The 121,896-nt window shown below is 41.7% G+C and overlaps 1 protein-coding gene across 3 annotated transcripts; it reads left to right on the top strand.

The window, feature by feature from the left end:
• The first annotated feature begins 3,016 nt into the window (after positions 1-3,016).
• FAM53A (family with sequence similarity 53 member A) lies at positions 3,017-75,582 on the top strand. 3 transcript variants are annotated; one of them, XM_080631203.1, is made up of 5 exons: positions 3,017-3,046; positions 24,751-24,997; positions 31,919-31,973; positions 35,470-36,272; positions 74,462-75,582. In XM_080631203.1, the coding sequence occupies exons 2-5, from the start codon at positions 24,920-24,922 to the stop codon at positions 74,783-74,785; spliced, it is 1,260 nt and encodes a 419-aa protein (XP_080487329.1). In that variant the 5' UTR covers positions 3,017-3,046; positions 24,751-24,919; the 3' UTR covers positions 74,786-75,582. The 3 variants fall into 3 exon arrangements, with proteins under 3 accessions (XP_080487329.1, XP_080487330.1, XP_080487331.1); XM_080631204.1 differs by lacking the exon at positions 3,017-3,046 and adding an exon at positions 3,270-3,392; XM_080631205.1 differs by lacking the exon at positions 3,017-3,046 and adding an exon at positions 11,006-11,125.
• The last annotated feature ends 46,314 nt before the right edge of the window (positions 75,583-121,896 follow it).

The following is a 121,896-nucleotide window of genomic DNA, read 5'->3' as shown; positions in this document are numbered from 1 at the left end:
CTGATATGATCACTCACTCCTGTCTCCCACCCCAGTCCCCTAGTTTTTATTGACTGTTGTATGGGATTTGCCTATGTGATAAGTTTTGGGATGCAACCAGCTGATCATAGGAGGTACCACCTCTGGAACCATCACTAGTTTAGGGAGCAGTTTCCCACCCAGTTTTGGACTACAGACTGGTAAAAGTATCTCCATGCCAGAAGAAGACAGTATCAGCCATTGTCACAATCGGAAAAGAGCTAATAAATCATAGAATTATAGAATGGTTTGGGTTGGAAAAGACCTTAAGATCATCCAGTTCCAACCCCGCTACGATGGGCAAGGATGCCTCACTGTAGACCACGCTGCCCAGGACTCTGTCCAACCTGGCCTTTAACACTGCCAGGGATGGAGCATTTACCACTTCTTTGGGCAACCACTTAAAGTAAGTTGGAGAAAAGAATGGAAAGCAATAAAAGAAATCAGGGCAGAAATCACAGGTGAACATTTAGAAAAGAAAGAAGATTTAAGAGTTATCTAATTGATAAGGCCATTTAATAACTGCATGGTTTTTGCCCTGGTTGGAAATATCCAGCTTGTGGAAGTTGAGAGCAGAGCACTAACTGCTCCTTCCACATGCCTCCCTCATCGCTGCAGCCACAGCAGTGAGTAAACACTTGCAATCACAGAGTGCAGTTTCAGAAACACAAAGTTCCCTCTGGTTTTACCTTTACTTGCGGCAGAAATAGTGCAGGAGGCTGGGGGAAGTACTGTGGCTTAACTGAGAGAAACATTAATGTTTCAAAACTATGAAAATGGTTGAGCTTGTAGGTGAGGGAAAACCTTTACATCAAAACTCCCATGCCTGAGCTGCTAAACTCCAGAGGAATACTTACATATAATGGTTGTGAAAGATGAAATTATATCATGACTTAATTTTTTTAAAAAAATAAATTGTTAGCTCTAAGTTTGGAGAGGGATTTAGCAACGAAATGCTTCAGGGATAACTTGTTTTCAGTGGGGAATTCTGTGTACAAAACTGATTAAAGAATGGGGCCAAATCCCTGCCAAAGATATGGGCAGGATCATGAAAGCAGATGAACTACAATTTCCCATGCACTAGAATTCGCAGTAAAGGCCAGGAGCAAAATGAGCACAACCAGAAAGTATTTCAAGAGTCAGGGCTCAGCTATGGGAGAAAGCTGTGTACGTTCCTCCGCGTACCTATAATCGCTTGCAACATCTTTCTAAAGAGAAGTAGGTGTTGATCTCACAGAGAACTAGCACACTAATTTCAATATTCATTATATAATTTGGGAAAGGTATCTTGGAAAGCGATTTGAAAAAGATTTCAGACAAGGTTTATCAAAATATAATAAACAGCCAAACCTTTCAAGAAGCTGGGTACTGTAGGGATGAACAGAGTGTAGAAGATGGGAGAAGTGATGAAAAGCACGCAGTAAAACCTTGTAATGCCATTTGAAGTATTGGGTTTAACTTACAGTTAAAATTCAATAGCTCAGAAAGTAAGCAAGCCCAAGTAAAGATTTCCTAGGAACACAGTTTTGGATTGGGCTCTACATCACGACGATAACTGAGGTATCTGTTGCAGCATCAACTTGTAGTTCAGTAAAATCTTACAAGATAATAAGTTAAATTCAGCTGAAAAACGTCTGGGTCAAAGGAAAGGTGAGGGAGTGAAATACAACTCCATTTGCAAACACTGAGGAACAGGTTGCAGAAAGCTGAAATAACAGATGCTTGCTGAAGAGATGAGAAGAGCTCTCTAATAGTTGCCATTAATAAAAAATACCTGTACCTCAGTAATGTTAGGCCCGTAGGCAACAGTAAATCAGGGTTTGGTTTCTCATGATGTTAAGGATTATGCACCCGCATAAAGCAGCCTCTGCCCTGACAAGTGTACAATGTAATTGCTGTCCAAACACATCCCACTTCCTCACTACGGCTGACTCATAACTGCTTCTGAAAAACTCCCATAGGAACATTTCTTGCACAGAAAGAAGCAGATGTCGGGTTTTCTTTGTTGCTTCCATTTTAACAGGCAAGAGAAACCGCACCAGCCCTCTTCCATGTGGGACCCCTGGAGGAAGAGAAAACTGAGGTATTTGCAGCAAGTCGCTCTGGAAGCTGCCAGCTGAGGGAAGCACGGAGCAGGCAAGCAGAGGGCAGTGTAACCACACCGTCAGACAGAGCCGCGTATCAGCGGAGGAACCTGGGAAGAACCAGCGATGGAGAAAGCAACATGAGTTGGCTAGGACGAGCCTTGGCCAGGGGTTCAGGGGGAAGCCCAAGGTGCCATTCCTGCTCCTTCTGAGACTATCACAACCCCATACCTCAGCCTCTATAGAGGCTCTGCCAGTGTTGCCAAGCTGGGTGCAACCTACAGCGCCAAGCCAGAACCTGATGGAGGTCTCCTACAGCCTGACAAAGCTCAAATCAACATGCTCAGGGTCTCTCCAGCCTAGGGTCACCCCCAAGGCCCGAGCCCCACCACTCTCAAGTGAACGAAGAGAGGACGACGACGCTAACCATCTTCACCCCCTCCTGAGGGTTCATAGCCCCCAGTGCCCATGCGCAGATGGTGAGAGAGGAGTTGTGCGAACACGCATGCGTAGTGTACCCAACCGGACCCCTCTCGCTGCACCACCAGCACACCCGCATCCCTCTTGCGGCTCCATCCGGGGACGCGATGACGTAATCGCCCCCTGGGCGAGAAGCGCATTGGCTCTGGCTGGCCAATGTGAGCAGGCCTGTCCCTCTGCCGCAATGCCTCCTGGGAGCTGTAGTCCCGCCCGCCCTCCGTCTGCTCCACCCGGCATCACAGCTGTGCGTTCCTACCGGCAACGGACACGCCCCCCGCCCCTTGTGGGTGGGGCCGATTTGCACCACCGCCCTATGGTAGAGCGGGTCAAAGTTCGGCGACCGGGCTGCCCAGCCAATGAGAGCAGGCAGGACGGGAGAGGGGGCGGAGCCGGCTGTGTTTTGTTCAATTGCCGTGGAGCACCGCAGTCCATACGCGCAGGGGAGGCGGCCCGGGCGGGTGCAGGTACCGGTGGCCGGCGCTGCGGGAGGGATAGGGGAGGCCGCGGGGGCAGCGCCCGCCGGTTGCAGGGCGAGCGCAGCCGGCAGGTAACCGCCGTTGATGTACCCGGCGGCCCCGAGGCAGTGCCGGGCGGAGCGCGGCCGGCCAGGCCCGGACCCCTTCCCCGGAGCCCGTGCGGCTGCGGGAGCCGGACAGCTCTCGGCGGATGGCGGAATGACCGCTACTGGGGCGCCGCTGATCCGGGAGGGTCCCTGCGGGGTGGGGGTGAGACGCCGGTGGAGCCCTTCCCCGCGGCGGCAGCCTGGTGCTGCCGCAGAGCTGTAGGCTGCTCATCTCCCTAATTGCATAGGTAGATAGATAGGCATCGGCGTTGTATTTGTAATGGCTGTGGTTGGTGCTGAGGCCGGGGGCCGCGTTCCTCCGTCGCAGCAGGAGGTAAAGGCTGGCTGCCTTTCGCCCTGCCATTAGCTGAACGCTTCGTGTGGAAGCGAAGCGGCGGCTGCCTGCAGCCCTGGCAGGAGAAAGAAACATCCAAGCCCTCCAAAAACCAACTTATTAGTATTAATTACTGCTCTCCGGGTATGAATGAGGGTAGCGGGGAGGCCGTGTCTCCATCCCAACGGGCGGCGAGGCTGCTCTGCGTGAGGGCCCCGGCCTGCCTCAGCGGGAGGGAAGGAGAAGGGAAGGAGCCCGGGCCCGGCCGGGCTCGGGCATTCCTTTGTGCCGCTGCCTTGCGAGACACATGCCTGCAGGCACGTACCCCGGGGGTTTTGAGGCGATTCTCCCCTCGCTGTTGCTCAAGGATAGAGTTACCTCAGAGTAGGTGCATGTTTCTCCACAATAGCTGCCTTCCAAAATGATTCCTGCGTGAAAACGGCGATTATTCTCTTCATTCCCCTCCCTCGGCAATAGGAAAGTTGATTTCTAATTTATGGCTTGTAAGTGTAACGACCGGTTGGACATAAAAGTCCGAGATCGGCGAGTGAATAGGCTCTTTGTGTTATTCTGGCTTTTCTAAGGGCAGTAACATGGCTTTGTTCTGATTATTTGGCTTATTAAATGTTTCCTTGTCTGTGTGAAGGCTGAAGAGAAACGTGTACTTGAAATTCGGATGCTATTTAAGGAGGTTGCTTTAGGTCTTGTGAGACAGGGGCCGCCGGCCGCAGATGATCCTCTGCTTTAGCATTGCATCCGTTATCTGAACTCTCCTGGCGGGCATCTGAAAGTTGAGGCGTTTTCTCGTTAGGTAAATGATCTATCGAGTCAGAAGCCTTCAGAAAGCAGCAGTTACAGAAACAGCGCTTTGTAACTTTCAGGTTGAGGGTGGCTCGGTGATTAAGACCAGATGAGACACTGGCTTTTAATGTGCATGCCGAGTTCCAGGCCTCGGGATGAGTTGAGCCAGCTGGTCAAATCTATTTTCTGGTTCACTGTGCTTACATTAAAATTAGCTCCCGAGAACAGTTATTGCAGCCTTTACGGTTACATTGCCTCCCATTCATATGCCTGGCTGCTAGGAAATATTTTTGTCAAAGCCGTTTTTGGCGAGAACGAGTAAGTTTGTGTGTTCTTGTGCAAGCTGAAATGTTTCTGGATGTGTTTTAATTGTGAATAGTCTGTTTGCTTCAAGTTGGGCTTATGAAATCTGGAGTACAATGTTTGCTGAACTGCAGGAACTTTCCTAACAAAGTGTGTGACTTGATCTGGCTTTATTGGAGATGCAGGGTACATGATAAAGCCCAAAGAGCTTGTATCTTTACAATTATCATGCTTCTGAAAAATGCCTGGAAGAATTATACTTAGAGGCAAGTGATTACTGTGTGTAGGGAGCTAAAACATACATTTGAAGTAGTTCTGCATAAGCTCCTACCTAGAAAATGGGCTTACTATTTGTTCACTTTGAATTTCTGGAAAATACTATTCATATTAATCTATCCGTTATTTTTAATCATCCCGAGGTGTTTTTTTGGCAGTAATAAGATGCTGCTCTTTATCATATGGAAGTACATGCTGCCTATTCCACACAGACTTAAAATTCTTATCTGCAGGATCATCCCACTAATGATATCCTTTCAGGATGTTCCATGCTGTGGAAATCTAGCTGTCCTCTAGTGGCCTTTACCTGCCAGTGTGTAACCCACAGTTATTCTCCTTAACTAGAGAATTAAAGTTAATTAAGTAATTGTAAAGGTGTATATTTTGAGCTTGATGTAGTTAAACTGCCTGACTTCCTTTTGAGAAGCTGTTTTTTTTCCTGCAGGGTACTATGATATGGAAGAGTGAGGAGGCTGAAAGGAGAAATATTACTTGTATTTGCAACCATCATGTTAAGCTTTGGAAGTTTAGTATAGGCATAAAGCTATATATATGAGAATACGGTGTGCAGATAAACGGTAAGCTTAACCTCACAAAGATGACTGCAACTTATTGCAGGGATTGCTTTACTTAAAACAAGCATGAAGGATTTATTCTTTCCTATAGGAATTCCTTAAGGGCCTGGTAGCCATTACTGTAGCTCCCTTTTTCAGTTACTTTTCCTTTTCCCTTCTCAGTTCTTTCTCCCCCTTCCCCTGTTGCCTCCCCCAATCTACATTCCTTTGTGTTAGCAGTGATGATGGCAGTTCTAGTCACCTCCTGTGGTTTGATAGATTATTCCTTTTAGAAACATGGTGTACTTAAAACTTTCCAAACACAATTCTTTCGTTCCTTGCTCCTACACTTTTTTTGCTGCTGGTTTTGAGTTTTCTTCTAAGAATTTATCCTTTCTGGTTCTGCTTTGAGTTTTCTTAAATGCTAGTGAAAAATCTTGTTAAACCTTTAGTGGAGAATTTCAGTGTTTATATTATACTTTACATTTCTTTTTTGTGTATTTTGATGGTCATAATATAAACAGAAATGTTGCCTTTTGGCAACGGTGAATTTCCCTTTCCCCTGCAAGCCCATGAGTATTTTTCTTTCTTTTAATTAAAAGTTTGCTTGCTTTAAACCTGAATTTTTACTTTCATAAAATAAATTTCTTGGGCTATCTTTAGATGACTACATTCTTGGTATCTGATATTCATGCAAGAATGATCTTGCAGATGAATGTTCATAGTACCTTGTCTTTAGTCTTAATTTACATATAAACTTACATTTTGAAACATATAATGGTAGAACATGTAAGAGGTTCTTGCCTGTTGCAGAAGTAGTTGTAACTTTTATTCTAGATAAGCTAAGTAACATAAGCTTCCAGGGGGTGGTGGTGGTGGTTGTGAAAATAAACACATCAACCTGTGAAGGGCTTTATGAGTGCTCCTAAGGAAGGGTTAATGAGCAGAAGGTAGCCCTGTTCATTAATTCTAGGGAAGAAATTAATGGCTAGAAAAATAGCTACTTAAACTTGGTGTAGTGGCTCATACTTTCTTGGTAGGCAGGTTTTAATCTGTCGACTTTGTATACCTGAGAGGTAGCCATTTATGTTGACAGCCTGTTTTTTTGTCATAAAGGTTGTGTGGTTAACAAGATCTTAACAGTGCAGTATTGCAATCCAGTGATGAGAGTCTCTATAAAAAAAAAAACAAAACACAACTGTGCATTGTTGGTTTCTCTTAACCATAAACTTGGTTTGAAGATAGTTATTTTCAGAACATGGGTTTCTTTAAGGATTTTCTTTCCCTAACAAAAGGAGGCCTAAAAAAAAAGAGGGGGGGGGGGAGGGAGGAAGGATATATTTAACTTCTTTCTAAGCTGTTATACAAATTTTCCTGTGATGAACCAGCTGGATATTGCAGTACTGTTAAGTATATAAAAACCTATGTCAAGTCTTTCATATCACTGTTTCTACATTTTGTGCTGTTTTGGCTTTTCTGTTTGGGAAGTAACGACATCACCAAGCTGGCAAGAAACTCTTCAGCTAGCTTCTGATGCTTTGTAGTGGGCACAAATAACTTCTGAAGGCCATGTTTCTGCTGATTTTCAGGTTGCAGGGAGGAAGTAGGCAGAGTTGTTACTAAACACATTATCTGGGTTATGGCTCTCGGTTTACTGGCAGGACTATTTTTTTAAGCAGGTAGTTGAATATCATGCTTTAGAAAACAGGAAATGTTTAAATTAGGAAAACTTAGTAATAAAAAGCAAAATTAATATAATTGGCTTTCCCCTGTTTAAACTTGATTATATTTTAGTGAAATGCAGGCCATGACTTATGTTTTGCTGTTAACAGCAAGATCAAGGATTCTAATTGCCTAATGTTAGCAGCATTGCTCAGAATTTGGTATGGCAACATTGGTTTAAGTTCCTGGGAAAATTAAACTAGTGACAGTATTCTTCCCTGTACTTCAATGATACATCAAATTGCAGGCCTAGAGCTTTGGACATACGGTTCCAGTGATGGTAGTTCTTCAGTGTGTGTAAGTCTGTACAGATAGAGCTAAGAGTGTGAAATCAAACAATATTTTGCCTGGAGCTGTCATGAGAAGTGTCATTTACAAAACTGACTCAGTATACTGAGACTTAAATGTCATTGTGGGAAAGGTATTTGAGATGGAAGGAAGCCATTTCTGCACTTGCTGAGCTTTAAAATTTGAACCCAGCTGATAAAAGAGGTAGCCAAAGAAATAACTGCTGCACCTCTGTTCCTTTACTTTTGTGCTTTACACTGACATCTGTGATGCTGAAAGACGGGATCTGAATTCCTTTATTCTGAAGAATACTTTAATCCTTAACACCCCCCTCATCCAAGCAGCTTTGGCCACTGGCTTGTTGTTTATTTGTTAATGCACTTAAGTCTTTCTGAGTTTATGAAAGATCATGTCCACACTGAAGTTAAGGTGGGTTAACTTTAAAAATGAAGGAAAAAGCCTTTGCTGTCTTAATAAGACCTCGTACAACAAGGCTAAGGTTTCATTTCTACTGTTGCCTTCCCTTGAGCTATGAATGGAAATAATAGGAACTTCTGTTGGTGTTATATTAACTTTAGGTCTCCAATTTGCATCTCAAATAACATTGTGAACAGCATTAATGCCTTTGAGGGGTTTGGGAGGCTTTTTAATTTGTAGGGTAAATGTGTTTTTTAACCTCATTGAGCACTTCAAATTATTATTGCAGCATGTTCAGCTTTTGCTTTGTGCAGTTAGTGTTGATGTCAGTGGCACTAAATCATTCCTTCAGTGCTGCACATATGCATTATGTTTCACCTTCTTAATTGCAGCTTTAGGTTTTGTCCTAGTAAAGTATTCCTCCATTTCATGCAGTTAGTACTGGATAGGGTGTAATGTGCCCTTTATCCTACCCTTCCAAGTTTAAAGTGAAAATGTTGTTTTAAAGGTACTGCTTCCTTTAAATCCCCCTGCTTTCACAATGAAAAATGCATTTTTCTGTCGTTCTCCAAGGTTTCTGGTGATTTGACCTCTTTTGGCTTTAGATGGATGGAAATTCAGATTTAAGGAAGGATGCAAGTGACAAAAGTTGTGTGTCACTTGGATCTGTCAAGCCCTGTTGCCTTATCAACTTCCACAGTCCAAAAGTAGCATGTGGAATATGGAAGGTTGAAGTTTGGAGCTTCAGGTGTGATGTGGATTATGAATCAACAGAGTTGTGGAAACATGCTTGAGGCTGGGTGAGTCTGGATCTGCTGGGTTCTGTCTCTTGCAGAACGGCATTTCTTAGTTGACATGTAGATGGCCACTGAGGTTGTGGGTGGTTTTTGTGTTGTCATATGAACTGACTTTGTTTTCATAACATAAGATACTTCTGTTCCATGGACCATGATTTATTTTATAAGTGATGGTCTCTATTTAGGTACCTAGGATCTATTTGTATGGCTGTATGGTTTTTTGATGAAGTGACAATTACAGGCCTAGTTTTAAAAAAGGAACCTTTTTGCTCAATTATCCCATACTGATAGTAGTGGCAAATAATTTAGTCATTATGTCTCATTTGTAATGGAGTGTAGGTGGTGTGTAAGCACGCCTCAAGACTACTGCTGTGCTCCTGATGCAATATTTAGTAAGTGAGGAGGAGTAATGAAAACAGCATTCAATAGCTGCTTACTTGAATAAAATACGGTGTATCTCTGTATTCTAGTGGGTAAAGGGAAAGGAGTAGGTACCTAGTATGTTGTCTTTTCACGTTTTACAAGTGATGAAATGGATCAACAAAGTTGAAATGAAGAATTGAGAAGCATGAGTAACTTGGAGGCTACACTGAAGTGCTGTTGCCTGCTGTAAGGGGCTGCGTGAAGTTAAGACAGGGTAACAGAAGTGCTGGTTAAGAAGATACTGCTGGCACTGAAACACATGTGGAGCTTGGCCTATTCACTTCTCAGCATGTATGGCAGTCTACTTAAGCTTGGCTATGTGTGTGCTTGCTCACCTCATCATCTCCTTCCACTGTAGCACTCCATTCTGACCAGACCTGTCCAGTTCAGTATTTGGCTAAGGAATTGCTGAGCTCCTGGAGGGTAAGATGGACTGTTGCTGCTCTCATTTTCATGTTTCACAAATTGGAAGGACGGCATTTAAACAAAGCAGACAAATATTTGTAGTACCAAAACTATTACAGAGGATGAAAAAGGACAGTATTTTGTCTTTGGTTTATGCCTCTTAAATGTCCTGTCTGTGCTTGAGTTCTCATGAGTTAATTCTGTCTCGTTAGTGACTTTAGATCTTGAAGTTTACGTTTAAATGTGTAGCTTATCTTGGGCACAGGCATCCTCTGACTGTCTGTAACTAGCACTGTCTGCTTCAACTCTCTGTCTGTAAAATCCTGCATATCTTAGTTTTTAGATTATTTGGTTTGCTGCAGCATTTTCCATCCTCAAGAAGCCTTAAACAAGCCTAAGGCTACAGTTGTAAAAGGTGAGGTGCAAATGTTTGTGTGATGGTGCTTAGTGACACCACATCAATGAAAGCTATTTCATCATTGTTCTGGGTTGATAGAAGGCCAAGCTTGCATGTCCTTCTGAAATAATTGGCTTCTGGTTTCTGTTGGTCAGGAAAAAGATACAACAGGCTACTGCAATACTGCTGAGATTTGCATGCTGCCATGGGAGATGGTTGGAGTTGGTTTATTTCTGTGTGAAGAAAGCATGAGGCAGGTGCAAGTTGCCTTTTGGTGTATAGTCAAATAACCTGACTGTGCAAATCCTGAAGTTGTAATTTGAAAAATCAGAACAGTAACTTCTAGCTCATTGAAACTAAAAATACACCATAGGAGGGTAAGCAAAGACATTACAGTGGCTTGAAATTGAGAGAGTTCTTAAAAAAAGAGTCTGGAAAAGGTGTAGGCTGGTTGTGAGAGTCCTCTGCCCTGTACCAGTATGGCACATCTAATGTGATTCATAAAAGGAGCTTGAGTAGCTCTACTTCATCCTCAGTGCAGTGCTTTGTTGTCCTCAGCATTAAAACTTGTTCTGAATATGGAACTAGGCATCTTCCTTACTGCAGGCCAAGTTTATTGCCTAATTCTCTGCACATGATGTGTAGCTGTTCTTTCCCCTGTAGTAATCTCTTACAAATGCTTGAACTGGTCTTTGTTATGTTCCTATTTCCTTGTGTCTTACCCTCTACCTTGCAGCCTTCTAATACTTCTGGCCTAAATAAAACTAGTGTATTCAGTTCTTCCCGAGAGGTCATGTTTTTTCAGCTCTAATCATTCTTCTCAAGTTAGTTCACATTGGTCTTTGAGTGTGGTGCTTAAAGCCCAACTTTGTCCTACAGCTGATGTTTTCCTGTGCTGAGTAGAGTGAAAAAGACTGTTTTGTGTGCTCTGGAGCTGCTATTCATGTTTATGCATCCCCATACATTTGACTTTCTTACAACAGCTTAACACTTGTTTCAAGGTCAGCTGCTTGATCCAGCCTAGCCCACAGCTTTCTTGTAAAGAACTCACCTTCCTGTTTCCTTGGTAAATCCTGCTGGAGTGAATTCAGAACTGAATTGTATCTTATTTCTTGCAGTACAGCTCTTGAATTTGTCAGAGTTATGCGGAGTTTTAATGCTGTCCTGCAGTTCTTCCTGCCTTTCTCCTACTTGTAGCCAGCCTGCTCTGCCAAGCAACAGATGATGGGAAACACATTGGTGAACTGAGCTGGGTTCCTGTTTGGTATGTTCTTCTATGCACCACTGTTACATGCTCTCTGGGTATGGTTATCCACCAAGCACTGCATTCACTATAAAGCCTTTGCTTACCTTCCCACAGCAGAAGTCTTTAAATCAAGGTGTACGACCTCAGTAGATTCTCTCCGAAACCCTCTTACACTGATGTAAAGCTGATGCTGGTGGGTGATGCGCACCTGCATGTCTCTTAGTGCTCTGACAAAAGGTCCCCATTCTTCCCCTGGGATTCTGCTGGAATGTGAAGAGTTAGAGACCAGTCATACGAATTTCGCCCTTTTTCTGAAGACAGACATGGAATGAAGGCAGGTCTAGGTTCAGGAACTGATGTCCAAAACCTTTTTACGAAAATGTGGCCTGTTCATCTCGTAACAGCCTAACTCTGGTACCTTGCAAATAACTGTAGGTGTTAGAGTGATTCTGAACTCACCAGTATTTGGAGTTGTTTTAAGTTCTCCATTCTTGAGATGAAACTTCTCTTAATGTGGCAAGCATTGAATAAGCCCTGCTGTTTGGACCTAACTTTTCTTTAGGGGTATTTCTCTTGGATTTGTGTTTGAAGTATTGACATCTCTATGGGTGCAACTTTCTGCCTTTGGAATGTTAGTTCTCATGGTATCTCCCCTGCTGAACTCGATTCACATGATGAATCTTGCACTTAACGGAAATGGGTTACTCTGAGCCCTGTCTCTGGTGGTGGTTGCAGTTCTGTAAATACTCTTCATTATTGCTTCTCCAGCATCTCTCCCTGTAAACTTCCAAACCACTTTGCAACTTCCCCTGCCAATAATTTCCTTACTCTTGCTCCAATCATTGCCCTGTTTGTAGTTCCTGCATATGTAGCAGCTTATTCTCATCACACAGATATATATGAGTGTAATTTTGATGCAGTTGGCCATGATCTGGAATAATTTATCTTCTAAGCATTATTTCCACTGTGTGCTCTAAGGAGACAGACATCTGTCCTTTAAAATAATACTGCTGTCTTTTGAGCAGAGGTTTAGAAAGTCCAGTAATCCTTCTCCAAAGATGTTGAATGTTTGTTAGCTGAGGTTACTTCAGTAATCATATTTTTGGCATCATATGGTGGGTTAAAAGTAAGGCAGCATCTCCTTGTGCTGAGAAGGTAAAGGCAATGTGGATGGTGAAATGTGTATTGAGTGCTCTTTAGAATGTTAATACTTGTTTGTTTTTTGATACACAAGATAAAGCATGACTGCTTATTTTTAATGTTATAAAGAAGTAAAAGGGCTTTTAAAGTTATATTTGCATAAGATATAGGTAGCTTCATAATGCTACCCAAACCCTTTGATTTTTGCTGTGGAATAGTATGACTAGAAGTAACCCTTATAATAACCTTGAAGAGGTGGTGGCTGGCATGGATTGAGGGTGTGGGTAAAGTGGGGATTAATGCCATACTTGTTGTGTGCAGTGTTTGAATACTCACTTTTACAGCAAGGCATATCCCCGTCCCTGCCCTGAGGTTAGATATTTGGGCTGTTCCAAGCTCATAATAATTAACAGAAACGGGGATTTTATTGGTAGGATGCTTTTTCCAGGCTTGTTTAGTTGGATACATCCTGCTGTCAGTGGTGCTGCTAGGCAAGCTTGGCTGTGGAAACTGCAATGGGGCAAGTGTGTTCAGAAGGGCTCTTTGAAGGTGGGTTAATACTTGATTGTGGGAGGCTTGTCTGTATTAAGTGTGCTTAAATTTTAGTCATTGATTCCAAAATACCATGTATTTTTAGACTGAACTTTATAGTCCTGTTAAATGTATAGTCTTGAACTTTGTAACTGGTGTGGGAGGACCTTCCTTTCCCTTAACCCTTCTTTAGCTGAGCACAAGATCTCAGAGGATCAAATAAAACCAAACCTATTTCTAAATTCTGAACCAGTTATTGAACTAATTGCAGAAACTGAGCCAAACTGTAGCCTCTTGCACCTGCAGAAAAGGCTGCAGCTATCAAAAGCTTGTTTATAACTTCAGAACTACTTGGGTCCAGGTGCTCAGCCAGAGACTTCCCCCAGTGCAGTGGTTTGATGTTCCAAATATTCAGCAGAAAAGGTGTTGCTGCTTTATGCAGACTGTAGTATGCTTAACCTTTGCATGAGTGAAGATGCCAGAAACCCAGATGTAATTTCAGAGGCTTATTTTCAAGTATGTTAGATTAAAGCACACTTTTAAACAGTATCAGAAGATCATTTGAAAGATTAAGAGTTTTCAGGTGAAGATCTGAAAGGACACGATTGCCTCTTTTATTGTTGACTTTATCAGGTAAATCTTTACTGTTTTGTCCTTCAGCTTGGTTACCAGAAGCTGATCTTGTCAGAATGCAGTCATCTGTAAAGGTAACTGCTCAAGTGGGAGGAAACATTTCCTTTCCTGGTCCTTATGGTCCTGTCATCTTGCACTGTTGTCTGCAGATGTTATGTGCTTGACTTGCTAATCAAGTGACTTACCCGCCACTATTTAAAGCTGCTAAATTTCTGACCCAGTCAATGAAGATCAAAGCCAGGAGCTCTTCTTCCTCCTCAGCTTTGATTTTTCTCCTGGCATTTTTGTGCTTAAATAAAAGTGAGTTGTTCTATGCTATACTGACTGAAGTGTGGTCTGTAATACTTGTGTACTGATAGGCACCTTGTGCCTATTTCCATCCCATACAGAAGCATGGTTTTGCTTTAAGGCTTCTGCGTAGACCTCACAATTTGGACTCCTAGTGACTTCTATGAATCCTTCTGTAGAACTTGCTTGCAGAATTAATGACTTATTCATTAAATATCTGATAGTGTTGAGGTAGTACACGGTGAAAATACTGAGCTTTTCCATCAGGCAGAGGATGGTCTTTCAGTATTCAAAGAAAACCAATCACACTGACATAGTTAAGTTCACTGCTGGGTTTTTTTTTTTCCTGCTTTATGTAGTCAGCTCTTACATAGTGTAACTTTGTCTCCTGAGATTTCTTTTAGTACATGTAGTTATAAATGCTTTTACTAAATACCTGCTGCAGTTGTACCCCTTGATTTGTCTTGACCTCTAGTGCAGTGTTTCCTGAATCCAGCTGTTCAGTGTGCTGTGGAAGGCTGAATGCACAGACAAAGTCATTGTCTTGCTTTTGGAATGGTCTAGTGAACTAGTATGAGCTGCATGGCTCAACTGAAGTAATTTTTATTGAAGTACCTTAATCAGTCTGGCAAGAGGGATGTCCCTGGTGACACTTGAAGTAATCTGAATCGAATGCTGAAAGCACACAATATTGACACATACTGCTTTTGTCTTTGTGTTTCATTCCATTATTTTAATGGACTTTAATTTGTGGTCTGCTCATACGTGGAGTGCTTGCGGGCTGTACTGAGGGTTCATGTGTAGTAGAGCAGTATATACATAGTGCAGATCTTTAGAGACTTCAAAAACTCATGGGATGTGCAAAACAGAAGCTGGAAAACAACAAATAAAGTTGATATGAACCGTAGTTTAGCGCAGAACAAGGAGCAGCAACAAATTCTTCAAGCTAGCACTCAGTTTTGGTTTTTACAGTGTTATCTGAGACCTCAGAGTTAAAGAACATTCTTGCTACTTGAAAGCTGTGTGATATTTAGGCTCTTCCCCCTGCTTTATTCTAATGGGTCGTGTAACTAGATGGGTGTTGTAAAACTTGGTCTTTCAGTCTGCTTGAGGTGGTGTCTCTGCTGGATGAATTTGAGCTTCTTGAGTAACAAATTACAGATGGTCAGCCATGACTGGGAGCAAATTTGGGCTGTGAGAGGGAACTTGGTTGTCTGTTATGCACCATACCTCATATCTGTTTAATGCATTTCCATGTTCTTTCAAGATAGATAACATAGCAGACAGCTTGAACTACTGGATGCAAGCCTGCATGAAACTTTTTTCTTGTGTTGCTCTTCCTGTAATTTGCTTTCTTAGACTTTTGGGGTTTACATGAAAATGTGTAAAGAGTTTATTTGTCATAAACTGATAAAATAAGGATGTGCACATACATGTGTTCATTCAGTACAGTTGCACAATGATTTTTGGGAGAGTTCAGTTTTCAGAGACAAACTTCTCTTGTACTGCTAAATTGGGCATAGAACTTTGTCATGAGGGGGAAATACTACTTGTAGTATGAATTAGGACAGCAAGGCTCAGGGAGAAGTGCATTTCATGTTACTGTAAGCATTAGCTGTATAGATATTTACAGAATACTGCTAAGCACTTGAGTTCTAAATTTAGCAGGCTCTGCAGTTCACCAGCTGTACTATTTACTGAGAAATATTTGGACTACTATAGGTTTCTTGTTTTTAATTTCCGTAGCTGTATGCAAGCTAATGTGAGGGAGACTTCCCTGTGTGCAGATTATATAGCTCATTAGATCCCTGAAATGCCATGAAGTAGCATCTTAACACAAGTGTTTTTCACCCAGCCCGAGGCCTCCAGCAAGACCATTTCACACTTGGGATCATAAAAACAAACCTACTACTTGGGCTTTCTATTTTAAACAAGCCAACCAGATGTCTGAAACCCTTCAGAATGAACCTGAAGGCAAATAGGAGGAGGTTTATTAGCTGTGTGTGTTTTGGGAGCAGGATGTATGGAAGAGATTTGTGTAATAATACCTCAGCTCCAAGCACGTAGGGTTTGGTAATAGAACAGTACATTAGTACTGATGTTATTTCAGTCTGTCATGGGGGGGGGAGAGCAGGATGTGTGTGGAGTAATCATTGACACTGCCACACAAGTTAAGGGCAGTGCTACATGTTTGTTCAGGCCTGAGTACTTCTAAAGCACATATGTGCTTGTTTGACTGCTCATTTTTAAAGGCAAACACTTGAGAAAGTAGGTGATACTGCTTTTTTCCATTGGCTTTTCTTCTATGATGGAGTGAAGCAAATATCTTTTTTTGTAGGACCTGTTAATCTTCATCTGTATCTTTTCTTCACAAGCCTTAGAGTAAAATAAGATCTTGTGGGTCTTGTATAATCTGTATCACTTGCTTTAGTGGGAGTGTGGTAGGCTTAAGTTGGTGGTATGTATATTTCTTCAAACACTGATATTCTCTGTATAAATTACTATTTATAATGAGTCTAAGTTTTGTATGTTACTGGAGGCTTTTTTATACTAAATAAGTACTTCCATTGATTTTTTAAATAGAATATTTATAAAAACAGTATGTGGAGGTGGAAATAATTCATGTAGGACCTGAGCTGTGAGCTTTTGGTAATACCACAGGCTGAATGTTACGGTAATACTCTTAACTGGTGATTGCCCACTAGGTTTTGTTCTGAGCTACTCAAACAGGCAGTAATTCTTAGTTTCAGCTACCATGTTCTTGAAGTAATGCTTGTTAGCACATCTAGTTCATAATTACGCAGAGTAAGGTGTTTGGAGTTCATATATAAAAGCCTCAGTAGATCAGACTTCTTGTTCCTCAGCACTATGTTACAGTCTTGCGCTTTCTGCAGGATTGCTGAGAAAGGGGAAAAAGAGTCCAAATGGCACATTGCAGGGAGGTGACTGGTCACAGGCCAATGCTGATGGCTAACTCAGATGGAACTCCAAGCATAGATGTGAATATCCTTCAGCAGAACGAATTAAGTCCTTGCCTGTTGTTTAAGTAGTGATAGATTATTTTAGGAAAGAGAACTTAAGTAACAAAAGCATCTTGGAAAAGCATCTTTGTACAGGATAACCCACAAGGCACAGCTCATCTATTGTCCTGTCTGACAAAAGGACCTTTCAAAACATGCAGGATGATTTATCTGCCATGTGAATGTTAGGTCTTTCTCAAGTTTGAAAGACAGGTTTAAACCTGAGAGAGTGGTGAAACTTCTTACTGATACGAGCTAGCAGTAGTAGATGCTTTAATCTCTGGCTGGGTTGAGTTGCTAGCCCTAGTTTTCTGTGGTGATACATTCCCTGCTTTAATTAGGTATGGCCTGAAAAAAGTCTCTCAAGCTTATATCTTCAGCACTTCTGTTGCTTTGAGAAATATGCTTTATAAAATGTGACAAAGGCTTAACATCCTCTGTCTCAACCCTTCCTTCACCTTTCTGCAAGGTGACTTTCCACCAAACAAACTCAAATCACCTGATAAATAACTTCAAGAAATAAAGCATAGTATATTTATTACAGATAACAGTTCAGCATGTAATGGAGTAAAACTTCCGTTTTCTAATTAAAATTTTATTAAACAATATTAGCTCTTTATTGTGTCTATGTTTTTCAGCCAAGCTGGATGAGTTCTGCATCTGAGGAATGAGAAATCTGTACACCAGAGTACTACCTTTAGTCTCTTCCAGAACATCATCTGGCTGTTTTGCAAACTGGAAACCACCATCTTAAGCCAGGAAAGTCTCTTTAGTTGACTTCCGGTGCTTCTGCTTGCAGGTTTTTGTCCATCTCACAAGGTCTGTTTCTTCAATCAGAAAAAATCAGAGTACTGTTTGTTCCCTTTTTGTTCAAGGAATTTGCCAAAATTGTTGAATCTTAAGTAAAACGGAGTCTAAAGGCTGTATGTGATGGTTGATGCTTTGCTTCCTTCTCACAGGAGCTCTTTCATCTAAAGTGTGGGGAGATGGAGGAGAAACAAGAGTGTAGGATGCAGCCTTGTTTTAGTAGTGATTTGTACTTTGTCACAGATGTCTCAGTGACCAGTTGGTGTTACAGTGATGATGCTTTAGGTTCAAAACAGCGTAATTCTGGGCTCCATAATTTCCAGCATTTGAGGCAAGTGGACCTAATATTTATTCTTGTCTATCTCTGGAGGCAATAGCAACCTTAACTGTAATTTTTCAGCCTTAGAATGATGAAATATAGTCCTGCGTTGCATGGTGAGGTATGTTCTTCAGAAGAGTTTTGAGCTCTTGATATTGCTTGGAGCCTGTGGAGTATCTGAAGAAACTTGACTACAGTGGCTGTCAGTTAATGTAAAGGATGCCTTCTAGTGTATTCTTGTCCTTTTCAGCGGTTTTGTGCTGGAGCTTTGGCAACCTTAATCCAGGCCTGAAGGCCTCATAATATTGAGGCTTCTTCTAATAAAAACTGGCTTATGAAAGCATTGCATGGAGAAAGTGAAGAGATTCTGTAGCTCACAAAGTCTCTCTTTACTCTTTGAAAGAAACTCTGAATTGCAAATGTTGGAACTAACTTTGGCTTCATTTTGAGTTCTAGCATGTTGAATTACCTTATTTTGTCACATCTGAACTCTTCAGGGAGAGGAGCTATTATTTAAATAGGATTTGCTAAATGATTTTGAAACAATTTCAGCAGAATACAAATGAGAGTTAGAAACTCTTTGTCCCTTTTGGTTAGAAACTGTTGTTCTAATACACTGGTTTTAAACTTCTTGTAGAGAACCTCAGAAAATAAAGGGGTTAATGGTGCATTAAGAGGAGATCCCTAAAGTATAACATGCTGGAAACACAGCTGTCCCGTTCTTGTACCTGTACCCCAAAACATTGATGGATAATTCTTTAGCTGCAGGAAACTTTCTAATTAAATCTCTTATTTTTAAGACTTGATGTGGAATTTTGGAAGGCTGCAGTATAACCAGTCTGCAGATTAGTGCTGAAAAGGATAGAGTCCAAATAATTCTCTCTAAATGCCAGCTATCGAAAACCCTTCTGGGCTAGAAGTTATTAATAATAGCCTTATGTTACAAGGAATGCTTAGCCTCCCTGTGAACTTCTTAGCACTGTGGTAAATAATGTGTATTTCTAGGAGTAGAATGTTCTCTTTCCACTTGGAAACTGGAATTTTGCATTGCAAGAAACTAGATGTTATGTAGCTTTTTTCAGATGGCACAAAGTATTAGTTTAGCAGTTTCGAAAAAGCTGATCTTCCAACTTAGTCTTGCTTCAAGCATAACTAGAACAGGACAGACAATGCTCTGTTAAAACTTGATCAGTTTGTGATGTTTCAATTCTGAAATGCTGTTGAAAGTGCCAGGAGGGAAAAAAAATCACAACATCTTTCATCTAGAGTCTAGTAGCAAAATCATCTAGATGTGGAGTTAGTACTGCTGGGGGTATTAGCTGCTCTGGCTTGCTGAAGCAGGGATAATATTTTAAAGGACCTACTTATCCAAGTTGGAATTTTGACTCCAGCTAATCCTTTTCTTCTGCTAGGAGCTGACTAAGTACATCATTATGGGATCGTTGGTAATAAGGGTTCCATGTTACTCTCTAAGCAAAGACTAGGAAATTATGTGAAAGAACAGGTAAGAGGGAACAACCTTCTGTGTTCTGCCTGGGTCATTTTAGTCCCATATGTAGAATAAACGGAATTCTGATTGTTAAGAAACACCTCCATTTGTGTTATGGGGATATAATCTAAAGTCTTGTGATCTTGTCTTTATCCAAGATGGAACTTCCAGAGACAGAGGAGAAATTGTTAGCAGTGATTCAAACAAATGTAAATTTTCCCAGTGAGATGAGCTGCTGCTGGAACATTTTGTCCTGCAGCATGCAGAGGAGGAGGAGTGGGTTGGAAATGAGTCTGGCTGCCTTTCTTTCTTAGAGCCAAGAAGAGATTTTTGAATTGGTTTTATGTTCTTCATCAGGACTCTTCAGCTCTTTGAAAGTAGGTTGTCAAATTGGATGAGCCTCTGACATGCTTTAATTGACTGGGAGGTTGGGTAATCCGTATTTTTAGTAGTTTTCCCAAAAAAGACCCCAGTGGCGTCACTGGGAAGATACAGAATTTGTGACACAAGCACTTCTTTTCTTCTATCTCCACCCTTAAATTTGGCACAGATTTTACAAGCCATTACTACTTGTGGCTTAACTTTTAAAGAAGTGAAACCTCTCTTTAATAGAACTGTAGAGATAGAATAATAGATCTTTGCTTTTCCCAGGCTTCAGGATGTGTCATAGAACAGAACTTTAAATCAGGGATAATGGTGATACTGATTCCATCACAGCTCATTCTCCAGCTGTGAGGAATGTTAGTTTTGGCTTGGGTTTGGAGTTTGACTTTTTTTATAGTCCATTTATTTTGTTCCTTTTCATTAGTCTACCTTTGAGCAATAAAATAGCTTCTCTTCCTCTCACCTCTACAACCCCCAGCTTAAGGAGATCCTAGTAAGATTAAGTCTCTCCCAGGACAGGGACTGACTAAAGTCTTTTGTTAGGTGTGTTTCTCTTGGATGGCTCAGCTTTCTCACTCCTCTCCCTAATCAGGCTCTGTAAAGGATGGTGTGCTAAGAGAAAGATGGCCATAATCTTGTAAGACTTCATCCAACTTGGAGCTCCAAGGACTGTTATTATTACCTTAAGGCTTTGGAGTATATTGGTGTTTGAACTTGCATGCCTTGTTTAGCTGCTACCTGTAGAGACTTGGTGACAGCAGAGGTGTGTATCTTTGGGGTATACTTACAGGTTGTATAGAAGGCAGGGCATGTACTTGCAATGGTAGGCAGAACTTGATTGCACTAAGATCTGTGCTGTGAGGCAGCTGAAGAAATGCAAATTCGGTGGAATCCATGTTGCTGTAACAAGGATGGTCAAATGGTTTCTATTACTGAAAACCTGATTTGTTTGAAGTGCTGAGCAGTTTCAGAGGGTTTCAGCCTGTTAAGCATAAAGGGCATGATAAGGAGAGCCTGAAAAAAAGGTGGGTGCCTTTATTCATCTCTGGAAAGAGAGTGTGGTGGAAAAAGTACATAAAATAAGCAGCTTACAATCTCTGGGTACATTACATGCCACAACAGAGGATCTTGAAAGATGGAAATCCCCCAAAATGTGAAAATACCATGAGGAGCTTTCTATAGTGTAAGGAACTTCCTCCTAAGAGGTATTGAGGGCCAAAAGCTTGTAAGGCTTGCAGATATATATTAATGAAGCTTTAAAATGACAACAATATAGTGAAACTAGAGTGGCTCTTAAAAATATCTTGTCTCCTAACAGCCAATATTAATTAGCAAAGGTGAGGGAAGGAATTCCTGATAGAATATAAAAGCTCAACGGGAGTGAACCAGGACTTTGAGTTAAGGTGCTGAGGCTGTAGGGATGATTTTTTGGATCACTTTGAGCTGGTAACTTTGACTAGTCAAAGGAGCATGAATTGGGGAAATGGGCAAAACATCTTCAAACCATGTTTTGGAAGAGGACATCTAATTCCCAATTACAGGAGAATTTCCTGCTCAGTGTGGGAAATGCTAATGTCAGAGGGCTTTCTTGTGTGGCTTTTTCATTTTCCCTTGACTCTGTGGTTGAACAGGTACCTTGACAAGCAGCAGCAACATCCCACAGTGTGCCCACACAAGCATTTGTGTCCAGTTCATGGCAAACCAGACTGGGGAAGTGATCCAGCTGGAAAATGACCCTTCCCAGAAACAAAAAGAAATGTTTTACTTGTATCTAGCTACAAGAATTTCCTGAGCTGGCTCTCTGTGTAGTAGCAAAAGGCACTTGTGCTGGCACACTGCTGTGGGCAACAAATAGCCAGAGAAAAACCATGTTGGTAGTTGTGATGGCAGCTGTGGTATATCAAACTGTAACCTGGAATGGTTTTCACTGGTAGGAATGTGATGATGGTAACGTTTTGTTCCCTTAAAACATTCATTATGTTATCATTAGCAAATAGGACTGCCTAGTGGGAACAAATTTGTAGCATAAACCGGTAGTACTGATGGCTATAGCATGTGCCTAGCCTGATGTCTTGCCTTGGACCAGCATTAGTCTAGTGCAGCATGCTGAACACCTAAAGGTGGCTGTCGCGCATCTTTCTGGCTTTGTTGGAGTGGATTACTCCTGGATGAGAGTGGTCCATAATGTGAGGTAAAGCACATGAAAGGAGGATGAAGAGCATGCTTCTGATCTGAACTAAAACTCCTATGTTTAGGGTTTGTGCTTGGTATTGAGAAGAGGAATTTGCTGATGGGGGAGCAGTAGAAACTGGGAGCTCATATGTGAAGGCTTGTCTGGGTAACACCACTTTTTCACCACTGTTCCATAGAGCCCTTAAATACATACTAATAAATAAATAAAAATACTTTGCTCAAAAGAGCGTATCTCACTTAAACTGTTTTTGGTAAATGTGAGTTGCTAAAATGAGAAACTGTTTTTGGGGTTTCCACTGTTCTTGTTTCAGAGCTAACTGAGTTGCACACTGTCAGGAAGGGCCTGAATGGTTGCAGCTCGAGTCTTACTTTCAGTAGTGGGTAGGATATAAGAATGTGGATAACTGTACTATTCACTACTGTACTATAACTGTACTATTCAGCTTGATTCTGAAAGTGCCATGCCTCTGTGATTTCATTTGCCTCCCCTTTATCCTTTCGTGCAACTGAATTTATTGATTCATTAACTAAAGAGTGATGTCGTTCTGTCTGTTCTCTCCTTATTCTAGCTTGTGTCATGCTGACTTAAAATTTCAGTTAAACATTGAAAATAAGAGCTAAGCGAAACATAACTGCATTATAGTTAACTGATTAGAGATCAAACCCTTTCTCCTTCCTTGGTTTTGGTAGCTTTATTGGATTTGCTTTTTTTCCATAAGGAACAAATTCATCCGTGGCTCTTCCAAACAGAAAAATAATTAAACACCTGCTGAACTTCTCAGCTGGTTCTTAGTAGTAGCCTCTTAGTTGTGGAAATGCTAATCCTTAGAATGAATCTGGAAGTCTTTGTGCCTGTTACTAAGCTCTTCAGCTTCAGTATGTTTTCAGTCTACATATGGACAATTTCTGACACAGCCTTTCTTTTGACTTCTGTTCTGGATTTCTGGGTCTAGCTTAAATTTCACCAAGTTTCAAATGGACATTACAACATTTGATTTTGCTAAATACTGCTCCATTCACACACTTGCCCTTAACTTGATGGTATTCCATGACCCCCACTATTCTTTGGCAGATGCTTACGTTGAAAAGGGTATATGCAGCCAGAAGGTGATTGAATTTCAGTGCTTTTGATACTTGACTTGAGATAATTTCAGAACAAGATGTGGTAGATATTTCAAGTTGTTGGGTGCTTTCCTGAAAGATAGGACATGTTGCGTAAAAACAGACCAGTGAAATCTCCAGGCATCTGGGTAGTATTATTTGTGGTTGAAGAACACTTTTAAGCATCCTATTTAGCACATAAAAGAAGGTATAAGAATGAGGCTGAAAGATGGGAGAGTCTATGGCTGTGGAACAGCTCTCAGGCTAAGGGGGAGGCTTTATGTATCAGACACCTGTGAAGGTGAAATAGTGCATGGTTAGCATATGAAAATCATATTTGAGGATGTTCTCAAAGGCAACAGGTTTAAAAGATAATCTAATGTTACCATTAATACTATTAATATCTTAGTTTTAAATGGGTTTAACTTGGGTCATGGACTCGTGGCTTTTTTTCTTGCTACTACTGGTTATTTAAACAGCTGATAAGTAGCAGTGTAGAAGAGACAATATTCTATGGAAACATTAATTTAGAATTATTATCTGCTATTCTTTATTGTAGACTTTAAAACCTAGCAAACAGAAGTAAACTTCTGGGCCTAGTAGCATCAGTGTTCCATCCTTAAGGCTTATGTTGCTTTGTTTAAATTTGGAAGTACCTGTGTGTGCAGTCATGGGAATAGGAGTTCGCTGAAGGTATTGTGAAGAAATTACGAATAATACTAATGTAGACTTGCTTTTGGAAACTGAAAGTGAATTTGAGAACTGTGTGAGCCTGAAAGGCGCTATGATAGAAGAAGGAAAATGAAGAAGCTGAAGTGCTGTGGTTTTGTTCTGGGGATTCTTGAGAGTTGGAAGAATGAGGTAGAGTTGAGGAGAGTACAGAGGCCCACTTGCTGTGGTAAAACCACCAGCTAATAAAGACTTCTAGAAGACAGTGAGGAATGATATTGCAGCAGTTAAGGGTTACTGATATTGAGGGAAGAGAAGGGAGGAGAAATTGTGTAGAGGATGTTTGGGATAGAAAGAGGCAGCCAGTGAACCCAGTGCTTTTGATTTAGCTGACTGCTCTCAGAATAAAGATATCTAAGCTTTTGTCAGTGATGCTTTTATGTGTATGGTAATCTGTCCTGCTTACAAGTTTAAGATCTTGTGTTTGATGACAGGTAGCAATTACATAACCTTTAAAAAAGAGAAAACACAGGGAATATATTGAAAGTAGCTGAGGGTTTGGAAAGTGCATGTAGCATTTGAGCTACCCGCTGTTCCAGCCTTCTTTTTAAGAAAGGTTTAGTGATGAAATAGGGTAGAATGTCTTGAAATAGCATATAGTGTTAAACATGCAGAACAGTATGGTAGGTATCTGCATCTTTCACACACTGTTCTCGTATACCTGGCTAAGACTTCAGCAGTAGTTTAAATGAGGAAAAGCTTAAGTCTTCTGCCTTGGATAAAAATCCTAGGTAGAATCAGTTTAATATAGGAAACTGCCAAATAATATCCTGATCTTTACTATGTATGATTCTTATCTCCCTTCTGAAGTTGTCATCAGTGGAATCTCAGTAGGCATATTCCTTCATGAATAGACATATAATGTGAAATGCCAGGCAATAGTGTTGGTCACAGAGTGCTGTACTTGTATGAACAAATGATCCAAACATGAGTCCTGTAATTACAACACTAATTATGATGTACACAAGAATTGTTCTGACTTTTTCCTTTTTCTGCCTCAATTTTATAGAAAATCAGACATGATACACTGACAGCATCTGGAAATAAACTTTGGCAATAAAATGGAAGCATAAATCTCAAGACTTAAAACCAAACCAGAAATGGCTCATGAGTATTGAAAGAAGAGACCGAAAAGCCTCCAACACTTCTGTGAGAACAGTGGAAAAGGAACAACTACCATGGTAACACTAATAACAGAAAAGCTGCAGAACCAGAGCTTGGATGATCTGACGTGTAAAACGTACAATATTAATCTGGTAAGGATCTACCAAAATAACATGTAATAAATGTGAAATGCAAAGTAGGTTAAAAATAACTCAAAACTACATAACAAATTCAAGAATGTAGATGAGCCAGAATTCAGTTATTTAAGCTAGCACTGATTTGCAAGGTGGATGAGAGTTATAAGGAGCGGGGTGGGGGGAAGTGAAACTTCAGGGTATGGTCCTTCTTGAAGTAATGCTTCTTTATTTTAGTGATCTTTTTAACCTTTCAGCTTCATTTTAAATAGTGAGTAAAAAGCCTGTTTTCGTAATAAAATGATGTTCTAATGACTTGAGAGGTATCAGAACTTCTCAGGATTCCTTTTACTCTAACAGAAACACAAATACTGGCATGTGGTGAAGTTTTTTTCACTTCCTATAGCCTGATGATTGATATCTGACAATAGTATTTACTTACAAAGATCAGTGGCCAGTACATAGGTAACTGTAATCACTGGACAGAAGGAGAACAGGTCATCCAGTAAATACAGCTGAATGAAAATCGAGTTGCTAACTACCAGGCTGTTGTTGGTGCTAGTAGATCCTTGCTTTACCAGAGTGTCAGATGCCTGGTGCTCTGAAAAGTTCTGTAATATTTATTGGGTTATTTTCTGCTTGTTTAATCTGTGGGTCCATGGTGTGGTTCAAGCTTGCTATTTAGACACTAGGAAGTTTATTCTCTTCCTGTCTCACTTGTGAAATGGGATATTACCTACTCCAGAGTAAGTCATGCAGAATAGTCTTCATTTTGGGTGCCCACCTGAGAACACTAAGATGATATTTTTCATGTGATGCACCAGCCTTGTTTCCCTGACTTTAATTGTAATGGCACCTTTCTGTAGGTCAAACTTGCCAATGAAAAACAACAACAGAACAGTTTGACTAAATGATGAAGTATTGTTCAACTTCAGTTATCTTTTCAAATAGTAAATAATTCAAGCACTGAATGTGAAGTGCATTCAATTACTTTAACAGTAAGATTTTTGCCTGGGTTGTAACTTGTACTTAAGTAGCTGGGCTGTATCCATATTTATTTTACAAGCCCAAACCAGGTGAAGCAAATCCTGAATGTTGTGCAAAAGCACCTGCAATTTTCATGTGTGAAGTGCCTGACCCTTGGTCCAATACTTTGTTCAATAGTCTAATAGTAGGCATTAATCAAATGGCTTTATTTCTACAACTATAACAGGTCTGTTCAGAATTCTTCTAATAATTTAATGGATTTTACTGTCTTCACCTTAAATACATGCTATTCTTGAAAGGCAGGTATAAAAGCATTGGAATGATATTAACTCTCTTAGACATGCTTAATCAGTTTGCATTTATTTTGGCTACCTTGATGAAGTGCTTGAGATACACAGTTTGTAGGAGAATCTGTATTTTTGAACTGGCAAACTCATTGCGTGTAACTAAATTCTGGGCCTAGGTGTAAGCCAGTGATATAACCAAATATAACCAACAGCAGTGCTTCTAACTAAACTTGTAGTGGGATCTTGTAATTCCTACCTTTTGAGGCACTGAAGTTTGCATAGATTTGGAAACTGAGCTATCCTACTTACAGTTACTGTAGGTTTTGGATCAGAGACTTGGAAGAACAGTGAATGATGTACTTTTACACTTTATGGAGTCTATACAGGATTGTATTGGCATGCTGTAATGTGGTGTTGGTTGGTTTTTATTCTTGTCTTTATCTGTACTTACAATAAAGGATAAAGGAGGAGTGGAAAATGGCAGATTGTCTCATCAGTGGCTTTGTCCTCATCCTTCTCTTGCTCCTCTTCTCCTTCATTAAGTAACTGGTTTTGGAAACACTTTAGTTCTTGCAGAAAATGAGTTCTGAGGCCAGGAAAATGTTCTGTTTGTACACAATGGAAGCTTGGAAAAGTCTGGAAATCACAAAGGAAGGTGTATAAGTGGAGAAGCAAGTGTGAATAAAAGTGCGCAACTAGGATGCTCCCTATGAGAAAGGTTTAATGGGAGCGAATGATGGCTTCTTGACTTAAAATATGAATGTAAGATAAAGCACCTTTTTTCCACTAGTAAAAAGACAACTGCTAAATTTTAATAAGGGGGAAAGAGAATGCTAGTGGGTGTCTTCAATCTGCTTTAGCACACTTAGGCTTCTTGGCAAGAAGTTCAGGTTAATGCTGTAGTTTCTTCTAATAGCAATAGCAATTTAGAGCCATTCTGAAATGGTTGTGCGTGCACCTTTCATTACTTGTGCTGGCACAAAGTTCTTTGGGACCATGTGGTGTATTGTATTGTGAGCTGATCAAGGCTTAAGTCTAACCTTTCTTGCTAAGCTTAATGTTAACTCTTATCAGTTTCATGATTCTTTTAATAGAGCATCTGCACAAGTGTTTGTCTTGGCACAAATAGGTAAAATAGCTGGGGAAAAGCTATTCTGTAATGCAGCTTGTAAATGAGGGTTATAAAAGAAAGAATAGCTCTTTCAAAACTATTTACCTTCCAGCCAGCCAAGCTGGGCATAAAGACAACATATATAGGACATAATACACTTTGTGTAAGCTGTGTGATGACCATGTACTTTTACCTGCTGCCTGAGTATGTTGTAAAATACTGGGTGCAGCTTTTTATTTGTCTGTTAAATGAATTACACCAGCTTGGAAAATTAGCATGTCATTTGGCCATGCATGCTTAGTGATATCCACTGTTGTGCTGCACCTGCCCTCATGAAAAATACCCCAAATGATTGTGTTCCCTGCTGTAGAAGCAGGAAGGTTGTCCCAAGTTCTTAACTGAGTGGGTAGAACAGTATCCCTAGTTGGTTGACTCTACTACTCAACAGTGAGGTCTTGTGCAAGCATATTATGACTTTCATGAGTTGATGGCATCATTCAAGGAAATAGTGACCAACTATTTCATTTAACATAGATCTCTTGAGAGCCTTAAGAGTCTTGAGGGCTTTTCTGTATGGTCTATCTAAGCCTGCGTGTAGAAGTTAGTATTGTTTTCTGGCATAAGAGTGTGTGAGGTGCAAGACTTCAAGGTGTGGTATTAGGAGGGAAATGTGAGCATCTCCAGAAAACTATTTGTGGAAGGAAGAAGCTTTACTATAAATCCTTTCTGTGCATTTGGGTTTTCATTGTTTTTAATTTTCATGAAGCTGACTTGCGTTGAAAGACTTAAAATGGGGCTGACTTCCTTGGATGGAAAGCCACTAGCTGAAAGACTCGAGGGCTGAGTCTGAAATGTGACTTGACTTAATTAGTACTTTATATTCTGAGAAGAGGTCAGATGCTTCTCCCTACTTCCTCTCTAGTCATATTTGGAGGCTATTTGGTAGAGAGATGGAAGTCTAGCATGGCCTATTCAAACAATGAAGGTCCCATCTGCATGGTGGTGGTTAAATTAGTACTTGAATAATAAATGCTGGCTTTTCTGTGGTTTGGGAAGAATGCTGATAAATTGGAGGAACTCAAAAATTCTTGGAAACAGGAGAAAATGCTTTGAAATAAAAAAACTAATTTTAACATTATGAAGATCAAGAAGTCATTCTGAGAGTAATGAGCAGGGTAGTGCAGGCTGTGGAGCTCTTCATGTAGTACATTGGAGTGTATATAAAAGAACAGCCAGATTTATTTTTTACATCTGGGTTTTCACTGGCAAAGAGCACTTTTTAAATTAAGTGATGTAAATTATAATTAATTGTCAGTCTCACTTGTGTGCCTCTTCCGTTTACTGGGTTCAAGACTAGGTGTTTTCAACATGAGTATTTTGACTCAAGAACATCTGCTAAGACTCAGTAAACCAATTGAAATTTGCAGTGCTGTCTTAAATGCCATACCATGCAATTCCTTTCCTTTTGAGAATAGGCTTTCCAAATGCCTGGAAGAGGTTCAGATCCACTTTCTTGCATGAAGCTAACAATTCAAACCTTAGAAACTTGTTTCATGGGTTTTGTGTGTCTATCTTAAAATGTCCTTTTCCCCAGAAAGTTCTCAAGCAGCATCAGATCTTGGTGGAGTTTTAACATGAAAAGCAGTAGTTGGAAGATGGGTAGATGTGACCTCTTGGGTTTTTCTGTTAAGGAAGATGACCTTGTTGAATAATTTGGCGATATTCTGAGGAAGATTTCCTTCACACAGAGGGTAGCAGACTTCCCTGTCAGGATTCTTTTAGCAATTGCAACTTCTTCTCAAGCATAATCATAAAAGAGCTCTTCATTCAGGAAGCTTCAGGTAGATCATAGCACAAAGGGAATGAATGGGGGAGGGTAGAGCATGGCCAACCCAGGAGAGCTGATAAACTGGTTCAGTGCCCTGTTTCAGTAATATCTAGTGGGACTCCTGCTATGTGCTGTATAGATAAAAACGATCCTCCCTCCTATAAACAATTTACAACCTGATAGTCTACTCAAATTTGCACTTTGAGACATCATTAAAATACACTAGGAGATAGTGTTTCCAAGTATCTTTAATGTCAGTTATGTAACTTGGCTTTCTAGACCGTAAATGAGATTCTCTTACTTGTTTCCTTTGTCACCCTGAAGTACCTTGAGCACTTAAGTTCAGCTTAATGTCCCTTTCCTGCATATGATGTCACATATGACATTTAGTGAGGGCTTTTGGTCTGAATCTCCAGAGAGTTAGCACCTTTTGTAACTTAATAAGGTTCTGTATAAATGATGACTGAAGAAAGAGAACAAGTTGTAGTGGTATTGTCTGCTTTGTCATAGAACTGGGTTCTGACTTTACTAGGAGCTGATCAGAAATAGCTCAGAGGATGGGGTTGTTGTCTGGGTTTGAGAACATTGTGATTCTCTGTAGTATGGATAGTCTGTGTGTATGTGATCCCACTTTTTCCATGCCCTCCTTGAAAAATGCTATTAGTGCTTTGCAGCTGTCGGACACAATAGTTTAGTCTCTATTTGATGGAGAAGGCTTTTTAAGGTGGTTAAAGTGCAGGTAATCAAATAACTCGGGCATTCATGACAAGAACCTTGTTAAAGATGGATTTGGCTAAAAACTACTTGTGAAAACTAAATATTGATCTAATTGCCACATGGGATTGTCCTTGAGGTTCTGTTCCTTCTAAGCATTGAAGACTTTAGGCTGGGTGAATGTCTTTTAAGCATCCCTTGTTATTATGTTATGATTAAGTCATTCTTACTGCCATTTTCCATGTAGGTCAAAATACATTAGCTAAGACATTTTGACACAATTCTGTTACAAAAAAGTGTTTTCCTTAGCTACTATCTGATAGTTGGAATAGGTTGGTATCACCTTTCATTTGGGAAAGACTAGAGAGGCAGGAATTTGCTGAAAAAACTTATCTTTAAGTCTCCAATTTGCTTGCTTCCCCTTCAGGGACAGCTGAAATGTAACTACCACTGTTATCTTAATGTGCTCTTGTGTTCTATATGATACCTTATTAGCTGTTTAGGGTAAGCAATTGATATTGACTTCTTAAATGTGTGTATATATGTAACTGCAACTGCAGTTATGAAAAGCAAGCTAGTAAAAGTGACTACTGCTCCTGCTGTCAAATTGCAGACTTCAGATGGTTTGATTGGGGCTGATTGGTTCTCCATCAAATTTGCAGTTAAACTTGAGGCTCTGCTCTTTAAAGTAGCCTTCTTTAAAAGTAAGTTAAGAATGCATCTGCAGATGCAAACATAGAGTAAAAATCAAATGGCTTGTCTCATGCAGACGTAACTAAAAATAAGATTAAATATCTGATTGTCTTATCCTTTCATCTGTTCCATTATTTCCTACCTCTAAAACAATAATGCCAAGAGAATATCACCGTAGCTTAGTGTTTGTCTTGTGTGTGGGGCTCAAGGATATAAAGTTGTCACTAGCACTCCATGTGCTGCTGTACAGCAAGAAAGAAAAGCTTTGTAGCCCAAGGATGTTTGTTTTAAAATTGACTTTGTATCTGGAAAGGAAGTGTATGTACAATGCTATCTTCTTTGGCTATACACAAAAAACAATGCTCACATAAAATGTGTTGCTCTCGTAAAGCAGTCTTCATCCTGAGATGGTGATGGGGGGAGTAAATAATGATCCTTGGACTCTGGAGCCTTGAGCTTATTTATAACTCCTTTATAGGAGGCTGGATAGCAAGCTCTATTCTCTGAGATCTAGACCCTCAAAGAATGCCTTTGTAGTAATATTTTCTAGGTAAAATTAGTTAAGAAAATGGAAAACCTGTGTACAAATTTGTCCTACTGTGCAGATGCTCCTGATGAGGCTTCATCATAAATTCTGAAGCCTTTTACACACCAACCTGGTTTTAAGCATGGCTTTATATTGTTTCCAAGTAGTGAGCTATTGCCAATAAACCATGATTTCAAAGACTGTCAGTCTGCAAAAGACAATTTTTGGATAGTAAATATTTTTTGATGACTTTTTTACTCTTAAGGAATAGGCAAACATTTAGCTACATAGGTTTCAAGGAAACATAAAATACTAGTAAAGCCTGATTGAGATAATGTTCATGGTGGTGACCCTAAAGAGCTTGTATATTGAATTTAGATAAAGCTATTCCTGTCTTGTAGTTGAAGATTAAGTGTTTTGCTTTTTAGCCTTAAGATTGAAAATGGAAACCCAATTGTTAGACTGTAATTTCCTCTCCACTGAAATGAGAATTGGATCAAAGCTTTTTCATTAAGGATGAATTATTGCTCTTAATTCTGCAGTTTATTCACGTGGGCCAATGTTGCAACTCCTGAAGCAGTTTGATATTTCACAGTATATCAGAAAACATTACAAATATCTAGCTGCCAGAGGTTTTATTTATAAAGATCAGCTGTTGAGGAATTTCTTCAAGATACCCAGTCGTTTTTAAAGATGTTGTTAAATGCACATATAGGGGAACTGAAAACTGCATGCAGTATCCTATGCTGACTGCTTCACACAGTTAAAACTTTTTTCTTCTGATTGATTTCAGTACTCATCTGAGAAGCTGAACAAAAGTGGCAGCTTGTTCCCTTTCGAAATCAATGGTAAGTTCTTCAGAAACCTTAGCTGTGTTTTACTGAGGTAATTGGTATAGCAAGCAGCCTTTCTTTTGTAAATAAGATGAGGGGGATGGAGCATGCTGTTGTAGAGCCTGCTGGTTTAAGCTGGTCTTGGAACAATACTGGGAATAGCTGGTTGTTAGTTTTGTACTTGTGATCTGCTTTGCATAGTAAAAGCCCTTGTAACACGTTTTTTGGTTCAATATCTGCTATGCTGTACAGAAGCACAGCAGTGCTGTTTTTCATGCTAAACATCCCTTCAGGTTCCTCAACTAGCAGAAATCTTGACACACCTTCTTACCACATAGAATATCCAGCATGATGCAAACCATAAGTTGAAGTCCAGTGCCTTCATACAAGTGTTATCTGCATTTCCCACTTTGGTCCTATTAGAATAAGAGGAAGCTGTATCTAGGAAAAATAAAAATGCCACTTATTGAAATGTAAACTTTGTACTGCTTTTTTAAGGGATGGACTTGGAATTTTGTATCTTCTGTTGTATCTTTGAAGATGGAGGGGTTTTATTTGCTCAGTGGAATTCCCTGTAAAATGCACATCTTGGCTTGTGTAAGTTTTCAAAGGGAAGTGGTATTTTTATCTTAAATACCATTATCAACAAGGCAGATAATCATGGTGGGAGTTTATAATAGACCACCAAGACAGGACAAAGAGGTAGACCATAGTCTATAGTCTGTAAGCATCTGAGAGAAATCTCACAATCGCTAGCCCTTGTTCTTGTGGAAGACTTCAGATCACCAGATGTCTGTTGGAAATACACTACAACAGAGAGGAAGCAGTCTATGAGGTTCCTGGAGTGTGTGGCAGAGAACTTCCTGACATAGCTGGTGAGTGAGCTAAATAGGGAAGGTGCCCACTGGATCTGTCACTTGTGAACAGAAGGACTTGTGGGTGATGTTGATGGTTGGAGGCTGTCTTGGTCATAGCAATCTTGAAATGACAGCAAGGAGAGGGGGTCAGCAAAACTGCTGCTTTGGGCTTCCAGGGGGAGCACTTTGGCATGTTTAGGAGCCTGGTTGACAAGAGTCCCTTGAGAGGCAATCCTGAAGGGCAGAGGAGTCCAGGAAGTCTGGAGATATCCTTAAAGAAGGAAACCTTAAAGGTGTAGGATCAGGCCTTCCCCAGGCACTGAAGGATGAGCCAGTGGGAAAGATGACTGGCTGGCTGAACAGAGATTTGCCTGGAACTTAGGTAATAGAAGAGAGTTAATGAACTTTGGAAGAAGAGAGGGGCAGCTCAGGAAGGGACTGCAAGGATGTTGTGATGTTATGCAGGGAGAAAATTAAAAGTGCTAAAGCACAGCTATAACTTAATCTGGTGACTGCCATAAAAGACAATTAAAATTGTTTCTATAAATACATTAGCAGAAGAAGGAAGGCTAAGGAGAATCTGTCCTTTATTGGACAGAGGAGGAATCTTAGTAACAAAGGCTGAGGTACTCAATGCCACCTTTCCTCAGTCGTTAATAGTAAGACCAGTTGTCCTCTGGGTACCCAGCCACCTGCACTGAAAGATGAGGACAAGGAGCAGGATAAAGCCCTTATAATCTAAGGGGAAATGGTCAGTGACCTGCTATACCACATAGACACACCCAAATCTATGGGTCTGGATGGGTTTCACCCGAGGGTACTGAGGGAACTGGCAGAAGGGCTCACCAAGCTGCTTTCAGTTATTTATTGACAGTCTGGCTAACCAGGATGGTCCCAGTTGAATGGAAGTTAGCAAATACGGTGTAGACACCATCCCTGGGGGTATTTAGAAGATGTGTAGATGTGGCAGTTGAAGGATATGGTTTAGTGGTGGGCACAGCAGTGTTAGGTTGGAATTAGTGTTCTTAGAATCATTGAGGTTGGAAAAGACCTTTATGATTCTGCCATGTAAAGAATTAAAACACACGTGCAACTTGTGACTTTATTTCACAGTATTCTTTAAACCCACTCCCCAGTCTGGGAGAAAGCTTCCTAAGGCTTTCTAAAAATCAGGGCAGTCCAAGCTAGCAAATTGTCCTACAGTACATGCAAGGAGTTTCAAGCATTATCTGGATCCCATTGTGTTGGGTATTTTACTTGCATTGAATTATGGATGGTCCCTGCCTTGAAGAGCTTACATGCTTAAGGCAAAGCACAGTATGTGGTTGTACCCATCTGAAAGAATGGAGGAGGAAGGACAGAGGAATTCTAATAAAACATGTTGTTTGAATAGGCCAGCTGTCTGCACAGTTAAATGATTTTGAGACAATAGGCTGTTCTTTAAATAAGATTGAAATAAACAGGATAATCCATGACATACTTTGTGAACACAAATAGCTGTACATATTGCATGCCCAGTTTTTGAAGCTACTCAGCAAATCTTTTATCTGTTGATTACTCTAAAACTTAGACAACTGTAAGAATATACCAGTATTTAAAGTTATATCTAGGTTCTTAAAATAGGTGTTGGGGAAAAAAATCTGGTATTTTAAATACTCTTTCTTTAAAGCTGGGATAAGTGAAACTTACTCGGCTAATTGGTTTAAATTAGCAAATTTTCTAACCAAGCATGAAGTGCTGTTAACTGGCCAACAGTTTTCAATTTGCAAATCCAAAGTCTGCTGTAGTTCTTCTTACACTTCATTGTATAATGTGGAGGAACAGCTGTAAAATGTGCAGAATGTTCTCAAAGAAACGCTTTACAAAAGAGTGAGAGGCTTCGCTGGCAGACCGCTTTTAACCCAGCGTTGCCACTTCAGATGAGAAGTTGTGCGCTGTGGGTTATGCCGGTATTCACAGTGAAACTTGCAGGAGGTTCTTAAGGGATACTTGCTTTATTTTATGCATTGAATTAAGATTTTTATTCCCTACACTTTGAGTTTGAGCAAGAAAAGGAAAGGATCTGCAGTCTGCTTTTAACTTTATACTGTTTCTAATTTAAAGTAAAGCTTTTCACACCACAGAATGTGAACGCCCATCTCTTTCAAACTTTTTCTTTATTAAGGTATTCTTAATAGAAAAGCATAACAGCCAAATGAAGGACAGCAGTCTGAGAGATTATCCTGTTCTTATTAAAAGAATAGAAATTCCCTGGTGGATTCTTGCATTACTTGTTAATCCATTTTGGTTGGACCATAGGTTGTTCACTGTTACAGGTTTTAATTGTGCTGTGTACTAGGAAGCAGGTAAGGAAGCAGTCCTTGTTCCTAACTAAAGAAACAGAGTGCTGTAATCTTTCAGTATACAGGAAGGAGCCTTAATAAGGTACATACGTACTGCAGTCCTGGATTGGCTTCTGAAATACCTCGGTCTTCATGGTTTTTGAATATTCTACATTTTTTTAAAATGAATATGTAACTGTAATGTGATTAAGAGCTAGATATTCATGTCTCATCCTTCTAAGCTTGAGTTTTATTCATGGTTTTGCATTAAGCTAGGTTGAAAACAAATTGTCTATTCTGAATCTTTCACTTGTATCGTTCTTTTCTTTTCAGAAGAGAGTCCTTGGAAAGCTTTAAATGGCGGTTACCCAATCCAGACTGACACAACAAGGAATTCAGCTTACCCTTTCCCAGTGTGCCCATTCAGCACCAGCACTGCCAGTAATGGTAGTCTGCAGTGGCAGCAGGAATCTTCCAGTACATCTATGGTGTCCGGATGGATAAGTGAATTAAACCTTAACGAAAACTCGGGTCAACCCTTGGCACCACCAACGAAACGCCATTGCAGGTCCCTGTCTGAGCCAGATGAGCTGGCTCGCTGTCGGTCCCCATGGAAGCCTGGCAATTCAAAAGTTTGGACTCCTGTGTCAAAGAGACGGTGTAATAGTGGTGGTAGCGCTACCTTGCAACGCTGCAACAGTCATGGAAGTGCAACCTTACAGAGAAGCACAAGTATCAGTCTGCCACAAAACATACTGTCACTCAATAACGTCTTCACCATCACCAGCTTCAACACATCACCAGTACCCAGACCTTCCTCTGCCAGCAGCGGGTTTGTGGACAGTAGCGAGGGCAGCTCAAGCTCGAGTACCCGCTGGAATTCTGGAGGCCCTTGTGACTTTAACCCAAGGCGCCGCCTCTCCCTCTCCCAGGAGCACATCACCGAGACAGGAAATCTCTTGCCTTCAGCCAACAGCACTCCCACCTCCACACCCGAGCTCAGCCGGCGTCAGGGCTTGTTGAGATGCCGCTCTCAGCCTTGTGTTCTGAATGAGAAGAAGAGCCGGCTAAAGCGCAGACGGGAGGAGGATGTACGATGGAACAGGCCATCGTTAGACTTTTTTAAAATGACACGGGTGAGATTTTACTTTCCTCAGTGTGTGAAGGGAAACTCTTGCAAAAAGGCTGTTCCTAGATAAACTGAACTAATGAGTAGTTTACAGACTTGCTTATGTTCTTATACTGATACAATCACCTTCAGCAGACTCCTTATACTTGCCAGTGCTATATACCCTATAGCTACTTGCTTTTTGTTCCCAAAGCCCAGATCTTAAAGTCAAATCTGCTTGATACAGGGTACAAAGATCTATGAAAAAATGCTTGAAGCAGAGTCCAAAGAAAAATGGCTTGACTACTCCATGGTTTCCTTTCATTTTGAAGGTGGGGTTGGATAGGTTATCAAAAAGATTATACCACTCTGTTGCCAGAGAACAGTGTGGAATGATTTCTAAGTCATCTTGGTGTAAATCTGTTTGGTTAATCCTGCCATTGCAGTTTGAGTAGTTCCACAAAGTTTAAATAAGAGCAAACAAGTCCCTGTATAAATGAATTAACTAAAAAAAATGCTAATAAGCAGTCAGAAATCAAAGTAGCACTGCAATACAGCAGCTGCAGATGCTCTGGCTCAGTGGAGAGGTGTTCTCGAGTTATTCAGAATTCTTCTTTCCTCACGTAAAAGTGTTGATATAAAAAAACTAGTAAACTTCAGTTCAAGCCTATGCTTTGCATGTAATACAAATGCATGTGCACAGCTCCCTTTTCAAAGCTTCTGTGTCCACAGATGCAACTGCTACAGTTTAAAATGGAAGATGCTAATTCAGTTTCTGTAGTTGTGAAATTGAGACTTACTTTATGGTCAGAGAATACATTATGCTTGTGAGAATATAACCCTACTGCCTTCAGTAGGTAGCAGACTCAGGAGGTTTGTGTGAGTAGAATGGTTAAGAGTAGTGAGGAAGAGGCAGTTTGCAGAAATAGAGATGAAAATATGAAGAAAGGAAATAGTTTTGCACCAGTGTTTCTCCTTTAATGCACTGTGCAAAAGAAATGCTGAGTAGAATGAGATGCTGGCTAAAATGTCCAGTCTGCAGTACCTTGGTAATAGTAGGCTTTACATAGAATTGCGTGTGTGTGGAGAAATACTAGTAAGATACTGGAACTGAACTGTCCACTGTGGGATATTCACAGGGTTAACTAGTTTATGTCCACTTTGCCACGCTAAAAGTCTGTATGACTTTTTCTTACACCCTTATGAGACAACTTACTGCTTAAAGGATGTTCTTCATTAAAAATAGGGCTTTTTTTGACGAAGCTGTGGGGTAGGTCACTGATTGGCAAGCCATACAGAATGATCTGTTTGCTTATTGTCAAGCTTGGTAACCCAAGCTTGCTACTCTAGACAGGACTAGACAGTGTTCTGAGTTCTGGTTACCATGCAGGTTTACTTGTTAGTTAATCAGATTTTACCTGTTACTGTGTTAATCACTGCTGAGATTAGTTTGCTAATCTACTCCAGAAATAGTAGCGGATTTGCCTTTCAGCTGCCCATGTGGTCTAATTCAGGTTTCTGTATTTAAAACTTGCTCCTTTTTTTTGGCTATACTTGCTGCTTACACTCTTTAAACTCTAGAAGTGAGAGGCAGTATTTAACTGGCAGAGTAGTTTCAGTTGCTCAGATACATGGATTATTTAGATGGCATAACAGTGTATATGGAGAAAAACTGATATAGCCTATGTGTAAAGTTTTTTGGCTACTTAGATTCGCTGCTGCATAGACTAATATTCAGCCTGTCTCAGTCACTTTTTCCTGTAGGATCTATTTTGAAATCATGTTTTTACGATAAGCTGAGTAGTTTATGCAACAAAGTTCAATCTGCAGTGTCAAGGTGTGATGAGGTTTTTCTAGCTGCTTCAGGGGAATCTTCTTTCAGAGATACTACTGAGTATTTAATCAAAGGCACAAAGTATAGTTTGGAAATAGATGAGTTTCCAAATGTGCTAAGTGTTAGTGAAAACATCTGTTTAAAACTTAGGCCAGTGCTGAAAACATTTGAAGTAAAAACTGAATGAAGTTTTCAAGAAACATTGGGGTTTCTTTAGAATGACAGCTTGCTTACTCCTTCCATTGTTAAAACTCTTCTATTTCTTCATAGTCTACCTTTTCCTCAGTCCCAAATCCTGGCAGATGTATATGCTTTGAAACCTACATTGTGGTCTTAAACATTTCTCTCAATTTAAACAGAATTACTGCTGTGTGAAATATTATAAGCTAATACCATGGAAGACTTGTTTTGAAGTGTTATACAAGGAGATGTGCATGTGTCCTATATCTGCGTATGGCTCAGTGAAGATCAGGACTATGCTAAGGTGAAGTTCAGGAAGACCTCTTTTTATGTACCTTGATGGCCCCTTATTGCTTCCAGAAATACTTTTTCTGTGATTTCAAATTCACTTCTAAGTCAGTTTATGAAAGACCTGTGTTGAAAACAAATGCTTCTGAGGATTTTTTTTTGTTGTTCTGAGCTTTACTCCAAGTATTTTGATATCCTCAAATCTTCCTGAAGAGCTAAACTTACCAAATAGTTACTCAAAATGAGGTCAGTAATTAGATTCTTGTGGAGAACTTAAGTCATAGTTGACCTGTGTTAGGTTAGATCTGAAGGTGGTGGGAGAGTTCTTAGTCCTGGCTCCCATATACCATCACAGTATAAAACTATGTGAAGAGAGGAGTTTTGGTTCTGCAGCTGTTTCTGCCAATGTTCTAGAGTCCTGAAAGATTGGCATTGAAACACCTGCAAGAGTTGCTCAGGGTTTCTTAGCTAGGAATTCTCTCAAATCAACTTCTAATAAGTTCCACTGTCATTGCTTTTTACTCTTTAAGTTCATAGGTGAGTAAATTCAGGCTATTAATCTATCCTTAGTTTCTGTTCTTGTTCGTGGCTTGCTTCTTCCGCTGTTGCCTCTTTAATATTCTAATTTGTACCTTTATGTAAAAGAAGGAAAGAAATTGGGCAGCTCTTAACACCACGGACCGTTTCTTTCTATATACTTTGATTTTATGTTCTTTTGCCACAGACCTTCACTCTTTACTTCACTGTACTCCCCCTCTGTTTTAGATTTTATGTGCTCTTGGAAAAGAATATGCCATAGTTTCAATTCTCATGGAAAATACTGCATTAATATTCAGTAAAATGAGTAATTCACATACATAGAAATAGATGGAAATGATCAGGCAGATTGCTGTACACTGCTTTAGCTCTTGCATAGTGCTAAATTCTGGAAGGATGCTTTTCTGGACTTGAAGCTGAAAATACAAACTGTGAAACTTCAGGCCTTCTAGAACATGAAGACAGCTGTAAAAACAAGTGGAAAAGACTGTAGAAAAAGATAACAAAAAAATAAGATAGCTGTTTTTAGCCCCAAAGGACTCAAAATTACTTTCTCTGTTCAGTTATATATGCAAGAATAGCTGTAGGAGTTTCAGAACGCAGTATTTATGCCTACTTAGTATTTGTTCTCAGTAGCCCAAGTAAGAAGCTGACTCCAGTGAGGAGTGTTGGTGTTCCTTCACTGCAGCATCTGATCATCCTGGTATTTCAAGATGGCTGTGCCTGGCCAAGAGCCTCTTTGAACTTGTGCTCTTTGCAGATAATAAACTCTATCACAGGGGCTGCCAGGGAGTAAAGTGGCATTTAAACTGGTAATTGCAGTACATGGATAGAAACATTCCCTTACTGAAGAGGAAACTGCTGAGCTTTTTAGATGTTCTGCTTCATGATTCATGTTAGTTGATCCTGAGGTGTGACAAGAACAGCCAAGAGATTGCAAATGTTTTTCAGTGTGTAAGCAAGTTTTATTGTGACAATGAGATTTAATTCTGTTTCAGATTAAACAACACACTGTGGTCTTTCCTTTCTGGTGTTAAACATTCTTGTGCTACTCTTCTCCCAGTGCTTAAACAAACCCACTCTGCTGAACTTCAGTGTGTTCTCAGAGTGGTCTTTGGTCTGTTTAAATAGTTAATACTAAAAGAAAGCTGTCTTTATCCAAGTAAGGAGTAGCTTCAGTTATCCAGTGCTATGGCATCTCATGCATTAGACTAGGTAAGGTAACACAATTAAGAGTTTTAAGGGTCTGTAAACAGCAAAGGACTTCAAAACTGAAGTTGTGATTTCCTGCTATAGGGTGCTTCTGTCTTATAAATGCTGTAGAGTCATCTGGGTTTTGTACTGGTGGGTTTTCTTGGTGACTGGGGGGCATCCTAAGTGTCACACCATGTCAGGCCAAGCTCTGTGTAGCCTGGCACCTTGCCTGAGAGAGCAGCTGCTTTGAGGTGCAGGAACAATGAATGTGCAATGTGATACTTCCTCCAGCATGATGGCCTGGCTTCTGCCAGTGTGATCTTGGGGGCTTCAAAGTGTGCATCAGTGGCGCAAACTCTCAACAACTACTGATAGATCTCTTTTCTGGGTTTTTTTTTTTAAACCCTTTATTTTGGGCATTCACAGTATTCCACCTGAGTTTACTTTTTGTAAACTGTTCGTTGCCATCTTCAGACATTCATCTCCAGAATGATTAACTTTACTTTCATGGAGTTTAAGGTCTTGAATCAGCAAAATACTTCAACATTGATCATTCAAGTAAATTGAGCTTAAATTATCTCTGATTTATTGATTTTGTGTTTTGGGTCACAGTGATGTGCTGGCTTTGTAGATCTATATAGCAAGGAGGGCTTCTCACAGAAGATAGCAACTGAGTTGTAAAGACTTGCCAACACTGGCCAAATGAGCCAGACTAGTGTCACTGAAGTATGAGGATGTGCAGAGGCACAAGTTGATAGTGATTTCCACAGCAGTTTAAAAAAGTACTCAAAGTATGGATGAATGATGTAGGTGGATATATTTCCCTGAAGGGTGTGATGAGGAGGCAGTGTTTTATGAAGGGCAGAACACATCAGAGTGCTGTGACAGAACTTGGATCAGATGGTTGCTACTGTTCCTGCAGAGACTTTGTTAGTAAATCCTGGTCTGTCTTGTGGAATCTTTGCATCTGCTTACTTCAGTTTTACTTTTGTAGGCCAGTTGGAAGAAGCCAAGGTGAATAGATATAAGGGTGAGATGTGGTTCTGATTTATTTAAGTATCTAAATAATAAACCAGGGTAACAACTTTGGTTGCTGTCTGAACTATTAGGCCTACATTTTGTTTTATTGTTCTTTGAGGTCACTGAAATGGTCAGTATGCAGCCAGGTAGATGCGTTAGCCATACTGTGGCCTCACTAAGCTTAAGCAAAATAAGCTCTAAAGCATTCTCCTTCATCCTTTGAATTCTTGTCTAGAAAATTCCAGGGATGCCCTGTTAAGCATAGGTAAAGATGTGTTCACTTGATTATGCTACAGTGAAGTGGAGTAATGTTCCCAAGCTGTGCAAGCAGTGTCACTGTTCTGAGTAAAAATCAAGTATAGACATAGAAAAGATGCTATCATACATGAGTAGTGTAGTGAAGTAGCTGCTCACTTGGTGTTAGGCTTCCTCCCAGACTGCTGCTTTAGCATGTGTAAGAAGTGATATTGAGAGTCATTCAAAATGCTAGCAGAGTAACCTGGGAGTCAAGCCTGAATGGGCTGAAGTAGGTTAAGCACTGGCTCATGAAGTTAATTTAGATTGTGTTCTCTAAATAGTAAGCATGTTGCTTTAAATAGTTTTGAGATGCTTATGTGAAGCTTGTCTCCCGTGGCAAAATGGGATCAAACAGGTTATTTGGGGTAGATGTATTTTCTGCTTGTGGATACACTGAAGTCAGCAAAGGCTGTCCTCTAGTAGTGTGACTGGGGGAAGATACTTAATGCAATTGCAAGTATTAATCATTAGGGTTCTTGCAGGAGTGTAAGAAGATGTACTACAGCATCTCTGGGTCAGAATATAGGTCTGATTTTTTTTCTTCTACCTGTGGATGACATGTTGCAGTTCAGTGGTGCATTCATGTGTGGTGTTGCTTCTCAGATAAAATAGATGGTAGATGCCCTTGCACTATGTGAGGGTGTCTTCTGCTTCAGGGTGCCCTTGGCTTCTGGAATATGGTTTGCAGAAAATACAGATGAGCTATATGCAGTGAGGAACTGGACTGGGTTTGATTTGGATCATTAAAATTGTAGCAACTATAAATGCGCAACACTAGTCAATCTACTAGTAGTTTACGTTTGCATAAGATTAAGAACCAAAAAGAACAGCTATGAATGAAGCAGTTGAGCCAGGGAAGGAATTTTGGTTCTCGTCTGAAAAGTTAATACCTATTCCTTTGGGAACCTTTAACTTCACATTTGAAAAGTAGAGTTAATCCTGGCTTACCTTTGCTTTGAAACACAGTTCTGGGGCCTTTTTATTTTCTTTTTCTTTTTTATTTCCCATGGTAGTAATTTTGGTAAGTGATCATAAACCAAGAAAGCAAAAGATAACATGAGATGTATTTCACAAAGGCATGAAGTAATTCAAGCGCAGTGGTCGATGGCCTTGTTCAGAGGAAGGGAGCTGGGTATCAGAATTGTTCAGCTGAGTAAATCAGTGGTTTAAATCTGTTTTGTGTAATTCAAGGCATAAACTTAATTTATAGCTGAGAAGAAATACTCAGCAATGGACCTCAAGGAAAATGTCTTTACTGCTCACCTGTGTAATGTACCCCTACATGGAAGAGGCCAAAGACTTTGGTATTTCCGAAGTATAAGTGCCTCTTTCTTTCAAGGCAGCCTTATGACTTGGAGAATAAGTGTGTGAATGTAGCAGAATGCTTTTCTAAGGTTTTCTTGTAAGTTTCAGTGTAGTGAAAATAAACTACTGCTATGCCCACAGGATTTTGAATAGTGAAATGCAAGTCAGCTTCAGTCTGCTAGGGGTTGGTCAAGCTGTTGTATTTATACATTGCTAGTTGGTTTTAGGAGCTAGAGAACTGCTAAGATTGGGAGAAGTTCCTTATTGGAGAGGAATAGGTATGTATGAAGTTCACAGGATACCAACTGGAAGGGACCTCAAGGATTATCTGATCCAGCCTTTCTTGGCAAAGCATGACCTAGACTAGACATCCCAGTACCCTGTGCAGCTGAATCTGAAGTGTCCAATACTGGGGAATCCACCACTTTCCTGGGGAGATTATTCTAACCTCTGAATGTGCTCATTGTGAAAAATTCTCTTGTGTGCAGTTGGAATATCCCCAGGAGTAGCTTGGACCCATCACCACTCATCTTTTTCCCCTCTGTCTTCTTTGTTGAAACAGAAGAGTAGGCATCTCAAGAAACTATTGCATTTACACAAAGGAGACACTTCTTGAGCAAACAGCAGCGATGACCAGTGATAGTCCCAGCACTGCTGTTCTCGGTGACACAGTGCAGGTGTTCTTGAAGTCTTTGTACTTGTCTCTGTGTAAGATGTTTAGTAAATTTCCAAGTATTTTGACTTGAATTGTAGGTTAAATTGGCTTGTTTGAAGTTGAGCAGTGTGCATCTACTCTGTAGTGTGGTTAAGCCTCCCATGTACTCAAACTAAATGAAAAACAACATATAGCGGTTTGAGCTGAAGTTTGTATGAGTGACTATTGACATCTGGCTTGCTGTCTATCTATAAAAACCAATTGTGGAAATCATGGGTGAGGAAAGATGTTTTAATTCATCCTGTCTCAGTCTCTGTTGATGCATGATTACTTCGCACAGTATATGTTTTTCTAGTATTTGGTCCACTGTAGCCTTTTAAATGACTTCAGGAATGTGGTTTTCTTAGAGATAAAGACCCTTTTGTGGGAAGCAAAAGCAGTTTTACTTAAGCTGTAAAATTCATTCAGACTCACTTAAGATAGTGGCATGTATTTTTGGTTTTCTTTCTTACTGTCATGACCATATTTTATGGAATTATAACTTTAAATAAAGCTTCCTGGTCCTCTGGCTAATGAAGACATATGGGCTCTTAGTCTCTATTTGAAAGCCACTTGTGCAAAAGCGGGAGGAGGGATAGCAGATATTAAACATGGTGTCTAGAGGCTAGGAGTCTGTATCCAATTATTCCTTTCTGTTTTGTGATGTTAGGAATGATTGTGCTTTTGCCCCAGAATACTTCTTCATGACAGTTAGAGGAGATACACATAAGCAGTAGTTTTTGCTGTAAGAAATAATAGTCTTGCAGAGCTTTCTGAAGACTTGAGTAGAACCAGCTGAAGTGTTCAGCTTCATCTCCATCTCCATCTCCTTTTCCAGTCAAACACTGGCCTTGAACACCACACACCCACTCCAACAACACAACTTTATTTCATGCTGTTATAAATCAATAGGGAGGACGTGTCTAGTTCAAGTGGTGTTTTCCTTCTCAAACAAGGGAAATAGGCAGTAACTTGACATGGAAAAGTCAATGCTGATTTCTAACTTGAGGAAAGCAAGTCATTCCCAGTGCTAGCTCTGTGCTTCCACTTGTGGTGTGATATGTTGGGCCTGTTGAACTAGGAATTTGTTCCTATATTTGAATTATTGGAATTTTAAATATCTGTACTTTGTTAGCATTCTAAACTTTTTAATTGCATGTACCATCTACTGTTTGTTTCTTGCAGTGTCCATTGTTTGACTAGGACCTTGCTTAAATAGCAATAATATTTTCATGGAGATGTTAAACTATTTTTATGAAGTGGTATTTGTAGTTATTGTAGTTATACATTTGTGGTATAAGTAGTTCAGTTTAAAGACAGCTTTTTAGCCTTGTTAGAAATCTGTGTTTTCCACTGGGCTTTATGTTACTATCTGACAATCAGTTATGAGTTTGGATTTTGTCATTGCAGGCATGGCTTTATGGCTCTCTTTCATTCTTCTAAACCCAAATAGATGAACTGCTCACCTGTTGTGTGAAAGTAATGTAGGAAGTCTTTAATTTTTTCTGTTTCAAGAGTGACTTTGTTAATATCAGTTGAATGGCTTATGTATAATTACATAGTTCTTAACACTAGTGTTTGAAAACTGATACTAGTTTTCTATAAACAAGGTCCACCTCCTTATTTTTTGCAGATGTTTTTTTTCATCTGAAACCATTGAAAATCTTGAGGGTTTTATAAAATCAAGGTGTTAGGCTTAACTAACACAGCAACATAACACTAAGTTTTAAGTTTAGACACTATATCAGGTGGAATCAGAATTACTTTTGTACAAAGAGCTGTGTCATTCACCAAAATGTGTGTGGCAATTTGCCTAAAGACAATCTTTGCGCCATGACTAACTTCAAAGGGCAGGTTGGGGAGCAGCTCTTGGGAGCTTTTACTGTTGATGGGGAGGTTCGGAGACTTAAGTGTGCTTTTAAGTTCCATAGTGTGCTGCGATGAATTGTGGCAGTGAGAAAAGCCTAGGTTCCTAGAATGAAGTAAGGTTAGATTATACCATTCTTTCAGTTGTAGGTAAATATTGTGTAAACCTTTCCAAAACTTGAATAGGAGTCAAGCCAGGTTATAACTTAATTTCACAATGAATCTCATAAGGCTTAGGATATCAGAAACTGTGATATATAGCTACTGACTTGTTTAAGCTTTTCATGTGAAACTTGAGGCTTTATCCAAGTGCATAAGAGTAACGTGTAACTTAGCTCAAAATGGAAAAGAAAAAGTGCTGTGTATTTGTCAGAGATGCTGTCCTGTGAAATTAACTTTCTTTTTGGACAGTTTGTGAGCCCTTATGTTTGCAATATGTGTAGTTAATTGTGTAAGCTGTAAGAGTTTCCTGGAAGAACAATGCTAACAGAAGGGTGCACTTATTGCAAAAGCAAGATGTAGGAGACTTTAGTGGCAGTCTGGGGTTGGTGAGTTTGGATCCTGTTGGCTTGATGGTACATGTTAAGTCCAACAAATTAAACTGGGAAGGACGTCTGGTTCTTGAAGCTTTCACCATTTCTTCTTTTCCTTTAAAAAGAAGAACGATTTTTTTCATAAAGCAGAAGCATCACTGTTAGCAATTAATGTTTGCAGTATTAATTTCTTGAACTTTGCAGTTCCAGTTATACAGTTGAATACAGCTGGGGAAAAAAAGGGCATCCTTAACAAAAAATGATGTTGAAACTACTTCTTGTTAACTTCCTCTGAACTATTTTTGAATCTGGGATATAATTGAGACTGAGACTCCCCCTGTTCAACAAAGTTCTTATTGGGAATTTGAATTTGTTTCCTAAAAGCTCTGTACAGAGGGAATGTTAAACTGTATCTGTCCTTGTTCTGAATTATAGGTCCTCTTTCATCACTTACTTTCGTTTTCCTCTGTTTATCTTATTGCATGGATGATGTGCTAACTGTAAAACACTTCATCCTTTTCACACCCACTCTTGTGTAATTTTAAGCTTGGGTTCTCTAAATACTTGAATTATGTTGGTTTTTTAATGATGTTCTTAAGCAAATACCAGGGTGAAAGGCATTGGTGATAATGCGTTATCTTCTCTGAAGCTGTACTTTCCTGTGATCATCCTGTAGCATGTTAGTGTTGTGTGGCCATTTAGTCTGCTTTGAAATTATGGAGGTTTTGGTTATAGAAAGCACTTCAGTATTTGTTTTTCTCCTTCCTCATTCCCCTCCCTTTGCTACCCCTGTGGTTTGAGTTTTGTATGAGGAGGACTCAGAGGAAGGGCAGCTGAATTCCTTTTCCTTGTTTTCCTCTTCCAGATACAATGGTGATTACAATGTCTGTATGAAACAGACATTATTTGGGTATGAATGTTTTGTCTCAAAGAAGGCAAGTCATTCCCTGACTGCCAGCCTTCAGAATGTGGCAGTCCTTAAGAACTTTCCATATGAGGAAGCAATAATGGATTTGTGGGACAGCAAATGACTAGTGGATACTTAATGTCCTGCTTCTGCTAAGCTTTAGTATCTGGCAGGTATTTTGTGTTTTAGTGGGACGAGAAATGTTTTCTATGCAGTTTATAATTTGACCTAATACATGAAGCGTTAAAATACCAACTTTTTATATCATGATATAATATCAATGTGAATTGCTTTCGTGGGGTGACCTGTTAAGGGTTTTTTGCTCACTTAGTTCTTGTGAGTTTATTCTAGGGCAGCAAATATTAATATATTTAATAGATTAATATTTATTATTAATCTGTTATTATTGACCTATTAATTAAGTTAATAAATTTAATAATTTAACTATTTATTATAGTTATTATATATTTATTATGATTCAGGAGACAAGTGATATATTTTGCATCTATTGGTGTGCATATAACACTAGCTTCACACTTAATTTAGAAGTATCCTTGATGTAGTAAAGATCACTTTAAACTTACAGTAGTTAAGGTCCCCTAATTATTTTTGAGATACTAATTCTGTGTAGCTTTAGCTTACTTTAAAAGTGTTACAGCTAGTTCAGCAAGCCAGAAGCTTCCAGTTGGCAGCATTGGGCTTCTTTGGAGTAGCCTGGGGTGCTTAATCATCAGGTCTCACACTTTCTATTAAATGGGAGAGCCTTGCCCATAGCACTTAATGGTTTTACTGAACACAAATGGTCTTCTGAATCCATGCTGTTTCAGTGCATCTGATGTTGCTCTGTGGCTGATATAAAACTAGTAAAATTCCTTGATAGTCTTCTGTTGCTGATCAAGCTCTTGGACACCAAAGTGCTGATTTTGGTAACTTTTCCCAGGAATTGCCATTCTGGGAAGAAGACTTTCCAAAATATGTCCAGGTGTCTTAAAGCAAAAAACCCCAACTTTCCTAGGAGTTCTAGGGCACATTTGAGGCTTGTGTAGTCTCAGATGTTCAGGAGCAAGTGTTGATACCAATGGCAGGTCTTTCAGGCAAGAGCAGCAGGTGCTGTCCCAATGCCTTCAGCCTCTGCCAGGCTTGAATTTGAACCTGCTCTCAATTTTCTAATCTTGTTGTAATAAACAGGCCCAGTTAACTGAGAGTTTAACCGTGGTGTCAGTGCAGATACCTGAGGATGCATTTCAATTTGCCAAGTTGTTGGAGATAATGCAAGTCTTGGATCTGATGCTTTTACCTCCCTGCCATGAGCAATATGAATTACTTAGTTAAAAACAAAAAACAAAAGGGGAGATTGCTGTCCATCAGGGCTCCGTTTCAGGTGCATTGGAGCTTGGATAATCCACATCTTGCATAATTCCCCTCTTCATTATGAGGAAAAAGGTCCTTTCCTTATAGCTCTAATTGCTAATTAATGAAGTCCTTAATTTGTTAGAAATAGCTCTTTAGGTTGACCAATGTTAGAAGGGAACATTTTTCCTAATCTTGTTCCTTAAATAGATTTGCTGTCAAGAACAGATCTAAGTTTTCTGTACTGAAATACAGCTGATAACTATGTTCCAAACCAGAGTTGTGCAGGTCAAAAAGCTTTTAAGATGTGGCCTTGTAGAGTGTTTTTTTTTCTAACCACTGTATTTTCTTGACCTAGGTGTTTTTTCAAAGACAAATAACTGTTGTTCTTACCTTGAACATTGTTGTCTGAATGTCTGATGGTTTGACCCGTGGCTTGGAGAGCCTTTATTTTCTGTCTCTGTCACCATTGAATTTGGATGCTATTCTACCGAGCTGTGTTCTAGAACTAAACAAAGTGTAGGTACTTGAACTTGAAATGCTTCTTCATTAACAGGCCTTGAGAAAGCAAATGTTCCTGTAGGCACATCACCCTTCTAGGGTACATCTTACATGGTGCAAATCTAAAGTATGGAACTGTTCTACTGGGAATCAATGTTTTTGTCAAATGGCAGTTAGGCATCATTACAAAATACATATCTGTTTATTGGGATTTGGCAAGCCAGCGTGATGTCTCCTGACTAATTCCACATGGCCTAAAAGCTTTTTCCTCCGAAGCATTGCCAGCTTCTTTCCCCATCACTGGATATGTGTGTGCCTGCATGTGCTTATGTTTTATAAGGATGTTATGGACTATTACTTTGTAGCTGTAAGATCTCTTTCTTTTGGAGAGAGGACAACAGAACTGAATGTTGGAAGCAGGAGTCATTCTTTTTGTATTACTGTTTGTGAGACAAGCAGGATGCATGGCACAGTCAGCAATCAGATGATGGTGGCAAAAGGGAGAAAACTTGCCCAAAGTTCTGTTCCCAGACAGAATTTGGGGATATCTTCTTTACCGCTGTCAGCAGCTTGACAATCTCAAAGTTAGTGCCTTAAATCTGTGGGTTAAAAACCCCCATACTTTGTACTTCTAGAGGGGGTGCTGGTATTCGATGAGGGAAGGAAGAATGTCTTTTACTGCCTTTTTAGCTTATGCTTGAGGTCTATGAATAGCTCTCAATGCCTGTCTCTTCCAATTATTACTTCCCCAAGCAGTGCTATTTACAAAGCTGATGTTCTTGAGCCAGCCTTTGGTTTCAAATGGCTTTTTAAACATAAATGGTGTTTCTTCTTCAGGTATGAGTCTACTAATACATGCAGGATCTTCTACCTTGCGAGTTCCTTGTACACCTGTGGAATACCTTCAGTTTAGAGCCTTGTTGAGTCTTGACAAAAGCAGTAGCTGGTCATACAAAGTAACAATGCTGCCATATTCACTGCAACTAGTAGTGGCAATGTGTTTCTCTGTCCCAGTCAGAGTACCACAGTAACTTGTGGGAGTAGTGAGAACTGTGACCTAAATAGGAAAGAGATTCAAACTAGTGCTACAACATATTGTCTGCAGATCATAGTGACTGACAGGTTTGGGACACGTTGAATTTCTCCTCTGTTTATTTAAAAATAAGACCTTTTTTGTTTTGATATCTTACAGGAAATACTGCAAACAGTGCTGCTTGGCTGCTGTAGCTGCTGTCATGCTTGGTATTATATTTTATTTCTCTTGTGGTAAAGTCCTTCCCTTCTTACGAAACAGACCTTGTATTGTGCATTCTGTGGGGGATCATTTGATCTATACCCGTTCAGAGTAGGGGTCAGGTCTATAGTTTTGTGATGATAATATGGTTTGTAATGCATATTAGTAGTTTTACCTTTAAGTTGCAGCAGAATTAACGTGATCCTTGAAGTTCATGCTTGAAAACTGTAAAACTGAGGATTATAGAGAAGGAAACAAAGGAATGGCAGGATGTTGAAATGCATTTTTAGCAAACAGTCATATTTGTAATAACCTCTAATCTGTAAGAACAAACCTCAGTGGAACTGTTGGTGAACTATGAACGCTGTTGTTAACACTCCCCTTCTACACATCAATTCCAGACCAGTTGTATTTAAATTCTTTAGTGTGATTCATACTTACTTTGACTTTTCTTTCTCTCTCTGAAAAGGCTTTGTGTACATAGAGTAAGGCATAGAATGTCCTTTCCCTAACAACTAAGGTAAAGGGCTTAATTATTACCAATTTGTCTAAGAAGTGTTGTTTTATTAAAAAGTAAATTGTAGTGATTTTATTTTACTTCAATTTAAATTTTAGGTATTAGAAACCAGAAAACCACTAAGCAAGATATTCTGGATTGTTTCTCAGATTTGAGTATGTATGAATGACTGTTAGCGATGCCTGTTCTCCCCTTTTATTTTTTGTCTTAATGTTTTTTTTGTCTCCTTTAGGAAGCTCATTGATCAACTAAAACCACTAGTTCCTAGTTGTTTCGTTTTGGTTTTATTCTCTTGGTCTACTCCATGCAGAAAACTTGCAACAGTTTCCTTTTATATGAATGGAAACATTCTTCATATAAAGAAGTCTTGCCTAGAGATGCTAATCTGTCACATAGGTGGTTTAAATATTGATTCTTTGTTGTTTTTCTATATTTTAAGATACAGCTGTCAGAATATTTGAATTTGTACCAGGCTGCTTTCACCCTTCACTGCCCAACTTGTGCTCAAAATAATTAGAGATCTATTCAAAAATACTCAAGATTTATGATACGCTTATTCTTGTGTAACGCTCCCCACCCAAGTAGTTTCTCTTCCGCATCCTTCTCGGTTAAATATTGTAGAAACATCAAAATCTCCCAAAAAGTAATAGCTGTCAGATGTATAGCCAAGCTTAAATCCCTTGGTGAAAGAGATTATATAGGTTCCTAGGCTTCAACTTGTTATAAAAGGCAAGTGAATAAAGCAGAAGTTTATATGTGTGTCCTCAATAAGAAAAGGACATGGAGCTGTTGGAACAAGTCCAGAGGAGAGCCATGAGGATGATCAGGGGACTGGAGCACCTCCCATATGAAGACAGGCTGAGAAAGCTGGGGCTGTTCAGCCTGGAGAAGAGAAGGCTGCGTGGAGACCTCAGAGCAGCCTTCCAGTATCTGAAGGGGGCCTACAAGGATGCTGGGGATGGACTATTCATTAGGGACTGTAGTGACAGGACAAGGGGTAACGGGTTAAAATTTAAACAGGGGAAGTTTAGATTGGATATAAGAAGGAAATCCTTTACTGTGAGGGTGGTGAGGCACTGGAATGGGTTGCCCAAGGAAGCTGTGTATGCTCCATCCCTGGCAGTGTTCAAGGCCAGGCTGAATGGAGCCTTGGGTGACATGGTTTAGTGTGAGGTGTCCCTGCCTGTGGCAGGGGGGTTGGAACTGGATGATCTTAAGGTCTTTTCCAACCCTAACTATTCTATGATTCTGTGCTTTGTTTATCTTTAAGATTAGCACTGACTACCAAAGGTTTTAACAAACTGGATTTTATTGCTAGTTCCCAACATGGCTTGCCTGTTAAGTGTGCCTATTAGGAAACTGATGTGAAAAATAAGGTTGTGAGAGTGATTGCATAAACTTGCTAATGGCTGATTGCATCACTGGTCCTTATTTGAGTGTGTTCTCTGGAGCTGGTTCTTTTAGCTCTTTCTTTCCCATTGATGCTTCCACAGTATGTACATTTAGAGACCAGTTACTGTGTAGATTGTCCATGTCCCAACTCTAAGTAAATCAGGTTCTTAAGTAACCTTTCTATGAACCTTTCCTACCTCTGACTCTTTTCTTCAAATACTACAACTTTTTTCTGCTTTGGGTCTGCTTTTGCTTTATTCTGTCTCCTTTTACGGCTGTATTGTGTTGGTGACTGCAGTCACTTGTTATTCTTGTCCTACTCTGACCCTTCCAAGTGATGAATTCCTCATGATGCAGTTTGATAGTGTGATCTTGTTCTTTTCTATAAATGTGCCCATGATATCATTTCAATCAAGTTCTATACTCCAGCCTTTCCTTATGTGGCTGGTGCCACTCAACTTTAACTAGTGAAGTATGTTAGCATGATGTACTTTTTTGGGCATTTTTCCACCTCTTTTTAACCAGTCTTCAGATGCATTGTCTATAGATGGCCACCTCCATCTTTGTGCAGTTATGTGTGTTGATTAGGTCTCAAGTCTGTATTGGGTTCGTGGTATTGCTGCACTATTTCTGGCAAAAGTAATGGATGATAATTTAGCTTAGATAGATAGCATAAGAGAGCAGGTTTCTGTGCCACACTGAGCTGAATATGCCAGTGCTGTTAAATACATAAAACCAGAAGACCTATAGTTCCTGTAAAACTATCTGGTCATGATGACCACTGGATGGGTGTTGAGGAAAGTGTTTAACAACCAATTATTTTCCATTGGACTTGCTTTTCTGCATTTGTAGAGTATGCAGTGGAGGTGCAATGCTTAGTTTATTTTTTGTAGGCAGCTAAAGTTTGTTATTAGGGTTTTTAATAGAGAGTATATTGCATTTTTATGCCAAGCACTGTGTTAATAGCGTGGTTTTGAGGAGCTAACCCTTTTCCTTTCGGGATAAGGCGTAACTTCCAAGGCTAGTTGTGTCATGCTGTTATGGGCCTCCTTGGACTGAAGTCTGCCTTTACAATCTTGCTTATGGAAAAGTGTTTTAAGCTGTTTTGATTATGTTGACAAGGATAAGCAGAATCTGTTGAATTGCAGGTAATTGCTGTGCTGAGCAAAGGTGTGTGATCTCTTGAGCTCTAAGGGGCTGAAGATGTGCAAGGGCTGAGGCTTTTTTCTCTGTAACTGTATTCTAGTTTAGGTCTGTCTTTGGACAGCAGAAATAGGCATATGCAAGAAAACCAAACCAGCACCAGTGATTCAGATACAGTTCAGAGGCTTTTAAACTTCAAGTCTCCACCCAAGAAACTTCCTGTGAGATCAGTAGACACAGAAAGAAGATAAGGAGGTCCTAGATTTTAGCTGGATTAGTGCAGAAAACTCATCTTCTGTGGGGGTTTTGATGTTCAGAAGGGCTTTTTGAATTCAGTGATATATAAACATACTAGAGAAAATAACTTTCTTCAGACTTTTATCTGTAAAACTACTTTAGTATAATTGGCTGCTATAGATTTTATGTGCGAGACCAAAACTAGCTTACAATAAATGCAGCTGCAGTCCTGATGTGGAATGAGGGTTTATTGCTAAAATTACAAGGGCAAAGACTTTTGTGTGTATGTGTGGAAGGGAATTTCTGTTTTAAAATGAGAATTGCAAAAAGTAAGGGAAATACTCTTCAGCAGAAGAATTATTTAGGAGTAGATAGTATCAAAAAGGCCTCTGAAGTGTGGGGGCTTTTTGGTGTGGTGGAAGGGAGAGAGTGGTGGGAAGGATACCTAATGCCTTGGTTAGGATTTTGAGTGTTTCTGGAATCCATATGGGGATTTCCCAGTAATCAAGTGGTCAGATGAATGAGGTTTCTACAGTGCATTTTGAAGCAAAGGATTGAGTAATTTTTATTAAATTAAAAACTAAGAAATTCTTTAGGGTAGAAGTTGATGTAGTCTTTTTCCAGGCAAGTCTGTATAAAGAAAATGAAGAGGAGTAAGTGAGGCTCCAGTTTTCTATCTTGTCTGAAAGTTTGGAGTTGTCCACTCTTCTGTGCAAACAAAAGACCAAAAATTAATTACTTTAGCATGCTTTTCTTTAGGTCCTGGAGTCTTTTGTTTTCTTAGTTCTTGGGTAAGTCTCTCATCTCTACACCTTTCATGTGTGTATGACACAAGGAGCTGATTTCAAATTTGCTTTTCAGAGATCAAGTTAAAAACTTTAAGATGAAAAATACTGCTTGTATTTAGAATCATAGAATAGTCGGGGTTGGAAAGGACCTTAAGATCATCCAGTTCCAACCCCCCTGCCACGGGCAGGGACACCTCACACTAAACCATGTCACCCAAGGCTCCATTCAGCCTGGCCTTGAACACTACCAGGGATGGAGCATACACAGCTTCCTTGGGCAACCCATTCCAGTGCCTCACCACTCTCACAGTAAAGGATTTCCTTCTTATATCCAATCTAAACTTCCCCTGTTTAAATTTTAACCCGTTACCCCTTGTCCTGTCACTACAGTCCCTAATGAAGAGTCCCTCCCAGCATCCTTGTAGGCCCCCTTCAGATACTGGAAGGCTGCTCTGAGGTCTCCACGCAGCCTTCTCTTCTCCAGGCTGAACAGCCCCAACTTTCTCAGCCTGTCTTCATACAGGAGGTGCTTCAGTCTCACAAGATGAAGTTAAGACTTGTGTCTTGTTTTAGTACCAGGAGGCATTGCAGTTTTTTTCTAGGTGAGTAGCTGTTGTCATGGTTATAGTTTCTCTGCACTGTTCCCAGTATTGGAGCTCACCACGGATTTTGAGGTTGCTTTGCCACGTGAACACATCTGCTGTGTTGTGTATCTGACTTTCAGGAAAATACTTTGATCAGGCATCACCTGTCTAGTTTAAATATGCAATTAAATAGTTCAAGTAAATATTTGCATTAGCTAGCAAATAAGATGGTACCTTGGAGGTTAGGTCTGTTGTAATAACAAAGTGATGGAGAACAAAACGCAGCTCCTGAACAGGACTTCTTAACTCTCAAGTGCAGTAGAAGGTAGTGTGAGATTAAATAAAACTTCCAGTAGAAGTCATCAGCAGGATTAGTATATAGATCTTTCCGTATTAAGCTTAGTTTTGCTAGGTTAAAAGATGTATCTTGCTGGCAGCGTGTTTTTGATAATGGTAATGACTAAACTGGTACTTGGACTTTTAACAGCAAAACTGTAAAAATGCAAAGAGCTTGTATTAGCCTGAGCTTTTTGGAGTCTCAACTACAACAACATCATCCTGTATGAAACATAAGCCTCAGTAGCTTTCCATTTATACTTCGGTTCAAGTTGCAATACTAGTATGACACACTTCATCCACCTCACAGCCTTTGTTTTAAGAATCTTGAACTTGCAGTGATTAAAAGCACTAATTTACCTCATTCATTTCAGTGCTCCTTGAAATGACTGTTCCATCAGTCTGGATGTTTGCCTAATAGAACTTCCAGTTTAACTGCCTTCACAAAGCTTTGAGAAAACAGCAAAGGCATCCTCAGTTCTTAAGATGGAACTCTGTTTCTGCTTGTTCCAACTGCATACTAAGCAGCTAACACTGGGGTTCCATGTACTGTTAACTTCATTATTAATGTGGCAAGCTTCTAAACTTCAACCAAATGTCTGAAGTGCTCAAATTACATATAAAACCTAATAAACTGATCTAAACAATTTCAATGAATGTTTTGTTAAATGTAGCTAACACTTTTTTTTTGAGCTAGCCTTGCCAGTTCCTTTTAATTTTTCATCCAAAATCCTTTCTTCTGGGCATTGTGAAGAAGGATGATGGGGAAGCAAAAATGTAGAATACTTCAGAAATGGAGAGAGGTTCAGTTTGACTTTGTTGGAGCTTCTTGAACAAATGTTTTCCTCTTGACTTAGGGACCATTGCTTCCAGCTGCATGAAAGCCAGGGAACTAATCTGAACTTTAGTTGAATTGTGCTTAAGTAATGCAAGGTATAGAGAACGTGTTTAGACTGTCAAACATCTTTACACTGTAGTAGGGAAACACCGTCAGGTTTTAACTTGAAAACAGCACTAACATTCTTTCACATTAATTATTTTGCACTATCAACCAAACTTCATCTTTAAAAATGTGTTTTTTCTCTTAATCATACCATAAGTCTCACAACTCTATTTAAAGTGGATGAATTGTAGCAAGGCCTTACTTACATAAAAAGGATCTGAGGCTTGCCTATGTAACTCAGCTACAAGTGAGGAAGGATGTGAGTTTTGAAGGACAGTGGCTATTGTAGAATAGCTGAATACAGACACTGTGAGTGCCTTTTTCCAGTTTTCCCTCTGCAGGTGTAAACCTTTAGTAAAATGGTGAAGGAACATGTCTTAGTATCTCAGGAAGGTGCAGAAAGGGCCTCTTAACCAGAAAAGTAGAAAGTTAGAATGTAAATTCTCTAGCACAGATGTGGATCTGTTTGCTTCTATGATGCAATGGGATAAAATGTTGAGTTATATTTTGGAGGCCTGTTAAATTCTTAACTTTTCAGTATTTGCAATACTATTTGCAATACCTTAGCATTCCTGGTATCATTGCATAGTTTGCCTTAATCAGAAACATCAGTGTTGAAATTTTACATGCAGGATTTTGTGTATAACTGCTTTTTTGTGTAATAACTGCCTATATCAGTAAAAAGGATTAGCTTTTATTTCATTTCTCAAAGGACAGGATGCTTCTTGCACAGGATTCAGTGCAGTAGGAGAAGAACATGCTGCACATGTCAGTGTAAGGTGTGGGAGGAATGGTAGATCTCACCCTTTGGTAGGTCTTCAGGTCTGCATCAGTTCTGGGGCCTGGCTTGGTGTGTTTCCTCTTGTGGATGCTTTAGCACTTCACCAGAGTAACTGGTATCTGCTACGGGTTGTGGGTGTGAGTGTCTTCTTGTCCTTATCCAGGAAGGGTATATGTAGCAGGAGGCTCTAATACCACACTTAGTAATACTTGTTCTAGTTTCCAGCCTGCTAAAGTAACTGTCTTGCCTCAGCCTAGCCTGAATGGTAAAACTAAAAGGTGTGTAGCCTATGGGGTCCCTTTTCTCATACAAGGGAGACTAGTTCTTCACAGCTCAAATTCCATATGTGATTGCTTGGGCCACCAAATCCATGTTTTATGAACACAGAATTTGATAGAGCCTTTAAGGCCAACAGTCGAGCAATTTAAGCCCTTCAAACCCCAAGTACTGCCCTTCTTGGAAAGGGTTTTGCAGATTCTGGGTATTCTTCAGGCTTGGCTGTTGATACTGTATGAAGCTGCTTCTTTTTTTCTTTGTCTAGTTACATTTTAACTGTCTTGACTTTCAGTGCTGTTTTATGTTGGTAGGTATGCACTTTAGCTGTCTTCTACACTAACGTATGTTAACAGTAAGAAGCAGCAGGGCTTTGTGATCTTTGCAGAATTTGAGCAAGGATTCTATGGTATAAATTGGTTATCAGGAGTAAATTCTTCTCAATTTCAGCCAATGCTAGGCAACTCAATTTCAACTAGTGTGTTAAAACTTGGTTTTTAAAAAAGATGTATAAGTGTATTTAGATTGGAATAGTAAGTTAAAAAGTGATACGAAGTAGTGTTATGATGTACAAGTAGTATCAAAGATCTTAAGATCTTGAAATGCATTTGGCAGGTGCCTTGTGGCTTAACTGTCATGTCCTATTTTGTAGAGTTTCAAGGTTACTTGTAACTACTACAATATGTGCTGAGTGGTAGAAATTGAATGTGCTTGAAGCATAGTCAACATAGAGCCTCACTGGAAATTCTTCCTTAGTGTACAATAATAAAAGTGGTCCAGAGGCTGAGACTCCTTATATGCTTCAAGTCTTTCAAATGTAAACTTAATGTATGGCACCTTTTCCTTCCTTTCTTTCAGCTTTTAATTGTAGTTTACTTCTGCATGATAGCTTGTTTAAGCAGTGTCTTTTGGGACTGTTGTTCACCATGCATGTTTTAAGGATACTCGCCTGACAAGATTTCAAGTGATTGTGTACTGCTGTAAGTGCTCAGTTCATAGTGGTCATTTTGTTAAGCACGTAAAAACAATTGGATAGGTTAGCCTTTGCAACTTACATGTGTATTATCATAGAACCAGAAATCATTTTAAGTTGGATTTCCAAGGCTTGTTAAAATTGCATATCCCAGAGCAAAACCCTTGCTTTTATAATTTTGTAAAGCTGGTGTAGTTGGCACAGGAAGGTGTGTTTTCAGGGCATGCAGGTGTGCAGTCAGGTTGGCAAATGGTTCTTAAGCTTGTTAAATTTAAGCACTTTGTACTTGTGTTCTAAGTCAGGTGAATAGGAATGGATTAATGGGATTTAATATAATACAGAGTGTGTTCAACTTCTAGTTTCACCTTAAATTTATAGTTAAATAATATATCCATTCTATGTTGAAAAATACTATCTTCTGCAATTTGTATTCTAAAGTAAGTGAATTCCTTCTGCTGTCCTCTCTCCTAGGGAGAGGGGACACCTCCTGGAGAGTTCAAATAACTGTGAAGTAAGAATTTCCTGTCCTCTGTTACTGAGCCCAAGCTACTTTAAATGCAGAAAGCATAGACTCTAGGTAGTTACATAGCAATTAATGGTCTTAAGTGGCTAGGATATACTGAAAAGAATGTAATTGATCCCTAGCTTTTGGAGAGCTATTAAATTCTTTGAGATCCAAACTACTGGGTTTGCTACTTTTATCCATGAAAAAAACCTGTTTCCAATTCAGGTTAGCTTGCCACTTCACTGTGGTGTTTGAGCTCTGTTGAGATGTCTTATCCCTGAAAGGGTGGACAGTAGAAAGAATTCAGTTTTTCTAAGATAAATGAACTCCTCAAGCGAACAGGGTACCTGGATGTCAAGTGTAATGTTTTTTGTTATGTTTCATAGTAATACAGTCTGATGAAAAACCGATTTGGTTAAACTTCAGGGTGTATTGAGGTCTAATAAGAATGACTGTTCTTAACTCTTGGCAGTTACAAGTAACCTTGAAACCCTACAAAATAGGACATGACAGTTAAGCCACAAGTTCTCTTGACTGCTTAATGGGTGTAGGAGGAATTCTGTTAATGTAAATGCATATTTGCAGTACCTGAAGTATGCATCCAGTTCTGAAATCTTAACAACTAAAGACTATGAATCCCACCTTTAACTTGAATGAAGTACAATACAAACATGTTCAAATGGCCTGCAAATGTTTCTAGTGGATATAAGCCAGCATGTTCTTGTGAAAACAGAGCAATTGTAGAAAATGGTAAACTACTGGAAATGGTCAAGGAAGCCTGTGTCCATGTCATGTTCCTAGCAGAAGTGTTTTATCAAGGTTGATACCACTGCAATTTAGGAGTTAACACTGAACAAGTTAATGTAAGCGACCTTGTAGGCTAGCATTGATACTGTTATTCCAATTAGCTTCAGGAGACAGTGATTTGTTTGTAGCTGTTTAAAGAAAACATTTTTCTGTTTAATATATATATATAAAAATAAATGTTAAAAGGCTTTTCTGTACCTTTTCCCCTATGCTCTGCTTTTGGAGGCCTTGATGCGGCAGCATGTTTCTGAATAGTGATCATCATGAGGACTGGAGTAATTCTGTTCAAAACGCTAAGCAATGGCAGCAAGCTTGTTGAGGTTAAAATAGTTCTATTGTATGAGCCTTTTTTAAAGTCGTCATCTTAGTTAAAACTACCTTGAAAGTGCTTTTACAGCACTTTATTTAAAAAATGGGTTGAAGATTAGACTTCACCTAGAGGTGAAGTCACTAAACTAGGATTAATTGCAAATGTTTAATGGTTTCTGGTTTTTGCCAGTACATGATTTGATACAGTTAGAACCAGATGTAGGGTACTTCAACACAGGCTTCCTGTGTAAGAATATTAGCTGGGAAAGGCTTTCAGCATTGGAGTTATGGATCACAATTACTTAGACCCCTTTCAGGCACTGGGGTTCAGGGGAGAGATCATTGTAAGGAGTAGGATATAAATGGAGTTTATACAGACTCCTCTGACTTACCCCAGTTCCATTCACTGGCATTCTGCCATCTCTCAAATGGTATGGCTTGAGAGTGAATCACAAAGTCCTTTCTTTGTGATCACTGTTTTTTAAGGACAGATAACTGTTGTCTTTCCATGGCCATCTGGTGTGTAAGGGAAGGATGGACGGGCAAGTCCTATCAAGCCATATCCTGGCTCTTTTTGCCTTCATCATCTCCAGTTGTTTTCTGAGACTCTAATTCATATGTTTCTATAGTCCTGTCTTAATGCATAATCATACTAAATATGCATATGTGCTGGCTAATAAAGTGTGAACTTTGTAGAGGAATAAGATAGATTATAACTTCCAAATCTCTGTAAAAGTCCATGGTTATATGCAAGACTGATACTAAGTGTGAACAAGCGAGCATCCTTGCCCACATGAAAGTTAGATGTTTTGGTACAATGCTTGCAACAAGCTGTATTTTGAAGACTTCCAGATCCTCCGATTGCATTCCTGGCTAATCACCAGTATTAATTTGTTCTCATGTTGTAATGTATTTGCAGGTTATGCAACAGCCTTAGGGAATTGAACTACAAGTTGCAAGCTTGGTTTTTACTCTTAAATATACTTGGCAATAGCTCTTGAATTTACTGCGACAGTTACTGTATATATTGGCTGCTGTCCATGTGGTTTATATGGCCACAGAAAGCGCTGCAGACTTTGATTCTCCCCTTTGAACAGTTTTTATTGAACTCCTTTCAGCTGAGGCAGACTGCCCTTTGAAATGTGTCCTGTCAAAGTAGCACAGATTTGGAGCTTTTTTCCTCCATGAGAGGGACAGACCACTTGGCACTTCACTTGGTAGCAGCCACTGAGCTTTGACAGATGGGGCACAGTGCTTGCTGTTGGAGTGTATGAGATGCTCCTCACCAGGAGCAGGCGTCAGCTTCCTGGGAATGGCCTGGCTCTGTATCACGCTGCCAAGGAGCTCTTCCATCTATCTACCTGGCAGCTTGTTGTACTTGCTGTTAGAAGTGCTCTGCCCTGTTTTTTCCACTGAAAAGAGTGAAGTGGAAGGAGGCGTCCCACAGGCTGCTGGTTGGACAGCCCTGTTGTGTTTTATTTCCTTCATGCTCTAAAATAGTCACATAATGCCAGTGCCAAATGAATGTTGCAATAATCAATAATATGGATTGCTTGAATGTTTTTAAGTCCTCAGGACTCTGTTAGAACCCTTTATAATGGCTGTATGTTTCGGGGGTGTGTGTGTAGGATTGAATTTTGACCCATGTGCTACATGCCTGGGATTTATTCTTGGTTTTTTACTGTGTATCTTCTACTTCCCAGGAATGCTTGGCTTGTGCTTCAAGCTCCTAGTAAGCCAGCCTGCAACCCTTAGTGCTGCTGCCCTTTGCAGAGAGTAAGACCTCTATGAGCTCATATTTTTAGATGAGTTTTCTACCTTGCTTAAAAGCAAAATTTCTTAATCTGACATGATTAATAGTAAAATGTTCCAATATTTGTGCTGCTGTTTTGGGTGAAAAGGTAACTTTTGTGAGTCAGGAGGATAAGATGGATATATTGCTGCTGTCAAGTGTGTCTGAACTTACTCAGTATGCACGTACCCAAAGCCCTTGGAATTCAAGGGACCAGTGACCCCTTCACTCTGTCCCTCTTGTGCTGCAGAGACCACTAGTGCAGTGTCCCATGCTAAAAGCAGAACATAAATGTAAACTTGAAGAGGTAATTTGAGGTTAGGGGTGCTTTTGACTAGGTGGCAGCTATAGCTTCAAATACTTCATCTCGCAGAGGCAAGGTGCCTGTAGCAGCTGCTTATGATTTGTGTCTCCCTTTCTAACAGCAGCCTGGCCTGGCAGAATGCACTTGTGACAAAGTATCTGTGGGTTTAATGAGGGTGAAACTTGGCAACTGTTGCCCAGAAAAGCACTGCCAGGAGCTGGAACACTTTTCAGATGGGTTAATGCAGTTAAGGATCAGTTGTTTCTGTCCAGATAGTAACCTCATGAGAAACACGTTGCCCCTTGGATTAACACAGTCTGCTCAGTTCTGTACCTGAAGACAAGATATACTGTTGCATCAGCCCAGGACTGTCCTTAGTCAGCAATCTGGATTTTCAGAACATGATTGAGGATGGCGGAATGATAAATATTCAGTGTGATCCTTACGTGTGTTTTGGTTTAGGCTCTGTGGATCCTTTCAAATGGGCAAGGAAAAGGGAACTGGGTAATAGTATGCTCTTGCCTAAGCAAGGGAACAAACTAGAAAAACAGATGGTGCTAAAAATAGTTTATTACCAAGGTTTAAATATGGCTCTGATTTTATTCCCCTCCTTATAAATAATGCAGCTATAAATCCTGCTAGATATCAATAACTATTGAATTATCTCCAAACTGCTGAGTGTTACAGAACCTTCTGGCAGCTTTCCAAGCTTGGTGTTGCCCTTCATTCATAGGATCAACATTTAATTCCTTAACAGGGGAAACCTGAAGAATTCATCCTCTTTGAATGGCAACATAGATGCAGGGAGCTTGAATGAGTAGCTACAGGCTAAGGCATCCCATTGCAATGGAAGGGGAGCTGTGCTTGATGAGTTCCTGCTAGGTCACAGCCAGGATGAATCTCCTCTTTTCTTTTCTGCAACGCATGAACAATCAAAGGCTCCTTTTTTATCAATTGTTGCCATGGAGGGCGTCCATTTAAAGTTCAAATTCCAGCAGGCTTGGGAAGAAGGAAAGGAGATAGGAGTAGGCTGGGCTGGGAGATGGTAGGGAAGCATCAAAAGTGAGCTGAAGACAAGCCAGCACTTTGTGCTGTGACAGGCCAGACCAGGCTGGGGCTACTTGGTTTTGAATGGATGCCTGGAAGTTTTTTGGAGTAGTGAATGAAATGCTGCTGAGGTAGCAGGCACAGAGAGCATCTGGCGTTTTGCTTTCTGTGCATCAGCAGAGTGGGTCACAATGTGAAATTAGGCCCGGAATGGCATTTAATGAAATGAGCCCTTGTGCTGGAGGTTCCCTGTGCTCTGACAGCGAGGGAGTAAAGCCTTGAGGATAGTGAAGGAAAGGAAATCTCATTAGGGATAGGGGTTTTCCCCCATCTTTTGTTAATAGCATTCTGTAACTAATGCCTTGCAAATAGCTGGAGCTCCTCAGAGCTGTTCAGTGCTGTGTTGCTTTGTCATACCTGAAGCCAGCTTTGTAAGTGTATGGCACTTTTCTGTAAGCAATGTGCTAAGAGGAGGAGGAGGCAGCTTAATATCTGCTGCAGATTTGCCTTTCTTTTCTGGCAAGTTGCTGTATGTACAAGTATTCACTGTTGAAAGAGCTAATGAGTCCCATACCAGCTGCATTTGACATTATGAGAAAAGGGGCCATCTATGAAGTCCAAGCCAGGTTTCAGCCAGCTGTGGATGTTTTCTTTTTTAATTATTACTTTGCCTGTCATAAAATTGGATTATGCTAAAATTATTGGTGATGTTGTTTGGGATGCAATGCAATATTGAGTTAAGAGCCATGGTTAGGTGTTATATATAGGGTACTTAATGTCTAAGCTGCACCAGAGGGTTTAGAGAGGTGAGAGCACTTTACTCAGGTTTTACCATTTGGGTTTTGGCAGGTGGCAGGGGATTAGGGTTGGGGTTTTTTTGCTTGCTCTGAACCACATGGCATGGTGGTTAGCAGAAGAGGTAGGAGTGTTTCATCACTGATAAAGGGAGTGTTCCCAGATCTCCTGGCAAAAAAATGAAATCCCAATGTAACTTTAAAAAACTTATTAGGAACTGAGTTATATCTCCTTGAGTTTAACTCAGCGTAATTTGGGGAGAAGGGGGTTCTTTCGATATTCAGTGTTCTTGTAATAACACATTAAATCAGTTTATTTTAGATCAGTGTATCTTATCAATAGATCAGTGTATCTTTATGGTACCAGAATGGAAGGACTCTGAATTCTGAAACTAGGCTTTGGTCTTCCATACTCTGAATATTGTCTCTTGTGAAACTTGCCTTGCTTTTTGACAGTCAATTTCTGACTTGATGCATCATCTTCTGAAAGTGACCTGAACCGAACTGATTCACCTGAGTGTTTTTCTCTGCAGAGAGGTTTATTAAAATGGCTTTGGAAAGCGTTATGTTTAACTGTCACTTTGCCTTCTGTTAGGCTTGTATTGCATAGATCAGTTCCTGCTGCATGTGTATACTGGTATGTAGGTGTGATAAAAGCAAAACAGATGTCTGAAGCATGTAAAATGAGCTGATTCGTTTTATCTACATCAATTAGTAATGTCAATTTGGCCTTCCATTGTGATGGGAAATATTGACTTGGTTACTTGCTCAAGTATTTTCAAACTGTAGAGAAGCTTGTGTGGCTTTTTAAACTTGCTGTTAGATGTGACTTTTAATGGAGTATAGTTATAAGCAGATGTTTTCTGCATAAGTGATCTGGGAGGTGATGGCTTAGTTGTTAAGGTTAGCTGCAGATAATCAAATAGCTGATCTGTTCATATACCTGAAATTACTCAGTTCTTCATATGCTGATGGTGACACGTGCTTCTGCAATAAAACTGAAGTATTACCAGAAACTGAATTTTAAGTAAATGAGAATTCTAACTAGTTTCCCACTTTGTTTTCATTATAGTAGCAACCATGTGACTAAAACATAAAAGGCATTTATGGTATGCTAGGAAGCTTGCAAGTTGTGGTAGTATAAACAAATTTGAGTCTTTAAAACAAAGCATGTGTAATACTTGAATGTGTGGCTTTCTGAATGTTACAGCTTTTTCATGCAAACTGATCCTGTTACAAAATAGAGGAAAACTGAAGCTGGCCATACAGTGAGAAGTTGAGCTCAGTTTTAGTGTTACTGTAATGCTTTAAGATTCTGAATGTTGGCTCTGCCTTACACAGGTTTCATATAGAATCATAGAATACTTCTCTTCTGGCTTGGTATGGTGTATTTTAAAACATGTATTGTTTTTCAGTGCAGCTGAAGGATAAAGGACCACATATGTGGTTTCCTGACCTAACTTTTCTTTTAAGAAACGCACTGAACATCAACTGCTTAAGTGCTGTCAGCTCTGGTATTTGAACAAATAAACTTGTCCAAATCGTATTTATCAAACAAGCACAGGTTGACTCAGTATTAAAAATACACATCAGGCTTGCCACTTGGATGTCGAGAGCACTTCTTGAGCCACATTGTTTCAGAAACGTTCAAAATGGTCCAAAATGAGATACTAAGCTAGAAAAATACATTGCATGTATTGGAAATCGAAGGTGAACAGTGCTAATTCTGTTCTTTCTAAACAAATGTTTTGTGTTCAACTTGTCTCTGGAAATAATTAGTGGTGAGAGTCCACCTACAGTTTGAGTTAATGCTCCTACAAGAATTTATTGTGGTTTTTGTATGGAGTTGGACAGAAGATTCCTGGCATCACTTGCACTTTGTCCACACGTGTGTATACACCTATGCATGCATGTGTGCACTTGTAGAACAAGATTGTAAGGCTTTGTTTTGGACAACTATTCCTGTAGTGAAAAATTGATCCAAAGAAGGGAAAACTGTTCCCAAACTGAAGTTGTGTTTCCCTTTCTATCCCATCCCCCTTCCCTGGCAGAAGTGAACTTTATGGTCCAATTACAGAATCCCTTAAAATGTTAGTTATGATGGAGTGCCAGCATAACCCAATAATATAGGTGAGGCTGACATCTGTCAGTAACTAATGAGGGTAGCTTTAGAATCAGGATTTGGAGTTCACTTCTCTAATTTCTTATAAATTTGACCCATCATATCAAGTTAATATTTGACCTGAGAATAAAAAACAACATGCTGGAATTTTAAGAGAAGTTGGTACATGGGTGTACTCTGCAAAAAAATCAGTACATATGTGATTCAGTTGTGAAAGTAATTGTTTGCAGCTCATAGCAAAGTCATGAAGGAGTAAGACCTTGGCTAAACTGCTCAGGAATAGAAGTTCTCTATAAAAATAGATGACACATAAACAGCAGGAAATGAAGCCAACATGGTCATGTTTTGAAGCCACAAGGGGTCAGATCCTGTCCTGTGTTACTCTGGTGCGTAATCAGTCAACTTAAGTCATGTTACTTGAGAACAGGGTTTGGCATGGTGAAGTCAACTTCTGAATGTGACTGATTATTAGGAGTTTTGTAGAAGCACAGGCTACAGCTTTTTTTCTTCTTGTTAGAATGCATCTAGCTAGAAACCTAGTGCAACTCCTTTGTGTTGTATGTTATTTCAGAGCTGATTGTAGTATGCAAGTCTCTCGATTCCTCTGCCAGAGGATGACTACATTAGAAAGCTTTGCCTACCCAGGGTGGTCTTTGTTTTTTGGATTTTGAATGCTGAGAGATGATGTTGTAAGAAATAATCTTGTTTAGCAGCTTTGTTTTACTGCTCAATTTGAGCAACTGTGAAGTATGTCAGTGTGTATCTGTGTGAAGGGAGGTATATGTAGCTCATGTTAATGATATAAGCATGCTTCCTTTATTTCCCAGTTTAAAATGTAGAAAACTAGAGGCATCTTTCTAAAACCTGTATGAATTGGACATCTTTTTAAACCAAGTCTCTATAAAATGATTCATATTTTTAATTAAGGTGGAAATATGCAGTTTGTTTCTTGTTTCCAGAGGCTGTTTCGTTTCTGAAAGGAAAGGTAAAAGTTCTTGAACCTGAAAGGATGGAACAACTCTGGCAAAACATGAATCATTTCTGTTGGGGGAGAGCATGTGCTTACATTGTTTCCCTCTGTGCCCTTCTGCTACAAAGCCAGATGTGTTCATCATCCCTGCATGAGCACAAATGGTGCAGCTGTTTGCTCATCACACCGTCACACCACTCATTAATGCAGTTGGATGATGTGAATTTGCTGGAATGAAGCCTCTCAAGCCTGTGCTTGGAATTGGAGGCCCAATTCCACACTGTCCAGCTCTCCAGTTTATCCATAAGGTGGATAAAATCACTGTCCATGTTAGAGATGTGCTTAGGGTCAAGCAGGAAGTAGGAAAATAACTACATGGTATACAAATATAGTTCTTAAGGCAGAGCAATTGCTTTGGTCCTGCAAGAGACCCCAGACTGCAGCTGCTGCCTAAGAGCTAGAACCCATCTTCCAGGGCACTCTTCCTGATATTTCAGTGCCCTTTTGAGTCTTTCTTTCTGTGGTGCTTCTTTCCTTTTGAGAAAACCTCTATTCTAATGCATCAATGCATTGCAGACAACCACTGCTGGTGTATCCAATAGTTGCCTTGTTTGGCTTTAATCTTCTTTCTCCCTGGCCAAAGTCTTGTACTGTACTATTAGCTGAACAAAGCAAATGTCATTATGTTCTGCTTTGTGTGATGCTATATTATCACCCAGTTCAGAACAGTTGCATCTACTGTGTGAGCCTTTTCTGTTGTAGTTAATGGAGTAATTCATAGCATCGGTAGGTATTTATGCTTGCTAGACTGGTACTAAGAATAGTTGCAACTTTCTGCTTAATTACATGCAGGTGAAATAGGTAGGCCTGATGTTTGTAGAATGTAATTCCACATTCTCATAATAAAAACTTGCATGATTTATACTTACTTCAGCAGCAAAGGTGAAAGGTTGCTGCTCATAAGTGCACTGAATTAGAAAATGTAAGATGCCAGGATCTTAATTAAAATTCCATACAGTAAACTTTTTAAATGCAGTTTAATGTTGGCCTAGATTTTATACAAGGGGAAAATTACTATATATATGTTCACACTCCTCAGGGTAGTACTGGTGTTAAATCATATTCTTGACTGTATTAGGTTAACTCAGCTTCCAGTTTGTCTTTAAAAACAAACAAGTTAACCCCTATGATGAATGGTCCTGGACTTACTAAACTGCTAAACCCCAGCACCTGAGTTTCCTGCACTAAACTGCCTCATTCAACCCTAATTTAGTGTAGAAAGGAATGAATGAAAAATAGCAGCAGTGTTTTGTCTGCTTAAGTTCAGTTTAAACACCTTTAGACTGCCAAACTCTTCTTTAATCTGCTTAAATTCCTTAGTTTCTTATGTTACTTAATGTTGGAACTTAATTGAGCACACGTGCATGTGAAGCATATGATGGGGTCTGTGAATTTTCTTCTCAGTTGTTCAGATGATCTTTGCAAGCCACTACAAGGAAAAGAGGCTATTTGGTTTGAGTGTGAAATTTAATTTCATATATGGAGTGCCTGTTGTGAGTAATTTTGTGTGAATTTGGGGCAAGAGGAAAGCAGGTGTTTAAATTGAGCTTAATCCATGGTGGTTGTAATCCCTGCTGTATCTGGAATTTGCTATGCCTGTGACTTCACACGTGGCTGTTTGGAATTTGGTGTGATAACAGTGATTTTAATGGGGTCCTGCAGAGTTTCCTAGCTAAACAAGTAGGCTGCTGCACAGGTCTGAATACTGCAGTGCAAGAGTTCCCAAAACCTCCCAGCCAGTGTGGGTGATGGCTGTGTATGCTCTGCAACAGTGCTCAGGCAAAGAGCTGGACCCCCAATTCCCCCCCACCCAGTCTTTGTGCATTTTGTTTCTCACTTGTAGCCTTTAACTGTTTCAGTGGTTTCTATCAGTTATCTTACATGATGAACAGCCTTGTATTCTTGCATACTTGAGTGTAATTAGACAAATTCAGCATTTCACTTAAATATTTGTTTCATTAAACCGTAGTGCTTTTTCAACTAATAGCACTAAACAAAAAGCCAAATTAAATCACAAGCTCTTATAGCTGGAGCAAAGCTTGTAAGGATACTGTGGCATCATTTAGAATACAAGCAGAAAAATCTAGGCCAATAAATAGATCAACTTTCATGGTAGACTATACCAGAGAACTGCATGCTTAAATCTAGAACAGTCTGGCTAGTGGAAGATGAAAGCCTGTTACTTCATGCTGCTGTTTAGGATCTGATGTGAAATGAGCTGTTGTCGGTTTACTTCTCTTCCTGGGCACCTACATCTAAAAAATTAAAATAAGCTTTGAAGATACAGAAGAGACAAACTGCTGAACAACTTTCATTTCAAGTCAGCCATATTGCTGCACGTCAGCTTGTATTGATTTTTAACTAGGTCTTTGGCTTTGCAAATAGGATTTACCTCATTTGACTACAAGAACTGCAGCAGCAACTTTATCTCTGATGTAAGGAACTGTTGTTTTAGTTACAAGTGCCTAATCACATGGCAGAATGGTAGAGCTTGTTTGCTCTTTCCCATTCATATAGAATCATAGAATAGTTTGGGTTGGAAAGAACCTTAAGATCATCCAGTTCCAACACCCCTGCCATAGGCAGGGACACCTCACACTAAACCATATCACCCAAGGCCTCATCCAACCTGGCCTTGAACACTGCCAAGGATGGAGCATTCACAGCCTCCCTGGGCAACCCATTCCAGTGCCTCACCACCCTCACAGTAAAGAATTTCTTCCTTAGATCCAATCTAAGTCCTTATATCCAGTGTTCCATGTTTTTTCTGCTTTCTAGTTATAAATGATGAAATAAATGTTGCCTTTTTTGAATGTAAGAATACATACCAAGCTTCCAGGGAAATGAGGGATAACTGAAGAGCTGCAAAAAGTGAACAGCATGTTTGCTTCTCAGAGTGAATTTGATCAGAGATTAGATTTTGCCCATAGAGGTGTTAGGAATGTTTTAGAGATTTGATTCTTTTTCTGTTAAATACATAAATAGAAATGGCTTTGTGACTACTTGCTTTGTAGCTCAATGCAAGGGGAAAAAAAATGACTTCTCTTTTGGTTTGTTTCAGATGCATAGTCTAAAAATCTTCAGTGGGTTTTGACCTGAAGTGGGGGTTTTTAGACACATGAATTGCAAAACTTCCTGTATTCCTACACCTTTCACTTCTCATTTGAGCAGTTTCTTTTCCAATTAACTTTGTTTCACCAAAAAGTTTTAAACTGTGCCTTAGCAAGCTTCAAGCATATCACATTATGAAGAATACTGTATTGTTTTCCTCCTTTCAGCATGACTTTGTAGTGATGAAACAGTATTTCTTCTCAACTGCAAGCTGCTTAAAGCTGAGGTTATCTGTGAGCACTGAAGTGCTCACAAAATGCTCAGTGCTATTCAAGACAGAAGTCAAATGTCAAGAGCTTTACAGGAAGGTTAATGGTTTGTTACATAAAGACAGCATTTTTCTCGCTGTTTTTCACTTTATCGATAGTAGAAGATGCAGGGACTAGGACTGTGATGGGATGTTTTTAATTTATACAACTAACACTTCTAACGATTTACAGTGGACACCATCCATGTTTCCAACTTGCATTATCACAGGTAATGATAGTAATGCAAGTAATTAAATGCAAGAAGTGAAAATTCAGGTTACAGCGAAGGACCAGTTGTCATCTGTTTGTGGTAGGATGTGATGTCAGTCAGATAGTATGTTCAAAAGGCAGTTTTCATCATGATTCAGTGAGCTGTTAGGACCAGTCTTTTGTAGCAGTTTATTTTTATAACTTAAAGGCCTTCCTCAAGTTTCCCTCTTAGCTTCATTAAATGAAACTTCTTCAATGTAATGAGTTTGTACTGTTGTTGGACTTTATCATTGCTGGGGCTAAGCTGTAACCTCTTCAGGGATAGGTTAGTGTCTGAGGTACAAATGCATCAGGCTGAATATGGTGCTTCTGATCTAAACCTTAGCCATGGTGTGAGTTACCATCAGTAAGAGTATTTGGGTTTGAGTCAGTCTGACTTATCTATAGGAAACATAAGTCCAGGAAGTGAAATAAGGACCTGTGAAGCCCTCAAAGGGAGAGATGCCACCCATTGAACTTGCTCCATCTCTCTCCACTGGCTAGGTGCAGGGAAGCAACAGAAAAAGCTGTATGTTACTCCATGCTGGGGCTGCCTCTTCAGTGTGTTGTGCTTGGATTGATTGCTGATATTCCAGGAAATTCCAGGGTGCTCTCATCACGAGGACCAATGTATCACACACCTTTCTGTATATCCATGGTAAAGAACTTAACAGTCAAGAAACTCTGTGTGCTGCTATCTCTTAAAGTAGCATCTCTTTTGTTGTGCAGTCATAGGCAAGAGTCTCAGGATGGAAGGGAATGGAAACATAGCCAGATAACTAGTCTCATTAGTCTGCTGAATTCCCTCTCTTCCTAAGCCTGTGGCTTTAGGGAGCAGCCCATCCTGTTATGATGACTAGTGCTGGAAAGCAGTAGGATGGGCTTAGGGCCTCTGGTAGTTTCAGGCTCTTCTGCTGCTTGCTCTGTGCCAGCTGCTGCAGCTGCACTCTTCAGAGCAGCTGTATCTTCCACCCCATTCAAAACTGGGGGGGAAATGGGTGGACTTGGTGTATGATGGGGGCACAGGGAAGAAGCATGAGAACTGCTGTTCCCATTATACACTAGGTTTTCATGCACGTAAATGACTTATTTTTCCCTTGACTACTGTAGCAAATGCTCTAGTTTTTGTTAGTAAAACAAAAGCAACCTTTTTATTGCTTTTTATATTTGGAAAGTGATGTATTGCGGGTTTCTGAACTGGAGGTTTAGTAAGGAGTACAGACATTAGCTTCCTTTCAAGCTCCTCTGGGCCTTTCTTGTTTGCTTTGTATGGCAAGGGTCTAGAGAGATTTCTTTTATTTCCTTCCCTGCCATTGTTTTTGGTACAAAGTTGGGGTTTTTTTCTTAATATTCAGACATTTTATCGCCTCACTTCTTTTAAAACTGAGTTTCTTTTTTTCTTCCATCACACAAAAGAATACTTTTAGCTGATTGAGTTCTATCCATTGCCAACTGTGGACTCTTTTGTCTTGTTAGTCCAGCATCCTTTATAAAATGAGGACCATTGAGCAAGTACTCGCAGGCTCCCCACTGAGCACAATTGTGCTTGAAAGGTGTGGTACTGTACCAGTGTAACATGGAAAGCTGCAGTTCAGGGGGCTTGAATGCATTGCAATTTCTACCTTTTGCTTTGCGAAAGAAGTGGGATTGTGCTGTGAGATAATAAATCCACCTATTTGTAGTTCGGTGAGGTTGTGACAAGTGGGGGAACAAAGAACCAGTTGAATGCACTTGCTGTTGTGTTGAAGCCGGCTAAAAGTTCCCATTGAAGTGGTTTCAGCCCAGTAGAGCTAACAGGCAGTTTTCCATTTATGTACACAAACCTTCTAGAAGGACAGCTGTGTGGTTGGATTAATTTCTAGCGGTAAATTGAATAAAAGATATTTTGAAGGGGGACTTGGGAATTCCTTTCTAAAGGGTTGAAAGCAGAACTTTCAAAGCTTTCCTTTCTTTGACCCCTTTCCTTCCCAGTACCTACTATAAGATTTAAAGAACTGAAAATATTGTCCCCTATATGGAGATACACAACAGGAAATGTGTTCTTTCTCAAAGCAATGAGATAGAATTAGGATTAAAATATCCTTTAGCACTTTCGACTTCAAAAATACACTGCTTTGCTTAAGGAAATATGACAGAAATTCACACTTCTTAGTCAGAAAAAGGAGCTGAAATGTTTGTATGTGAATAAGCTGTGAGCTGCATAGAGATGTTTTGAAAACAAATGTATTTTATACCAATACTGTTCTCATAGGAAAGTGGAATTTGGCAATATAAAGCTTTTTATCGTGCAGTCTTATCAGTTTTTTTGATGCTAGTCACGTGCAGAATTGGATGTGCTAACAAAGACTTTGGTGAATTCCTTCTGATGGAGCTATGGTCAACAGTTGTTTTGTTGTTTCTGAAAGTTGATCTTTGGATGTAGGTCTTGGAGTTGCATAAATCAACTCCTAAATTAGGTCTTATGTCTGTCCAAGCGAAGTAAATTACCCCTTATAGATCCTTCTAGCCTGAAAGCTATCACCATCTATTACAAGATAGGAAAGTTGTTTGAGCACGGTAAGAGTTGTGTGCAGTACAGGCATAACTAACTTCTGACCAGTAGTGAAGAGTTTCAATGTGGTATGATCTGGGAGAACACAGACACCAGTGATGATGGAGCACCATCCCATACCAGAACTGCTGTTCACTCTGTTTGTGCTGTGACTAAACTCTAAAACCCAAGTGCTTTTGCTTTTTGCCTTTGCCCAGACTTTTCCACAAGTAAACGTATGTAGATTTGATGTAGGAATGCCCAGGGAACTGTATGAGCTTGCAGAGTGGCAGTGGGCTTGTCTGCAAAATGATCCATATATAAAATTGATCTTCAAGGGTCAGGCAGATCACCTCAGTGGGGTTTCCTCATTCTCTTACCCAGTTATATACAAGCAAGGCTTACTGATTGAGAGCTCTTCTAAGTCTGTAAAGTTTTGTTTAAAAAGCACCCAAAGATACTGGTAAGCTGCTCGTGTTGCTGCTGATGTGCATTGCTGAAATAGAAAGATTATCCAGTGCTTTAGAAGAGCATCTGGAATATAGCACACTGGGGAGTGTTGCAATGTTCCTATTTCGTTTGAATATATCAACAAATATAAAATACTTAAGAAGTGACAAATGGGGAGAGGAAGCTGAAAATGGGTGTGAAAGTTGGTCTTGTTCCCTGCGGATCCACTTGTAATGAAATGATTGCCATGTGTAGGAGAGACTGGAGTCACTTAACCAGTAAGATGATGAAAGCTAGCAGAGCTTTACTCTCCTGGCTCTTACCATCTCTGAGAGGAGCCCTGACCATTTCACCCTTCTCTCACTGTGTAAGGCAGAACTTAGAAGTTTCTCACTTGTTAAAATCTTAAGTTCTGCTGTCTGTGTAGATCTGTTTCTTCTTAAATGCTGCTTCTGGATTCTAGTCAAGAATCCCCTTAGAGTTATGTGAGAAGTTTAGATAATTTATCCCTTTATCTGAGGGACAGAGGTAGCACTTTTACTGAGGTTTCTTCTCTTTTTCCTTTATCTAAATAAAGGTGAGTTCCCCTCTGTTCTCAATATACTCTTCATTTAAACAAGATTGCTCAAATTCCTGAGCTCTGGTTCAAACAGTAACCAAATATAAGACAAACTAAGCTGATTCTGGAGCACAGTGCTTTCTAAGAAGCTTGGTTTTCCCCTGTTTGAGGTTACCCAAATGTGCTGTTGCCTTGTGGACTCTGGCTGAGGTGATGCCTCAGGGCTCATTGTCTGCATGCTTGGGAACTTTGGGAAAAACTAATTGTTGACTGGGTTGCAGTGCAGCTGTCTGACCTAAATGCTGATGTTACCAAATGCTGTGCTCTGGGTTTGCCAGAAAGCTAATAACATCAACCTGGGTGTCTGTAATTCCTCATTCAGTTGACTAAAGCTGAGGATTTGGATCCTTCTGCATAAAAAAGGGGACTGGTAGTTATTCTCCTGAGTGGGAAGCTCCACAGGCAAAATACCTGTGCAAAACCAGACTGTGTAGTAAGTAGTAAGTACTTTTCTTCGTGCCCCTCATGTTTCCAGGATTACTTTAAACATGTGGCATTCTAATTTTTGAGTGCATACTCTCAATCCACTCAAGAATTTAAGGAATTTGCTCTCCTCATGGTTTATATATTCACGTATCTTTTTTTAATTGCAGACTTTAAAAAATTCCAAAAGTCTTTGCTCCCTTGACTATGAAGATGATGATGATGACACACAAATGAAGACAATTGTGTCATCCCCATGTGACTCAAATGATCTTATGAACATCATCACCCCTGGTTCCAGCCCGATGAAAGAACAGCTGGATGAAGTAAGGCATCATGGGTCATGCCAAGGTAGCTTCAAAACAAGGGATTATAAGAAAGCAGCCGTAGTATGTGAAAGCGATGAGGACACAAGTGATTGTGAGAGCACCGAAGAAGGCATCTTTCCTCTAGACTGTGGAGACTTGGACCTAGAGCAGATTGAAAACAACTGAGACTCGGAAGTTGTGTGCTAGAATCAGAGTTGTTCTAAATTAAAATGATAGAGGATTACCTTTGCCATGCATAATCCATGTCCCTGAATCTCTGTATTGCCTATCTTGGGCCTGTGTTAGAAGAAATGTTTCAGGTGGGGGAAAAACGTGAACCATTGTTACCTGTTTAGTCTGTTGGTCAGTATGTGGATGACAACAAAAAAGAAAAAAGTAGGAGGTTAAATGTTATTTTGAACATTAAGGAATAATTTTGATTAAAAATTTCCTAACAGATATTTTGCATTTTTATGGCTTTTACAGTTCTGGAGAAAAAAGCATCTCTATTTTGAAACGAATTTTCAGAAGGGCATTCTATAAAACTAAATCTGTCTACAGTGATTCTGGTGCGGGTATATGTTGCTTTTGTTAAAGAGCTTAATGTGAACAGTGAATTGCATAATGAAATTGGTAATAAACCTTCAGATAGAACTCTTTAATATCTGGTTGACATCTGGTCCAAAATACTTAACTGCCATCTTTCAACAGTGTCTGGTTAAAAAAAAGACCTTCATAACATGTACAATGTTCTTTTCATACATTCAGGACTTTTTGATCAAAATATGGTAGTGACCTTAAAGGTTAACATTTTCCATTATTTTACTACTTGAATTGTTTTCTAGCCTGAAGCAATGCTAATTTAGGTGGGATAAAACTGCAAGTAGCTGCCCACCTACTTGGTCTTTGTTTTCTGTGGTTCAAAAGAATGTACAACAAGAGCACTTGAACTTTTAGACAGGGACTTTGTAATGATCAATTCCCCAGGAGGTGATCCCTTCAGCAATACTAGAAGGAAAATAGTCCTTGAATTAAATAAAATGACATTTTGCTTTGCACGTGTGTCTGCTTATGAATTTCACTAGTGGAAGATAGTAATCTGTGGCCGGTTCTCTGCTATGGTATTTGTGTGGAGTTGGGTGGAGGGGGAGAGCAGATTTCTGGTCATCTAAGAAGAAAGTGACATCAGGTTATTCTGGAGAGCTGGGGAATAACTCAGGCCGGGTCCCATAAGTCTCAGTGATTACATGCACTGCAGTCATCTCAAATGTAATACTGCATTCATTGCAGACTATTGCCACATGTACTTACTTTGTTAGTTCAGCTACAATAAAGATTTTCCTGAACAAGGGGGAAATTAATCTTGAAATGGTTTTAAATTGGATAGGAATAGGGAAGCTTAGATTGTGCCATTCCAGTGCATCGAGTTAGCCTGCTTAAAAGGAGCAAACTCTTACTGTAACTTGTGCCATAAAACCAAAATACAGCAACATATTTTAAGTCAGCTAATGGAATGTGATTAAAATAAGACATAAATATGAGGCATATGACAGAAGGGGCATATGACAAAGACTAAGCAAGGTATGGCATGGGCTCCAATCTTGTGATTTGGGTCAGCCTTTGATCATAAAGAGAATTGGCCTTTAATTACTGACCCAGCTTATGTCACTCAGTACCTATACCAAAAATGATAAGTTTCGGTAGCAAGTAAGAAACTCTAAACATTTCTCGTGCTTTCGTGATTCCTTTTTCATGTACAACTACAAGTAGCAATGGTCTGTGATAGCGATACTGGTATATGTGTGTAGTAAGATGCAGGAACACTGCCCACATTTGTTGGGGTCTTGATATGTTCATATATATTGTGGGAGAGAAAGTGAAGCTGCTCATAACTGGCAAAAATCATTCCCCTTTTCCTAGATGAGCAAATAAAGGAATTGTTCTTGGAGCAAAGACTGGTTCCTTCAGAAGCTCCTGTTAACAGTGTGCATCTCGCCGCACAGGTATTTGCTCTGGTGTAGCACAGAGCATACAGATGGTGGCATACACATCCATAAAGCTATTTGAAATAATCTTATGCAACTGAGGATCCCTGTTCTTGCCATTGCTTCAAGAAGTAGCAAGTGATGTACAGCTTTTTCTCCTCACGGGTATGTGGGAAACATGCTGTAGTACAGTGATCAGTCACTGTGGGTAATGGAAAAATGCAGCTCCCCCCTGGACCGCAATTGCTAGTTGCTGAACTAGGTTTCTCTTTGTGTACTCCTCTTAATTGAGCAATAGAGGTAAGTAAAATTGAATCAGCTTTAATGCAGGATTGTAGCAAAGACCAATAGTACAACTGGGATCACTTAAAAGCTAATTCACCTATTTGGAAGCACTCTAGTTAAGTATAATGGCATGGAATGAGAAAGCTAATGTGGCAATACATTTGACTCTTCCTCCTCCAAGGGGGAGACAAGCTCCTAGAAGGAGTGAAAGAGTACCTCAGAGGGCATGACTACAAGGTGGTAAAATGTGCTTTATCAAGGAAAACAAATTAACAAGAACTGAAGCCTTTTGCTCTACTGCTGTCTTCTTAATAGCAAGAGTAGAAGACCAGATAACACTTACTCTAGCTCAGAAATGGAGTCTGGCTGTGATCTCAGTGAACTGACCTAGCCTCAGAGGTAAGGTTCTTCACTTACCTTTTGTAGGTGTGCTGGTTTCAGTCAACACAAAGCCACATTCCTACCCGCATGATTAGAGTGGGAAGAGGTTTCCCAAGTGAAGGCCCAAGTACATTTGCTTATGGTAATGCAGGACTGGGTCTCCTGGCGAGCCAGCTGTTCAAACTCTATATGGCCCTTTCATGGAAACAAACGGAAGGGAGTGGTTTTAGACACTGAAGAACAAGTTTCATGGGAGTAGGAACTAGTAATTATCTAGTTTAGACTCTTATTAGTGGGTGACAGGAAAATAAGTAGTTGAGCAGCTGTGCGGTAGCACTGGCAAAGGAAGAAATGTGCTGAAAGAATCTGTGCGCTTTGCCTACAGATGCTAACGTGATCCCTCATGAGAGCCAGGAGTGAAAGAAGTTACAGGTTAAAACTCACTTCAGATGGAGCTGGCTTTAGCTTTGCATCCCCTCCCCAAGCTCTGATTCCTGCTCCAAAAGAAATTCACAGATGGTGAATTTGGCACCTTCGCTGCGCTTGATCATAGGATAAAATCTGTGGTGGCTGTTGGGCAGATAGAGAAGGTGGTTTGCAGAAAGGGAAAGCATGGTTTCAGAGATTGGATTGTATTTGGAAGCGGGCTGAGCTAGGGCTGTAAGCAGCTCTGCTCCGGGAGTGGTTTCCTTCCGCCTTGCACCCAGTGTCAGAATGGACGAGTGTGCTGCATGGGGTTGTGGGAGTTGTTCTAGGTCACTTTATCTTTCGTTTTTATTAGTGACCTGAGTAACAAAGTAGTACACATGTTAAATTTGCAGTCAACAGGAAGCTGGACAGATGTGGAAGATAAGATAGCATTAGAATTCAAAATAGTCTTGGCATCGTGTAGAAACGGTTGCGACAGGGAGGAGATGGAGAGGCAAGACAAGATCCTTTCCAGCAAGGCACTAAATTTAGATAGGGTTGAACAACTGCACAGATTCAGAGTCCTGCCAACTAGTGAGCAGTATTTCAGATAAGGGACCTGGCAGCTTGTCCTGCTGGTGGTAGGAAAGTAGGCTTCAGGCTAAAGTTCACCAGTGGTGATATATTTGGTGAGGCTCAAGATAATCGTGTGCTTTACAGGAGCACCCACCAGTTGAGATGCTGTACTTCAGGCTGAGGAAGTGCGCTTGTGAGGATGCACTGGAAGAGCTGAGCTTGGAGTCATAAGGTAGACTGGGCTTAAATTGCACCTAGGAGTGATAGTTTCTTCTAATGCCAAAATAACGACAGGGAATGACTGAGCAGATGTGTGGGGAGATGGTAATTGCTCTTCCACAAATGGAGATCTGTTAAGAGCAAGCATCTATCAGGAGCAGTAGCTACATTTCAGCTTGCTTTAAGGCAGGAAAAATGACTGCTCACAGTCCTTTCCCACCCCATTTTCCTTTGGATCTCTGTGACTTCCATCTCCAGGCAAACCTAAAAGTTACAAGGTAAAATAACTGCTGGAGGAAGAGGGTGTGAGAGTAATGTGCAAGGAAAGCTCTCCGGAGCAGAGGTAGGGAGCTTCCAGTGCATTGTTCGACTATGGCTCCTATTCAGAGTTGGTATTTGCTGGAATCTACACATCTATGTTGTAAGCTTGGGCTAAATCAGCTTTCCAAAATAACACATATATCTATTTGTCAGCATCCAAGCCCATTCTGGTGGGGTGGTACCCAGTGAATTTACATTTGCTTTCAGATTGCAGGTAAAGATGCTGATGAGCTACTGGTGTACGGCTGGGCTCTGCAGAGCCTCTGACAGCACGTGGGTTTGTTGTAAGTGCTCGGTGGTGGTTGGCAGATGCAGGAATGTTTTCTCTCAATCTGCTCGCTGTGTTTATTTTGCAAACTGTTCACTGTTTGTTTTTACAAGTACTGGAGCATGGATCTGTGCGTGCGCAGTGGGCTCCCGCAGCAGGGCTCATCCTCTCATTGGAAAGCATCCAGTGCTGCTCAGCACATCACCTGGGATGTGGGTGAAGCTCAACATGGCTGGAAACGGGAGGTTGCAGCCCAGAAAGCCAACTGTTCCCTGGGCTGCATCCAAAGGACCATGACCTGCAGGTTGAGGGAGGTTGATTCTTCCACTCTTGTGAGACCCCAGCTGCAGTCCTGTGTCCAGCTCTGGGGCCCCCAACACAATAGGGACTTGGACCTGATTCAGCAAGTCCAGAGGAGGCCATGAAGATGCTCAGAGTGATGGAGCGCCTTTCCTAAGAGGCAAATGAGAATTGGGCTTGTTCAGCCTGGAGAAGTAAAGACTCCAAGGAGACCTTAGCGCAGCTCCTAGTGCCTAAAGGGGACTACAGGAAATCTAGAGAGTGACATTTTACAAGGACACGTAGGGACAGGACAAGGGGGAATGGCTTTAAACTGAAAGAGGGGAGACTGAGATTAGATATAAGGCAGAAGTTCTTCCCTGTGAGGGTGCTGGCACAGGGTGCCCAGAGAAGCTGTGGCTGCCCCATCCCTGGCAGTGTTCAAGGCCAGGTGGGACGGGGCTTGGAGCAACCTGCTCTAGTGGAAGATGTCCCTGCCTGTGGCAAGGGTTTGGAACTGAATGAGCTTTAAGGTCCCTTCCAACTCAAACCCTGCTGTTTGATGTTCCATTCAAGGCCTTGTCCTTAGAAGAGGTGAGCTGGCTGGATTGGTGGCACGTGTTCTGCGTGCTCGCCCTGCAAATGACCTGGTCCAGGAGCTGTGGGCTGCCACTTCCATCAAACCTCTGTACCTTTTCCTCAGCATTATAAAGGGATGAGCATGAAATAGCTGGGATCTGGGACCCTGTTGCTGTGGCTGCTGATGCTTGGACCCCTTGGTGGTGCTTGTTGGTTGTTTGACGCATACAAAATACAGTTTTCGAGGAGCACTGCTGCCATATGCTTAGCGGCCCATTCTGGTATGTTTTCGAAGTGAGTTGTGACATCAGTTGTTTTGGAGTTTGTGTGTAACTAGCGTCATCCAAGTTACTGCTCCCACCACCATCTGGTCAGCAAAACAGTCATTGGTATGCTGAGGATTGGCTGTTACTAGGGGAGGATGAGGGGGCTTTCACTACCTGCAGCTTATTGGACCCACTGGCAGTATTGCTTTCATGTTTTTTGCTTAGAGATCTATGCTGTGAGTGATTTGAGCCAAGGACGTGTTGCATGAACTCTAGAGACAAGTTTGAGACTTCCTTAGAGCAGCACATTTTCATGACGCAAAGTTCCCTCAAGCCATTGCTCTTCAGGAACAGAATGTGATTTTAGCCCAGGAGCAGGAAAGGACCGAGGGTGACAGTCTTGTTTGTGCATGCACAAAGCTCTCTAGACCTTGAACTTCTGAAGACTTGTGTGTCTTGCATAGTAAGAGCTGTGCAGAATGGTAGTAGGTCCCAGGGCTGAGCTGAAGCAAGGTTAGGATGCCCCATAGACCTTTTATGAAGACATCTGCCCCTTCCCTTTTGCCTACTTGTTTGCAGAGCTTTCTCAGCCACGTGGTGCTGAAAGGCAGCAGGAGTGACCCCTATGAAACAAGGGGGCAGGGAGGAGCATGGGGTGCTGCAGTAGGAGATCATGCAACAGCAGGGGCACCTGCAAGAGCAACAGTAACCCAGGGATGCTGCGGGTTTCACTTTACCCCATCTGCTGTGCCCTGCTGTGGGCCTGCTGCCTCCCTGTCACTCATTGCAGAGATGGAACTAGATGATCTTAAGGTCCTTTCCAACCCTAACTATTCTATGATTCTATGTCAGTTGAGTTCCTCATCCTTTGGCACACATCAGTGCCTGGGAGTGCTTCCCTTTGAATCCAATGGCTAAAGCTCCCGGGAGCTGCACACTGGGTGGATGTGCTGCACCTCTCACCTTGACAACACACTTGTGTGGTTGCAAGCATATGGCTCCTGTAAAAGCTGATCCTGGACAGCACACCATGTGTCTCCACTGCCATCAAAACCCCGATGTGCAGTGCTATGGGTGGCCCTAAGGTGGGATGCAGGGATGCTCTGCCCTAGGTACCAATCACATGGAATCCCTGCAGCCTTCTTTTGGGCAGAGGTGGGAGTGGGGCTGGAAAAGTATAATCAGCAATTCATACGGCTGAAGGCTGAGCAGTTTCAGGGGCTGGGACTTCAGTATTGAAATCCACCCCTGCAAGCTTTGAACCGCAATTAGTCATGTCAGCGGTTGGGCTCTTTAACGTTTAGAGCGAGAGGAATCAGAAGGGACTGACAGGCTGTGGGAGTTCATGGGGGGCTGAGGGGAAGCTGCTTGTCATGGTGAGATGTTTGTGAGGGAGGAAGGGTGTCTTGGATGGGGAGGCTGGCAAATGGGTTTCTAAAGCCAAAGGAAAATCATGGATGAAATGAATGGAAGAGGGCTGCGCTCTGAGATGCTGAGCCAGGTTTGAGCAGCGCAGCCCATGGAGGAATTCACTGCACCTGGCAGCAATGCTGGCTGTGTGTGGCAACACTTGTAGGTGCGAGGCGAACATCATTCTCCCGTAGTCTTCGTATACTGAATGCTTGAGTAACCTGAGATATCTGTCAGATATGCCCTGCTGGGGAGCGACCCAACAAGGTGGCACAAAGCGTGAAGAAAAATCTCATCGTCATCTGCAGAGAGGAGATGGGGTTTCCCCAGAAGGACCCTTTACGGCTTGTCAGGTGTTTGAAACCTGACTCATTCTCCATTCCTCACTCTTTCACCCGAACATCGGTTTTTCTAATGATGTCAATTCTTGCAAATAGCTTTTACTGTCTAATTTTAATGCCTTTTACAAGTAGTCCATCTGAAAATGTAACTGATTCTCATGGAGATAGTCCAGGCTATTGGGAAAATAATGTGCCTTCCTAGGATGTCTTTACTGTCTGGTAGATTGTTGAATGTTTTTAGTAAGGTGTACTTAGGATCACAGTTACTTCTCTTTTTTAACTTCTCTCCTTTGTAAGTGAAATGGAAGGTCTGATTAACGGAGAAATCAGCATTTCCCTAATGAGGTTAAGCGATTAGATGGAGGAAATTCATGACCATAATATGTTCTGTCCTAGACACCCCATACATCAGCCTGTGCTTTCCAGGCTGGGGACAATTCAGCCTCCTGGGCACCATTTTTTTTTTCAGCAGGGATAGAAATATCCTTATTTTTATGGGAATGCCAGGATGCTTCTGGGCTGTGGACAGCAAGGGAATACCTCCTCTGAGAAGCTGTGCTCTCCTGGTTGCACCTGCTTAGACTCTACAGTGCCAATACTCACAATTCCCACTACTTTCTTATGCGCTTTGGGATCTGTGCTCGAGTCCTGTGTTGGGATTGCACCTTAACACTGATGAGGGCCTGCAGTGGATCTGGAAGCCAACGCAAAGATGCTCTGGTCTCCCTCCTGCATTGCCCCTCTGCTCTCTGGTGAGCTGGTCCTCAGGGCTTTTAACCCCAGGCGTGTTCTAAAGCACCCTCGGCTGCAGCTTCGTCCTATAACTGTAACACAGTGCATCCCAAGTGGATTTTCTGTGCTGTTTTGCAGCCTGGTTCGTTGCTGTTTAGCTCTCCCGCTCTGGGAGGTCTGACGGGGTCTGTCTCCTTTATGCCTGCTCAGCCTCAGCCAGGCACTGGTTTCAGTTGAAGCGGTTTAACGAACGCTGGCCTCATTGTGCCGCATTGTTTTGGTGGGTGTCTGCACGTCTCATACGAGCTCCAATTAGGAGAAGTGGGGAGGGAGAGAAGAGAGGGGAAGAAAGGGAGTAAATAGAGGCAAAACGATTCGGCTTTCAGCCAGTGTGCAGCCTGTTCATCAGACAGATGGAGCCGTGCAGTGGATGGCTCCGCTGCAGCCCGGCCCCCGAGCAGGTGGGTATTTTGGAAGCGATGAGCAGTTTGCCCCTCTAATTCGCGGCCGCGCAGCTTACACCGGGCATATGTCGATTACAGCCCGGCTCCTGCTGTTGTAGGGACAGGAACACGTTCACCCGTTGGGAAAAGAAATCGCTGGGATAAAAACAAAGGGAAAAAGTTACAGACACTTGTTGTGTTGGGGTGGGGAGGACAAATGAGAGTTCAGAAGCACCCGGGCACGATTTCACTTAAGGGCTAATTGCTGAGCGCCTTTCATTAAGAGGCCATCGTGGTTGTCCCGTTTTGAACGTATATGCAGATGGGCAGATGGCTCTTTGCTGTAGTACAGGCAGGCGCAGCTAGTGTTACAGATGGATTATTATGTTGATTCGTTGCTAAAAGAAAAACTTATCTCACAATAGAGCACTCGTTTGAGCATGATTCCTTCTTGAGCTTATGTTTCTCCTCGGTATTGTCAGCTTTTACTCCATGAAATGAAGTTTTCAATCAGCAAGGCTAGAGTTTCCCCTTCTGTGCTGCAAGAAGAGAGAAAAAAAGAGTTTAAGAGCCTGCCTAAGAGCAAAGTGGCCCTTTGAGGTCTGTATAACTTCAACTGCTGCTGATGGTAGGGAGGGCACCTTTGGCATTAAATCCTTATCTTTCTAACCCATGATGAACTGTGGTTGTTCTTAGGTCAAGCCTTTCACCATCACTGGGTTAGGAGGAAGATCTGGGGCAGACACATCATGTTGTCCTCTTGAAGAGAAATCAGTTTGAATCTCAAGGTAACTTGCCCAGAAGATGATATTTTAGCCTCAAGCCACCACCGTAGCCATTGGGTTGGTAGATACAGGTCAAAATGTCTGCTCCACCCCTATGGTGGGATGAACATGGCACTTCCACAGTGAACACTGAGAAGATGTGCTTGTAAGGACTGTATGGTATCTTGCCTAGTTACTTTAAAGGATACCTTGGTGCAATGTGGGGTAACCTGAGGCCTCCCCTGTCCCAGGTCCAAGACAAACAAGAGGAGGAAGGAGGCAGATGGTCGGATTATGGCAGACCATGGCTGTCCTTGGGCTTGTGCCAAAACTGGCTTCTGGCTACTCTCATGGTGATCTTCCTGGGCTGCGTATTTTGTCACAGTCTTGTCAAAGGTAGTTCTTTTCCCTGGGTCGTCCACCACAGGACACGGGAGTAGTGGGGAGAAGAGGGTCAAGTAATAGCCCTTAGCATCACTTGTCACCAGCTACATTGCAGTTGTGACAAGAATCACACTCTTGGCTCACTGTGTTTTACACAGAGGAAAAAGAAAGGGAGAAGGGCAGATAAATCTCCAATTTTCTGCTTGACCCTGATATCTTGATGCTGAATTTGTATCCACTACAGAAACTCATTTCCTGCTCCTTATCATCTACCCAGCCTTTGTAACTTGATGTTGTCACCCTGAAAAGAGTCCCATCAGAGGTCTGGCCAACAAGAGAAGAGCAAACAAAAGATGAACTTCGAGATATGAAATCTGGAGCAACACCTGCTGCAGACAAGGTTATTCTAAAGCTGGCTGGCACTGAATGCTTTAATAATGAACAGCAGCAGTAGCAGGCTGTCCTGGTTTAGCAGTAGCAGTCATTTTTTCTCCTTCTTAGTAGCTAGTGCAGCGCTGGGAACAGTGCTGATAACACCGATGTTTTTAGTTACTGCTCAAATGTTTGGTCTGACCAAGGACTTTGTGAGTCTCATGCTCTGCCAGGGAGGAGGGGAAGCTGGGAGGAAGCAGAGACAGGACACCTGACCCAAACTAGCCAAAGAGGTATTCCATACCACAGCACATCATGCCCAGGATGTAGAACTGAGAGGAACCCAGAAGGGCTGGATCACTGCTGGGGATGGGCTAGGTGTCGGTCGGTAAGGTGTTGTATTCTCTTCCCTTGTTATTTCCTTTATCATTATTATTATTGGTGGTAGCAGTAGTGGTTTGTGTTATACCTTAGTTATTAAACTGTTCTTATCGCAACCCATGGGAGTTGCATTCTTCTGATTCTCCTCCCCGTCTCTCCAGGAGCAGGGGGAAGAAAGGGTCGGGGGGGAAGTAGACTGCGTGGTTCTAATTTACAGCCTGGGCTTAAACCACAACACAGGCCCCAACAATAAGAGCAGAAATTGGACAGAGCCTTGGGTGATGTGGTCTAGTGCAAGACATCCCTGCCCATGACAGGGGGTTGGAACGAGATGATCTTAAGGTCTTTTCCAACCCAAACCATTTTATGATTAATGGCACTTCTCCAAATAAAGGGGGAAGTTGTGTTCTAAATGTTGAAAATGAACCTCAAGTGATAGCTTTGATTTGCCAGTTGCTACTTGGACAGACCTGCTTTCCACCTGAGGAATTCAGGGTTTCAGATGTGTCCGGACAGTCATCAGACATCTAAGTGTCTGGTTCACAGCCTATACCACTGATATCTGCCCTAGGTTTGGGTCCAAACAGCCCCCTCCAGTACCTGTGGATGGGGCCTGATGGTGCTCTATAGTGATGGGAGCTGTTGGGGATGCAAAGATGTGATGAAAGTCTGCAGGCAAGGGAGATATCCAACAAATAAGCAGAACACTTATCTGTGGTTGCAGAACAGAAAACCATGGAAGCCAGCAGGATTTAAGATAGACATACGTGTAAAATATTGGGAAAAATGGTTGCATAACATGTAGTAATGTCACACAATGCAGGGAAAGGGATACTGTCCTTAAACCAGAAAATGACCTTTTGGTTTTAGTTTCTGAATGCTATCGACTGAGATGATGCAACATTTGACCTGTCTGTAAAACAGAGGAGTTGATATTTACCACGTCCCCAAGGCCTGAGTTGTGAATTAATGTTTGCAAGGCAGTTGGAGGACTTTGGATGAGTGGCTTTGCAGGTACAAAGATACATGGGAGAGTCCCCTTACTATCAGATAATGCAGCAGTGGGTGCCTCCACACCTGTGTGCACACGTGCTCACAAACAGCTCTCCTAAAAGAGCATTGTGGTTTCAAGTGTGCATGAAACAATTCGTTGTTAGTCAGTTAACCTTTACTCTAAAAAGCCTTGTGCCTGGAAGGCTGTGGTCACGCTATGGATGCATTTGTCATATCAAAGGAGGACATTATTTCTGTATTGAGCATACAAGGCCAGGCTAGATGTCTGCCATGGATCCTTCTGGCCCTGGTTTCAGTGAATCTGTGCATCCTAACAGTACCTGCTTCAATATTCCAGCTATATCAAACAGCACTAACTTTGGTGGTCCCCACCTCCTCCAGCTGCCTGATGCCGTCAGTGTGATGTCACCTCCCAAGCTCCATTGAAGGATGTGAAGAGCGGTGACTGTTGACACAGAAAGCAAGGTTTGGTAGAAGGTCTCTGCTGTCACTTTCATGACCTGATTTTTTTCCCAAGGAGCCTCTAAGTTCTGGGGAAAAAAAACCCAGGCCATTATTTGCCTTGCCTAAATGGGATTTGAGCCAATCTTTGAAAATCTGGCCCAAATATTTCTCCTTCAACTAAAAAAAGGAAAAATTCTAGTTCTTACAGTTATAATTGTCAAGGAAATGCTGGTGTCTTTGCTATCCGAGGCATAGCCCTTGAGACTTCCCATGTCTGTATTTTGTGAAGAGGCAGTTTCTTCCTATATGGCTCAGGAAAACAAGGCAGCTAAAGCAAAGACTGAGACAATCATAGGGTAGCAGTGATAACATCTTCTACGGAGTTGACAGTGATCTCATTGCTTTGCACTGTGAGTTTGTTGACTGTCGTGAAAAGGATAGAGTGAATAAACCAAGATTTGAGGGGGAAAAAAGCAGACATCAGTTTGAGGGGAAAGGCAAGGAAACAAATTCTTGCTAGGAGCTTGTTCAGTGCTTTCTCTGTAGGAAGGAGACCCCCATCTCCCTGCAATGGATGGGCTTGAGCTGGCAGCAAGCCGGGATGTCTCTGTGAAGATTGGAGACAACAGGAACACTGGAGCTCTGCTGCCTTTGAAATAAGCTTTATGTGAGCAAGAACTGGAGCTTCCCTGCCTTATACGTATCCAGGTCAGGATGTGGAAAGGGGAGATACTTGCTGTCTGAAAAGGATGTTCACATTTGGAAGGGTTTCATCCACCCTGCCTGAGGTCTCTTTTCCTCTAGGTGATTCGCATCATCTATAGCCTCTGTCCTCCTTTCCTCCTTGCAGAATCCCATTTTCCAAGCTATTGGCCCCACTGCATAAAGGAAGACACAGGCTCAGCGTGTTAAGACCATGCTGAACATTTATAGTATAGAATAAAGAAAAGTAAAGGTGAAACGTGCAGCCCAGGGCTCCCGGTTCTTTCTTGTGTGCTCCTGGGAATGGAATTTTTGTCCATTGGACTCGAGCCACTCTAAAAAGCGCGGAACAAAAGCTGATCTTAAAAGTGATCCGCAAAAGAATAAATGGCAGGCTCCCTCTTTGTTATTCATGTATGGTGCTCAAAGAGCACTTGAAATGGTTGGGATTTTCTGCTGAGCATTTTCTCTTTCAATTCTTCGTGGGTTTTGGGGGTCTGGGTATTTGTTTTAGCAGTGGCTCAGGCACACGTCCCCCCTGAAAAACGTTATGGCTGGGAAACCTGTACATTAATGATGTGAGGGGACACGTGGGTGAAATGGGCAGAAATGGAGAAAGCTGCGTGGCTGGAGGGGTGATATTCTCCAAGAGGCAGCCTGGCCTTTGTCTGTTACTTAATGTTATTCCTGCCTGCCCTGTGTTCTATGCCACACGATTTACCCACTGAATCAAGCTCAGCAGCCGTATTCACAAGCTGGCATAAATTTATTTTCATCTGCTGGCCAATTACACCAACTGCCTCAACTGTTGTTTATTTTCTTCTGTTGCATCCTCTTGAGTTACTGTTAACAGTGTCCCTTTTGAGTAGAGATGGGCTTTTTGGCACAGGGGCCTCTCGGCCTGCCAAACTAATGGACCATATCTGTTATCTAACTACTTGTAAAGGCTCCAGTTTCAGGACAGCTTGCAGTTGCTGTGGCCACCTGCACTGCATTGGCAGGGCTGGAGGCCACTGTCCATGTGGGACGTGTCACCCCCAGCTCCAGAGTGTCCTTTGGCATTGACCTGTCCTCAGGGGGGACACTAATGGGCTCTGCCTTAGAGAACAACTGCCCTTCTGTGGCTGATAGTCTCACCTCCACAGGGCTGGGTGGCACAAGTAGCTGTGCCAGGGGAGCCTTGCTGTCCAGTGATGGAGGTGCCTGGCATGCCTTAGCTCTGGAGGATGCTTCTCTGGCCAGAGAAGAACCTCACCATGGGGAGGCTGTGGAAAGGCAAAGCCCTGCAAGGCAACAGCCTCTGGACTCCCAGGGTAGGGGAAGCGGTTCAATTAAATGACGAATCAAACAGCTTTAGGGGTCACACATCTTTCGTGCAGTGAACTATGACTCTGTCCCATTTTGAGTAGCGCCTTCATGTACCAGTGGTGCCAGTGAGGAGGGGCTCCTAGCATTGCAAGATGCTTCAAACACACAGCACTTGCACCCTGCAGGATCAGCTTCACTCTTAGCTTTGTACGATATGCTGGGTTTTGGCCAACAAAGGCTGTCTGTGCCCTGCTTACATGCAAACCTGGGGCCAACTCCACTTGAATCATCCCTGGCTTGCAACCTACTCCAGCCATCTGAAAATGTCTCTGTTGTTTTGCTGTGTCTCTGGTTCCATTTGCTCTGTTTGCTGTGGATTGTTTACTGCCTGCCTTGTAGACTCCTTTGGGATTTGGAAAGCTGAGCCATCTCCTTTCTTTCCCAACAGCTGGGTGCCCATGCCAGCAGATGGGATGCTGGAAGACCACAGCCTTCCTGATCCACAGCTACAGCCCAAGGGGCACTGCACTGACATGCTGATGCTGGACATGGGATGTGGCTTCAAACCACAACCTGCATTTGCAGGGCTGGCAGTCAGGAGGAAGATACTGTCTTGCTGGTTGATAAAGCACCTTTGAACCTCAGCTTGCTCAACCTTGTTGTACCACAGGAGTGGTTTGTGTGTTCACCTTTTACACTCCAGGCCTCAGAAGGGCTTTTCCCAGGCATGGCAATGAGCATGTTTTAGCTGGTCATTTTGAACAGAAGGGTCCTGGGCAGGGTAAGGGTCCCTCAGCTTTACCTGGGGAAAGCCTTTGCTTCTGTCATGGGCAACGGTTGTTAAAGCTGTGGAGGGGAGGGTGGGGAGACACCACTGGTGAGTGAGTGGGTTAACATATGGCTGTCCTTGCAGAGCCACCATATCATGCTCCAAAGTCTGCACTTGTGCTCATAAACCAAGCCATCACAAGGAGATTTGTCTGTTCTGAGGCCAGAGTGGCTCTTGTGTTTGCAAACCAAGGTTTGGCTCCTATTAAATATATATCTAAACCCAGAACCCTACTCATGTCTTTACTGCAGGAACAAAGGCTTTGCAGGTGTCCCAGCAAATGCTACTTCCTTTCAATCCGAATAGGAGAAAGTCTTCCCATAAATGTTTGGCAGCATGTGAGATCTTAGTTCCCTTTAAGTCGCTTTCATGAGAAACCCTGTGTGATCTGAAGGGGACCTACAAGGATGGTGTAGAGGGACTCCTTATCAGGGATTGTAACCATAGGACAAGGGGTAATGGGTTTGAACTGAAACAGGGAAGTTCATGTTAGATATAAGGAGGAAGTTCTTTACTGTGAGGGTGGTGAGGCACTGGAATGGGTTGCCCAGGGAGGTTGTGAATGCTCCATCCTTGACGGTGCTCAAGGCCAGGTTGGATGAGGCCTTGGGTGACATGGTTTAGTGTGGGGTGTCCCTGCCCATGGCAGGGGGGTTGGAACTGGATGATCTTAAGGTTCTTTCCAACCCAAACCATTCTGTGATTCTATGGTTTCTAAGTGTGCTGTTGGCTCCATGACTCCACTGGACTGGGGGGGGTTCCCTGCCTCTTTCCAAGTGCCACATGTTCAGTGTGCATTTGCCTTTGCTTTGAGGGCTGTGACAAAGAGCAGCGCTTCACATGCCTCCTCTGAGACGTTCTGCTCTCTGCTCTGCAGCAGGCAGCAGGACGTGCAGGCAGAGACGGGCTGTGCTTTGCCAAGTTTGGAGTCATTTCCTCCTCCTGAGTGCTTGGGGCTGTCTGGAGCAGAGGTTGCACTTGAGGCTCATGTGTAGCCCTCAGCAAACTCTTCATAAACAGGAAAGAGCCCCGGGGAGGCCGACAAGACAGAAATCAGCCCTGCTCTGATCTTTTGTTCTTCCCCTCCCCTTTTGTCTTAAACCTAACAAGGCGTCACTTGATTTGTTGCACTGAGGGCTGCCAGATGGGAGGAAAAGCTCCTTCCTTCCCGAGCGCGTGGCAGCCCTCAGCGAGGACACAGCTCTCTCAGCCATGGCCAGACCCTGCTTCCAGCTGGGGAAATAAATGCCGCCTACTGACCTGCTCCTGCAGCAGACACACAGCATTACTGTTTGTGCCGGGGAAAGGAGGTATGACCACAGCCACTGCCTGGAATAGAGCTTCAGGGTACAGTGGTGGTACCACCAGGCTTAAGACCTTACCGCAATGGTAGTAGAAATTAAAGGTAGAGGGTCCTAAAGATGCTAGCAAAGGTTCAAGGACCTTGGGCTCTGTGGCTGCAGCATGTTCTCTTCACCAAGCTTTCCAGCCTGGAAGAGCAGAGGAAGCCCGACCAGGGGATGTTATCTCAGCTCTGTGTCACTTTCTGTTTCGTTTCCTTCCCTAATGTCACTGCTGTGAAGGGGAGGGAAACCTTTGCTTGTCAAATGTTCTCTCCAGCTTTTCACTGCAGCCCCCTGCCATGTGTGCTGGCAGCATCCCGAGTACCAGAAGGCAGCTGGGAAATCCCACCTTGTGCTGGCGAGGCTTATCCTGCTTTGAGGGGGCAATAAGCTGGGGGCTCTATGGCAGAAAGCAGTGCTCTCAAAGCAGATCTATTCAAAACCAAAGCAAAAAGTGTTCGTCCTCTTCTGCAGGATCTGTTCCTCCCTCTTCAAGGTTTAATGGGCTGCTGAATACATGAATGGAGGAGGAAATGAGTGGTGCGATGCAGAGTTTGTCCTGGAGACAGGAGGCATGGTCTAGTGATAAGGAGATCCAACTGGAGCAAGAACTAGGATCCAGGTCTCTGCTGAATGCCCCAAGTACCAGGTCTCATTTCTCTCCACTTGGCATCTTTCTAGCCCCATGAGTCTTTCCTGTGTGGCTACTTCTTAGGCCAACTTCAACAGGACATGCCTTGATCCAGCAGTGCTGTACCCTTGTGTTTAAGACACCTTCCAAGCACGGTGGTGATTTGAGTCTTTTCCAGGTGGAGGAGGAACTCTTGTTTCTCATGTCCCAGGTGAGCTGTCGTGGGTACAGTGAGCAGTACCACACAATGCAGCTTCTAGCAGCTGCTTTCGGGTTCTATAACGCTTCAGCTGACTTTCTGCAACTTATCTTCATCACTTGCAGCTGTACCCACAGGGGATCCTGACTCCTCTTTGGCAGCAAGGGTTCCATGGAAACCATCGTGGGAGCTTCCTTTCAAGACTCCTTCCTTTCACCCCTCCCAAGACCTCAAAGGGATGTGTGAGGGTTTGGATCCATGACACGTCTGCAAGGCACTTGGCTGTAGAAAGCCACATCATGAGGTTGTTACACACCGTGTGAGCCTCAGTGGGGGTGAGGTGGTTAATGACTGACTTGTAAAACCGCTCCGTGAATGGGTGAACAGAGTAGGTGTTTTCAGAAACAGCTGAGCCAGTTTCCCCTGTCAGGATGGGCTTGGGTGCGGGCCAGCTTTCCTGTCACACTCTCTGTTTGCAAAGCTTTGGGGGGTTGAGTTTTGGTTTCTGAGACCTGACAGGCACAACTGAAACTCGAAAGTGCCATTGCCTGGTTTTGCAGCACTCTGTAAGTGTCCTTTAGTACTCTGTGAGATGCTGAAGTAAAATATCTACTGCCAAGAAGCTCCAAGCTGTGACTCACACATTGATTGTACTAGGAGGAGAAGCTCAAATCCTCAAAACTTGGATGATGTTCATCATACCAAGAGCTCCAGGGTCCATATACAATGTCTAGAAAGCTGGTCTTGATTACGGGTAGGAGCTACTAACTTGACCGTTTTGGCATCCTAGCTCTTCATGTCCTACATTGTAAATTTCCCAGTGTATTTAGCTCTTTGTATGAAAGTCTTTCTAGAAAAGACTGTCAGCCTAATATGAATTTGTTCAGCTGTCAAGAAAATATCCGGCAGTTCAGGTCCCTGCCTCTTATGGCAACATGTGGCCCAGAGCTGAAGAAAGTTCTTTTTGATCCAAGATGCAAACTTTCATTGGACTCATTACCTGCAGACAGCAGCAGACAACTCAGATTTTGTGCAGCAGCCCCAGCTTGGCCCATGCACCCAAGTCCTGCCCACTGCTTTTGATGCTCAGAGCTGGTCCTCCGGGCTGTTGAATGTGTCGCATTCACTGACACTGATATTTCTGGAGAAAGCAGAGACTTGTAGAGAGATTTGTTCCCTTTCAAAACTGAAAATAGAGTTTCCACCCACTGATACTATTTATAAGTAAATAGTAACGGCACTAAACTGGAATCCCTGCTGCTCCTGATGCCACTCAAAGACTATGTGGTTGTTACAGTCCCATCATGGGGCCTGAGGTGTGAAAGATGCAGCTCATTTTGAACCGTTTTCCATTTATTCTTACCTCACCCAAGCATCCATGAATCAGAGATCTGCCTCTTGCTTTCTGTTCTTCTCTCAATCTACCCCTGAAGACTGAAATGGGGGGTTCTGGTAGACCTTGTCACATATATGTAATTTGGCCATCACAGAATGAAGTTCCTAAATAGCCTCAAGCTGCTAATGTGTCCTCTACACACATTATGGGTGGCAATTGGGTATGTTGGTATAAATCGTGCATAGGAACCTAAGCTAAGGTTAGGGGAAATTACAAGTGCAGATTGAGCAGCCTGTTTCTGGTGTCGTTGTATCTGGGGACCCATCCCTTCATCAGCTGAAGACTTGGTGCGGTCACTTGGCACACAAGTGCCACTCCAGGTCTCTGATCAGCATTGCCCTCCACGTTACCTTTTGTAGCTTTACTATTGAGAAATATTGACCAGGGCTGCCTAAAATTTTCAGCATTTGAGGGTGTGCAATGGACATCCCTAAATTCTCTTCCCCTTTCTGACAAATCCCATCACTCTCTTTTCCAAAGCTACTGAGATAGAATTTTCAGACATTCACAATTCACTTCAGTCCTTTTCCTATGTGACTCTGCCTATGGCAGGGGAGTTGGAACTAGATGTTCTTTAAGGTCCCTTCCAACCCAAACCATTCTGTGATTCTATGTACGGCTAGGATGATTTGGCCCCCACACATTAATCTGTGTTTATTGACACTGACTTTTAACTGTGGTTTCATTGCCTTTCATTCAGTGTCATGAGATCATCTTACAATTACTCACATTCAGGTTTAAATCCTGGTTAACTTTTAGTACTTGAGTGTTGGTCGTTTCATTGCTCATGCCCTTTCCAGATCACTATGATTGCACTAAACAGCTGAAATTGCAGCACAAGTTACGAGGTGCTGGGAATGTTTCCAGAGATTCTTCTATTCCATGTGTCAGAATGTTCATATATACAATTATACACACACTATGTACCCACACATATGTATGTGTGTACACATATCATTATTTACACCTACTTTATTTTAATCTGAGTTATGATAATTCATGACAATAATTTCTTTAGAGCTTTTATTAGCTGTCAATGCTTTTTGAAATCCAAGTGCAGTAACCAAACAAACTGCTCTGGCCCTCATGTCTGGTGATCCTTCAAAACTATCTAATAGATTTTTGAGGGATGACTTACATTTACAAGAGCTATGATCATAGAATCATAGAATAGTTAGGGTTGGAAAGGACCTGAAGATCATCCAGTTCCAACCCCCCTGCCATGGGCAGGGACACCGCGCACTAAACCATGTCACTCAAGGCTCTGCCCAGCCTGGCCTTGAACACTGCCAGGGATGGAGCATTCACAGCTTCCTGGGCAACCCATTCCAGTGCCTCACCACCCTAACAGTAAAGAATTTCTTCCTTAGATCCAATCTAAACTTCCCCTGTTTAAGTTTGAACCCGTTACTCCTTGTCCTGTCACTACAGTCCCTGATGAAGAGTCCCTCCCCAGCATCCTTGTAGGCCCCCTTCAGATACTGGAAGGCTGCTCTGAGGTCTCCACGCAGCCTTCTCTTCTCCAGGCTGAACAGCCCCAACTTTCTCAGCCTATCTTCACACAGGAGGTGCTCCAGTCCCCTGATCATCCTCGTGGCCTCCTCTGGACTTGTTCCAACAGTTCCATGTCCTTTTTATGTTGAGGACACCAGAACTGCACACAATGCTCCAAGTGAGGTCTCACAAGAGCAGAGTAGAGGGGCAGGAGCACCTCCTTCGACCTGCTGGTCACGCTGCTCTTGATGCAGCCCAGGATACAGTTGGCTTTCTGGGCTGCGAGCGCACACTGAAGCTGGCTCATGTTCATTTTCTCATAGACCAACACCCCCAAGTCCTTCTCTGCAGGGCTGCTCTGAATCTCTTCTCTGCCCAACCTGTAGCTGTGCCTGGGATTGCTCTGACCCAGGTGTAGGACCTTGCACTTGTCATGGTTGATGACTTGCATTGATTGATCCATTGATCTATCTATGTAGAGAATCATAGACATACTGGTTGAAAGGAACTTCCAGAGGTCTCTAATCCAACCTCCCTCAAAGGAGGGCTGTTGCCAAGGCCAGCTCAGTCTTTGTCTGCCCAGCTCTTGTAAACCTCCAAGAGTGGAGTTTCTACCCCCCCTCCAGGTACAGGTCCAAAAGACACCTCCAAAGGTGACCCTATTTTGAGCAGGAGTTGGAGTAGGGGTCTCCAGAGGTCTCTTCCAACCTAAATTATTCCATGATTTTGCAATTATGCTGGACTCTAATAGTAGGTTTCTCCTCAAGGGAAATCAGACCAAGGTGATGTATTAGGATGTGTCATCTACTAAAGCACAATTCTGACATCCCAGGTATTGTTTGGAAGGTGTCCAGGCAGGTATTCTTGAGAATTCTTGGCATTTTGGAGCAGTGAGAACAAAAAAGAACAGGAAGTTTTCATGCATTTACTCCACGTGTTCAGTTGGTGTTTCTGGGATGTGCCTGTCTGTGAATTGACATTCTACCACTCTCTTATCTTGGGTTGCCAGTTCATTCTTGGATCCAGTGCTTGTTATAACAAAATAGTGACTGCAAAACAAAGCTCGTGTCAGCCCTTACCAGCAGGGCATTCTCTTGAAGATAAAGAGCTGGAAGGCAGCATGGTAGGAGCAGTGAATCCTATCAGAGCCAGCAGCAAACCCCTTAAATGCTGAAATAATTCAGCATCTACTCAGAGCAAGAACTATCCTTATCGAAGACACCAATCTGCCAGACTTCAAGGCTGGAAGAAATTATGACAATCTTTCAGTCTGACCTCCTACATGTTTCAGACCATAATATAATATTCTGCATCAAGCTCGTAGCTTCTAAATGAAAGGCATCCACTCTTGAATGAAGCACTGAAGGACTCCGTTTTGGGGAGATCATGGTAAGGTTATTCTCACAGCTGGGAAAAATACTGTCAATTTCAGTGCTTTATTCCAGCTTTCACCCACTGGGATTTGTGACGTTGGATTTTTTCTGGATTAAGCATTTGTCTACTGTCAGGGGAAGTTTAGCTTCCAAGAACAATTTTGTCCAAATTTCTTGCCTTTTTCAATACCTTCAGTCAGAACCAAAAGAACTATTTCTGGCTGGCTTGTAGACGTTGCAGATAACCTTGACCTCAGCTTGTTTCTGCAAACAATGATCCTCTGTAAAACTGAGATAGTCCTACTTCCCTCCCTCTCACAGGTGTTCGCTAAAGGAAAAAGAGACCCTCAACATTTCTCAAATGCTGCAGTGGGAGGCAAATATTAAGTCAGTCAGAGATCAGAGGCTGGATATTGCATTCCAAACTATGGTTTAGTGCATTCTTATCTACTGGAAGCCAAGTCCTTTATATTGCTAGAAGATATGGGCTGCATTTTCATATATGGATATTGGTGTTCTAAATCAAATGACATCATCTGAAAACATTTGTGTACAATAATAATTGGACACACATAATTGTTTCACTTGTGAGGGACCTTGGGCTTAGGCAATGGAGACCTTGTTAAGAGTATTTCTCATAGGAAAAATCTTATAAAGATGTAAAAACAGAAGCTGGTCTATTTGAGTTCATCTGTTTACTCTAGATGGGGCTCTTACTTGTAATGGAGCCAGTCATCTCAGCTATCAACCACACCATTTACAGTCAAAGGCTAGACCAAAATAGCTCCCCCGTCCTTCTGATTTTCTATTTTGGTCAATGATCCACTTAAATGCTGACTACCTCTCATTTAGGACACTCAGATCAATCTAATTGGCTAAGCATCAGTTAGCTGCACAATGGTGGAGGAGTGGATCACCTCTCTATATTTAAATAAATGTATACATGATGTCCTTGTGGTGGATGACTATTGGCAGACTTGGCATGGCCAGCTGCAGAGTCATGGCTGAGGACTGAGGAAAATGCTCCACTTCAGTACAAGGCAGGTATCTCCCTCACTGTTGCTCTGTGTTGCTCCAGATGCGAAGTGCTATGTAGGGATGAGTCAAGAAAGTGGATGCCCTCCCTCCATTGCTTCCCATGCTGTGGTCAGCTTGCCTGCTGAGAGGTCACCAGAGATGGATTCAGCTTTCCTGGTGATGGGGAATGACTCAGTAGTATGGGATTGCTCTCAGCTACATGTCAGGGAACTGATGTCTGCTCTTAACTCAGCCATGACTGTCTCCTGAATGCCTGAGGAGGCTCTCCCTGTTGTCCTTTGTTTTCTGTTATTCACAAGTGATGTAGGTGGCTTTAATTATCCAGTGCCTCAAACACATATGGTGTTGAGTTGGTATTTGGGCTTCAGTAACAGCTCAGAAATTCATCCACACTTTCATATACAGGGACTGAAAGGCTAATGCATTTGCCTGCCTCTCGTATCCTATTGACAAGTTGGACTTGTCAATAGTCCAGAGCCATCTCCAAGTCTGTATGACAGAAATAATCTATCCCCTGTGTCAAAACCAGATATTGAATCTGAAATCCAAGCCTTCTTCCAGATTATTCTGGAGTAAAGGCTTCAGTCATGTGCCTTGTGTAGCTCCTCTAGATCATTTGCAGGTTCACAAGAGTGGTTCAGCATTAATCTGCTAAGTGGAAATGCAGATATGGTTGCGTCCAGCTATCAGAGTGGTTGCTCTGCACACTTGCCTGTGTAGTGCCGAAGAGTCACCTTCCAGTGTTCAAATCTTAAATGCCATGCAGGAATAGATGTTTTAAAGTTCTTTTCCCTCTCCTCCCCAGTCTTCCCCTTGTTACTGTCACTAAAGAAAAACCAATTAAATAGTCAATTTCATCTCTTATCTAATTTTTAATGTAACCAGCTAAAACAGGTGAGTCTTGGGATGGAGTAATCCATGGGGAAAGGATTAGGCCATATGTGTGTCTGGGAGCTGTTGGGCACATCAGGGGGATTGTGCTCAGTGGCACTGGGTGCTCACAGTCTTGGCTTTGTTTAGAGAGCATGTACAGTCCGTATGGGGTTACTTAAACCCAGCGTCACAGGACCAGATACTAAAAAGTCCTGAGAGTTTGGCCACAGCTTCCAGGTCAGGCCATAAGTGACCATGGGAAAACCAACAAACTCTTTAGTGTTGCTATGTATTGCTTTAATTAAACACTAGGAAACCCAAGTCATAGCCCAGGTCTCTCCTGGGGTAGTAATTACAAAAGCTGTTTTGGCAGGGTCAAATGTAGCTTGAATTGTTGTTGCTGTTCTCTTATTTTTCCTTTTCTTTTCTAATATTTTCTTTGTAGGGGGAAAGGTTTTGTAAAACATAATTTCCTTTCAGAAATTTTTGCAAACAAAAGGCCTTGCATTTTCCCACCCACCCACTTTGGATTTCATTCAGAAAGGGTGTGATCATGGCAATATTTTGGCTTTGACAAAGAGGAAACAAATGCCAGTGGAACATAGGTGTGTTTTGTCTCTTCCTTCTGCTATGGATATGCCCTGTGTTCTTTTGCTAATGGTGGTGTTCCTGTTTTGGGCTTTTGTGGTATGCTATTAGCAATATATCACAGAATGTTTCAACTGACAGTGTTAGGTGGTATGCAAATATATATTTTTCTCAAAAGCCCTGCTTCTAATGCATGACGAAAGAAATACATTAAATGGATAATAACAACCAATCCATGCAGTATGCAAACTAAACCCCAGGTGCTTACTTTACAGCAGTAACTTTCCTGGTGTTACCCTACATGTGATTCCAACAGCATTTACGCTATTGAAAAGGAATGGAAGTTTCGGGTTTACTTGATTACATGATACAGGGAAAACTCATGTGGCATCACTGGTGTGAATTTAACAGCACGAGCTCAGTTGTTTCATTGCTCTTTATTGACCTGTTGTACAGCTGAGGACACAGGAGCTCTGAGCAGGCGTTTCCTCCATCTCTCCTCTCTCAGAGAAAGGAAAAGCATTTACCAAGGTGATGTGCTCTCAGAAAGCCTGTGTTTGTGACATTAGCCTCCTTGGAAACAGCTTGAATTCAAATGCAACCCTTATTTTCAGTCGAGGAAGCACATTGCCCTGTGTTACATGAGAGTCGGACAACACGCAGACCCTTATGCCTCCTTGGGACTCTGGGTGCATCACACCAGCATCTTTATTGCGTTTCACATTGCATGCATTTTATAGCATGTATCCTTTCATACCGTGGTGGCTGGGCTGCCTTGGCTGCTCCTGAGGTCATGGGATGTTCTGGACGGATGGGTGGTCACCAGGTGAACAGGCTGCTAATAAATAAATAAATAAGTGACTGGCGGGTGTATCAGGTTTAGGTCGCCTTGTGTGACAGGGAAGAGCAGGGCAGGCAGAATGGACGGGAACAGATTGCGTTTAAATTTAGCAGCAGTGTTGTGGTTGGAAAAGGCTGATGAGAACTTGGCACCTAACTCCGCACCTTACACTGCTTCTCCCAGTAGGGCTGTTGGCTTCCAAAGAGAGCGCTGCTGGTGCTTAGCCTGGGCAAGCACCCTTTAAATAACCTATTCCCTTCTGTGGACTGTTTTGCTGAGCCATTCTGGTTTCTTAACATCCACAACAGCCTTTATGTGCCAGTGCTCCAGCTTAAGGAGGGGCCTCAGTCCCACACTGAGAACTGGTGGACCCTGAACTGGTGTGAACCTCACTGTCAGTCCCTCTCCAGCAGCCTTGTAGGCCCCTTCAGATACTGGAAGGCTGCTCTGAGCATCATAAACACCAGTAATGTCATGCTTTCTAATTGCATCTTGAGCCTCTGTCTTTCCACCGTGAAGACACCACCGCTGTTCCTGTCACCATCTTCTGTTGCTTGAACCTACTGAACATGGCTGGTGTCCCCATCGCTGGGGCCAAGATAGGGATATCCACTTTGTATAGCCCTACAGAAAACACTTACTGGCTCCAGTGGAAGCAAGCAATGGATTTCTCTGGGGAGGAGCACTGCAGACTCTGTCTGCTCATCATGGCTCTTTTCAATGCTGCTGCCTGCTTTATTTTGTGTGCAGAGTTAATGACCCCTTAAATGAATATTTACAGCTGCCTTTTTTCATCTTAATTTAAAGAACTCTTCAAAAAGTGGAGTGCCCCTGTTTTGTGAAGTAACAAAACTGCATTTTCCCCCCTGCCCTTCCAGATTACATCCACCAGGCTCAACATTTCTTTTCTACTCCTGGGATTCGATTGAGGAGTGTGTTAAGCACCCTGAAGAAGGAAACCCTACTCAGTGTCCATGCTGCTTAGCTCAGGTCAGCAAGGTTTGTAATAGAGGGGGACTTCAAATGCCCTTTCTGCTGCAGGTATCTTTGGACCCTCTTCCAGTGATGGAAGGAGGAAGCTCGGTCTCTCCTTTCTGTGCTAAGGTGAAATCAAAATCGTGCACCAAAAAAAACTAGAGGAGCTTCTGGAAGCTTAATGCTGAAACTATTTTAGGCCAGCATCTTTCTGCACACTGCAATGGCCAGGAACTGTGTCCCCACTGAGGCTGTAGGACCGAACCCTAGTAAACAGTGTGTTATAGGGGCAGGGGGGAGCTGAGGATGTTGCTACACTCACATTTTAAGGTCCTGTTCCCTATTCCTCCCTGCCCAAAAGATTTAGCCCAGGCTGCCTGTAGAGAAGATCTCTGTCAAATCACATTCATTGACAAATGAAAGCCTCCTGCACTGAGATTAGGAGAAACTTTCTGGTTGTGGGATCGTTTAGACAAAGATCTATGAGGCTCCATTCCTGCCCTGACCATTACCGCAGCTCCAGTCCCAGTCCTGCAACGTGCAGTCATGACAGGAGCAGCTCGTAACTTCTCTTGGCTACGGACCTCAGAGCCCGTAGAGGCAAAATATGAGGATGGAACTCCAGAGATAACTTCACCTTGTGTGGTGGCCCTGATGAACATAAGGTGAACAAAGCCACTGAAGCATTCTTGTGCCATGCATCTGACAAGGAGCAGCATCGCAGTGCCTTGACATGATGAGGAACAGCATTGAGAGCTGTTGGCCACCAAGAAGGAGGCAAAGAAAAGGTGACCATCTACCTGAAATGGAGCGTGTCACAACTGTCTGGTAAAGTGATGGGGTGGGTGTGTGTGGAATGAAAGCTACGGAAAATAATGGCATAATTGTCTGGCTGGCAGGCTAAAACTGCAGCAGAGGCTGTGATTATACTTGTCACTATCTGTTAACCTTCAAAACAGGTGTTGTGTGTTTGAAGTGCCAACATGGAGCTGAGGCCGCAATCTGTGTGTGTGCAGTGATAGGAGCAGGAGCTGGGGGAAGAGCCTGGGCCCTTGCCAAATGGGCACAGGCACAGAAAAAGGATGGTCCTGGGCAATCAATGCATGTGACACAAATAGATTTGGCTGGCGTTGAAAGGGGGAGCACCTCCATGCACTGCTGGGACTGAGCAGGACATGTCCTCAGCTGGTGGCAGACAGTGAGGAGCCCAGGGCAAGGGCTCCTCTTTTGTTGGCTGATTAACTGTTGAAATGATCCAGGTTTATTAAAGTTCTCAGGTTACTGAAATTCAGCTGGAGGAGCCTTGACTCCTGCCGGGATCCTGAATTTTTACTTGGTTTTAGGAATTAAGACTATAATGGTTTGTTGTGTCCTTGGTGCAGATCAGTGTCTGTCTATAATGTATTCGGGTTTTGTTTCCTTCTTACAAATGCCATAAAGCCTTAAAATATGGTTAATTCTTTTTATTTGGGGCAGGGTGTGGGAATTTAGAATGCAGTATTTCAGTGAAAACAAATACTTCCTTTTTTCTTTCAGGGAATATTTACATTATCAAACATTGTGTTGACAAGTGTCTTGGGATCTTGCAAGGCTGTATTGTTAAGTAAGTCAACAAGCAATGTAACGTTTGGCATATGTGGAAGGTGAGTGAATGACATTCAAGTGCAAAGATTTGAAGAATACCTAAAGAATCTGAAATACAAGGCTTAAGAAAAATGTCAATGGTGAAGATCAGAAGTAAGGTCTAATAATTGGCACTTGGCATGGCTTGCAAAGCAAAACCACTGTCAAGGCACTTCAAAATCTTAGCTTTTCTAAACTAAATGTAATTAGCTCTAAAATCCAAACTCAAAGTGGGATGAAAATGTGCTTACACCACAGCTTAAACATGATAATCTTGCATCCGAGTTCCACTGTGAGATTCCTTTTATGCAATCCATAAATCAGACTGATTGCTTTTTTAAAATTAGTATACACCTGTATTGTGGTCTTGTCCCAAATGGGAACAACTGAGAGACATGTCTCATCCTGACGTGACAGCCATTGAGCAGAAATAGCTGGTTGTTGACGTGCTAACAGGTTTTCTCTAATTGTTGATGAAACTCCAGAGTTGGTATTTGTCCCCCTCCCCAGTATTTATTAAAGAGATACTAGTTTGGGTGTGAACTCAGCAGGTGTGGAAAATGTGTTTCTATCCTCAGGGTTGGTGCTGCAGGGCATTGTCTTGGTTTGGGGTCTTTATATTATATTCAGGAATGTTGCAAATCACGATGCGATAACTGAGTACCTATAAACAACCTCTTGGCAGACTAACTTGATTATCAGAGATGTGATGCAAATGTGTCTTCATACCTCAGGCATTCTCACACCATGCACCTCCCATCCTGTTCCTGCAAACGGGGAAGTTCACATTGAAGGTGACAAAATTACTTGTCATTTCTCAGTTCTCTGCTGTAAGACAGAGATGGCTCCAGCTTGGCTGTCTAGGGACGATGGTCTTGGTGCAAGGGATTTGCATCACCTGCAAGCCTGGCTCAGATGTAGTGTTATTTCCCAGCTGGAGGTGGAAGGGCATACACAGCTCTTGGGAGAACGCTGTCATTTTCCTTCTTTAGAAAGAGTCAACAGGCACATCCAGAAGTGAGGAAGAATAAATTCTCAAAGAGAACAAAAAGCAGAGATAAATCAATTGAAAGCTTTGGTTTGTACTTACTCTTGAAGGCGTGCATGGTGTTTGCAAAAATCTGGGGGTAGCTGCACCCTTCAGACACTAAGACAAGATCTGTGAAGCAGAGAAGTTTCCACAGAGTTGAGGAACAATCAGGTCTTTGAAAGAACATTTGCTCTAGAGCAGTAGGCAATGCCTTCTGTATGGTCCTGAGGAGACATTTTATTACAGAGAGAAACTTATATTGAAATAAGAATTATATTGGAAAAGAGCTCTGTTTTCCTGCTGCAAAGCATTGGATTAATTTTTCTGCAAAATTAGATGTTGAAGGGGTTTTAGTGGGTTGTAACCTGCTGATCAAAGTGGGTGTCTTCTTCAGGCAAATAGCTATCCATATCTCACTGTGTTGACTACATTCCCACTGACAGCATCAGAAATTTGGACACCTCGCTATGCTCCTATAGCACAATCTAGGATTTAAATGCCACCTCTCAAATCGTAGACAGTGTTGAAGCAGGTCTGATGGTGTGAAGATTGATTTTCATCTCTGTATGGTAAAAGGACTGTTGGAAAACACAGAAATAACTGCACAAAGCAATCAGCATCATGAACCCCAGTCATTCCCTGAACTCAGTAACCTGCCGTTGTGTGCTCCATCTGGCAGTGGTGAGCATGTGCTGGGCATATTTCAGAAGGTTCGGGGCAAAAAGGGAATTTGTCTCTTCACCCCAAGGGATTTCATGTGCCTTATTTCAGCGAAGAAATGATGGGCTTCTAAAAGAGTTTCAGTTATTTACAGAGACCATGCTTCATGCCTGTGCCTGACTTGTGTAGAAAATAGATGGAGTTGGCTGTTTCTCTTCTACTTCGTTCACAAATACTTTATTTCTTTATATCGGAGATTAATTACTGAAGCATATGTAAAAATAGAGAGGAGAAGAATATCTTCTGTCAGCCATAGCTTCCTGCAGCTGTTCTGGATCTCGGTGCTTCAAGCTTTATACCATTGATAAAATATGATACTAACAAAAAACTATTACCGCATCATCACAACTGATTAACAAATGTACAGATTACAGCTGGCAATTTTCAATGAAAAGCTATATCAAGTTGTACCAGCCCTAACTATGACCTCCTGTAGCATTCCAAGTTTGATAACAAATATATTTTCAAGGTTGTCCTAACCCCCAAATATTTTTTACCTGGGGGATAAAGTGAATATTTTGCATCTTTTCTAGAGATGAGAACAAGAGAAAGCGACAGGTCCTATCTGTCTCTGTCTTGCGCAGTGATTAAGTTAGTAACTTCCAAAAGCTCTCTTTTCCATAAATCCTTGTAAAATGTCATTATTTAGAGTATCTGCTTGAATTTTTTAGTGATCCAAATCTTGTATCAAATTTTCTGTTATTACTACCCTCAGTGTCAGGCTGACAGACGTGCGCTTATTTCATCATTTCCTTCACCGTGTCCAAACATTACCATAATGTTTGCTTTCTCTCAAGTTTCTGTCACTTCTGGATCTGAGTTACTAAAATCAGCATCCAGAGGGGCTTCCTAACCTGCTCTGGAGCAAGGTATCTGGTTGTGCTGATATTGAAGAGTTACTTTAGTAGTGACCGTTTTACTTCTGTTTCAATTATGGCAAGAATGGAAAATATTCATCCTTTCCTTATAATATGAACACAATGTCTGTTTTTCTCCTGGGCAAGGAATGCATGTATTTGTTAAACACTTCTGACTTTCTGCACTATTACTGGCTATTCTGATGCTGTTACTGTTCGTGGGCTTATAGTATTGGTAGGGTCACTCTTGGTCTCAATGGACTCAAACATCTGCTTCTTACTGTCTTTTTTTCAGCCATATGTATTTCCTTACATCCTTTTACTTCCTTATTAATTTTGTATAGCTCCAGGATGTATTTCCAGTGTTTACAACATCTATCCATTCATCTTTATTTCTGCTCATTTTGCATCCTTTTCTAACATAGATTGTTTTTACTTAGAGTTTTAGTTTGGTTTTCTTGTTGTTAATTTGTTATTTTTATATCTAGCTAAATAATATTAAACTGTTCATTACAAGCAACACATTTAGTTTTCAGACCTTCCTTACAGCTGGCTTGTACTTGATTCAGCTGTGTGAAACTGGCTGTCTTGAAATGCCATGTGTTTTTAACTGGCTTAGACAGGAATCAAACATAATCACTTCCACCTTAGTTACTATTAACTTCTACTTCTTGGTTAGGAAATTGTCATCCATGATTTGTAGGAATTCCAGAGAAGCTGGTACTGCTAGCATGAGATTTTGATATATATCATCCAGTGTCAAGTTTCCCATGACATTCCTGCTCCCATGGTAGACAAATGGCTTTGGAGCAGCCCTATGTGATTTTGAGGGTGGTATCGCATTTTGGGGCACGCAGCTATTAAAACCTCATTTTGTACTTTACACATCTGGACATGATCCATAAGCAGTTAAAATCCTTTGCTCCTGAGCCATCACTGCTACAGAAGAAATTAATGACAGCCTTTGTCTCCTTTGCACACCTGATGCTCCTCTAGAAGGTTATGGTCACTGCCCTCACCCCATACATGGAAGTAGATGTTTTTTCTGGGTTTCATCAGCATAAATAAAAAAACCAGCAATTTGACAATGAAATTGGACAAATATTTCAGAAATGTTGATGAGCATTTTAAATTGTTCTTCAAAGTTTATAGTTTTGCATCAAAACCCTGTGTTTCCTCATCCCCAAAATGCCATTTTGTTCTCTCACCAGGTTTAGTTATAACACCTATAAAAAGCCTTATAATTTAAGTTTTCTTTTAAAAGCTGCAAATGAGGGAAATAGAAGTCCATTGCTTTCAGAACGTTACTTTATGAAGTGCACTCTTGCAGACCTCAAATAAAACGCATTGTAAAGAGGGAAGCAATGACAAGAATTTTAGAGGCTGTTATAATTGGTGTGACTTCTGTACTCATCAGCAAAGGCAGAAAAAGCTCTTTCTGTAATCAGGAAAGTTCGCATTAAGAAATTCAAGTAATCCAGAGCAGGACACATCCTATTGTATTCTGCGTTTAGTTATTTATAAACCACCTTTTTAGGCTCTCACCATCTTGTTTTGGGTTCACCAGAGTCGACATGGAAGAAATCCCAGCATTTCAGTGTCAATTTTCAACATACAAAACTGGAGATGCATGGGAGAGCAGGGACATGGAATCATAGGAGGCCCCATGGAGACATTGCTGTCTTCCAGGTGGTATGTCCCAAGAAGTATGCCCAGCACAGGGGCTAAATGTGGCTGAAAGACAAATATTGACTTCTGGCAGAGAGAAATTCATGTGGGTGTTTCCAGGAGTTTATGAATTAACCAGAAATGGAGATAAGTCCCTAGCTATCTATTTCATCAGCTAAGAAACTGTTGACCAAAACCTAGCGTGAGCCAAGCACCTACACGCGCAGTGTTTCAAAGTATTAATCATGTCTTCAGAAGTGGAGCCTGCTAGTTTAATTACTGTCCTTGGGGTTTTTTTTATTCTTTCAGTAGCTAAATGGATCCAGTGACAATGAATCTTATTTCATTTTTTAATAGATGAAAGAGAAGCAGGCTTCAAAACAGATAATGAATTTCTTCTAACTCGTCTGGAGACTGAAGAGCCATAATTCTGATTGATCAGATATGGTCTGCTTCAGAGAGGCACCAGATGTGATCCAGATTTTAAATAGATGCTGCTACTGTCAAAATGCATTCGCTCCCTCCTGCTATAACAAAGTGAAGTCCATCTGTCTGGAGTTGTGCACTTTTTTTAGTGGTAATAACAGTTAACATCAACAATAAGCTTTGTCTCATTAGTATCACATAATCCCTAGTACCAAGTCCCCAGTTTCTGGTCCCCATATTATCTGCCATGGAAAAAATAAAGACCACAGCAGGAGCTAAGAAGGTCAGTGCATTCTCAGGGTAATCAGCTGTAGTAAATTCAATTCTGACAAGACAAGGCTTGCAAATGTCTGGGGAATTAAGGGATCATCTATAATTTCATATGTTGAGTGGGAAAGTGTCCTTCCAAACATTTATTAATTACAGATGAGGATGCATATGGTGGTCATCCTTGGAGAGATTTCTTCTGCAGCAAAGCAAGAAAAATAGATTTAACTGTTTGCTGTTTCTTCTGAAGTAAAAGTACTGATCTTAGCAATTGTTTTTGCAACAGTTTCAGTAGTAGAATCATAGAATAGAACAGTTTCAGTCTGTATTCTTTCTCTCCCAGTGTTTATTGATCTGCCTTAGCAACTGATGCCTGTCACCCCATATGAAACTTTTTGCACAGAAGTTTCCTACTGTAATAAATGGAGATTTTCCTTGGCTTTAGTCTGGCTCAGTGCCCCCTCTCCAGGGTTCACGGTCCTTAAGGAGTAACATGTAAAGAATAACAGACAAAGAGCTTCACATTTAAAACTGAACCTTTCACTTGAAGATCTCGGAGCACTTTAATTACTCCCTTTTGAGGTCTGTACTTCCTTTCTGTTTTATGGATGAGGAAATTAAAGCACATGGAGGTTAGAAGCTAACACTTTCCAACTTGGGCAACCAAAGGTAAGCGCTTACATCCACGCTCTTCTTTCCCAAGAGGAAGTCCCCAACACTTTCAAACTCGCTTATAGCTTACCAAGAGCTCACCTAAATTCACCAGAATTACTGACAATGCCATTAAATTGTCTTTGAAAGAAAAGATTTGTGCATGGCTTCTCTATTTCCCTTAATGAAACCAAGGGTGAGAAGGAGAACTGAACACTAAATCCATCAGGGAGCTAAATATCCAGGGAGAAAAAGAGCTATTTAAGGAAAGAATAAACCTGCCATGAGAAGAGATTAATCTCAATTAATCACAAATAGGCATGGACTGAAAATTAGCAGAAGGTTTGGACCCATCAGATAGAAATCTTGGGGCAAATGGGGGCAAATAATGTCTCGGATTGAGATGGAGTTGGATCAAAGTCCAGGAGAGATGAACAGATGCTGTACCAGCACCTCCAAGGGACTGGATTTGGTGGTCCAGCATGCCCTTCCCATGTTGTGCTCACAGGACTACAAACCAGTTTCCTAAACCCTGGACACATAAGTACTGAAACAAATTGGTTTTCCTCCCTGTAGGGGCCCCGGGGTATTTCTTGTTTAGGATTTAGGTCATTTGGGTAGGAAAATGCTATTGCTGCCACAGGAAAAAAATGAATACCTGGTGATATCAAATACTGCTCTCCTCTTTAGACCTCCAGTGTCTCGTATGCCAGATTGCAGCCATTGTATGAAGAATTTTCCATCCCTTTTTGTGCCTGGCGGCTGATTGAAAGTTCATATTATTTATGGCAGAAAACAGCAGTGTACTTTTGAGCCTGAGGAAGCTGGGAAAGTGCAGTGGGTGTCAATCAATTAAGCTATTCAATTTATTTATGAAACAAGACAAAACAATGTCTAGGATATGAATTCCCATCTCAATAGGATGCTCCCTGATATAAAATGTCAGAGCTGAAAAAAGGGTCAGCTCATGACCCTTGAATATTCTTTTAAACTATTTGCAAATCAATACCTCTTCTCTGGGTTTGTTCAGGGACCATCGTTCCCTTTTATTATAAGTCACAGGGCATAGACTGCTTATCAGTGAGTATGGAGACAGATCACTGCACTAAAGGAGCAGCTGGCTTTGAAGACTGGGCCTGGCTCTCATTTATAGGAGGGCTCAGTTCACACTACTTTGGCAGTGTAAAGGGTTTTAAACTTGGTATAATTATGTTTTTTGCTGACTCTTGGGTTCCTTTATATCTGCTGAAAAGGCAAAGAAGTCCTTTGCTGTTCATGCAGTTGGGATTGTCTTCCTCTTACTAATGCCTATATCAGCCATGAACATAATGTCCTATTTTCTCTTTCCCATGGTTAGCATCATGAGGTCCTTCCATGTCCCTGTGTATCTGGATTTTGGGTTTGCAGTCCCAAGTTGTTTCCCTCTTTCTCTTAACAGTTCTGCTAGCAATGACCTGTTTGGTACAGGTAGGGCTTGGGTGGACAGATGGCCTGATCCTCAGCTGAGCATCTGGCCTATTAAGCTGTCTAAAAAAGCATGATCTTTACAAATCCCGGTCTTAATCTCGTTGCCCACTGTGTGACCTGTGGGGGTTTCAGATCAGTGCCAAAGAGAGGAAGAGGAGGAGGAGGAGAAGGAAGGCAGCTGGAGGATCCATGGAGAGGGAGGGAAGTGCCTGCAGGGCAAGTCAGATGGATGGAGCACTTGGGGATGTGCCCATTTCTCATGACGAGAAGGTCAGCAGTCCTGACTACCTTGAGCTTTCCTGCAAGGAGGATGCACACAAAATAAATACTTGAAGTAGCTGGTCCAGGCCTTTGGATAGGTTTGTCTAAAGGACCTCCCATTGCATCTCCTTGTGGCATCTTCTTTCTCAATGTGAAAACGTGACATCATCCTAATGCCTTTCAGCAGCACTTGGGCAAGCTCAACTCCAGGCAGGAAACTGAGAATAAAACAACAGAAGAAATGTCCAATTGTCTACTGAGTGTCATCAGTAAGGAGGAGCTTTTTGCGAAAGGGAGACAAGGTAGACAATGGTTTCCAAGGCAGTGGGTTGTTCTTGTTAGTGATCCCATCTACTGAGAGCATGCCATTCTTCATAGGGAATCAATAAACACACTTTTTGGCTAGAATGCCATCAATGTGGTATATCCATAAGACTGCTATGAAAAGAGGACTCTTTCTCTCATTTCCCTGTTGTAGAATGCACTTTGAGGCAGATACTTGGTAGTGGTAATAACCTGAGAAAAAGTGAGGAATTCTAAAAAGTTGAACTTGCATAGTGCTGAGTGACCTGGAAAAGGTATTCGATTCTGCTCTGATCCCTCCAGCTAGGGACTGGTTTTGAGGTAAATCTGAATTTGACAGATCAGTAATGGAGTAACCCAAAATGTAAGCTCCAAATAGAAAATAATTTGGAGCAGGCTTGGATCAGATTCTTTTAGAATTAAAGATATTAAATTGACTCTTTGAGTTTCTTTATATTTTCCCTTGAAAGATTTAGAGGAATTCTTACAGAATGAATAAGCACAGCTACTTTAAGTTCCTTATGGTAACTAAGTATAGACATGGCCCCCTTCTGTTTTTCAGATCTAAAATGTTTTTTTTACATGTACTTTAAAAGATAGTAACCTTTTTTCTTCAACCCACTTAAGTAGCTGAAAAAATGAGTAGTTTTGAAATGCTGAGTTTGTGTTGCTTAAAAAAGTATGTAAGTGAAAGTCTCCCCCATGGTAGTAAAAGAAAACTTGGCCACTGCTTCATGTGCAAGTTTGTTTGCGCTCCCTAATTCTGGTGCAGGGCTGTACTGACGTCTGCTCAGGCAGCAAACATGAAACAGAGGCTCCCAAAGAGTCTCTCATTGTTTGGCTGGAATTTTCTTTACAGAATTTTCCCTTAGTTGCGGAATCTTGGAGAAATTGCTGCCCACTTGATCTAAGATGTGCAACAAATACCTACATCAACCCAACAGGACCAAAAGGAAAATGAACTCCTAGCCATGAAATTTCTCTATTTATTTTGGATACCCAGTCTTCAACTTTAAGCCAATTGCTCCAAGTTTTTGGTTCAGGCTTCCATCAAGTAAAGTTACCTAGAGACATTTTAAACTTTAAGTGTATATAGAATTCTGTAAAAAACCATGTAAAAGGGCTATTCAGAGATACAGTTTAATATGAATAGAGAGGTGTTGCAAGGATAGTGTTTGCCCCCCAAATAATCTATCAATAATGTTTAGGTACAAAATAAAATCCAAGCAGCTCATTACTTATCAATTTACAATTAAGGTAAAGAAAACAATTCCAAAACATAATATAGAAATGTCTAAGTTATAATTATAGGCATGAAAGCAATATATTTAATATGGCGTTCACTAGAAAACTTTCTAGACAGCTCTGTCATTAAAAAATGAAATGAAATGGGGTGAAAACATGTCAAAGAATGGAATATGAATGTTGAAAAAGGAAGCTTCCAGTCAGCCCAAGATTTGTTATTAATAGGCATTTGCCACACAGTTCTTCTTAGAAATAGATTTGGAGTTGAAAGTTCACCATGATGTAGCTATAAAGAAAAGGAAAAGCTGATGAATTGCAGTTGCTTCCCTCTAAATAAAGAGTAACTAACCAAGGAACCATCTGTCGGTGTATGATTACCGACTTTCTTTTTGTCTTTCAAAACAGCCGGGGAAATCAAGGGCACTGGGTGTAAAGTGGAGAGCACACACATGCGGCAGGCTCACCGGCAGCCAGCCCCAGAGGGTCAGATCCAATCCTTGCCTTTTTCTCTTGCTGCACTGATTTCATACTGCTGGTTTTCCTCTGGCATGCCTGTATATTTCAAATACATGCTAAAGGCTAACAGGGTTATTCTGCAGTAAATGTGGCTAATTTGGGTACAGTTGAGACTTGCAAAGTAAAACTTTTCTAAGAGAGGAAAATCCTGAAGCCTTCTCAGTTTGTGAAACCAACAGAATATTAATTCATTTTTTTTTCCTGCTGTTACTGAATAGTAAAAAGCCTGGGATACCCTGAGAAAACATATTCTTAATGGTTTTCTTAAGGTTGAATGCCTTACTAGCAATAAGAAAGACAAAGCAGCAAGATCTAAGGCCTCTTAGTCCCTAGAAAACTGCATAGGTTTTTATGCTGGAAAAATGAGGGATTTATTCTTCTTTCTTCAGTCAGATGAGTTCAGGGTCAATGTACAATTTCTCTTTTTGTTTCTATTCCAATGACCACCTATTTTGGGGTGTTTTATTCCCCCAAACTCCATCTGACTCTCATCAAACTCACCATATCTGGCTTTATGTTGCTGAAGGCGTTTTGCAGCCATGTACCCACAGATCAACCCAGCACCCAACAAGCCCCTTTGTGAAGGACATTTATTGATTTGCCACTGAAAAAATGCTTACATCCTAGCCAAAATTATATCTTCTATGTTATATTTTCACAAATCCCCCACCCCTGCCCATGACTCCATCCTTTGCCCTCCCTCATCTCCTCCAGCCATTCTCATGCCCCGAGTGTGCTTGCCCAGGCTCCACTCTCAGATTCTTTCCCTGCTGCATTTTCCCTTGTCCTCAGTCCTTAATCCATACTTCCCACATCTGGCCCGGAGCCTGAGAGCAAATGGAAAGGTAGGTGATAGTTTAAATGTTTATGTCAGGAAGCCTGCACCTGGAAGTGTTTCCTGATGGAGTTGTCACTCTAAAAGAAAATGAGACAATTCATCCATCTAACCCCAAAATACATATGCAAATCCACAAGAAGGCATCTTTCCTTTGCATGGCCACCAAAACAAAGACTCCCTCTGTATTATCAATAGTAAATACTAGGTGCATGAAATTAAACAGACCTGAAGTTGCCAGGATCAGGTACTTAATGTGTTTATAAAGGATGTTTACAATGGGAAGCCAGAGAGGAATAACTATCCTACAACTACATGGGTAAAGTAACTGTTTATGTGTACAGCTTGCCAGTTTGATAGGCTGGTTTCTGATTCCTGTCAAGTGCAAAAGGAATACTCCCACTGAAGTTCCTATTTTTTTATCTCATAAACTGATCTATATGTTAGTGTTGCACCGGCCAGTGCAGCATCCAAGTGCCAGCGAATAACCTATGGGCACAGAATTAAGCAAATAAACCAATTTGCAAGCAGCCCTAATAAGCAGCATCCCATTGCATGCCTGGAAATTCCCTAAGACTCATTAAGCAGTCAGCAAATAAGACACATTTGTCTCCCATTAAAGACTAAATTGGAAATACTGAAAGGAAACCTACGCATGGCTGTGATTTGTCAGAGACTGTATTAGCAGGAGCAGCCACAGTATGTTTAGCAGTTGGGTATGAGTTAAAGCAGGAACCGGGGTGAGAGGAGCTATTTTAAATCAGCTCTATTAATACTCCAAAAGTGCATTTAAAAGCATCAGCAGCTACAGCCATCTTTGACTCTTCCAGGAGGAAGTTGCCATTTGTTGCAGAGCTGCTGTTGCTTTCATTTGACACTCAATATGTGTTTTCCCCACAGTATTAGAGATCTTGGGCTCTATCCAGGGCACATTTGGAAACGAACTGATCCATGTAGTTCCTATGCAATGGTGAGATCTACTACTTAGGTCGGCGTATATCTTCGGTGAGTCAAACAAACATGAGGAGCATTAATTAGGCCTGCCTGCTGAATTTAGATTGCATTCACACAACCTGATATGGTTGGGGCCAGGCTGGTTCACCCGAGGTCACATAGGATGAGATAGGCAGCAATGAGGTCCTGGATCAGCTGTGGGTGGAAAAACAAACCAGCTCTGCTGATCTCCTACCCAGGCTTTAGGCTGAATTCGGGAAACTCCTTCAGTTTATTCGAATTTAAAGAATTAAGGCAAAAAAACCCTACCAAACCACCTATTCTGGATAAAGGTTTGAGGTCATTCAGGGCCATCTCAGCAGGAGAGTGCTTCTGTGATATTATAACTGATATACTGGGACACCACAATTGTCAGATATATATGTAAATGAGTATTATAGATCTTAAAAATGCATCTTTATAATATCTTTTAATCAGGTTTTCACCTAGGAAGTTTGGAAGACGTGTCCATAGGTGGTGTTGATTTCTGTTCTCAGCACTACGTTAACTGTAGTCTCTAATGATGGATGCAATGCTCTCTGGAGCTGTTTGCCTCCAGGTGCACTGAAATAAAACACCCTGGGCTGCTGTTTCACAAATCACAACAGCTTTCTCTTCCCTCAGCTTCTGAGTGCCAAGTCCTCACAGTCTCAGAAAGAGAAGGTTTTTGAGGAGGCACATGCTGGTATTAAGATACATCCCACAAAACCGTGCTTAGCCATTAGAGCCAGCATGTACCAATACCATTGCAAGCATTTTGCATATTATTTGACCTCTTGTGCTGAGAAGGAAAACTACCTGGTGAGACCAAGTCAAGTCTTAGCAGAATCACTCTATTTTTCACCAAGCCCAAACTGGACTTGATGAAATTCAACAAGGGCAAGTGTAGAGTCCTGCATCTGGGGAGGAACAACCCCATGTACCAGTACAGGTTGGGGGTTGACCTGCTGGAAAGTAGTGAAGGGGAAAGGGACCTGGGAGTCCTGGTGGATGGGAGGATGACCATGAGCCAGCAATATGCCCTTGTGGCCAAGAAGGCCAATGGCATCCTGGGGTGTATTAGAAGGGGGGTGGTCAGTAGGTCAAGAGAGGTCCTCCTTCCCCTCTACTCTGCCCTGGTGAGACCGCATCTGGAATATTGTGTCCAGTTCTGGGCCCCTCAGTTCAAGGACAGGGACCTGCTGGAGAGAGTCCAGCGCAGGGCAACTAAGATGATTAAGGGAGTGGAGCATCTCCCTTATGAGGAAAGGCTGAGGGAGCTGGGTCTCTTTAGCTTGGAGAAGAGGAGACTGAGGGGTGACCTCATCAATGTTTACAAATATGTAAAGGGTGAGTGTCAGGATGATGGAGCCAGGCTTTTTTCAATGATGTCCAGTGATAGGACAAGGGGTAATGGGTGTAAACTGAAGCATAGGAGGTTCCATGTGAACATCAGGAAAAACTTCTTTACTGTGAGAGTGACAGAGCACTGGAACAGGTTGCCCAGGGGGGTTGTGGAGTCTCCTACGTTGGAGATATTCAAGGCCCGGCTGGACAAGTTCCTGTGTGATGTACTCTAGGTTACCCTGCTCTTGCAGGGGGGTTGGACTAGATGATCTTTTGAGGTCCCTTCCAACCCTTGGGATTCTGTGATTCTGTGACAGAGGAAATCTTTGGTGTCCTACCTGGAGGCTTGCAATTGGCTCTCTTTGGTGTCCTACCTGGACTGGGGCTGTGATCAGCTCTTTGCATTTGTAAATTGCTTTTAATAGTTCCCTTACCAGTGGTTCCTAGGGCCACCTCTGGTGATGTTGCATGAAGTGGGGCTGGAGCCCAGTGTCACTCAGGAGGCATTTCATCCTGCTGCTGGTTATGGCAGAGCACTGCAGGTACTTGAGCATGGGATCTGCATTGTTGAGTACCATGGAGAGAACAAATAAGGTTGCAGCCCACTTGTGCCTTTGGGAAGCCTAACATAGGTGAACCTCTCTTGCTTAGACATCCTCTTTCTGCAGCATGCACAGTGACCAGGATGACACACTGACAACACGAATGTCACAGTAATTCTGTTTGAATTATCCTTATTGTGGGGCAGTGATAGCTTTTGCTTTTTATGTCACATGTTTTTGACAAAGGAGATATATGTTTTAAAAATATAAACATTTTTCACAGTTCCACTTTTGCCAGTGTCATGTTAATTCACTGCAGGCTTTACAGAGGTGGCTTTGGGAAGCATTGGCTCCTGTGTGAAGCAGGGAGGAGGAGCAAAGCAAGGCAGACCTACATCCTTTTAACTTTGTCACAGTGGATCAGCAGAGGCGAATGTTCATCCCTGCTGCAGAAGAAAACCAAGCAGGTCTCTAGCTGACACCAAGATCTCCAGCACTCTTGAAAACTGGGGGCAGATTACTGTGGCTTTCCCTCGCTTATTGGGGCAAAGTAATTTCTGTAGCACCCTGTCTCTGGATGCTGGTGGAAATAGGGCATGAGGTTGAGGCTCATCATTCCTCACCCATTGCTGTCACAGCATGACAGGGACATGGGATGCAGATAAGAGGATTTCATCTGGCGTATCCTTGATATGGGGTGTACCCCCATCTGTGGGTGTTAGAAGGATTGGGAGTAGCTGAAATGCTATGCGGTTGATAAAGACTTGTTGTTTGAGAGAGGTTCCACATCTTGGCGGGTTTGCTCAGCGTGGCCAGAGGTGAAGATCTGCAGCTCCCCCCTTGGGTAATAACCTGAGCCAGGCTGCCTCGCTTACAGTAGAAGATCCACCTTTATCCACTGTGGATATCCAGAGGGTAGGGGAAGGATAGGAGAGTCCCAGAAGAATCATTTTAAAAGGAGAATGAGGTCACATTACTGAGGATGAGATCAAGGAATAAAATAAGCATGTAGGGCAGAAAGGTTGCTGAGCTAAATGAATTACAACCACTGAGGAGTGTTAGGAAACAAGGAGAAAGGTGCTATAAATACAGTGAAGTAAGAGAAAGACAGCAGCAGGCAGAAGTGCATTACCTAATGAGGAACAGGAGAGGTACAGATGACCTAGAGAAGGCTGACATATTTAATACCTTTTCGCTTCAGTTTTCTTCAACAAAAAAAAAGAAAAAGCACTTCACTGTGATATAAAGGCAGCAAGATACAAAACAGAAGAGGAAAAGAACAGACAAGGGAGAACATGGTTAAACTGAATCAATTCACCAGAGAGTACAAAGAAAAGAGACCAGTGATGGGTGGGTTTTAGGACCAGCACTGTTTAATGTCTTTGTTGGCTACATGGACAGTGGAATTGATGTACCCTCAGCAAGGCTGCTGATGACACTGAGTTGCGTGGCACAGTTGACATGCTGGAGTAAAGGGATGGGATCCAGAGGGACCTTAACAGGCTCAAGAGGCGGGCCAGTGTGAATCTCATGAAGTTCAACAAGGCCAAGTGCAAGATCCTATACCAGAGACAGGGCAATTCCAGGCACAAAGGCAGCTGGGCAGAGACTGGGTTGAAAATAGCCCTCAGGAGAAGGACTTGGAGGTGTTGGTTAACAGGAAGCTTAACATGACCCAGCAGTGGGCACTCGCAGGCCAGAAACCAACCGTGTCCTGAGCTGCATCATAAGCAGCATAACCAGCAGGTTAAGGTAGGCGACTCTTTACTGTGAGGGAGGTGAGGCGCTGGCACAGGGTGCTCAGAGGAGCTGCGGCTGCCCCATCCCTGGCAGTGTTCAAGGTCAGGTTGGATGGGGCTTTGAGATGAAAGGCACTGGAACGAAAAATGATCAAACTGTACATACCTGGACATCAGTGCAGTGATAAGAAACAAGCCAGGTGGACTTGCTGAGAAGCAAATATTCTCCAGCTGGTCTTGCATTTATCTGTAAAAAGGTGGGTGGTTCAGAGAGGCAGGCAGTGCAGTCACACATCTCAATGTGTACAGGTCTGGGTGTACTTAAGGCTTTTGGTGCAATGTCCTCCCTAGAGATGCTTATGTGAATAGGTGTGAACAGGAGCTGAGAGCACCTGAGTCCATCCAATGGCTCTGTCACAGCTTCTCACATGCTTTTGGTAAATGCAGCCATATTGCTCATTCTTAGAGAAGTGAAATAATTAGCATCCCATATTACATCAGAAAACAATGAGGTTTTGTCTGCCTTGACTGTAAACTGTGAGGGTCTCGCATGTGTCTGCAAACAGGAGCATCACTGGATTTTTAGATGCCCCCATGTGCAATTAATAGGGATGGGTGTCCCTGCAAGCAAGCTGCTAGATGCGCGTGCATGAAAGACCATTTAGTGGGGTGCTTCCAGTCTGCTACTGTGAGCTGTATGAGAGAGCAGAGGAGGATAGGTCAATCAGGTTTATCTTGCCATTTCAAAACACTGAAAAAGTAAAATAAGGCTGAAAACAATGGATGACTTGGTGGGAGGGATTTTGCTGGTTAAGTTTGAATGAGAATAAACAGGGGAGAGGAAGACCTGATGGGGCCTTTGAAGGCAAAGGAAAAGGAGATGTTTTTTAGGATTCCTGCTTCTTAGTACATCTTCCATCAGTACCTGCTAATCCTACCATCAGCCTGCTATTTGCGGGTTAAAAGAAGTTCAGAACATTCTCAGATTTTCATTCCAAGGGCAAAGTGTTGTTCAGGGATTATGCAACAGGAGATACACGCCACAGAGAGGGAAGAATCCGCACATTCAATCCTGCATAGGATTAACATGTACATTACACCCTGTGCACGTGGCAGCATCTATGAGTTTCATGTGTTGCAAAAGCTTTGGTGTTCTGATCAGAACCTGATGTATTCAGCTTATGGGCTGGTATTGCTCTTATATTTATGTGGTCTAAGAGAAGGAGAAGAGAGAGGCAAGCCTTCAGGGGCAGTGACCCTTTCTTTATTCAAACCTGAACAGAAGGAGGGTCTTTACTTCCAAGAACTCATTTCTTCTTTCTTCTTGCCACACAATGAGAGCTCTGAAAGAATAGATCGTTGGAGCTAACAAGGTTGATCATCAAGGAAACCTCTGTGCCTTCTGAATCCTAGGGCTGTGGAAAAGATTTAGTGCTTTACTGGGCCAGCCTTCGGAAGCAGAATTCATGAAAGCCCAGTTTAAAGGCTGGTTTTAAAACTGGTTCTGCACAGATATTTTCTGCTCTTCTCTGAAAACAAAACAGCATAGACCTCTGTGTGCCTTCATCTCCTGAAGAGCCAAATAATGCCCAGTATTTCGCCATATGATTGCAGCAGATGCCTTCAGCAGTCGATAGTGGGCCCAAGGTTAATGTTTAACATTCGGAGGGGACATGACACTTGAGAAATACAATGATACTAAATTATGGTTATTGTAATGGTAGGTTAAAAGCAGTGTTGCTGCAGAGAAGTCCTGCTGGGAATTCTCCTCTTGGGTGGTGTTAAGTAGAACAGCCTGCCAGAAAGGAGAGCATGAAGAAATATAACCACACATGGGATGTGTTTTAGAGGAAAGAGCAGTGCAAGGGTAGGGCTGGGCTTTGGATAACGTTAATGTGATGGGTTTATACCTGCTTGTTTTTTACATGTGTAACATGGTGACAACAGCAAGGCTGTTGAGAGATCTGCTGGTCCCAGCTTTAAAAACTCTAGGTAAAAGTAGCTATGCTGTGGCACTGACTTTGTCCTGTCTTGAAAAAATAGACAAAGGTGCTAAAAAATAGACAAAAATAGTGACATGACACTATTTTTCTAGTTCTGAATCACGTCTGAATGTGATGACTACTGTTCTAGTCATCACATTCAAGTCTTTAATAGCGACTGCCTTCATGATCCTCTTGAAGGTGTTTACCAAAAGGGTAGCTCCAGCATGGCAGAATTACCTGCTTGCACACCAGCAAAATGCTACCAGGAGCCAAAATAAACTAGTTGAGGAAGAGTGGCTTTAAAAAAATGTTCTTGATCCCTATGTTTCTGTTCCCAGCCTTATTTCTTGCTGTCCAGGTGTACCACTGCTGTTTGAATTGCATAGCTGGGTGCTTTGTGTATCTAAATACAGCAACCTGATCATCGCCATTGTAACCACCTTGTGCTCAGCTATAGGGATGGAAATCATGAAGGAGGCAGGCCCACGGCCTCTGTCTTGAGCAACAGTGCTGTCAGATGCAAGTGATAGTGAATGCAAAATGCTTGATGTAGTTGTTGATGTTGCTGCAAACCCAGGAAATATGTCACTGACATCCCTGGAGAGTCAACAGCATGAAACTGGTGTGAGAAGAGAATAAATGCTGTCAGGTTTGCTGGTTGTATTTATTTATTAGCTTTAACTTTTAAAGTTTGCCTTCTGCTAAGATCCTGACTTCAGTGTTGATCCCACTGGAAGGAAAGAGGTGATGTCAACTACATCAGGTTATTGCAGTGTCCATCCTCACTAGCAGTGAGTAATAACACCACCACCACTACACTAGGATGCCAAGTACGTGCCAAGCTGTAACTAAATGATGTAGTATTGGCATTAGCACATCACAGAGGTGCCCAGAACACTCTCTGGCGTGAGTCATGTATGATAGTGGCTTCTTGTCCTATGGTTGGTGTATCCCAGACACTCTCCTCCTCTACTGCTGGACCCATCTTCCCCACTCCCATGCAGTTTTTCTAACTCTGTCCCATGGGGAGAAAGGATGGAGTTGACCTCAGGTAAGGAGCCATCTCCACAGTGATGCCCAGTGATCACTGACCCCAAAGGCCAAGGGCGAGAGCTGAGTTTCACACACTTTTGGGCCTTCTAAACATCACAGCTCCTCCCACTGTTGCTCACACAGAGAAAAAGCAAAGCAGAGGGTCTGCAGGGGTCATCAGTGTTGTGTGTATAGATAGATACTAATGACATTAGATGGGCGCTGAGCTGCAGATTTGGTGGAGGCTGCAATAATACACAGCTCCTCTGAAAGGTCAGTGGTACATGGGGCTTGACCCCACATTCCTTGTGCATCCCTGACCCCCACTGAAGTCAATCAGACCTATTCTGTGGCACCATTAACTTAGAAGATTTATGTGCTTCAGGCAGTGGGAGGAGAACTTGATTTCATTTCCAGCATGGCTTTTTCTTCCCTACCCACATTCATGTTAATGGTAACAGACGCAAATTCAGCTCAAGTAGCCAGGGAAACAGCTCAAGCTTGATTCTTCTCCCAAGCAGATGCAAACTGCTGGCTTATTATTTAACTAAGTTGTTGACAACTAATGGTCTAATTGGGAAGGCAATTGATTTTGGATGACATTTTAAAACTGCAAACTCAGCTCAGCAATTTCTAACTGCAGCGGTGTTTTATTGCTCTGGCAGAGTTAAGTGGATTGACTGGTCATAAACTTCCATTGGTTTCTTGTTACCATGATCCATGTTTAATGCTTTGTTATTGATCTTGATCTATCACTTTCTGAAAGGATAAGTTTTCTTTAAGGAAAGAAAGGCCCTGCGGCACTGGGTTTTATAATGAAAGGTGTTCTGAAGCACACACACGCAGTTTGGCTTCAGGAAATGCTGGTTCTCATCACACCTGGCCTATTTTTGTATAATTCTAAGTTACGCAGTTTATTGAGCTGAGTGTGCTTCATTCTTCCTGCAGCAGGAACAGGAGGTGTTTAGCACTGGATGAGCATGAGCCTGCACTTTTAATCCAGGAATTATTTAGGAAGAGTTCAATCTGCCTGAAAGACATGACACAAGGGTGTGAGCATGAGAACTGGCTGTCATGTGAGAGGTGCAGTGAGAGGCATCCCAGGGCAGCCTGTGGTCTAAATCCCTTTTCTGAACCCGGACTGATCTGAAAGCAGCCCTTCCTCCAGCTGAATTCCAGTTAAGCCCTTTGTTTTAGAAAAGGTGGGATCTTTGGCACCAGTAAGAGGAGCTAAGGGAGAAATCCTCTCTGTGACAAAAGACAAGTCACCCAACTTTGTTGCCTGAGCTCTTCTTAAAATAAGGACAATAAAACCCGGCTGCTCCAACATGTTGTGAGGATTAATGGATTAAACAGGTCTGATCCTGCATGAATTGGAAGTTGCCAATTGCCCTGTGTGCTGGACATGGCAAATCTACTCCTTGATAGATCATAGAATCATAGAATGATTTGGGTTGGAAAGGACCTTAAGATCATCCATTTCCAACCCCCTGCCATGGGCAGGGACACCTCACACTAAACTGTGTTGCCCAAGGCTTTGTCCAGCCTGGTCTTGAACACTGCCAGGGATGAAGCATTCACCACTTCTCTGGGCAACCCATTCCAGTGCCTCACCACCCTCACAGTAAAGAATTTCTTCCTTATATCTGATCTGAACGTCCTCTGTTTCAGTTTGAACCCATCACCCCTTGTCCTACCATTACAGCCCCTGATGAAGAGTCCCTCTCCAACACCCTTGTAGGCCCCCTTCAGAGACTGGAAGCCATTAATTCTTAATTATTATTCTGAATAGTGAGATTTTTCTAAGTATTTCCTAGGATTCACCCCACAGTCTCTGGGACTGGGCGCATAAAAGGAATCAGGACAAATGTAGTCCATCCGTTCTGCCATGTGAAAACAGTTGACACTTCAAACTTTCGGTTGTGTGAATCACAGCAGCTGGGAGGTCTCCGGCAAAGGACATTGTTGTGTCCCCTGTTTGGGAACAACTCTTGGGAAGGTGTCTGGGTCCTTCCTCAGTGCCTCCCGACACAACTGTAGTCGTCTGGCCAGAACAACCTGCATGATTCCCAGCAGGATGCAGGCAGGGGGGAAGGGTAGATGGATTGGCAGGAGGCAGCGAGGTTGTGGGTCCCATACAGCATGAAACTTTATACCCTCAAACCCAAAGAAACAACACAAGGAGAAATGAGGTGGGCTACGAATGAATTAACTCAGAGCCAGCGCAGTCTTCACTTGAGGTGAGTGAAGAAATGTTGTGAAATCTGTGCCTCTGTAGCATCTTTCCTGGCTATTCCTGCTCCAACAGTGATTCCAGAAAACTGATTTCCTGGAAGCTTTAGCTAATGCTGCAGTCTGCTCTGGTGCTT

This window comes from Psittacula echo, assembly GCF_963264785.1.
Source record: "Psittacula echo genome assembly, chromosome: 1".
Lineage (NCBI taxonomy): Eukaryota > Metazoa > Chordata > Aves > Psittaciformes > Psittacidae > Psittacula > Psittacula echo.
Note: the sequence above shows the minus strand (reverse complement) of the source record. Positions and strands in the feature narration are given on the sequence as shown.

What these genes read in the sequence shown, in the direction of transcription:
- FAM53A (XM_080631203.1), top strand. Translation starts at nt 24,920, where the DNA reads ATGGTAACACTAATAACAGAAAAGCTGCAGAACCAGAGCTTGGATGAT. An exon ending in AAACGTACAATATTAATCTG is followed by an intron (nt 24,998 to 31,918) that starts GTAAGGATCTAC and finishes GATTGATTTCAG; the next exon opens with TACTCATCTGAGAAGCTGAA. An exon ending in ACTTTTTTAAAATGACACGG is followed by an intron (nt 36,273 to 74,461) that starts GTGAGATTTTAC and finishes TTTTAATTGCAG; the next exon opens with ACTTTAAAAAATTCCAAAAG.